At 46.0% G+C, this 106,985-nt stretch overlaps 1 protein-coding gene, 1 long non-coding RNA gene and 2 pseudogenes across 6 annotated transcripts; 2 read left to right on the top strand and 2 right to left on the bottom strand.

The window, feature by feature from the left end:
* Nucleotides 1-29,788: 29,788 nt before the first annotated feature.
* Nucleotides 29,789-46,168, bottom strand: CX3CR1 (C-X3-C motif chemokine receptor 1). Of its 2 annotated transcripts, none has more exons than XM_045536320.1 (2): nt 46,062-46,168; nt 29,789-32,580 (listed from the first exon to the last, which is right to left on the bottom strand). In XM_045536320.1, exon 2 carries the CDS (start codon nt 32,569-32,571, stop codon nt 31,504-31,506), a length of 1,068 nt encoding a protein of 355 aa, XP_045392276.1. In that variant the 5' UTR covers nt 32,572-32,580; nt 46,062-46,168; the 3' UTR covers nt 29,789-31,503. The 2 variants fall into 2 exon arrangements, with proteins under 2 accessions (XP_045392276.1, XP_045392284.1); XM_045536328.1 differs by lacking the exon at nt 46,062-46,168 and adding an exon at nt 33,320-33,437.
* On the bottom strand, nt 33,164-33,316 carry LOC123630994 (annotated as a pseudogene).
* Nucleotides 46,169-74,228: 28,060 nt separating the features above from the next.
* Nucleotides 74,229-88,590, top strand: LOC123626990. Of its 4 annotated transcripts, none has more exons than XR_006731098.1 (5): nt 74,229-74,666; nt 75,661-75,844; nt 79,587-79,762; nt 84,464-84,609; nt 88,116-88,590. It is a non-coding gene; the product is annotated as an uncharacterized LOC123626990 (long non-coding RNA). The 4 variants fall into 4 exon arrangements; XR_006731097.1 differs by lacking the exon at nt 88,116-88,590 and adding an exon at nt 85,837-86,129; XR_006731096.1 differs by lacking the exon at nt 88,116-88,590 and having other exon boundaries at nt 84,464-84,750.
* Nucleotides 88,591-93,535: 4,945 nt separating this feature from the next.
* Nucleotides 93,536-93,635, top strand: LOC123631210 (annotated as a pseudogene).
* Nucleotides 93,636-106,985: the final 13,350 nt, after the last annotated feature.

Raw genomic sequence — 106,985 nt, 5'->3', positions numbered from 1 at the left:
TACCCTCCCTTATTTATAATTTAATTGTGTTAAGTATTTCTTTTACATAAATTTAGAATCACATGAGACAGTGTTATAATTTTTGTTTCAGTTTTCAAACATAATTTAGAAAACTCAAGAGGATAAGGAAAAGTATTATATTTACTCATATTTTTGCTTACTATGTTCTTTCTTCCATCCTGATGCTCCAAAGTTCCTTCTTTTATTGTTTCTTTTCTGTTTAGAGAACTTCCTTTAGCCATTCTTTAGGATTGGACTACAGACAACATACTCTTTTAGGTTACCTTTATTTGAGAATATGTTGATTTCCCCTTCATTTCTGAAGGATGCTTTCAGTGGACATAGGATCCTGGGTTAAGAGTTCCTTTCTTTCAGCACTTGAAAGAAAAGTGATCTTTCTGGCCTTCATAGTTTCTGATGAGAAATCTGCTATCATTTGAATTGTTTTCACTCATATGTAAGTTGCCATGTCTCTTTTGCTGCTTTTGAGATTTTCTTTGTCTTTAGTTTTAAGAAGTTTGACTATTATGTTATATATTCTGGTGTGAGTTTTCTTAGCGTTTTCCACTGGGGTTTACTTAGCTTCTCAAATCTAAAGGTTTATGTCTTTTGCCAAATTTGAGAAGCTTTCAACTATTATTTCTTTGAGTCTTGCCTTCTTTCTTCTTTCCTTCCAGGGCTCCAATGACATGAACACTAGCTCTCTTTTTATAGTCTTGTGTGTTCCTGAGACTCTATTTGTGTTTTTTTCTTCAGTCTATTTTATTTCTGTTATTCTATCTTCAAGTTCACTGATTCTTTCCTTTGCCCCTCCATTCTGCTGTTGAGCCCATTCACCGAGTTTTAAAGTTTTGGTTATTGTATTTTTCAGTTCAAAAATTTCCATTTATTTCTTCCTTATATCTTTTATTATATTTATTTGATGAGAATTTGTATTTCCTTGCTGAGACCTATTTTTTCATCTGTTTTGAGCACGTTTGTAATTGCTTGTGGAAGCATCTTTATGACGGTTGCTCTAAAATCTTTGTCAGATAATTCTAACATTTTTGACATCTCAGTGTTGTCACCCATTGACGATCTTTTAAAATTTAGTTTGATATTTTCCTAGTTCTTGTTATGATGAATGACTTTCTATTGAAACCCATATACTTTGGGTACTGTGTTATGAGACTCTGATCTCATTTAAACTTTCTATTTCAGCTGGTTTTCTTTGACACTACTCCAGTAGGGGAAGGGGTAGTGCTGCTTCATTGCTGCAGGCGAAGAAAGAAGTCCAGGCTCCCGCCTTGGCTTTGTTGACATCTGAGGAGGGAAGCTCCTTACTACTGTTGGGTGGGTGTGGGGGTTCTGGCTCCCACTAGGTATCCACTGCCTCCTTGCCTGGAAGGGGTAGGGGTGCCTCATTATTGCTCCCAATGTGACCTTCACTGACACCATGGGGGATGGGTGGCCTCATTATCATCGGGAAGTGGTAAAAGTCCTGACTCTCCAGTAGGCCTCCTCTGACCCCACTCCAGTTGGGAAGGGGAGGGGTGCCTCCTCACTGTCCGGCAGCAGTGAAAGTCCAGGGCCTTAGTGGTCTCTACTAACACCACATGGTGGAGGTGGGGGTTGGAGGGAAGGGTTTGTTACAGCCTCAGGAAGGTCAAAGTCTAGGGTCCCCACTCTGCATTTGCTGGCATGAATGGCGGTGGGGCCACAGAGTTTTCTGTGCTGTCTATCTGGAGTAGGACAGGTATTGTCTAAAAGTTTTTCTCTTGCGAGGCTGCCCCTTTCCTGGTCCTTTGACTAGTGACAGTGAAACAGCTGTCTTTTCCTGGATTTTTTTTTTTTTTTTTGTCTGTGCCCATGAGTGTTTTCAGCTTTTTTAGCTCCAAGTCAGGATATATGGGGCAAAAAGAAAATTCAGTGGACTCACTACCATGTCCTTCCTTGGGTCCTAAGATTTCTAGATAGTCTGCCTTACCCTCCCCACTTTCCAGAATTTCTTATGTGTGTTTTATATATAATGTCCAGGATTTTTAGTTGTACTTAGCAGAATGAATAGAAAAATGTACTTCTATTCCGTCTTCTTGGTAATGGAAGACTCTCAGGGGAGTTTTCAAAAAATCTTTTTGAGATGTGAAATAATACTAGCATGTTTGCATGCTGATGGGAACAGTAGGAGGAACATTAATGATGTAGGCAAAGAATTGCTGGCCAGATGTCCTTGAGGAGGAGGCGAGAGGGATAATATCACGTGCACGGGGTTAGCCACAAATAGGAGAATGGACAGTTCATCTAGTAATGGGTGTGAAGACAGAGAACGTACGCACAAATGCAGTTAAATGAGTTCAGTGACAAAGAATAAGAGAAGGAAAAAGGATAGAGTGGTGGTGGAAGATATTTTACACAGGTGGTTTCTCAGAGCAGATAACTTTGATCACAGACCTGCATGAAACAAAGGAGTGAACCAGGTAAATACTTGGGGAAACTGACAGTTTGAATTCAGTTTGTCATGTTCCAGAAACAGAAAGAAGACCTCCTCTTCTGTGCAGCTCTGCTAGAGCACTCTGCCCCTCCCTAGACCTAATCAACCTTCCGTTATTTATACTGGTCATTCTCTCTGTACTGCAGTAAACTTCTTCCAGCTTTCTAATGTCTCCCCCATTAGAAAGTAAGCTCCCCGGGGGACAGGAACTGCATCTGTCATCTTTGTAGCCTTAGCACTTTGCACCATGCCCGACGCAGAGGAGGTGCTTTAAAATTGTCTTTTAATGGATGGCTACTGAAAAAGTTGCTCACCTCTCGAAGGTGGTGAGGCAGGTACAGTGGAAAGAGCATGGACTTTGAGGGCAAAGACACGGACTCTGAGTTGGACTGTGGGCTGTGGGCTTGAGCCAAGGGCTGGCGAGGTGTGTGTGGACAGGCTGCTTTCCTGCCCCTGCCAAGAGAACATGCACAGCATCAAGGGCTTCCGTTCATTTTTGATTTCGTATTTCGGAAGATAGAATGGAAACCACACAGAGTGGGAACTGTGCTCCTGGTTTAATTGCTCCTGATCCTCACTCCTCATAGGTTCATGCGTTACAATGTGGATGGTCCGTTCACGGGTGCAGATGGCCCAGACCACCCCTCCTTTCTTCACTTGACCACCTCCTCTCCGTCTTCCATGGTTTTGTTCTTTTAAATCCTCTCCCTCAACTATTCAGATTCCCTCTTTTCCTGGGTCATGACTCTTTTCCCAGAAATTGCAAGCCTTCAGCCTCCTCTTCCAGCTTTGAAAATTGGCACAGCCATTTGCCCAGGCTCCTTCCCCCTTCCTCTCTCTAGGCCATGTGGAGTGGGAAGAGGCTTTGCAGAGTGTGGAGGAGGGAAGGAAGGTTTTCTTTTTCTGCAGTCTGCCCTTTTATCTTTAAAATTTGGACTGTTTTACTTGAATTTGGTCTTCTGCCACTACTTCTCAACAAGATTCATACATGGTTGCTAATCCCCTTGGCTAGTACTGGTATAATTTTTAGAGCTTATACTAAAAGGTTTTGTATTCTGTGCCCATCTTGATTTACCTTACAAATCCCTTATTAATTTCCCTTGGTGTTGCTGCATGCAGGAACCACTTCCCAATTCTGGAGTTCCCCCTAACCCACTAACCGGAAAGGCTAAGAATTCCCCTTTTAATTTCCTTTTCAACTGCTACTTAGCCTTTGCGATTTAGCTCTTGGATCAGCTCCTAAACACAGACACCCCTGCTCCTCCTGCACCAAGGCCTTCCTCCGGCTGGGGCTAGAGGCCTCCTCCCCGTGTGGTGCTTACTCTGATGGGACACGTGCCACACTAGATCTAAGGCTCATTTTTCATGTCTGTTTCCCTCAATGATGGTGAACTCCCTAAAGGTAGTCTTTCACTAGCTCTTCCTCCTGGCTTCAAACTGGGATCTAAGTGAATGATGATGTAAAACAAATGCTTATTCCACCCCATCCCACAGGCCTAAGTCCGAAGGGATCCCAGATTGAGCAGGGAACTCTGGCCTAGGATTTGGAGAAGGGACTGAGCACTCTCTGCAAGGAGGGGATTGCTGAGGGGAGGAAGGTGGGACACCTGTGTTCTCAGAGTTTCCCCTCTCTCTAGACAGGAACTGCAATCCACAGCAGGGCACTGATGGCAGGGTTGGGGAGCGGGGAGTGTGAGGACCACAGAACACATGCTGGAGAAAATGAGCAAAAATAAATGGAAAAATGGTCAACTTTTAGAGGGTACTGAGAGATGACTCAGTGACCTTGCAAGGCAATGTCTTCTGTCCTGAAGTGTCTGGGTTTGCATTTCTTTGAAAAGGAGCTGGGGGAGGGAGTGGTTCTATTTCCTGCCAAGGGCTGCAGACCTACTGAGACCCCAGCAACAAGTAGGTGTTTTCTTCAGCTGAGAGGTGAGAAGAACACACCCATGGTGGAGTGTGCTCCAGAGAGCTGATGCTCCCCCCTCCCCTCTTGAGTCAGCGTGGGGAGCTGGGTGAGGCGTCCTTGCTCTGGATGCAAAGTCTCTGAGCTGCTGCTCAGGTAATGATTATAGATGTGGCTTCCAGGGTGAGGTTCCACAACTTAGGGAAAAAAGGCACCGACAATGACTGATAAATTAGAGAAAGTTGACATTTAAGGATGATCTTGATAGACGACTTCAGGGCATTAAAACTTACCCCAGAGAAGAAATTAAGAACTGGGAACAACAAGAATGGGGGAAAAAACTGTGCCTTGTTTCAACAGTTTTTGCTCATTTTCAGGCTTGAAAGGTGACAGATGTCTAGAGTTTACCTTCTGTTTAATTAAATTTTATTTTAAAAAACAAAAAAGAACTGGTAAGAAGAGAGAGCTGGGGTCATAGTGGACACCAAATGGTGATGGAATTAATACATCTGATATTAGGAATGTGGCAGTCAGTGGAGAAAGTGGGGCAGGCCTTGGGAAGTTGCTGAAATGTTCACAGATCCTGGGAGGAAAGGTAAGGGACCGTATGGAAAATCCTTAACTATCTTCAGGCGTTAAAGAAGAGCATGAGGGGATCTTATGTAATTGTTTCCTGCCTCTAGAGGGAAACCAGCTAAGAAGTGTCTTTTTTGTGTTTTTAGGAAGGGTGAAGAAGGAGCAAATAGAATTAGCAGCTGAAAAATTAAAATACACTTTGATGATGATAAATTATCATATGATTTTTAGTATTTCACTTGGAAAGGGTTCAAAAAAATGGAGTGTCATTGCTATTAAAAAAAACTCTTCCTATTTTTATCTATTTATTTAAATAAATAATTTTAAAAATAGGAATAAAATTGATGCCAAATTCTGTCTTATTCTGGCAATAAGTTATTTTCACCTATGGAAACATGAACTAATTAAGAAAAAAAATGACAACTTCCATTTCAGTGAGGTGCATTCCATTAAGTTTTATTATTTTGTTTACTATTTACCAAAATATGTAAGTATGTTATTTTGATTCAATGTTTGCTAATAAATCATTGGAATAATATTCAATCTAGAAAAAAAACTAACATTTAGAGTCTTATGGTTATAGGAAATTTTTAAAAACACATTTCAAATAAATAGATGATTTGCTTAATTTGTGTCTTTATTGAAAAGGAGCCAGGTATGGTGGCTCACACCTGTAATCCCAGCACTTTGGGAAGCTGAGGCGGGAGGATCACTTGAGGTGAGGCCAGGAGTTTGAAGCTGCTGTGAGCTATGAGTGAGCTATGATCATGCCACTATGCCACTGCACTCCAGCCTGGGTGATGGAGTGAGTGAGACCTTTTCTCTAAAAAAAAAAAAAAAAAAAAAAAGGAAGAAAGAAAAGAAGAAAAGAAAAGGAAAACATATTCTCAATAAAAAAAAAAATGCTTTTGTAAAGAATCCAGGCTAAAAATAAGTCTTCTTCCCTTCCCTGTCCCCAGCCCCCCTGCTCTCTCACCAGAGGCACTGTTTAAAACCAGTTTCTTGGTCATCCTGTCACAGACTCTGTGTGTGAACATTTGAGCAGGTAGTTGGTACTCAGTAAGTGTGTCACCTTTTCATTGTTTGTCTCCTTCATCCAGGAAAAGAGCCTTGTTTGTCTCCACTACTTCTCTCTGAGGTGGCTGGGCATAGCCTGAGAGAAATCCTGATGTAAGTTTAATGCCTTCCTCCTCAGCAACATGGACGGTTTCAGCCTCGGAGATGTTAGCCAAAGCTCGGCACTTGTCCTCAAGGCCGCATCAGAAGAACAAGGACAAGTGGTTTGAGGAGAAGGAAAGAGAAGTTTATTAATTTGCTAGCAAATGAGGAGGTTGTCAGACCCCTGTCTTAAAGTACCAATGTCCTATTTATAAGCAGGAATACAGAGTTTTTAAAGGGGAAGTTTTCAGCTTCAGGCTATTGCTGTTCCACAGTAGTTGATGATTCTGATTCATCCCATCTTCTGCTAAGACAGTCTCATAACCTTCACCTGAACAATTCCCTTGAGCCATCTCCTGTGGTACAAAGAACAAAGGACACTCCCCTGCCCCTCCCCACCACTGGCCTGGGGCAGGGATGCAGGTTTTAATTCCCAAAAGGAGTGGTGGAGGTTTTAGAGACACAGAAAACATTTTTACCCCTTTTCAGACCATTCCCCCTGTTACAGAGAGGCTGGTGGAAATGATATTAGGAAGCCCAGAGAGACCCTACCAAGTGACATAGAAGTATGAAGTCCCAACAGCCATGGGCAGCCTCCCCCACACTTCCCATCACTGCCCACTGTCCCAGCTCAGGGGTCTCCCAGCTCAGGCATGTTGTGGGTTGACTGGGTGCTCTTTATACCCCAGCGCCCTCTGAGCCATCAGGCCGAGCCTAGACTTCAGCTTACCTCCATCTGAGCTCAGCCGCTTCCCTGGCTCCACCCTGGTCCCCTCTCCCCACTCGAGGTTCACGTAAGAGCACCCCCCAACCCAGATCACCTGTACCTGAACCCTCATCTCAGACTCTAATTCTAGGGGCCCTGATAAGACACTTTTCAGGGCTCCACTTCTCTGTGCTTGGGCTCATGGCTGTCCTAAGGTGCTGTGGTGTGGGATGTCCACATGGTGTAAACTTGCACCAGCACCGAGTGAAGCCCTGGGGCTCTGCTGAGTATCAGTGCTGCTGGGTGATTTGTAAGGGTGACACTGATGAAGTGAAGTCGTTGTGGAGGCTGGTGGAGGGAACAGCTGGCAGTCCCTGGGTGTGGATGACAGTAGAACCTTCCCCAGTGGAGCTCTGATGCTCTGCAGAAGGTAACCGAGTACCCAGACACCGCAATAACACCCCTGGTGGCCTTTTGCAGGCTTACCCACCTGCTTGTCATAGAGGGCAGCCTTCTTGGGCTCCTTCTTCAAGGCTCCCAAAGCCTCTCCTCTCTCAACTCCCTTATTCTTCTCCCTTGCCTCCCCCCTCATATATTTAGTAATTTATTCAGCAAATATTAACAGAGTACCAGCTTTGCCTTGGGCACTACTTTCAGTGCTGGGAACGGAACTAGAACTGGGAGAGAATCAATTTCTGCTGTTTTAACCCATCCAGTTTGTGGTGCTTTGTAACAAGGGTCTTAGGAAATTGATACAACACCTTTGTGCCTTTGCCTGTGCCCACCCTTCCGCTGGAATGCCATCGACCCTCCCTTGTTCACTTAGCTTCACCTGTCAAAAACCCATCTTGACTGTCCCCCTCCTTCTCAAAGCCCACCCTAAAATAGATTTAATCACATCCTTTCCTATATTTCCATTGTATCTCACACATACATCTATCAAAACAACTGTCGTCCCATATTGTTGTCATTTGTTTACCTGCCTGTTGTTCCCACGGGGCCCTGTGCTCCTGGAGGGCAGAAACAGATCCCAAGGATCCCTGTACCATGAGTATCCAGCTTGACTCAGAAAAACTTACTGAGCTCAGAAGAAACCTCATAACAGGGGTTCCTAAACCCAGATGTGCATCAGGAACTCTGAGAAGCCTAGAAGTCTGAAACCAAGGTGTCAGCAGGGCCACACTCCCTCTGAAGACTGTAGGCAATAATTATTCCTTTCCTCTTCCTAGTTTCTGATGGCTGCCGACAATCGTTGGCATCTCTTGGCTTGTAGCTGTAGTTGCTCCATCCCCACCTCCTTCTTCACATAGCCTTCTCTCTGTGTCTCTGTCCTCTTCGCATAAGGACACCGGTTACTGGATTTAGTGCCCACCCTAATCCATATGGCCTTATCTTAAGCTAATTGCATCTCCAAAGATCCTATTTTCAAATAAGGCCACATTCATGTGTACTGGGGATTAGAACTTAGAACATATCTTTTGCGGGGGACAGAATTGAACCCCATTTCCAGATGTTGGGAGATTTGGAAACACAGATCCTGAGCCCCTCAAAGCCACAGTGTCCTGGGGGGTGAGTTGCACTGCCATCTTAGGATAGGACGTGTCTGCTCCAGTTTGTGGGGGACCCTGCCAGCCTCTTCAGTCTGATGGGTTACATACCTGTTCTTCTCAGCATTCAGGTCTGTGACCCCTGCTCTGGCAACTAGCTAGACAGCTAAGGGACCTTAGGGTGACAGGGAGTCTCGGTTTCCGGGCTTTAGGAACTGCCTGGGCCAGGCCAAGACCCCCAGAGGAAAGGACTGAAGACACTCCACATCCAGCAGGAAAACTAACATTAATCAAGGAGGTTTCATTAGATGTGGGGTAATCAAAAAGCCCAGAAGTCAAAGGGAATAAAAGGAATTGAATGCACACTGAGCACCCAACCTTCTTTACTAGAACCAAAGCAAGAGAAGCAAGAACCAGGGGTTCTTCTGTACTCCCCTCTGCCCACCTGCCAGACCACCTGCCACAGGAGACTGGAGAAATTGGTCACAGGTTTGCCTCTAACTAAACCTCATGTCTTTCACCTGTAAAATGAGGCTAATAAGTCCTGCTATACCCTACTCTCCCAGACTTCTTCAAAGTAACACCTCAACTTTGTATCCAGTTGTTTGATCAAACACTAGTGTAGATGTTGGTGCCAAGGTTTTTCTAAAGATGTGATTAACATTTAAATCAGTAGAGTTTGAGTAAAGCAGATCATGCTTTATAATGTGGTTGGATCTTATCCAATCAGTTGAAGGTCTTAAAAGACTGAGGTCCCCTGAGGAAGAAGGAATTCTGTCTCCAAATGCCTTTGGACGCAAGACTGCATCATCAACTCTTTCCTGGGTCTTCAGCCTGCCAGCCTGCTATGCGGATTCTGAACTTGCAGTCCCCATGACGTCATGAGCTAATCTCTTAGAATGTCTCTCTCACATATATTCTCATACATACACACACATATGTATATTATTATTATTATTTTTTTGAGACAGAGTCTCACTCTATTGTCTGGGCTAGAGTGCAGTGGCATCATCATAGCTCACAGCAACTTCAGACTCCTGGGTTCAAGTGATCCTCCTGCCTCAGCCTCCCAAGTAGCTGGGACTACAGGTGCATGCCACTGTGCCCAACTAATTTTTCTGTTTTTAGTAGAGACGTGGTCTTGTTCTTGCTGGTCTCAGACTCCTTGGCTCAAGGGATCCTCCTGCCTCAGCCTCCTGAGTAGCTGGGACTACAGGTGCACGCAACCATGCCTAACTAATTTTTCAATTTTTTGTAGGGATGGCGTCTCACTATTGCCCAGGCTGTCTTAAACACCTGGTCTCAAGTGATCCTCCTACTTTGGCCCCCCAAAGTGATAGGATTACAGGCCTGAACCACTGCACTTGGCCTCTCTCTCGTTTATGTTTACACATATCCATCTATCTATCTCACCAACAGGATATATGTCATATGTTCTATATACACATATATGTATACCCTATATATATGTGTGTGTGTGTGTGTGTGTGTATATATATATATCACCCATAATATATATGTCCTATTGGTTCTCTGGAGAATTCTGACTAATCCAGGTTCCAAGCTAAAGCATGTTTCACATAATATAATTTATCTCATTTAATGTTCACAACATTCTCTCGGAGGTAGGTATTGTTGACTCCACTGTGCATTTGCTTTTGAGAATGCTAAAGGGACAGAGTGACATTAGAAAATTTGCCCAAGTTAGGAAAAATAAGTGCTTAAAGGTAGGCATATCTGGATGGAGAGCCAGCACGTTGAGTCAGAAGCTGAGACGAGACCGAGGTGTGAGTAGGAGAAATGGGCCTCCTAAACTGTTTGGGATCCTTCCATCCTGTCCTCCAATGGCATGTTGTCCTTCTTGATCTCCCTCCAAGTAACAGTCATTGGAGACCATCAGGGAGCCAAGCTGAACTAGAAATGAGAGCACACCAGGCAGGCAGAGCTCCAGGTGGGGTGCATGTGCAATTTAGACAAAGGCACTTTGAGGAAGAGATGCTTGGGAAAGTCCTAGTCTCTGAAAGAGCTATCTCAGGGGTGAGATTAAGTTCCATGCCCTTCATTGCCCAATGCCTTAGGGTGCAAGTGATGAAAACCCAAATCAAACTGAAGTAAATAAAAAGGGAGTTTACTGGCTTACGTAATGAAAAGGCCAAAGTGCTGGGTGTGATGGGACCCACATCCTCAGTGTAGGTCATCAGGACGGCCTCTCTTTCACCATCTTTGGGTTCTGCTTTTTCCTGGGTTGATCTTCTTCTCCAGCAGATTCTTCTCTGATGGTGGCAAGATAGTGACGAGCATGTCTAGATTTTCCTCCCACCAGCTGAGGAACCCTGGGGCAGGGGGTGGAGAGAGAGAGAGGATGTACCTACTTCCCAACAGTTCCCACAAAGGTCCTGAGATGGACGGTCACTGAGCCATCTTGGAACACGTGCTTATCCATGATCGACCTCTGCTGTCAGAGGTGTGGAATATGATGTCTTCCCCACTGGGGTCGATCCAAGCCCTGGACAACTTAGAGTAAGTATATCAAAGTCCTTCCTGACTTTCTGACATAAAAGAATTCACAAAAGAGCAATTAGTAGATTTATCTAACTGAAAATGAAAAGCATCTGGCTGTCAACATCCATCATAAACAAAAGGGAAAACAGAAAATTGGATGAAAAAATATTTGTCAGCAGTCTTATTATAGTCTTTATATATAAAGGGTACATGGATTGATAAGAAAAACACTGACCCTATGACTTAGAAAAATGGGCAATTAGCAGCACCACTTAGCTATTTCACGGGTACCTCAAAATCAGCTTGCAAAATGGAGCCCCTCATTTACAGCGGGTAGAATGTTCTCAGAAGCAACAGAAAATCTGACTCTGAATATTAACTTAAACTATAAAGACCAGAGGGATGTTGGCTTCAGATATGGTTTGATCAGAGCTGTAGTTCAATTTCTCTGAAATGTCCTCTTTCTTCCTCTCTCCCCATGTCCAACTTCCTCCTTAGTAGTCTGGCTGCCCTCTTGGTGACAATGAGGCTGTAGCAGCTTCAGACTTCATGGATTCACACCACACTGCCCAGAATTCCAAACAAAACACTTGATCCCCACACTGGTTGGGTCAGCCTTGAAGCCATCCACAGACAGGGAAATGCCACAGACTGATTGGAAAAAGAGATTATCCTGCTTCATTTAGTCAATCAGAACCCACCTGACGAGCTGGGTGGGGTCAAACTTCATGGCTGCTGTAAGATGAGATGGGGAAAGAATGATTGCTGGAGAAATAGCCACAAAGTCCACAATATCACCGTTGTCCCCAAACATGCCTTTCCTCTCATGTTCCCCATCTTTGCATAGTAGCCAAAGTTATCATTCTAAATCTTGAATAATCACCTTGCTTATAATCTTCTAAGGATACATGTGCAATAAGGTCCAAATCCTTTACCGTGACTTACAAAGTCCTCCAAAAACTAGCTTGGGATCCCAAGATTTTTCTTCCAAGTCTGTCTAGGTTCACCCCTTGCCCCTGACCTTCCCAATCTCCCACCCTGTCTTCTGCTTTTCAGGCACATGAATATTCTTTTTTCTTTTCTTTTCTTTTTTTCCCTCTAGAACTTTATATACACTGTTTCCTTTGCCTGGGACCCTCTTCTTCCACATCTTCACCTGAGCTAGCTTTTCCTTACCTCTAAATTTTCAGGTTAAGTGCCCCTTCCCCTAGGAAGACTATACTGATCTTTTTCCCTTCCAAGGCTGTGTTTAGGATCTCTATGCTCATCGATGTCTCTTCTCTGCCTCTTACCTTGTCAGCTCTATGATGACAGAAATAAGTTTTTGTTCAATACTGTACCTTTGGTGTCTTCTGTTACTCCTTGACACATAGAGTGTGTCCAGTAAATATTTATTAAATAACTGAATGAAATAACAACACTGCGAGTTGGCTCATGCCTGTAATTCTAGCACTCCACGAGGCTGAGGCAGGAGGATTGCTTGATCTTAGGAGTTCAAGACCAGCCTGAGTAAGATCAAGACCCCGTCTCTACTAAAAATAGAAAAATTAGCTGGGTGTCATGGCACACGCCTGTAATCCCAGCTACTTGGGAGGCTGAGACAAGAGGATTGCTTGAGCCCAGGAGTTTGAGGCTGCTGTGAGCTACTATGATACCACTGCACTCTACCCAGGGCAATAGAGCAAGACTCTGTCTTAAAAATTAATTAATTAATTAATTAAAAATCTATATGAAATATTTATTTTTGGGAAGTGGGATCAAGGCTAATTTTTTTATTGCTTTCCATAATGTTCCAAATTTTCTTCAACCAGACTTTATTACTTATATAACAAATACAATGCAGAAGATGGCAAGTTTTTCCTAATATTGATTGGAGATTGATTCATGGTAACCTCCCCCATTGGTCCTGGCTCTGACCCTGGATGTCTGTGTCTTTTTGCTTTTCTTATGCTCTAATCTTCCAATTTTATAATTCTCTATTTAACTGTATTTATTTTACTGCTAAATCTGTCTTGGGTTTTTAGTTTTATTGTAATTTGTTTTCTAGTTCTATTTGTTTTTTTTCTAAAGTTATTTTCCTCTAACTCATGTTTTCAAGTTTCTCTGTTATTTCTGGAAACATTAAATACATATTATCTTTTTCTGTTATTTCCAATATCTGAATTTCTCTAGGACTGATTCTTCTGTTGGTTTTTTTTTTTTCTGCTAACCTTTACTCACGGTGCCTTTTTTCCTTGTATGTATTATTTATTTACTTTAAATTTTCATTTCCTTGGGCATTTATGGACATTCTTTCATAATTGGAATGGGGGAGTTTCCTCCAGAGATTTGGGGTTCTATCTGAGCACCGAGGTTACTATCTGTGTACCAGGATTACTTTACGTTGTTAGCTGAGGTTTTTCTGACCACTGGGAAAGAGTGAATTGAGGGTTAAAATTCATATAAGGCTCATGGTTATAGTTGTCAGGGGAGATGTTTTCTGCCTCCGGTCAGCACTAAGGATCAAGACTTTCACTTCCCAGGTTGGGGGTATAGCAGGTTCCTACGAGTTTACTGTTACACTGCGATGCAGTCCTTTGGGCATCCAGCTTTGGGGGCGTTATCCTCTTAGATTTTCTGCTTGGGCAAGCCATGAGCTTTCTCTTCATCTCTTTGACTCCCTGAAGTAGAAAAAGTCATACTCAATTTCACAAAAGTTTTATAAATGCTGTTAAGGCTAAAGCTGGCTTCAGAGTTCTACTTATATACATTAAATTAGTCCCTGCCTGAACAGTCTTCCTTTTTCAGATTCTATGTGCTTTTAGGAAGGTGGGTTTTGTATTTCATATTTTATTCAGCATTTTAAGTTGTTTTCACCATGAGGGAAGAGGGATACAAACACAGAATGAGGTATTGCCATTCTATTGTTAAGTTGAAATCAGTGTCAATATGGATTCATGATTTTTCAGATCATTAGACTTCTGCCTGGATCTGGCATGCACCCAGTTAGTCCTCACAGCCATGCCATCAGATAGGGCTTTCAAGAAGACTCATGGGAAAAGGTAACTGGGTGCCAGGCAGGGTGGCTCACGCCTGTAATCCCAGCACTTTGGGAAGCTGAGGTGAGAGGATCGCTTCAAGCCAGGAGTTCAAGACCAGCCTGGGCAACATAGTGAGACCCCTGTCTCTACAAAAAAGTAAAAGTAAAAAAAATTAACTGGGTGTGGTTCTGCATACCTGTAGTCCCAGCTACCAGGGAGCCAGAGGCAGGAGGATCACTTGAGTTCAGGAGTTCAAGGCTGCAGTGAGCTATGATGGTGCCACTGCACTCCAGACTGGGTGACAAAGTGAGACCCTCTCTGTTAATAAAAACAAAAAGAAAAAAAAGAAAAGAGCTCTTTTTGTTATATTCATGATTGCAGTTAAAAACGAAAAAATAGGAAACTGGCTGGTGGTTGGGTTTTGAGGAGGTGCTGGTCCATGGCCATATTAATCTTTAACACCCCCAAACAGAGCATGCACATAGTCTAACCGTAGTGGTCACCCTAATGATCAGGCTATTCCAGATGAGGTATCTCAAGGACAACTTTTGGGGGAACCAACCCCAATCCACAAAATGAGAGATAATTTATAAGGAATGAAACACAAAATAAAGTTTTATGACATTCAGTTCTGGGTGGCAGGTGGGTGGGCCAGCCAGTTCCAGAAGAGCAGCCCTTTCCTTTGAGGATATGTGCCTGAAACTCTTCCTCATGAAAATCCTATGCTCATTCACCTGCTTGCCGTGCCCTGCCACACTCCTCCATCGAGAGTGGGGAGAGAGCACATGGAGTGCGCACTGGGGCAGCTCAGCCAGACCGGCTTCCTGCCTGGGGGGCCGGGGCAGGAACCAGTCACACAGATACTCACAGGGAATGAGCTCAGTGAAGAATCAATCACTTGACTTTGTCAACCTGGACTCATTTATACCCTAAAACGTCGTTATTAATCTCTTATGGGGATCAGCCACCACAGTGGTGTGACCCTAACTTAGAGGATGCTACAAATAGTTTCTCAGACCTTCAGGACTGCCCTGTAGTTGGGTATGGATCAAACCAAGGGCTCTAGCTGGCTGCAGACAACCTTGCTAAGGATGTCTTAGCACAGTGCCTCTATGCAGCAGGTGCATAAATGGCAGTTCCTTTCTCTGAGTCAGTTTGCACTAGGATGCTGACATTTCCCTGGGCAATGCCACCCTTTTGGGCATGCATAATTTCCTAGGCTGTCTGTCCCATCCTGGGCCAGGTTCCTTGAATTAGGAACATAAGGGAGGGAGTCAGCTCATCCTGCATGGTGCTTCCCCCCCTCCACCCCCCGTCATCTCATCAAACACAGTGGTGTCCCCGCTGGAAGAGCTCCTGTCAATCCTCTCATCCTAGGGCCTTGGGAACTCATTTCAGGATAAGTCATGGCTTCCTTTGTCCATTTTTAGAAAGGTGCTATTTGGATTTTGCACATAGCTGTGAAAGTAAAAACAGGATTTATAATGCTGGGGATTGAGGAAGAGATTTGCAACTCAAACCCCAAAGGAGAAGTATTGGTTTCCTCAGCTTCCCCCTGACAATGGAGATTGAACATCATTCCACAACACTGGTGACTAGCAGGCAGTGGGAATTAAAATAGATCTTTGTCATGCCAGGGGGAGGGATGAGAGTGTTGAAGGCTCCTCACGTCTCTCCTTTCTCGGTGGAAGGGCTGACGGTGAAGGCCGGATGCTGATGGGCAAGGCCTCCCCTGGTGGGAAATAGGGAGTCCAGAGGCCCAGGAACGGGTCCTCTAAGAGGGGAGGTGGCCAAGATTCTGGAGGGGTCTCCTGCTTGGCCCACACTGCCTGCAGGCCCAGCATGGGGAGGCAAGAGGCACATGGGGCATCAGTCCCAGGCCTCCCCTTGCTTACATTTAGGCTCATAAGCCTCACCTTTCCTCCCAGACCTGCTGCTCTGCAGCCTGTCCCCTTCCTGGGTGGGGGTGGGGGTGGATTATGGCTGCAGGGCAGATCCGAAAATGGATTTATAAAAGAAAGGAAAAAGGAAGAAGAAGAGGGGAAAAAGAATAAAAATAGGAATACTATTGAAGTAGACAGTCACTCTGGAGAGTGGGGAGAAGGCAGATGGCCCCAGAGGGCTGGAAGTTGGGAGGAACATTATGGAGGCTATATATAAGTCCGGCTCTATTCTAAGCACTCCTGCCAGAATTACGCAATTCTTGAAATTCTTATGACAGCCACATGGCAGACACGAGAAGTTGCCCTCTGAGCTCTGACTGTGGGAAGAGAAATTGACCACTGTGCTCTGAAGTTGCTGCCCTTCCAGGGACCGAGCACAGCAGATCCATCCGTGGGAGATGTCACTCTGGTTCCATGACATGCCAGTGGCATTGCCAAAACTTTCCTTCCCTCTCTGGACACAGGGCACAGACCTGTTTCCCCAGCCTCTCCCCAGCCTCTCTCACTTCCTTCACAGGTGTCCCTAACACACCTCTCACATGTCTAATTCCTTCCCATCTTGGCATCTGCTTCTCGGAGTACCCAAAATAATAATAGTGGAAACCGTAACACTGGGTACCATTGTTATGTTTATTTTACAGATGAGAAGATCAAGGCACAGAGAGATTAAATGAATAGCTTCAAGTTTTGTAGTCAGTACACACATGGTGCAGCTGAGATATGAATACACATGCTTAAGCACCATGCTGCTCTTGTTACCATTTTGCATGTGGGGAAGTTGTGTCTAAGACAAGTTCAGAAGTGAATGAACCATCACTTGGCTATTGTGGGCTAGATGCCCCAGGGTACAGATGAGGCCCAATGAACACCAAGCCTCCGTCATGTTGGGCCTCTGGTCTCCACTGGGTGAGGATGACATCTCCATACATCTTTCTGGAGAATAGGGCAGCACACAGGTGTTCAGGGACAAGTCCATGCTCACCAATGGCATCCCACACATCTGTCAGACACCAGCCGTCTCCTGCCTGGTATCTGCGGCTGCTCCTGGTTCTCCAGCAGAACTGCCTGTGGTACACTTGGCGGGATCTGAGTCCTCAAGACTCCAAAACTGCCTCAGCCTTGCCAGGTATGGGGAGAAGTTCTTCAAGGGTCTGACAAGATCTGGGGCAGGGCGGGGACAAGATACCTCTTCCTGCAGTTTCTCCACACCTTTCACACCCCCGGGGCCCAGATACCTTTGCACAAAAGGGGCTCCCTTGGCTACATGCCGATCACCCCCAGGAAGGCTATGTCCTGCTGACCATGGAACACGGATGTCTGGGTTCCAGGAGGGCTCAGACGGAACACCCTGCACAGCAGGGAAGAGATTCAAGCCTGGGTCTGTCTCGGTGTACAAAAGCCCTGCTCTTCCTTGTACCAGAGAAGGAAAAACCTGGAAGGGAGGGAAATCGCAGACCAGGATACAAAATGGTGAGTGGACATGTGGACAGTGATGCTCTGGGACAAGGAGAGATAAGGAGACAGGAGAGAAAGTGCATCTCCAAGAGAGGTCCTGCAGGTGCCAGTGGGCCAGGAGGGCATTTGCTTGGCCTGTCTGCCTGTGGGGGCAGCTTGGGGAAGGATCTGCCTGAGAGCTGGGGGGCCTTGCCAGGACCATTCTGAGCCCCCAGGATCACTGGTCACCAAACTTCTCAGCCTGGTCTTACCCACCCAGTAACTTGTGGCTTCTCCCAACAGCTCCCTGGGTTCTCACAGGGCTTCCTTCTCATTCTTCCACAGACAGAAAACCCACACTTCCAGGCTGTTAAGCCCGACTGCCACTGCCCTCCACAGAGCTCGGCCCTCCTCCTGCTCCTAGGAAGATGTGTGCGTGCGCATGCGTGTGTGCACATGCACGGACCTAGGGACTCCTTCTCTGCCCCACGGACTCCAGGTGGAACAGCCCCCAGCACAGGAGCAGTGACAGGGAGCACCGGTGACGGTGGAGGGGAGGCCGCCAGCACTTTTGAGGAGGTGGCAAAGAGGGAAAGGAGCTCTGGTGAGGTGACCCCCACCTCCCCTCACAGGCTGTGGCCTTGGACAGGAAGGCCTGGGGAGGGCGGCCGTCAGGGCGAGGCTGCGAAGTCCAGGCCAAGGGAAGCCAGCGCAGGAGATTCAGGTTTGCAGGCGGTCAGCAGGCAGTGTCGGGAGGCGTCTTGGTCCCGGCAGCGGCAGTGGACTTAGTGCTGGTGGTGGATGGTGCCGAGGGGGGTGAGGGCAGGGAGGGATAATGGTCAGAGGGTTGGGTGCAGGACGACAGGATGAGGTGACTCTGTGGGCTGATGGTGGGGACAGAGAGTACTTCAGGGGCTACCTTTGTCCACTGTCACCTGTGCGTCTGTGACTGCTCCTCCTCGCCTGTCCCCAGCAGACGCAGCACACCTGTAGGATTCTCCTGGCCTTGCCTGGTCTCTAAGCCTCAGGTTGCAGCCCTGGCATCGCTTAACTTTTCCACCTAAAACCTTCCTCCCTGACTTCTGATGGCCCGGAGGCTCTGCCATGCCCCAAAGCACACTGGCCCTCTCTTCTTCTGTTCCTTCTTTCCAAACCCATCCACACCTATCTGTACCAGGCCCTATGGGGAAGGCAAAGTCATGGGGAGTTTTAACCTAAATTTTTTCTGATTCTACTTTTCAAACTCTAAATTCTTTAGGCTGTGTGGTACCCCTTTCATTTCCTTCTAGACTCTAAAAAGATTCCTTGGGCAGGAGGGGGCAGGAGGTAGGCAGGGAGGCCATGAACATGTAGGGCCTGGGGTGGGGGGCTGTCAGAGAGCGAAGCCCTCCTGCGTCCTGGGCAGAGGTCTGCAGAAGCTGTAGTGCCATGATCATCTGGGAGGTCCAGTGGCAACGGGAATCGGTGCTCTGCCCCCTGCGCAGAGTTCTGGGAAGGAGCAGACCCCAGAGAGAGAATGGATCTGGGCAGATGGCCATGACTAGTGTTATGGAGAGGCCTGGGGTGTGGCACAGGGACCTGGGCAGAGAGCTGCTCCTGAGGACCAGGACCGACAGGGCCAGGGCCCAGGCCACCTACATGGCTTGATGGCTGAGCTGTAGATGGGAAGGTGGCTGTCTCGTGGGCACTTGCATGGAGGGCAGGGGCTACAGGGAAGGGTAGTTACCAGCTGACTGCATGGAGCTGCAAGTAGAAAACCCAATGGTTGGTGACGTGAACAAGCAGGAGGCTGTGTGAGTGTTGTGCTAGAAGTCCCGGGTGGGCAGCCCAAAGTGGTCGCAGCACCGTAACACTGTCACCCGAGACCCAGGCACCTTTGGCCTTCCTTTTGTCCCATTTGCTATGGTTTGAATGTGTCCCCTCCAAAATTCAGGTGTTGCCAATGCGATGGCATTAAGAGGTGGGACCTTTAAGAGGTGACAGGCTCTAAGAGCTCTTCCTCTGTTAATGGGATTAAGGTCCTTGTAAAAGAGGCTTCCTACAGTGTTTGGCTAGGCTGCTAGCTTGTCTCTTGGCCTTCTGCCATGTGAGGACACAGTAAGGAAACCCTCAGCGGACCAAATGCTGGCACCTAGATTGCGGACTTGCCAGCCTCCAGAACTGTGAGAAATAAATTTCTGCTTTTCATATATTACCCAGTCTGTGGTATTCTGTCATAGCAGCACACACGAACTAAGACATCATTCTTTCATTAGGAAAAAAATGGCAAATTGTGGTTTTTGATTTAAGAAATAAATATAATTCATGCAAATGATTCATCCTCTAAGTATGAGTCATAAATACCAAAGAAGTGTATCCTTCTTTTGACGTGTTTAAATATAGCTCTCAAAAATCAATGTGCCACTAACTATAGCTGCTCCTACAACTTCAAGCTGCCTCCTACTCAGCCAAATGTCAAGATTTGATCAGTGGAAATTTAATCACTATTTTTCTTGCTGTGCTAATTTTACCCCAATAAACCTTTAGTACTTTATTAATATTTTGTGGTATCTTAATAGCAGTGGCTGCATTTACCCCACATGTCACTAAACCTGGAAGTCATATATCCCCAGGGACCACTCAGGTTAATCACAGAGCTGAATATCACCTCTGGCCTCACCCCATTCTATTTTGAAGAAGGCAGCAAAGACAGGACCCCATGGGCAGGTTCTTAGACGCTGGAATTAAGGCCACCACGCTCGTTTCATGCACATGTGAGGAGAGATAAAGACACTGGAGGAGCATGAACTCAACCGGAGCGGGGAGAGAGCCTAGGGACGTAGGGTTAGGGGGCTGTAGGAGGGCTGGCAATGGGGCAGGAAAAGCTTCCTGGGAAATCACCCAGAGCAAGGCTGACATTGTGGGTGTCTGGAAAAATGTACCCAAACTAGTCCCATCAACTCTGGCAGAGGGAGCAGTGGGGCTTGCGGGGAGGGCCCCTTAACTTTGGGGAAGCTGGCTGTTCTCTCTGGGGCAACAGACAGAGAAAAGGGAAGTTGAGCCCTGCTGTGGTCCAGACACTGTGCTGCCCACTCTCCCTGCAATGTCTCATTTTCTCCTCAATGCTGAGTGTAGGTTTCACCACCCCATTTTTCTGACGAGTAAACTGAGGCCCGAGGTGGTTAAGTATTACAAAGATCAACACTCTCAGAGCAGGCATGTCTAACCCCCAAGTCCAGACTTGCCAGCATCAGGACAGGGGTCTGGGGTACAGGGGCAGGGCAGATCCTCCATGACAAGAGAGTAGCAAGATGGCCTTGGGGTCCTGCTGGCCTCACTGTGAAGTCAGAGAGGCTGGACTCAAGGGACGGCACATCTGTAATACTTGGAGGAGAGCAGTCTGTGGGGCAGGTGTTCCCGTAGCCTGAGAGTGGCCAAAGGTGGTCAGGGCTAATGGAGCAGAACTTCTCAAAACGCTAAGGCTGATAACTTGGGCTCTTTATTTCTCTTCAGGTTGCTTTGACATTGTATTTAGAGTCTGCACACAGTGTTTTCAGTTCTCTTTTGTCTGGAAAGGCACAGGAGATTTCAGAGATACTTTCAACTCTCAAGTGCTGCAAGAGCACCATCCCTAGACTGAGCATTTTTAAAAAATCCTTCCCCATAGAAGGTTTTGGTACTGTCGTACTGTGTCATGCATCTTTAGGTAAAATACTTGGATGCCTTTAAGAAATAGCCAAACGGAGAACAATGAATACTCCAAAGAGTCGGTATTGGCATCAATTGCTTATAATTTTCTCCAGCCTACATGTGTCTGCCCGTGCTTGGAGTAATGAAGAATTAATGCAGTGTCATCTCTGCTGCCTCTGAGCGATGTACATTAATGACTGTGATAAACGTGTTGTAGCTAAGAGGCATTTTCTTGACTTTCAGGGTTAAATAGCATGTGGCTAGCAGCCTCTGGGCAGCCCCTTCCAATATTTCATTAAAATGCTATTGGATACATAGGAAAAGATGAAAATATGCAATAATGCCACAGACTAAGGATGAAAACAACCTGTCGGGGCCAGGCGTGGTGGTGGCTCACACCTGTAATCCTAGCACTCTGGGAGGCAGAAGAGGAAGAATTGCTTGAGGTCAGGACTTTGAGACCAGCCTGAGCAAGAGCAAGACCCCGTCTCTACTGAAAGTAGAAAAAATTAGCCGGGCATGGTGGCACACGCCTGTAGTCCCAGCTACTTGGGAGGCTGAGGCAGGAGGATCACTTGAGCCCAGGAGTTTGAGGTTGCTGTGAGCTAGGCTGACACCATGGCACTCTAGCCCAGGTGACAGAGTATGATTCTGTCTCAAAAAAAAAGAAAGAAAGAAGGAAAACAACCTGTTGGAATCAAAGAGGAATCTGTATTTACTACATAGTAGAGCTATTTTAAAAGAGAAACTACTGTGGGTTTTGCCTTATGAAATAGAAAAATAGTAAATGAAAGAGCAGAAAAAAATTTGTAACATATATGACAGAAAAAGGTTATGATATTTCCTCTATAATGAGCTCTTAAAAATCAATTTTAAAATGTCAAACACACCAATAACAGACACACCTCTTGATGCAAAAGACAGCGAGAGGAAATTCACACACACAAAATAAATGAATTCATTTAATAAATGTTTGTTGAGTTCCTACTATGTGTCAGGTGCCATTTTGAGGCACTGTGGGTCTGGCCCTGCCATCCTCATTTGGGAAATAAATAAGAAACAGACAAATAAATAATATAATGTCAGGTAGAGATAGGGGGTGAGAAAAGCAATAATTCTAAGAAGAGAGATAGGAGCTGAGGGTGGTGCTGGTGTCCTATATTTTGGATGGTGATTTGTGAAGACTTCTCGACAGGGGTGACATTGAAACAGAAACTGGGTGTAGTTAGGAGGTGAGCCATGCGCAAATGTGATGCAAGAGGCTCCCAAGCAGAAGAAAGAGCAAGTGCAAATGGCCCGTGGTGGGAAAGAGCTCAGCCTGTGAACCAGTGTGGCATGTGGTGTGCGGGAGGGAGGTCTGGGATATGAGCCTGGGAGGTAGGCAAGAACTGGGTGATGTAGGGCCTTGTAGATCCTGGTGGAGAGTGCGAGGGAGTGGGAGCTGCTGGGAGGTTCGAGGGGAGAGGTGACATGATCTGGCTGGAGGGTAAGAGGACCCCTGGGGCAGTGCAGTGAGTGGACAGCACAGTGGGAGCAGGGAGACAAGTGTGGGGCTGTCTGAGGGAGAGATGGTGATGGCTGGGATGGGGACTGTGGTGGAAGTGGTGAGAAAAGATCTGTTTGGAAAAAAGTGCTGGCTGGGACTTGGTGTGTCCAAATGGGGTACCAGGGAAAGAAGCCCATCCAGGATGACTCCAAGTTTTTTGAGCAATTGGAAGAATGAAATTGCCATTTACTGAGACAGGGAAGACAGCAGGGGAGCAGGTTTTTCAATGTGCGCCTGTTAATGCTAATTATATATCTAAGGTAAGTTGTTAGGAAATTGAATATACACACCTGGACTTCAGAGAAGTCTGAGATAGAGACAAATGTTTGGTCACTCTCAGTGGAGAGAGATGGCAGCTAGAGCTTTGCCACCAGCTGAGATCTCCAGGGGAGTGAGAGCAGAGAAGAGAAGAGAAGAGGTCTGGGGACCGAGCCTGGGGACTGAACCTGGGGCCCTTGATGTGTAGTGTTCAGGAAGGCTGGAAGGAATTAGCCAAGGAGACTGCGGAACAGCAGCCAGTGTGGAGAACTGAGAGAGAGAGTGATCTCCTCGACGCTGGGTGGAAAAGGTGCTTCAAGAAGGAGGGAGCTTTCCACTTTGTCAGATTCTGCTGATAGGTTGCATAAGGTGAGGCCTGATCATGGACCATGGGATTTAGCAACATGGAGAACACTGGTGACTGTGAGGAGAGTGTGTCTGGGGGAATGGTGACAAGGGAGATGAGGAAGTGCAGGTAACTTTTTTGCGTGCCTTTAAGTGGAGTAGAGACATAGGACAAGAGCTGGGGGAAATGTGGAGTCAAGAGGAGGTTCCTAAAAATGGGAAGCACTCTGGCCTGCTTGAGCACTAAGTGAGAATTAGCCAGCAGAGAAGGAGATTGATAATGCAGAAGAGAAGGAACAAATGTGGGAATACCAGCCTTGGGAAGACAGGAAGGGATGGGCTACAGTGTTCAAATAGCAGCTTTGGCTTTAGGTAAGAGCAGGGACAATTCTTCCACGGTATGAGGACAGACGGAAGAGTGCATGGACACAGCTGCAGGTAGATGGGAAAGTGTGGTGAGGGGAAGTTTTTTTCTGGTTCTTTTTTTTCTTTTTTTTTTGAGACAGAGTCTCACTCTATTGCCCAGGCTAGAGTGCCATGGCATCAGCCTAGCTCACAGCAACCTCAAACTCCTGGGCTCAAGCGATCCTCCTGCCTCAGCCTCCCGAGTAGCTGGGACTACAGGCATGTGCCACCATGCCCGGCTAATTTTTTCTATATATTTTTAGTTGTCCAGCTAATTTCTTTCTATTTTTAGTAGAGATGGGGGTCTCGCTCTTGCTTAGGTTGGTCTCGAACTCCTGAGCTCAAACGATCCGATCCGCCGACCTCGGCCTCCCAGAGTGCTAGGATTACAGGCGTGAGCCACGGTACCCGGCCTCTGGTTCTTTCTATTTTCTCAGTGAAATATTGTGCTTTGAAAGGGAATGTGTACATTAGCAATGGATGTGTAAATGAGACTTTTGATGCTAGGCTTTCAAGACTGGCATCTGGGTATCCTACTGTCCCAAAGCAGGGCTACCCGGATATGCCAAGGAATTCTTAGAGTTGGAACCCACAGGCTTCTCTGGTAATTGGAGCATCATCTCTGCCAGCAAAGCCCAAGATATAGGGTATCCAGAAATCATTGTAGTTTGGACTTTTAATAAATCCACTCCCATATAAAGTATAAATAACTGCTGAAATTAAACCTAGGGAGAAATTATTAGATATTTAAATAAAGTTGTGCTTGATTTCTTTCTTTCTTTTCTTTTCCAGGTCATGAGCTCTACGTTATGCTGAGATGGCTATATCCAAGTGTATCCAGAAGGACGGTGGATACTGGATGCATTGAAAGTTGACATTCCTGCAATTAACTGTGCTAAGTCTTGAATAAATTCCCTCTTTGTTGTCTTTTGCAGGTTATTTATGTTTTGCATAGAAGTGGATTTTTTAAACATTCAAACTGCACAAGGTTGCTCTCCTCACCTCTGTTTCTTCTCCCTCTAGAAAACCTCTCTTTCCCCAGAGCAAACATCACTGCCTCCTCCTCTTGCCCGACTCTGTATTGGCTCTGATGGCCTATCCTGTGTCCCCCCCAACTCAGGAGCTAAGTAGTCTCTGTTCCCTTAAAATAACTCTTTTGTGATGTTATTGGTCACTTTTAAAAAATCCCCTCATCCCTCTTTTCTTTTCTCTGCTAACAAGCAGCCTTACCACCTCCTTTCAAGAATAGAAGTCTTTTCTTTCTTTCTGCCTCTTGAAGTCAGTAGCCAGTATGTTGTCAAATAACAAAGCCCACAATACCCTGACCCAGAAGACCGGGAGGCTGGGGGAACTGAGGTCAGGGAATGGGATTCTCAGCGTGCCAGCAGCACAGTGTCATCTTTCTGAAAGTAAATTTGCAGTAGCTAGCAAGGGACTGACAAATGCTTAAATTTCTTGATCCAGTAATTCCTCTTGTACAATCAAAGATATGTGCAAAGATTTATGTTCACCACAGTGTTGTTCCTAATAGAGAAAAACTGGGAGTAGCATCCATGCCTGTCAGTAGGGTTTGGTTAGATAAAGTCTCAAAAACCAATGTTTGAGTTTAATATATGAGAAAATGTTCATGCTGTAATACTAACTGGAAAAAGAAGACATAAAACTGTATATATGTTCTGATCTCATATCTTTTTTTTTTTTTTTTTTTTTTTGAGACAGAGTCTCACTATGTTGCCCAGGCTAGAGTGAGTGCCGTGGCGTCAGCCTAGCTCACAGCAACCTCAAACTCCTGGGCTTAAGCGATCCTACTGCCTCAGCCTCCCGAGTAGCTGGGACTACAGGCATGCGCCACCATGCCCAGCTAATTTTTTCTGTATATATTTTTCGTTGGCCAGATAATTTCTTTCTATTTTTAGTAGAGACGAGGTCTCGCTCAGGCTGGTCTCGAACTCCTGACCTCGAGCGATCCACCCACCTCGGCCTCCCAGAGGGCTAGGATTACAGGCGTGAGCCATCGCGCCCGGCCCTGATCTCATATCTTTTTAAATAAAAATGTATTTATTTTATATACATAACTCTGTAATTTGTCTTTTTGACATAATGATATATGACATCCTATCAGGTTCATATTTACAGAATTGACTAATTTTTAAAATTATATATATTACATATAACTTTTAAATTATATGTAATACTGTATGGTATGGATGAATAAAAATTTATGGAACCATTTCCCTATTGATGAATTCAAGTGCTTTTTTTGGTTGTGTTCAGTTTTTTTTATTTACTGTAAATGGACAATTTATAATTGTATAGAATTATGGGGTGCAAAGTGATATTATAATTTTATGAATACAAAGTGGAATAATTAAATCAAACTAATTAACATATCTGTCACCTCAAATATTTAACATTTTTTGTGGTGAGAACATTTGAAATTTACTCTCAAATTTTGCAATGTACAAATTTGAAATTTACAATACTCTGTTATTAACTATATGTACCACACTGTGCAATGGAACTCACAAAAGGAAAAAAGCAACCTATGCCTTCTGTCTGAGATTTTGTACCTTTTGACCATAATCTCCCCTCTTCCTCTACCCCAGCCTCTGTAACCACCATTCTACTGTCTGCTTCTCGGAGTTCCGATTGTTTTAGATTCCACATATAAGTGAGAACACACAGTATTTGTCTTTCTGTGCTTGACTTATTTCACTCAGCATAATGTGCTTCAATTCCATCCATGTTGTCACAAATGACAAAAATTTCCTTCTTTTTTAAAGGCTAAATAGTATTCCACTGTGTATATGTACCACATTTTCTTTATCTACTCCTCTGCTGGTGGACACTTAGGCTGATTCCATAAATTGGCTACTGTGACTGGTGCTGCAATGAACATGGGAGTGCAGGTATCTCTTTGACAAACTGATTTAAAAGCTTTTGGGCAAATACTCAGAGGTGGGGTTGCCACATCATATAGTGATTCTATTTTTTAGTTTTTTGAGGAAACTCCAAACTCTTTTCCATAGTGGTTGTACTAATTTACATTCCCGCCAATAGCGTGCAAGGGTAGCCTTTTCTCCACATTCCTGCCAAGGCTTGTTATCTTTTATCTTTTTGATAAAAATCATTCTTACCAGTGTAAGATGATACCTCATTGCAGTTTTAATTTGTATTTCCCTAATAATTAGCATGTTGATCATTTTTCATATACTTGTTGGCCATTTGTATGACTTCTTTTGAGAAATGTCTATTCCGAAATCTTTTTTTTTTTTTAATTATATCTGCAGAGAAAGTCACGGTAGAAAATCACCTCAGTGTTAAACAATGGTTATCTCTGGGAGGTGGATTATTGTATAATTTAAAGTTTTTAACTTTAACATTCCTTATTTTTTATTTTTCATATTTTCTATAATGAATGTGTGTTTCCTTTAGAATCAGAAAAAGATAAAAAGAATTTACAAGAAACACCTTGAAAGCTGAACAATATTACCTAGTATTTGAAGAATACAAATTAAAATTTTATTTTTTGTTTCTATCTAAATAAATGAGGAAATACAGCGTAAAGGAGTAATTTTCCTGCTGAGCGTGTTTTGCGGTTGCTAGCGCTGTCTCGGGTGTGTCTGGAGGAACTCCTGCTGTTGCCTAACAACATGCCCTCATGCAGCAGAAATAGAAACGTGATGCCACATATCCTCCAAAAAACATCTTGGCTCTCTGTGGATGGAGAGTGTCTTGAAGAGAGGCCGGATATTTCTAAATGTGCTAAGATCTACTTCTCTCACTTGCTCTCAGATTGTTCTACTCTTAGATAGCCCACAATGGGGTTGCCAACTCAGCTAGTTAAGCAAACAATATTACAAGTCATGGTGAAACGGAAGTGGTCCCCACGGGCCAGTGAGTGGGGGTGCAGGTGGAGAAGAAAATTGGCTTTTGGGTAAGACAGACTGCCCCAATTTTGAAGGCACTAATGGGACAGGTGCTACCCAAGGCGGACCTCTCATAGTCAGGTTGCCATGTTCCCAGATGGAGTTGGTGGCCTTTTGGGGCCAGAGGTGAACTGTCTCCCTAGACACCCAGGGACAGCATCTCAGAGGGAGATGAATGGGAGAACCACTAGATCCTACACATTTGCCAGGTGCAGGGGATTGTAAGGGCTGATAGCTCTTCCTAGTAACTGAAAGCATATAGTCTGCATCTTCTTCCTGGCAAGGTCCTGGGAAAGGAGATGCTCCTTAGAATGACATTTAATGAGCATAGAGTAACCTGAAGTGAGTAAAATTATTTGGAAGGGATTTGGCATTTCACCCATGCCCTAGACAGCCCCTGGCTATGGCCGTCCTTTGACATGAGCCATCTGTCTAAGGGTTGGCCCACCCACATCCTGCTGGAGGCTGCTGATGGCATCTGCCTCTGGGGATCCTGTAGCCTTTGCTGATGAGTTTCTGTCTGTTGACACCATCTGTCTTTAGAGACAGGGATATCTCCAAACAGCTATCACCAAACTCTATGCCACACAGCATGTCTATGTGCAGATTGATTCTGTTAAACTCTGCAGCCGCTGCGTGGGCCGTTCCTCCTTGCCTAGTCATAAGCCTGCAGACGTTTTTCTGTGCTTTCTCTTGTTGCCCCACCTGTGTTCTCTGCTCTTAGAGGCCGGTTTGGTCTGTATTCTCATCAGGATGAGGAAGGAGGTGGTAGACTGTGAGTCAAGGACCTACCTCCTGCAATAATTCAATGGGGGACCTTGGGCCTCCTTTTCCTTACTTGCAAAGTGTGAGATTGGACCCATTTGTCTCTGACCATCCCAAAGTATGTGGTTCTGGGATGAAGAAAAGCAAAAAGGCCAGGATAAGCTAGTATGAGTTTCCTTGCTGGGAAAAGCTTGATCTAATAATAGTGAGAAGAACAATAAAAATAATCACCACCAATCTTTTGAGCTTGCTTTGCCAGGTCTGCACTATAAGCTTTTTGGTAGAAATATTACTAAAGCCTCTACTAGAACTGTAGCAGGTGGAACTACTTTTATCCTTATTTTTCTGATGAGGAGACTTAGCCTGAGAGATGTGAAGTAACTTGCCCAAGGTCGCAGAGTTAATATGCTGGGACTCATCCCAGATCTCTGCTTCCGGAGTCCACCGTCTCCCTCTGCTTTGGGGAGCCCAGAGCTCAGATGCAGAGTGGGTCTGATCCAGTTGTGCTCTGAGGGCCAACTGTCTTTTCCATATGTGTCTTCCTTTATTTAGACACCAGCATCCTTGGATTTTGAGTTTTTCAATGAATGTCCTTATTTTTTTTCCCTATTCTGCTCTCTTCATCAAAATGAATCAATGAATGAATGAATAATAGGTTTCTTATGACACAAATTTAATTTTCTTCTAGAAATGAAAGTGCTTGTTCCCCTACTTTTATTTCTCAAGCTGAAAGAATCATTTCCTCCTTGGAAATCCAGAAATAGGTTAAACTTTTAAAAGTCTCAAGGTTCAACAGCTGGAATGAGGATCAGGTAAAAATGGAGCAACCTTGTGAACATCCTATGGAAAACTACCCCTTCCATTTGTTGTCTGAGCCCACACCCACAGCTGACAGCCCCAGCTCCAGAAGGTTCTTACCACTCACTCTGCTTCCGGTGCCTTTCAGTATTCACACAAAGTTTTCTCATATCTTAAGTGCCTCATGTTCTTGCACACCTCCTTTCCACATGCTGTTCCCTTGGCCTAGAATGCCCTTCTTATTTTCCTGGAGAATTCCTTTCCCCTAAAGACTCAGATCAGAAGTCACTGTCCCTGTGCTACCACTTAATGCTAAGAATGCATGCTCATTCGTTCACTTCTCTGTTCTGTATTTAAATGTTAAATCGTTGAGAGCAAAGCCCTGGTCTGATCATCTTTGGACTAGCTCTGGATCTGAGTTCTCGGGTTGTATATAATATGTGCTCAATTAAGATTTTGCAATATACTGATTTCATATGTAAGTATCAAAAGCTACAAAGTTTCCATGCCCTTTGACCCAATTATCCCCATGGCAAGGGATTTATCCAAAGAAATGAACAGGAGAAAGGAAATCACACAGGTGAAAGTGCTGTAAAATATGTATTTGCTAAATATTGGAAACAAGTTAAGTGTTTATCAATAGATTAATGATGAGTAAATTATGGTTCCAGATCTTAAAGAAACATGATTCATTCTCTTATTCCTTAAACAAACATATAGACTGCCAGGAATGTATCAGATATACAGCAGTGAATCAAATAGCACATCTGCCTTCAATGAGTATACAATCTGATAGAGTCTTATAAAATGATAATAATAAAAGTACATAGAAACAGAGAGCTATTTGGGGTCTAATGTTAAGAGAGAAGAAGGCAGATTACAAAACTGTACATTATAATTGCAACTCTAAACATGTGAAAGTGTGAACACGGTCTGTATGGACGAATGCAGGAATGATGATATGATGTGGTTAGATTATGGATGACATTTTCCTTAGCATTATTATATTTTTTTTCTAGAGTTTTAGATTATCCCAAATGTTTCTGAAAAAAGAGAGCTTCTCCAGTGGCCCTGGCTCCTCTGGCTGGCAGTAGCATGAGTGACGGGGTTTTTTCCCAGATGAGAAGGGGCTTGCCATGAGGCGATTGGGAGGAAACATTCCAGGAATCCAGGAGACCTGGGTTAGGGAAGACTATCACTCTAAAGACTTAGGAGTGCTCATCGGGTGCCATCATAAGACCTCCGTGTCTGGGCTGCATCACGCAGCAGAATCTGCAGGCCCTTCCAAGTTCCATCAGCACCTCCACTTAGGCACAGTAAAATGGTGCCAGGTTGGGGGAAAGCTGAAGTCTGGGAACCAGACAAGACTGTTTGGACCTGCAAGAGTTGATGGCTGGTTCCTCATGCTAGAAAGGAAGCTCCCTATGCAAAAGGTAGCATTATTCCTCTTCTATGGATATAGAAACTGAAGCTTGGGTGGCCCCATGCTACCCAGTGGGTAAGTGACAGAGTTGGGGTTGAAATCCAACCCTCCTCACTTGGGGGCAGGGTTCTTTCTGTCTCCCCCTGTCCTGGGAGCAGGTGGAGATACATGAGGTCATATGGAAGATACCTGGCTGATAGGATGGGTGGGGTCCTTTGGGAAGGGGGAGGCAATGAGGAATCTGTTGGTGGAACCACATGATGGAGGGTCTCAGAGGCCAGGCATTTGAGTTTGGACTTGATGTAGTGGGCAGTGGGCAGTGGGGAGCCCTTGTAGGTTTGGGGACATGATAGAAGAGGGTTTAATGAAGAGGATGCTGGGAGCAGATACTGGCTGGTGTGATCAGTGGAGAGGCTGGGTCAGAAACATGGTAAGGATGGTGTGCAGCTCTTGTCCTGCCTGATCAGAACAATACCTATCCCTCTGACTTCTTGGAAATATGTCTTCCTGCACTTCTCACCATGAGATTGGACTGAAGCTGCCTTCTTATGTATTCCTTCCCTATGGATACCACCATCTGGTCCAGGAATGGGCACCTCCTACAAACTTGCCCAACCAGAACCCTTCCCTGGGAATTTTGACCTTGGGACCAGAGAGGCAAGGGTAGCAGTCTCTCTCTGGTGATAAAGCTGTGTTATGTGAGTCTGGGAGATCTGTCACTCCTCAAGATTTGAGGATCAGAGAGAGGAAATTCTAGCTAGGTTCAAGCCCTGGTTTCCACTCAACCTTGAGGGCTCAGCCACTGCTTTGCTCCTGTCACAATGTGAACAATATTCACCACTCCCTTTTTAACTAAACTAGTCTGGCTTGAATTTTTGTTGTTTGTAAACAAAAATTCCTGGCATTTGCTCTAAGAGATATGTCCACTTTTTATCATTCAAATTTTGAGCATAATTCTCAAAAACACAGTAGGATTGTTTTGTGGGCATTGGGCCCATCATTTCTTGCACGTAAGAAACAACAAAGAAAAAAATGTCCTCATTATTCAGTGTCAGATTCATGAACTCTGGGTTCTCTGTAGAGACAAGGCATTGAGGATCCATTCAGAGAAGGAAGGATGGATCTCCATCACTCGTGTAGTAAGTAAAACTGCTGCTCAGAATACTTCCCTGCCTGCTCCTTTGTGATTCAGACGGGGAGAAACCGACATGGACCGGACGCCCACAGAAGACAGCCAGGCATTTCCCATACAAGTGGTAAAGGTATCTTCTGAACTTCTCCCCAGCAAATGCATAGATGAGGGGATTGAGGCAACAATGGCTAAATGCAACTGTCTCAGTCACACTGAGGGCCAACCTCAGATCCTTTATCATGTCACAACTGGGAAAGAAGTCGTAGAGCTTGAGTGTCTCCAGGAAAATCATAACATTGTAGGGTGTCCAGAAGAGGAAAAACACGATGACCACCAGAAGGATCAGTTTGATGGCTTTAGCTTTCTTGTGGTTCTTGCAGGAAAACAGCGTCTGGATGATTCTGAAGTAGCAGTAACTCATAATGAGCAGAGGGAGCAGGAAGCCAAGAAAATTTGCTTCCACGTTGCGCAGCACGGGCCAGATTTCCTGGAGGACCTCAGGGTAGTCACCAAGGCATTCGTTTTCTTTTTGCTTTGTGAACATGAACTGGGGTGCCGCCACCAGAATGGCTGCTGCCCAGACGCCGAGGCTGATGGTGACGCCATGCTGCACGGTCCGGTTGTGCATAGAGTTGGCAGCCAGGACAATGGCTAGGTACCTATCAATGCTGATGACGGTGATGAAGAATATGCCTCCAAAAAAGCCGATGAAGAAGAAGGCGGTAGTGAGTTTGCACACGGCATTGTGGAAGCCTTGTTCACTTAGCACATAGTGAGTCCAGAAGGGCAAGGTGGCTACAAAGAGCAGATCAGACAAGGCCAGGTTCAGCAGGTAAATGTCAGTAATACTCTTGCGCTTCTTGGTGTTGGTGAGGGCGAACACCACCAGCAAATTTCCCACCAGGCCGAAGGCAAAGACAACGGAGTAGAATATGGACATGAAGACAGTCCCAAAGGCTGCAACTTCCCCAATGTCACAGGCTTCAGCGGACTCATCATACTCAAAGTTTTCCAGATATTCAGGAGAGAGGGTGGGCATGGTAAGGGCCTGGATCAGAAGGTAAAACAAGTAACATTGTTAGTTCTCCAAGGGACACAGGTGGAATCCTGTCTGGCCCCACGCATAGGCAGGCAGGAAGAAACAAATATGTGTTGGCTATTTCCCAACTTCACACATGCCGTCTTGTCTAATCCCCTAACAGTCTTGTGATGGAGGCTGCAACAGACTCCTTTGACAGGAGAGGCAGCCAGGTACCCAAGAGGTTTAATGACACCCAAAGCCACACAGTAACGGCTCCGCAAGCATTTGGTTCTAGGCCTTTCAAAGGTTGAGACAGATCTCTTTTTCTTTGACTTTCAAAAGTCTCTCCAAAAGGTTGCTAGCTTGACCAAGGTGTGAATGGTGGGGAGAGGACCACAGGCAGGAGGCGTGGGTGGGATGGTTGAGTGCGGCCATAATTCAAACCCCCAGTCCCAACTGCCCCAAGGCGACTCTCCACCTTCTCCCATTATTTCCACCTTCTCCACCCTCTGGACCCTCATTTCTCCTCCACGAAGCTAGGCCTGGAGAGCAGTTCTCAGAGCAGACCAACACCTAAGAGCCCTCATTTTTTTTTTGTTTGTTTGTTTAAATAGGGGAAAGCACCACTAACCACAAATTATGCAAACAAGTTTCCTGCATTTGGGGAAAACGCAGGGGTCAGCACATCTGGGGTGCAATGGATGAGCCTCTCCCTGGGAAAGCCACCTTTGTGATCACGGTATCTCCCCTGCCAGGCAAGCATCACCTTTGTTTTTTGAGAGCCATTTCTCTTCCTCTTCCTGTTGGAACCAACAAGTCCTTCTCTTCCTTAGCAGGGATCAGTCAGGGTCATACATAGAGTGACTCATTTGTTTTGGCTTATCCAGGACTTCGCCGGTTTTAGCCCTGGGAGTCCTGCATCAGAACCCCTCAGTCCCACGCAAACTGGGACCGCTGGTCATCCTACAGCCCTAAGTGGAGAGGAGGTGCTGCCATCATCCGGGGCTCTGCAGTCAGAAGGGATGCTTGATCTCACGTGGAGGCCGGGGCTCAAGTGGCCTGCTGGGCTGGGCCCCCAGTGCCTAATTCCCCCAGTGGTCACCGGCCCTGTGCTTCACTTTGGCCCGGCCTTCCCCACTATTACATCTCCTGTATCCTTCTGGGCAGGAATTGAAAACGAAGACATTTCCACACAGGTTGGGAAGTAAAGCTTGTCCCACTCCCTGCTTTTACGAGCCGGGATTTGCTGGCCATTTACTCCAGAGCCAAGCGAGAGGCAGCCCTTTCGCACTGCTCCTCTGAGCACCTCCTCCTCTTCCTCACGATGACATAGACAGGCCCCCCAGACACTGGGTGTGCTCAGAGCAAGCCTCCTGGTTGACATTGCCTCCCTCCTCACCACAACTTGAAGCAAAGCTCACGCTTTAACCAAGGGAGTTTCCACGCCTCGCTGCACCCTTTCCATGATGGTTTTGCCCAGGCAGTGTCTCACCAAGGGGAGGCACCTCCCCGGCCAGGGCGTGGCCCCTCTCTTCCCAGCCTCTGCTCTGCGACACTCTCCCGGGGGGAGGGGGCCTGGCTCTCCCACCTGGGCTTTCCCACCAGGCTGTGATGGGGTTCCCAGCCCCAGAGAACGTGTATGCTTTCTTTGCTTCAGGGAACCTCTGGCTGTGACCTTAATCAATCATATTTAAATTGAACAGTATAAAATTGCTGACATGCCGCTATTTTTGAGCTACACAAATGTCAGTTTTGTATGACTCAAGCGGATACATGGGGAAACAGGAATTGTTACTTAGTGTGTATAGTTTGTCCCAGAACATAATCTTCCCAGATGTGCTGCTGTATAAGAGCAGAAATAGTCAAGTCCTTAGTGATTCTGTGTTAGGGACACTGGACTAGCCACTCTCTTCCTCCTCTTCCCCCCCCCCAAGTAAAAACAGCTGGCAAAGCTGACCTCAGGAGGAGGCCAAAGCCAGGGAAATTCGTTGTGCATCTCTCTATGCCTGTGGTCAGTCCTTCAGGCCAGGAACGTCCATGGACTTGAGCACCCCCAAGATTGAATCCAGCATTTGCCCTCTCTGGCTGAGTGACGGGTGAGCGTGGAAGCTCCGAGCGTGGAAGCCAGGCCCATTGCTCTACATGCGTCTTTATCTGTGTAATACTCTCCGTGACTCTGAAAGCAAAGTCCTGCTTTAATTCACTGACCTCCTGAATGGCTCAGGGGATATTCGTGACAAGAGCAAGAGGAAGACTGGGACAAGAGGGGGAGAAGGCAGAGACAGAAGTAAGTAACAGATTGCCCAACTGAATGGCAGGGGCATCCCAAATCCAGCCCCTTGCCCTGCAGGGTGCCCAGGCTCAAGGCTGCCACACACACAGGGACACCTCTAATGTCCACCAAGACTACAAACAAGCCAAAGGTGGTCCTGGTTGGAGGGACTCAACGGTCACTCAGCAAACATGTGTGAAGTACCCACGGCACAGGCTCAGCATGGCAGGGGCCTCACAGAAAGATGAGTCAGGCACAATCTTAGCCATGAAGGAGCTTGTCGTCTGAATGGGGAAATTCACACAGATTAAGACTTCGATAAAGACGGGATGGAGGAAGTGAGTCAATTTATCCTCTGTAGATGGGATGCAATTTCAGATAACACGGTGGGAAGGATGACTTTGCCTGGCTGGTGGTGATACCACTTATTGAGAGCCAGGTGGCTAGTCGCAGGTATCAGCCTGCCTTGGGACCACTCCCCACCAGGCAGAGGGTCCACTCAGTGAAGGGACAGCAACACTCAGCAGCCCTCACCCTGGCTCTCTGCTGGCTTGGCGTCTGCAGCAAAGGCCCCAGAGCTGCCCCAGCTCCCACAGGAGTCTTCTGAGCACGGGCACAGTGCCATGCATGTGGGAGGTGCTCACCCAGCATGTTGTGACCCTGCTCAAGCCAATCTGTACCACGTTACAGGAGGGATGTCACTTTGAAGGAGTCCCTAGGTGATTCTGATGATCTGCACTAGTCACCCAGAGACATTATTGCTCTTCATGTCACATTTCCATTCTGCACACATTGTGCCTCACAGGAGCACAGCAAGGGGAAGCACCTGGCCCATCCCACAGCTGCAAGTGGGGCAAGCAGGGCTGACGCCAAGGCCCGCGCTCTTCCCACTCTCCCTCCTCCTCCTGCAAAGAGGAAGGAGACCCAGGCTCTGGCCTCAAGGGCCAAACCCTGGCAGGGGAGAAGAGACAAGGACACGATGACTATCAAACAGAGTCCAAAACCCAGTGGTAAAAAGCCAGCAAAGCAATGGTCTCAGCTTCCTCCTTTTGAAAACAACCTCATAGGTTTGTTGAGAACATTAGAATAAAATAACATTAAATTGTTTATTGGGATAATTGCTTATTGCTGTGTTGCTTATCCCAATAAGCAATTTAATATTACTAAATCTAGTACAGTGTCTAGTACAGGATACTAGAGACGTGCACATACACATGCACACACAGGAAGTGTGTACACTGACAGTCGCTGCAGCAAGCTTGAAATATAAATGAAGGGAAACAACCCCAATGTCTGTCAGTATGGACAGATCAAAGTACAGTAAATCCAATTAATGGAATACCAAGCACCTGAGTAAAAACAAAAACAGGCAGATCTATATGTTATATTCTGTTATGGAACAATTTCTAAGATATACTGTCAAGTGCAAAAAGCTAGGCGAGGTATCGTATATACAGTGTGATGTCATTTGTAGAAAAGAATGATGTGTGTGTATTTTGTATAAGGTTTAAATATCTCTGAAGGGACACTCTAGTGGTGGTGACAGCAACTATCCCAGGACAGAGGTTGTGGAGACTAGAGGATGCGGAGAGGAGACTTAGTTTTCATGTGGAATTTTTTATCATGTGCCCATATTACCTATTTTGGAAAAGATGTTAATTAACTTATTTGGGCTTTTAAAAATAAAAATAGACAAAAATATGAGTTATATGAAAAACTGAAATAAATAAATAACCTAGGTCAATAACAAGCACACTATACCTGCTCAATAAGTGGTAGCTGACACATAAAAGGATTATCTCTACTTTATGGGTAGGTAGATGTGCTCAGAGAGAGTAACTTGCTCAAGGCCACACAGGTTGTATGGTAGGGCTGCAATTTGTGCCCAGAGGTGTTCAGCCTCAGCATTTTTGTTTAACTTGGCATTATAGCCCTCCCCTTCCCCCTGTTCCCCTCTCCCAAGACTAGGAGTTCCTAAGGAAAGAACCACGTCCTCTTTAGCTCTGCAAGCCAGTGTCCAATAGGACGGGCCTGGCACAGAGTGAATGCCATATGAATATTAGTAGAATGGTAAATATTGTATCCTACTCCCTCATTCCTGAGAGTTCAACCTGAGTAGTGCTAACAGCACCCTACTTATTGCCCTGCGCCCATGGGTGCTCACAGGGCACACAGGGCTACATTCTGATCATGAGCCGGGGACCCTTGAGCTCTGAGAACTTAGTAGGTGCCTGGTGTGTTGAGTGAATGAGTGATAAAAGGCCTAGAGGAGCAAGAGAAGAGATGATCAGCCTTGCAACGCGGAGCCCTAAGAGATGGGCACGGGCCCATCAGCTCTCCACAGTCAGAAGATGACTTGGAAGATAAAACCTCTCATCTCGGCCGGGCTTAGTGGCTCACGCCTGTAATCCTAGCACTCTGGGAGGCTGAGGCGGGAGGATTGCTTGAGCTCAGGAGTTCAAGACCAGCCTGAGTAAGAGCGAGGTCCCGTCTCTACTAAAAATACAAAAATCTGCACTTTACAACTTGGGCATGCTGGCGAGATCCTGTAGTCCCAGCTACTCGGGAGGCTGAGGCAGGAGGATCACTTGAGCTCAGGAGTTTGAGGTTGCTGTGAGCTATGATGATGCCACTGTACTCTAGCCCGGGCAACAGAGTGAGACCATCTCAAAAAAACCCTCGAAACTAAAACCTGTTATCTCAACACACTCTTTTCACGTGTGGCTGTTGAGCATATCTGATCATGAAGCAGATACCAGCGTAACCGCAGCTCCATCTTTTATGCAAATGTTAAGAAACAGTGTGCGTCCTGGATGACACTGGGCTTTATCTGCTTGGAAAGGGACTTGTAGACTGCATGCTCAAGCCAGTTCACATCTGCCCTTGGGAGTCGAGAGCCCCTGAGCGTGTGAGGGCACCACTGATATCAGACATCTGATATAACTCTTCAGAGGGTTATTACATTGACCTTGATAGCTTTAGCAAGGTACATTTTTAGGAATGTTGGGCCTGAACCAAGTAGATCTTTTATTTCTGGATCCTCTGAGATTTTCAAGGTTTGGGATATGAGCCTAAAGATAGGGCCTCCTGGCAGCAGATGGGAGTGTGACCAGCCCTCGGATCTAATTAGCTTTCACCTTGGGCTGGACAATGGCTTTCCTTTGCCCCTGAGGACACCAGAAACCAAGTGTAAGAATTCAATGAGATAAGCCTTTGCAGCATCTACTCAGCGAAGTTTCTTATGGACAAGGGTGGCAAGAAGAATCAGGCATGCTGGGCTGTGGCACAATGAAGGTACCATCCGCTGAGGCTGCACTTTACAACTTAGGGCAGTAGCTGGCAAGAATGTAAACCTTCTCTAGGCGTGCTCAGGTGCCTCACCCTCTATTTAGTTAAGTCAAGGTTATAGTAAATGTCATAGAGCTGGGAGGTTGAGCTGAACCTAGAAGTAGAGTTTTGGATGTACGTATGTTTCATACCCAAGTAGAAATGCATTTTGTATGCTCTGCTTTGTAAGATTCCCCTCTCCTCCACTGCCCATCCTGGTCTACTTCCTCTGGCCCACTTCCTTTTCTCATGCCTGCTTATTTATTTTTTAACGCTTTTTTTGGTTGGGGGGAGTCATTGTTACCCATTGTTTCCAATCAGCTTCCCTTTTCTATACTTCCCTTCTCTTGTACGTGGCCCCAATCCATTTCTTTTTCTATCCAACATCCTTTTTATGTCGCTTTCCCCTCTCCTTTGCCTTCACATCCAGTTTACCGTTTTCTAAATCCAGTGTTATCTTCTTCTTCTTCTTCTTTTTTTTTTTTTTTTGAGACAGGGTCTCACTCTGTTGCCCTGAGTGGAGTGCCATGGCATCAGATCAGCCCAGCCCACAGCAACCTCAATTTCCTGGGCTCAAGCAGTCCTCCTACCTCAGGCTCCCGAGTAGCTAGGACTACAGGCATGCGCCACCATGCCCGGCTAATTTCTTTTACTTTTAGTAGAGACGGGGTCTGACTCTTGCTCAGGGCTCAGGCTGGTCTCCAACTCTGGAGCTCAAGCAATCCTCCTGCCTCAGCTCCCAAAGTGCGAGGATTACAGGCGTGAGCTACCACGGCTGGCCTTCTTCTTTTAGTTTTTGAATCTTCCTTGGTCTCTGCTTATAGCTTTTTAGTAAACCCTTGAGTGAAGACTGGGTTTGAAGTTCAGTCTAATGCCGAGAAAATTATGAGGCTTAATTTTTTTCTTTGTACAAAATGAAAGTAGAGAATTGCTTGAGCCCCAATTCACACTTTCCCTGTGGGCATGCCACTGTGCTGTTTGCATTCCAGAACCTGAAGTTATGCCTAGAAAGCCCCAGTTTAGGAGGAGAGGAGGCAGTCAGTCCGGGTGCCTGCTAAGTGTTACGCTCCATACACAAGATCCCACTTAAAACCCCACATGAGAAATGCATATCCCCACCGTACAAATTACCCAAGAGAGACTCAGAGAGATTTGGTTAACTCGTCCAAAGAAGCAATAGAGCTAGGACCTCTCTCCACAAAGTCCATGTTCCTGCACTGCGCAAGGGAAGGGGAATCTGTAGGGTACCGCAGGCCACTTCTCTAACACTAGAACTGAAAATAGTAGACACAGGCCACCTGAAAAGAAACTGGTCTATGATGCAGCCCTGAATTGCTTATGTTTCTCCCTTCTGGACTCAAACCCCAGCAGGCCGACCCTCAGGGAAGGGCAAGTGGAAAATGGAAGGTGGGATACACTTTGCCACTCCCGCTAGACATAATAAGTGGTCCTCACTGCTGGACCCCAAGAATCTAGCTCTCATCAGTGGTAGTGAAGACACCAGGATTAGTTTCTCTGAAGAAGAAAAGACAAAAGGCTGAAGGGTTAGCCTGTTACCTGCCTGCAAATATATCATGGTGCCTTTAAGGGCCACATACTTCACAGGGGCGCACACATTCCATGCACCAATGGCTGAGAGAACAAGTCTGCTTCAGTTTCCTGAGGTGTGAAATGAAAGCATTGGACCAGACCACCTCTAAGGGCCTTGCCGGCTCTGGCATGCTCGATTTTTCAGTAAGAATCAAACACAAGGAAGCAGTCTTAAACAGCGGCATGAGTCCTGGGTCAGCAAAAGTGTGATCTAATGCCAACAGAATGTGTGCCCAGCACACTGCCCAGGAACATGATGCTTCTGGGTCACAGCCTGTGAGTGTTCCCTTGGGAGACAGAGAGCTGGATCAGTTGACTTGGAGTCCCGGCAAGTCTTGTTTACCTTGTAGTAGATAGGAAGGTTGTCAGTCAGCCGCCATGCCCACACTCCTGGCTGTTTGGAAAGCCAGGTTTTACCAGGTTCTGATGTATTTCCCATTTATGATGACAGCTGTTTTTATAACACACACCCCTTAAAATGCAGAGAGAGCTAAGGCTGAAGGCAGATGGAAGGACCTTAAATTCCATGCTAAGGAGCTATAAGGAAAAATGTTACAACTTGTACCCCTTCCCCTGTGTAAGTAAATTGAGTGACTGTCTATTCCTGTAGTAATGAGCCCACTTAAAACAGCATGGCATGGCCACCCACCAGGGTTTTATATGGGCCAAATGCATACCCAAGATGAAAAATAGCAACAGGACAATCTGTTGGGTTAGTGGGTTGCCCCTTTATGAAACCTGCCATTATTTTGGGTTTGACACCCCTCCCTTCCTTTTCCTCTTCAAAGTAATTTACGGTAATTATTTATTTATGTCAAAGTAAGCTGTGAAATTTTGAAAGGAAACACTTTATAACTCTTTTTAATAATTGAGAAAGAGACTTGTTAATTGTTCAATTATTAAGTCAATATATTTTGGGCATTTTTACCATATGCTAGTGTAAGGACAAATAAAAATTAAAAATAAGAGGCTTAATTCTCCTTGTTGAAAATAAGGGAAGAGATTCTCCTCACCTCCTTTTTTTTTAGAGCATTTACTTTAAAAAACTTGTAATTGTAAGTACTTCCTCCTCTCTGGAATATGTATAAACCCTTTTGAAACTTGACAGGCCTTTTGTTGGCTTTCTACCTAGGAAAGTCTCAAGGACCGGGGCGTCATCCCTTTGAAATGTCAACTTCAAGGCCAGGGCTCAGCATCTGGGAAAGGCCAGTTTAGTCTGAGTGGAGGGCTCAGGCCAGGGTACAGAGAGCGCCAAGGCTGAGAAGGCAAGAGAGGGGTAAATAGAGGGGCCTCAAATTCCACAGTAAGGAACTATAAGGAAAAATTACTAAAGACTTTGAAATAGGCACACACAAAAAATTACTGGGAGCACTTTCTAGCATACCCTTTGGGGCTATCTGCCCCTTTCATTGTCTGAGACAATTTACATTATTAATTTGTAAATTGTAGAAAACTGATGGCAATGCAAATATTAATAATTGTTGTTCATGGAATTACAAATTGTGTCTGATGGAGATGCACTGGATTAAGCACCTCATGGGTATGGACCAATTTGTGTTTATATGTAAATTCATCTCAGCATTTCTGGAAGCAGCTCACCCATTCTATTGCTGTGGCTATAGTCTCTTCATTCTTACTGCTGTATGGAATTCCACTGTGTGAATATTCCACAATTTATTGTCATTTCTACTGCTGATGCATGTGTGAGTACTTTCAGTTTGGGGCTAGTTTGATCTATGTTGTCATGAAAATTTTTGTGCATGTACATCTACAGCATGGATGCATTTTAAAAGTTCAATGCTGAGCCAAAGAAATCAGACCAAAACGTGGACCCGGGCAGGGCATGGTGGCTCACACCTGTAATCCCAGCACTTTGGGAGACTGAGACAGGAGGATTGCTTGAGCTCAAGAGTTCAAGACAAGCCTGGGCAACATAACAAGACCCTATCTCTACAAAAAGAAAAAAATTACCCAGGCATGGTGTTTCACACCTGTAGTCTCAGCTACTTGGGAGGCTGAGGCAGGAGGATCGCTTGAGCCCAGGAGTTTGAAGTTGCTGTGAGCTAGGTTGATGCCACGGCACTCTAGCCAGGGCAACAGAGTGAGACTGTGTCTCAAAAAAAAAAAACAACAAAACAAACAAAACAAACAAAAACAAACAATACTGTTTAGGGGTACATATTTAGATTGGGTCAAACTATAAGGAAAAGCAAGGAAGCAATTACCATGGAAGTCAGGCTTGTGATTACTTGTGGGAAAGGAAGAGGCTGTAGTCAGGAAGGAGGCTCTTGGGATATAGACAAGGTTCTCTCCTCTGTCCCAGATGGTGGTAATGAGGGAGATCCATTCTAATATGTTGTTGACCTGGACGCTGCTTTTTCAGTGTGTTGTATTTCACAATAAACATAGGTTTAAGGAAAAGAACAAAGATGGTCTGGAGAGGTATTTAAGGAGATGTAGAAAATATTGGGGACATGCTTCAGGACATGGGTCTGTGCAATGATTTCTTGATTAATACCCCCAAAAGCACAGGCAACCAAAGCAAAGTTGGACAAATGGGATCACATCAAAGTAAAAAGCTTCTGCCCAGCAAAGGAAACAACCAACAAAGAAAAGAGACAACCCACAGAATGGGAGAAAATATTTGCAAACTACCCACCTGATGAGGGACTAACAACTAGAATATATAAGGAGCTCCAACAACACAATAGGAAAAAAATTAAATAATCTGGGTAAAAATGGGCAAAGAATCTGAATAAACATTTCTCAAAAGAAGATGTACAAATGGTCAACAGGTATATGAAAAAATGCTCAACATTGTTAGTCATCAGAGAAATGCAAATCAAAACTACAATGAGCTATCATCTCACCCCAGTTAAAACAGATTTTATCAAAAAGACAGGCAATAGTCAATGCTGGAATGCTGGCGAAAATGTGGAGAAAGGGGAACCCTCATACACTGTTGGTGGGAATGTAAATTAGTGCAGCCACTATGGAGAACAGTGTGGAGGTTCCTCAAAAACTAAAACTAGAACTACCATATGACCCGGCAATCCCACTGCTTGGTGTATATCCAAAGGAGGAGAATTCAGTATATCAAACAGATATCTGCACTCCCATGTTTATTGCAGCACTATTCACAATAGCCACGATATGGAATCAACCTAAGTGCCCATCAGTAGGTGAATGGAAAGCAATTGTGGTACCTATACACAATGAAATATTATATAGCCACAGAAAAGAATAAAATTCTGCCATTTGAAACAACATGGATGGAATTGTAGAACATTATGTTAAGTGAAATAAACCAGGCACAGAAAAACAAATCTCACACGTTCTCACTCATATGTGGGAACTATGTATTAAAAACAATTGATATCCTGGAGACAGAGAGTAGAATGATGGTTATCAGAGGCCAGGAAGGGTAGCAATGGGGGGGGGTGATAAAGAGAGGATAGTTAATGGGCACAAAAATATAGTTAGCTAGTTAGATAGAATGAACAATATTTGATAGCACAACAAAGTGACTATAATCAACAATAAGTTAGGGTATACTTTAAAATAACTCAAAGAGTGGAATTGGAATGTTTCTAACACAAAGGAATGATAATGCTTGAAGTGGTGGATACTTCAATAACCCTGATTTGATTAAGCCACATTATATGCCTGTTTCAAAACATCAAATGTACCCTATAAAGATATACAATTATTACGTACCCATAATAATTTAAAAGAAAAAAAATAAAGAGATGGAATACAGGTTTTCTTCCCTGCCAAGCTTCACAATCTAAAATGGCTGCAGTTTGGGCAAACAAGAAGATGAAGTGCTTGAAGTGCCCATGGTGGTCAGAGCGCCGTGGGAATCCCACCTGCAGCTAGTAGATTCTGAGCACCCAGCGAGGGCAGGCAGGGATCAAGATTCAGCTGGAAGCCTCAACCTTCCCTTGGCTCTCCTGGGCACAGTGAGTGAGTGCAGCCTCTTGGAATTCTTGGACTGCGCTGGTAGGAATCAGAGCAGTCCTCAGAAAAGTCAGCCACAATCTGGACTCTGTCCTCCTGGCTCCACTGCCTCCTGTGACTGTGACCTGGTTTGGAGCAGCAGGAGTTCCCTTCCCTGTGCAGCTCATCTGTGACAGGTGCTGGTTCTGAACATCTTCGAGCTCAGGACTCTGGGTCAGTGGTTGGAGGAACAGCTGGACGCCTGGACCTTGAGCAGGTCTCTGGTTTGGGAGGACCGTACCTGACATTGCTGCTTTGCCGCAGGTGCTCAGGGTGGGGGAGGGGTGCCCCTGGGCTACGGTGGGGAAGGGGATAGAAGCTGGTCCTGAACTGAGTCAGCTCTCTCCTGCCCCATACCTCTGGATCCCTCACAATCTCGTTCAGTAGCAGTCAGTGTTCTTCAGGTACCCAAACTTGAAGCCTGAGCCTTGGCTTCCCCACGATAACAATATGTGTTGTTTCTTGAGCACCAGAGATAGTCCAGGCAGCGTGCTTGGGACTTTATATATTAACATCATGCCCTAATCCTTACAGAATGTCAACACGTATCCTTTACCTGGCTTCAAGGACTCATGGCCAGTGTCCATTTGGAAAGCAGGAAAGGGACTTAGCAAGTGCTGTGCATAGTTACTGAGCGCAGAGCCGGGACTTCGTTCCAAAGCCAAGCTGCCTTCGCCGCCCGCCTGTGAAGTGGGGACAGTTGTGGAGCAGGGCTGGGAGGTGGGTTTATGAAGCCGGGCATGTGGCTGACGATAGCGGATCTCTCTTCCTGGGGTGTGGTAGGCGCCAGGTTAGTCTGAGGTCAGCCCGAGGGCCAAGGGGGATCAAACCGAGACTGAGGCTGGGACCACTTCCTACCCCCCATCCCCTTGTGAAAATAAAGCCAAGCAGAGCGCAAGGTGAAAGACAGAGTCCGCCCTGGTCTTCCTGAGCCCATTTTTCTTTTCGGGGTCCCCAATCCCCAGTCACTGCCCCTGACCCACAGTGGTCCCCAAGGCTCAGCAGCCCAGGTGCCCTCCCACCCCGCCTCCTCTCAGGAAGCCCCCAGGTCCTTCCAAAGCAACCTTGAGGTGTGGGATCACTGCCCTGAAGCAGGGAACTTTTTCTGCCTGCTTTCACACCGTTCAATCTTCTTTCCTTTTGGTTCAACTTTTTCTACCCCAAGTTTTCTATTTCAAGTATTTGAAAAATTAAAAAAAAACTTTGGTGGCCGGGGGGAGATGTGTGAGAGAATCCTAAAATTCTCTAGCCTTGCTCTGGACTCAGCTATAAACTCACAAAGCAGGGACTGCGGGCTCTGTGAGGCTGCCCTTGCCGGCCACAAGGCAAGCACCGAGGAACAAGCCGCAGCCCCCGTCGTGGGGCTCTGGATGTGTGTCCTGTCCGGCACTCACACTTTCTTCCCAAGGACCGTGTTTGCCAATGACACAAAGCTTTCTGGGCCTGAGGGTCCTCACAAGGGTTTTAACAGCACGTATCAAAATTGAACATTGACTTTGTGCCAGAGATTTATTAATTGAAATTGTTTTTATTATAAACACAATATATGCTCATTATAAAAGTTGTAGATGGCACATAAAAGCATGGAAGGAAAAGGAAAAAAAAAAAAGAATCCCACAAAACTGTCCATAATCCAACTTCCTAAAATCAACCACAGCAATCTTAGCTTCTCTTCATCTAATCTTATACATATTTTATGTTTATATTAAGTACATTTACATTTATATTAAAATGCAGATGCCATTTTCAAAACTCTTTATTATTACATTTTCAAACATATATAAAAGCAGAGAGATCCCCCTTATCCCCATCGGCCGGCTCCAACAGTTACCAACTCAAGGTCAATATTTCATCTGTTTCCCACTTCATGTCCCTACTGGATTATTTAACTTAAACATCTAAGTGTGGGTCTCTAAAAGATAAGGACTCTTTAAAAAAAAAAAACTTCAGTACTATTTCTCATCTTTAAAAATTAGCAGTAATTCCTCAATTTCATTCAGATGCAATTTTATATCATGGATCTTACTTTTTTTTTCAGTTATTGTCAAATCATGAGCTCTTCTCCATGTCATTACTAGTTTTCTCCTAACATGTAATTACGAATGCTTCTAATCCCACTCCATGATGTTGGGTGTGTTATAAACCATCTAATCACTCACCGCCTCCCACTCTTCCACCCGCTTGGACACTTGTAGGCTGCAACGTCCTCAGGAAAATGCTCTCCATTGTTCATTCGAGGCAAACCATCATCATAACCTGCTTTGACCACTGTGCCCCATCCCACCCTGCAACAGGTGATCAATGAGTCCTCTGTGCCTACCTGGGGTGCACCTGGGAAGGGGACCTCCACACGTGCCAGTCAGTCACCCTGTCCCACGCAGACTCTGCCAGAGGCGAGCATTTCCCTTTTCCTCCCGCTGAGGGCATTTTATTTGCAGAGTTAGCCAATAGTATCTGGTTTCCTGTGAGATAGACTATCTTTAGATGCTGCCACAGACAAGCTCAGAGACTGAAGCCCAGCCCCACAGGAGGAAGACCCGAGCCCAGGGGCAGACTGGGGCACTAGGGAGTAAGGTGCTGGGGGCTGTGCCCTCACCCCCACCTGGGTGGAGGGCAGGGGACAGGCCCTGTGGTCAGCTCAGCACAGCCGGCCTGTCATCAGCAGGGAGCCTCAGGCAGGCTGTGAAACCTCATGGGATGAGGCCCTCGTAAAAGGGAGCGCAGAGTACTCCCTGGACAGCATCAGGGTGCAGATTAAATGAGTGCAGCCTTTCCTCCAAGTGTGGTCCAGGAGCTGGGAGCCTATGCAAAATGCAGCATCTCACACCTCACACCCCACCCTCCACCTCGTCAATTAGAAACAGCATTCTAGTGTAATTCTGAGGGGGCTGGTAGGCACACTGAGTTTGAGAAGCACCGGTACCCAAACATCTAGTGAGTGCCTCACACTTGGTAGACACTTAATAAATATTGTTCCTCACCTCCCTGCCCCTAAGCATTTAGTGGCTCCCTATACCAGTCAGACAAGCCCAAGTCACTTGCCTAAGGGCTCAGCTTTCCCCCAGGACCTGGCCCAGGCTCCTCTGCCCTGCCCCACCCTGACTCTCAGGCCCTTGCCCGCTTCCTGGCCTGGCCAGTTTGGCCATCTGGCCTTCCCATCACTCATCGCCTGCCTGACCCATCCTCACTGCAAATACTAATTCTGATCCGTCCCTTGCCAGGGCCTGGCCCAAGATGTGCCTTCCATACACCTTCACTAGATGATGATGGGTGACTCCTTGGAAGCCTCCCCTGGCTCCTTGCTGCCACAGCCCAGCCCATGCCCGCACTCCCTTAGCTCCAGTCACTGTGGTCTCCTGAGGGCGAGGTGCTCTGTGCACCCCCACCGTGCCCCTCCTTGCCTCCCCCGCCCCAGGTGCAGCACTGACCAGCACAGAGCGGGGGGCGCTGGGGCCACAGGCTCAGGCTTGGTGGCCTGGCCACAGTTGAGGAAATCCACTGCCAGTTTCCTTTCTTTGTCTCCTTATGGCCTTCCTGTTTAGACACTTTTCTCTTCCCCTTGGCCAGAGGGCTGCTGGACGCATGCAGAGTCGGGCTCCCTCTGACACTGGCCTTCCTCACCCCCTCCATGACACATCTCTTAGGGCCCACTCAGCAGGGCCAGCACGTCAGCCCCTTTCCCTGCCTCTGACTCCCCTGCTCCTCCGAGGGCTCCTTTCTGGGATCCAGCCAAGACTCCCCTCTCTTCTGGCTCTTCCAGGGCAATCTCACCCACTCCATGTCAGTGAGCTCTTCTGTGGTCATGACCCCATGTCTCCACCTCCAGCCTGGGCCTGGGTGACTCCCCCATCTACCCAACCTTCCACCTCTCTTGTCTTTCCTCTCGCTACTTAGCCCGTTGGCCACTCTCCACCCAGAAACCAGAGAGCTCTTTCTGGAGCCCAAATTTGCCAAATTAAAAGCCTCCAAGGGTGCTCCTCATTCCTAATTTAAGTCTGTGGTCCTGAAAGCATGGCCTTAGCATGACCTGCCTTCTCACTTCCTACTGTGCTCTAACCGCTTCCACTCCCCCCGGCACGCCATCTCCTGGCCTGTGCACGTGGCATTGCTCTTCCCTTCCCACCTCACAGGGCTGTCGGGCCTGGGACGTGATTTTACCCTCTTTTGAAGCTAACAAATAAATAAGCCTTTATTTTCCCACAGCCACTAGCAGCAGACAGGACTTTATGCACTGCAAGTGTGGGCACAGTGTACTGTGTCCCTTGCCCTCCAGTCCTTGCAGGGTGATGCTATGGGCCCAGACGGACACATGTGCACATGCAAGGCAGGGTGCGTTACAGAAGAGGAACTCTGAGCTTGGGAAACGTGCCATTTTATACCAACCAGTAAGCAAGCCTGTTCTTTGGCCCCGAGGGAGATGTCACCTCATCCTTCAAGGTTGCTCACTGCAAACTCAACTCTGAGAAATAGACCAAGCAAAGAGCATTGGGGCTTTGCATTCTTGACACACTCATAGAGATGGGAAGAGCCTCAGCAGCCTCCTGGTTCCTTCCATAAGCCTCTGTCAAGGAATCTCTAGCTCTGCTGGGGACTCTCTCCTCCCTGGACCCCTGCTCACCCCTGCCCAGTGCTCTCACCCAGTGCAGCCTCATTCCTCAGACCCTGTCTTCATTCCTCTTTCTGCCCAGCCCCTTTGGCTTAATCCTCTGTCAGAGCTGTCCCTTGTTCACAAGTTCTTGGACCTCTTAGTTTCCTTGCCAGCCGAGACAGTAAATGCAGATGACGGCTTGGCTTCTGCTGGGCAGAGAAACGAGGGTGTGGTGAGCTGGCGTAAAGGCAAGAGCCCAGGCAGAGGAGCTGTGTGGATGGCGGGACAGCCTGGCTAGTGATGGGCTCGCACGTGACAGGTAAGAACTGGGACTTGGTTTGAGTATATCTTTGCAGGAGCGAGGGAGACATAGGAAAGGGAAGTGAGGGTGTGATCCACCTGGAACACCTGGCCCAGGTTTTTCCACATTATACTGTGGCCTCCGGGGAGCTTTGGGAACGACCACAGCAGACAGTTGTGCAGCACTGGCCCTATCCTAGGCCATGCGCTAAGCCCTCTACACACATGAATTCATGTGGTCCCTTCCAACGACCCCACAGAGCAGGTACTATTATTGTCCTCATTTTACACATGAGGAAACTGAGGCAAGGAGAAGTTACGGAACTTGCTCAAGGCCACACAGCTCATATGTGGCTATGTGGCAGGACCAGGATTTTACTTTAGCACTGAGGTTTCATGGGGTATGCCATGCATTCTCAGTGATGCTGACATTGCTTCCGAGGTGGTGAAAATTGGTTCTTGGAGGGTTCTTGTGCTTTATGCATAAAACATAGATATACATACAGTACATATGCAGATGGCATGTCTATGGAATTAAAATTGCATGGTGGGGGGAGGTGATTAGGAATATAATGTCTAAAAAGACTCGTTGGGGGGTGATAACGAAAAAAAGGTGGAGAAACCCTTGTCTAAGCTCTTAATCAGACCTCTCATGTCTAAAGCCTGGGGCTTAGAAAGTAACATGACAAAAGTGATAGTGTCAGAAAAATGAATCAGTGGGTGGACATGAGGGAAGCTACCGGGTAAAGGGGAAGGAAGTGATATACACCAAGTGCTTCTCCGTGCCCGGCCCTGTGCCAGGCACATTGTCCATAGTATCTCTTTTTGGTCTTCACCTTCCAGTTATGCATTATTATTTCCATTTCAGATGATGAAGTGGTGAAAAGAGTGAGTCCTGGGCCACACAGCTGAAAAACGGTCTCAAGTCAGGCTTGGAATTTCCTGATTCCAAACACAGGCAGGGAACAGTGAGAAGGCAGCCACGGGAGAGGGTAACAGAAGAGAGAGGAGGGAATTTGCTAAAGGAGAACTCAGAGAATTGTAAAAGACCAGACGTGCTGAGGGCCAAGTGAGAATCCAAAGCTGATTAACAAGTCAAAAGACACACGCTGGGAGATCTCAGAAGCAGAAAAAAGTTTCTTTTTCCTCTTCTCCCCCTAACAGGAGAAAAAAATCAGACAGAAAATTGGAGAGTTGGGAAGGAGGAAAGTGCCACTTACTGCCTCCTTCTGTCCTAATGTTTACGTTTTCACATCATCTGTTGCAAGATTCTGTTCAACAGTGATTAAAAAGTGCTTCCCTTTTGGAACAATAGGTAACAGGATCTGGCAAGGAACTACAGAAGTATTGGGGATAAAATATTTTTAGGCATCATTCAACTATTTGCTTTGCAATATTAAAAAAATAACTGCCCCCTCCCCAAATATGGTATGTGTTCTCAATAAAGTAGAACTTACCAATGAAGAATAATGGAAAATGAATGAACTATAAATTGAATTATAAAAATATTTCCATTTTAACCCTTTGAATTATGTAGGGAATTTCAGATTAATTGCTAAAATTTCTTTACATTGCTTGCTGATATTCTGGAGGATCTGTTTTAAGAAATGAAGAAAATAATAGTTGGTTCTCATAATGTTCTGAAAGCAGCTTTTTCTGTTGTCATTGTACAGATAATATAATATCTGGGGAACAAAATATCAGAACTCATGGGTCCCTACCAATTGGGCAGACATTGAAAAATAGGCTATCAGTTCAGCTAGCTGCCGAGGATATAATGCACCTATAGGATAGCCTTATATATGTGGCATCAGTGACTATAGAAGTGACAGCTAATTTTCCCAAAGTATTGGCTTCAAGAGCATTTTATTTATTTCAAACTGTCATTCCAGCAACAACAAAAGTCCAGGGGCTTATGATGTAACACAAAGGTGGAGGGATGAATCCAGAGGGAGCCTTGTACCAGTTGGCACAAATGCAGCAGGTCCACTGACCCTAAGAAACGAACAAGAGGTGATATTATGGGGTCAAATTGTGCTTTGGGGCTGCAGTGGGTACTGTTCAATCTAAGAATATAATTGGACCACAAAGCAAGGGGGATTCGGGGTCCAGTGCAAGCCAAATTAGCTCCTGATAAACTTCCACAGTTGGACAAACTTTAACCAAGAATTTGAGACACCTGAGGTATACTTTTTAATCCTTCAGAGCCAATAATGCACCTGAACAGACTGACATTGTTTCAAAAGTACATTACAAGGTGCAAAGATAGTAAAGACCGTGAAAGAAACATCTGACCATCTAATTACTGAGCATTCAGAATATGTGAAATTAGCAGTTATTTGGCTACTGTTGGCAATGAAAACTTGGGCAGTTTGTGGGTACAAGTAAAGGCAGGTGAAACCAGATTGGGAAGTGTTGCATGACAGTTAACCTGTCATACAGCAAGAAGCCTTTTTCTTAGGTACCTTTATAGACTTCTCTTTCATAGCACCAAAAAAAAAAAAACCAAACTGAAAAAAAATACTTGCAATGCTAGAACAATCTATATTTTATTCAGAACCAGTTTATGATCTACTCAACTCTAAAACAATAACAATATTTATTTCTGCTCGAACCAGCTGCCCAAAGAATCTGTTCTGGGTCAATCACGATTACATGTTTATCCACATCTGAAGGTAATGAAGATCTGGGCTGTATGTGGCTATAGAGGACATTTATCTGGCTGTTTACAGTCCTGCAGACGTAGTTGGTAGAGTAAGCGGTGGGTTCTCAAGTGACCAATTGGCCAGGAGGGAGTACTCCGTGTCCAGGGAGCAATGCTGAGTCATTTCACTCAGTTCATACTCTTGGTGCTAGAACCTACAGCACTGCAGATGCTGTGCTTACTCCAAAGTTTCTGATATCTACTTGTAAATGGACTGATTATTTTAGTACCTTCAGCACATTGACTTCCAACAAATCTACAATACCCTTGAAACTGCATTGGGCACACAGAGGCATATCTTTTAATAATTTGAATGGCTTAAATGGAAAATTCCATTAAAATTCCCCTTCCAAAAGTGTCTTAGATCAATGATCAAGATTTTGTAAATCTACAATGTCAGATCAATTCTACCTGCTTGCAAAGAGGCTAAAAGGCATAGTTCCTTGAAGCCAGTATATATCCTATAGCTTAAGTGCACTTCTGGGTTCCAGAAAGAAGCCAGTGTTTGTTGAAATCATACATCCAGCAACATGGCTATACCTCCTGGGTTGTGACATCTCTCCAATGGAAGAAATTTAGGAAGCAAATTAGATAACATGTTGTCATATTTGAAAATTCATGTGTGTGTGTGTGACAGAGAGAGAGAGAGAGAGAGAGAGAGAGACACGACTAGTGTGGTTTTGGTTTTTTAAAGTAAATGATACCATGTGTGGTTCATATGTGAAAACCTGTATGTCATTCTTCTCTGGGAACCTAGTTTGGGTTGAATTATTTTTAAGCCTCAATACATTGAGGAAGTAATCTTACAGGCACATTGCAAACCAAAACAAAAGTGCCCGTTTATTCCAAAACAAGCCATCATTTGTACCATTAACTACTTAAGAGTTATTGGCAATTGCCGCTATTATGCATTGCACTTCTGTGTGCTGCTGTGCATCATGAACTCACTCAGTTAACTCACTCAGCAGGTATTTATGGAGCACCTATTGCATGTCCTACCTTGCTCAGGCCGGTTGCTGAGGTACAGAGACAAATAGGGCAGGGTCTCTACCTCTGCCCTCTTCTAGGTTACAAGGAGAGACAGCTTGGGGAACTGTAGGCAATAAGCAGTTATCAGAAGGATACAGCCTCTGGCCACTGAGCTCTCCCTTCCACTCCCAGGGTCTCTGCCTGTCCCCAGCACCCCAAGGCCAGGAGCAGCAGACTGAGCAGCTGACTGGGAGACAGCCCCACCTAGTGGAGGGCCTTTGGCTTCAGGACTCCTCTCTGATCCTTGGTGTCACCCAAAACACATGGCTATGCTGACAAAAACATCTGTGGCAGTTGCATTTCTCGGGAGGGAGAGTGTGTATAGCAAAACTGGCAGGCTTCTGGGTTACAATTTTGTGACAAACATCCACAATTAGTGAAAGTCCCACTCTCCTGGTTCAAACTCTGCCACACTCAGGCAGTGTGGCTTCGGGAAAACTCTTTCCCTGGGCCAGAGTTTTCTTATTGCTAAAATCAGGGTACTAAAGCCCATATGGCAAGATTGGTATGAGGAATAGCACAGACACATGTAAAGTGCTTTGCATGGTGCCCCAAACAGGGTAACAAGGGTGATTAAAATCTGTATTCTGGGAATTCACACAGGAAGGCATGATCTTTCCCTAAGAGTCTTGGTGGCTGCATTCAGCTGGGGAGGACATGCCAGGAGAGGGACCTCGTTGTGCAAAGCCTCAAGCGGGTGAAAGAGCCTCCTTCAATGGGGACCGGCTCAGAGCAGCCCCCTTCTGCTGGGCTTTCCAGGGCTTTGCTGACACACAGCTGTCCCCTTAGGACCCTCTTCACTGCCTGTAGACCTGTTCCCAATCCACCTCACTCCCTCAGCAAGGATTTCTGAGTGACAGTGACCTTTTCCATTTCAAACTATCTGGCAATCTTCTTCCTCTTCTCTCCTGAATGGCCTTTTTACTATGCTCAGAAAAAAATTAAAATCCCAGTGTTACGGACTGAATTGTGTCCCCCTACCACCAAATTCATATATTGCAGCCGTAACCCCCAATGTGACTGTATTTGGAGATAGGGTCTTCAAGGAAGTAATGAGGATTCAATGAGGTTATAAGTTTGGGCCCTAATCCAACACAATGCTGCCTTTGTAAGGGCTGTGCGTGCAGAGAAAGGCTGTGTGAGGACACAGCCAGGTGTGGCCATCTGCAAGCCAAGGAAACAGGCCTCAGGAGAGAACCAAACCTCATGACACCTTGATCTTGGACTTCCAGCTTCCAGCACCATGAGAAATAAACTTCTACTCTTAAACCACCCAGTCTGTGGTATTCTGTTACGACACCGCAAGCAGACTAAGACACAAACTTTGATGTCAGTTAATCAGTGTGGAATTCTTTCTCAAAGTTCACAGGCTGAAGACCATTAGGAAGGTCTACTGTTAAAAAGTTAGGTTTGTTTAGTTTGTTGCAGCACAGGAGGACACGCACCAAAGGAACCAGGGCACACCTCCACAGAGGGGTTGGAAGGAGCTCCTGGCAGGATTTGGGCTTGTGACTAAGGAAGGATTCAGGAAGTAGGGCTGGTACTGGGTCAGACGCTGTCAGGAAGCAGGACCAATGCAGTGACAGGGTGTCTTGATGGGTTTTACCTGGGAAATGGAGGATTGAAGTGGGTTAGAGTCATCACTTGGTGAAGAAGCAGCACTCACTCATGTTAATCAGAGGTGGGGCGTGTTTGGTCATTTTGTGGATTGGAGTGATCTTGTTTGAGCCTTTTCCAAACACGATCACAGTGTGTCCAGTTTGATAATCGCTGATGTTCAAGTGGGAACATTATAGTCTGGCAGCCAACAGGCAAGTTTTTTCTTCCTTTTCTCATATTAGGGAATCCAGTGTGGTACAGCCCACCAAATGGGAACAATGGAAAGGACAGTTATGATGTGCACGTGCAGTTCACACCATGGTTTACAAAGCACTAGCATGGCACTGGGAATTGTTATTTCCAACTCTCCCTTGCAGGTGAGGAAACTGAGGCCCAAGGAAGTTAGAGGAGTAACTTGAGGCCACTCGGCTGGTAGGTTGCCGGGAGGCCCACCCAGGTCAGAAATTTACCTACAGGCAGTGTCTGGCCTTGGAACTGAGCCTAGAGCAGATGCCTGCACGGCCTGTGGACTCAGAGTGGCTGGTCTCCGCTCCTTCCCACAGCCGTGCTGAGCCCAGAAGCTGCCCAGTGGTTGGACCCGTAAACATTCCTAAATGGAAGCCTTGGGGCTCCACCTTGTGGTCATCATATGAACTGCTGCCGTAGGCTTGGGCCCTAGGGCAAGCATCACCAGGTCCCCCTCGATGGTCGGGGACTCATTTGACCCTCAGCCCATGAGGCTGCAAGCTGGGTTCTCTCAGCCTGAGCTAGAGATGAGAAAACAGACGAAGTCACAGTTTACCCACAAAAAGAGTGCTGGAGCTGGGCTGTATTGTGAGAGGGAGCTGCAGTCTGGGCCAACCTTCTGGCCAAGCCCATGACCCTTGTGGCCAAGCCCACAATTCCACACAAAGTTGCTGTTAGTGCTAGCTGCCTCCCTGACTATTGTCCTGAATCACCCCTGGCAGGTGCCTGAAGCCTGTGCCGGGGGAATTGTCTCTCCTGGGAGTAGCGTTTGCAATATTATGATGTCTAGAGCTGCGCTGTCCCATGAGGTAGTCACGGGCCATATGTGGCTATTGACCACTTGAAATGTGTCTCCTCTCTGTCAAAATGTGATTTGTAAGTGTAAAATATTTGCCAGAGTCTCAAAGACTTAGTGTGAAAAAAAGAATGTAAAATGTCTCATTAATAACTTTTACGTTCATTACATGCTTTTGAATGTATTGGGCTTAATAAAATATTTTATTAAAATTAATTTTACCCATTTCTGTTTACTCTTTAAATCACTACTAGGAAATTTAAAATTTCGTCCATGGTTCACATGCCACTGCTACTGCACGGCACCGACCTAGAGCTTGTGGTCCTGGTGATTTTGCCAATGACACATACTGGAAGAAGAACCCCCTCGGAGATGTCCCACAAGGCAGGCTTGCTTGTCCCTCTCTCTGCTGAGGTGTCTGGAGGTGACCAGTTGCAAGGTGGGGGCTGGGGGAGGTGACATTTAAGGCCTTGCCTCTCTGCAAAATGGGAAAACTGAAAAGTCCCTGTGTCCTGTTGACAGGGAGCAGAGGAGCGGCATGTTTTATGTATGAATAACTCTTCTTTTAAAATTCTTGGGATTTATAAAATTTTGACAGTATTCTTTGTTTTAAACTCAAATTACACTACACTCCAGCCACTATGGACCAGACTCTTTCATTCCTCAGACTCTCCAAGCTCTTTCCAGCTGTGTCCCCTTCCCTTTCTCCCTCTCTACAAGGCCACCTCCTCGGGTGGCAGATCTGCTCTGTGCCGAGCCCTCCGGTGACCCTCTGAGCTACATCGGGTCTCCCTCCTTGTCAGTTCTCTTGGTCCATTATTTCTTTCCTCTGGTGTATGGGTGTGTGATCAATGTCCGTCTTCTTCGCTACGCTGGAGTATCACTGGGCAGGGACTGTGCCTGTCTCTTTACAGCCGTGTCCCTGTGCCCACAGGGTAAACTCTCGCAAGGATCTGTCGTTGACGCCTGCACAACCAGGAGAGAAGTTGCCCTTTCTGTCATCCACTCTGAGTCGGGCACCTTGTCTGCCTGCCATCACTCCCTTTCACAGCCCCCAGAGGCAGCCACTGTCCCACTCGTGCTGTGGAGCAGAACACCAGCTTGGGAAGGAAAGCCACTTGCTGGAAGTCACCCCTGCACTGAGAGCCCGAGGGGGACTAGAAGTCAGGCCTGGCTGGTTCCCATGCCCGTGTACCTTCCTACTCTCCAGGAGATGATCCCTGCTGTCACCTTCCCTCTCAGAGGCACTGGGCAGCCTCTGCTCTGCTCTGCTCTTTGGAGACCCCGTGCTTCTCCAGGTGCTCAGTCTCTGAACCCTGGAATCTCACAGGGACTGTGCTTGTCTTGGTGATCCCCAGCTGGGCCCAAGGGAGAAGAACACGAGGCCAGATGGGTGGCGGGTGCTGGCGCTGAGCGCATGGGCAGGGGCCCGGAACCCTAAGCTTGGGGTTGGTTCCAGCCACATGGGAGAGCAGGAGCAGGGAGCAGTTCCACCCACCAGGGCCTAGGGGCTGCCAGGGCTGGCAAGCTCCGTGAACCAGTAGCCCAGGAGACACTGCCTCCCTTCTCTGAGGGGCAGAGCTCCGGTGTCCCCACACAGTATGCCGAGTGCCCGCCCTCCCCTTCCCCCTTCCTCGGGGGCGCGAGTCTGTGAGAAGAGTGTGCGGTGCATAGGCAGACAGGCTGGCAGAGACAAGCTTGACAGGCCGGAGTGTGAGCAAGAGTGGAGGGAGACAAGCACCCTGATCGCAGAGGAATAGGTGCCTGGCCTCAAAGGGCTTCTTCGAGAGGAGACTGAAAGGGATGCTCTGAGGACCTAGTGACAAGAACAACTAACCAATCCACAAGCGCCCCCTGGCCTCGTCTCAGTGGGAGCCCTACAGGGGCCCACTGTGAATTCACGCACCTTTTAAAACCCAGTGAGGAGGCCCCAGAGTCCTGCTTTCCTAGACCTGCCTGTTTCCATGCTGACACAGAAACACGCAGAGGGGATGGTAATGTTGACTCCAGTTGGCCAAAGACAGCGGAAGTTATAAAGTGCAAGAGTAAACAAGGAATCTGCAGGATACCGAGGGAGGCAGAGCTCCACCAGGGGAGGGGCCTCGGGGTGGAGAGGTCAGAGGGCCTGGCAGGGGGAAGCATTAAGCTCCAGGTTCACACGGCAGGTGTCCCAGTGTCCTAGGGAACGTCCTTGGGGCCCACTCATGTTCTGGGCAAGGGGTAAGGCAGCTGGACAGGCGGCTAAGACTTGATCCTGTGCTGTCTGGATTTATCACTAGAGGCCCAGAGGGAAAAACTGCCATCTTTGAATCACCTTGAAAGTTACCTGAATTCAGCTTTGTGTGTACAGGGCCCTGTGTCCCAAAGGTAGGCTTTGGAGACCCCACACTGTGGGTGACCAGGCCACAAGGGTGTACCCGCCCACTCAGGTGACACTGTGCTGGAGGAAAAGACAGAAAGACCTTCAGAAACCTCCTCCTGTGGACAGCTGGCACACACAGGCTTCATGAAACTGCTAATTCCTCTCCGTCTTTTTTAGCACCTGCTTTTTCCCTGAATCTCCGTTTGTTCAAAGCCATTGACTCTGAACAATAGTTGACACTGGGTTGAAATGGATGGCTTCATTTGGAGTTTCACTTTGAGTGAATGGCACGTTGTGTGTGTTTTCTCTTCATAGTGAATAAGAGCTGTACATGGCTTGACTGAGAGCGGGCATTGACAACTATTTTTAAACCTGTTTTTTAGCCATTCTTTCACTCTCCCCACACTGTGTGAAAAGCGGGTTCTGTCTGGTTGCAGTGTGAGCCCTAACTTATGTGTCTCGGTTTCCCACTCTGCACAATGGCAGGGCGTGACTTTATCCTAACCTAGAGCCTCTGCAGCTCTGCACCGCTGGTGCGCTTGCCCGCTGTTTGCTGACCAGGGCCGCCCCTGGACAGGAAATTGGTTTTTGCCCAGAGTCAGCGAAGCTGGACGTGCTTCTTGAGGCCAGAGATCAATAGGTCTGGACATGGCCTGTTGAACAAACAAATCGTTCCCTATGACAGATAGCCAAGGGCCTGGGGTCTTGCACGCAAGCCAAGGCGTCTTATTGTCCTGCACACGGTGATGAGATCAAGAGGTTAAGATGTCTTTGTCATAGAATGACTTTTGTTCCTTTGGGTAGATGTCCAATAATGGGATTGCTGGATCGAATGGTAGGTCTGCTTGAATCTGTTTAAGGTATCTCCATAATGCTTTCCACAGGGGTTGCACTAGTTTGCAGTCCCACCAGCAGTGTATGAGTGTTCCTGTCTCTCTGCATCCACGCCAACATGGGTTGTTTCGGGACTTTTTGATAAAGGCCATTCTCACCGGAGTTAAGTGATATCTCATTGTGGTTTTGATTTGCATTTCCCTGATAATTAGGGATGTTGAGCATTTTTTCATGTTTGTTAGCCATTCTTATATCTTCTTTTGAAAAATTTCTATTCATGTCATTTGCCCACTTTTTGATAGGGTTGTTTGATTTTTTCTTGCTGATTTTCCTGAGTTCTAAATAGATTCTTGTTATCAGTCCTTTATCTGATGTGTAGTATGAGAAAATTTTTTCCCATTCTGTAGGCTGTCTATTTTCATGACTGTTTCTTTGGCTGTGCAGAAGCTTTTTAATTTAATCAGGTCCCATTCGTTTATTTTTGTTGTTGCTGTGATTGCCTTAGGGGTCTTCCCTGATCATCACCTAAATGCACATCAGGGAAGGATACCAATTGGATATCAGACTGAGACGGGGGGTGGGGGGAGGTGATGGGTGTATGCCTACATGATGAGTGCATTGTGCACCGTCTGGGGAATGGTCATGCTTGAAGGTGCTGACTCGGGGAGGTGGGGGATGGGGGGAGGGGATGGAGGTATGACTACATGGTGAGTTCCAGGTGCACTGTCTGGAGAATGGACATGCTTGAGGCTCTGACTCAGGGGGATGGGCAGGACACAGACAATGTATATAACCCGAGCTTTTGTACCCCCATGATGAGCTGAAATAAAAAAAAAAACAAAAAAGAGGTTAAGATGCAAACATCAACCTCCCTTGAGCAATCGCCCAGAACCAATGGAACAGGTTACCTCCAGACATCAAAGAAAGCCATGTACCAGGAAGTAGCTTCGGGGCAGAAAGTATAAAAATAAAACGACTGGGCCGGGCGCGGTGGCTCACGCCTGTAATTCTAGCACTCTGGGAGGCTGAGGCGGGTGGATCGCTCAAGGTCAGGATTTCGAGACCAGCCTGAGCAAGAGCGAAACCCCGTCTCTACTAAAAAAATAGAAAGAAATTATCTGGCCAACTAAAATATATATAGAAAAAATTAGCCGGGCATGGTGGCACATGCCTGTAGTCCCAGCTACCTGGGAGGCTGAGGCAGTAGGATCGCTGAAGCCCAGAGTTTGAGGTTGCTGTGAGCTAGGCTGACACCACAGCACTCACTCTAGCCCGGGCAACAGAGCGAGATTCTGTCTCAAAAAGAAAAGAAAATAAAACAAAAAACAAACAAACAAACAAAAAAATGACTGGTGCTGTTGGCACTGCAGTCTTGTACCATCTTTGTCTGTGTGTTTCTTTCTGTGTTCATCCCCCGTTCTGCAATCGGGCCAGAACAACCCAGTTGCAGTAGGTCTATGACATTCTCTGGCAGATGTGCCATGACAAGCACTGAGGTGGGGCTGGGAGCAGACCAGAACTCTGAATTCCAGAGATGGAGTCTGGAAGCCTCGGAGAGACACGCCTTTGTCCCATTCTGGGCGGGATGCAAGAGGCAGTGGATACATCTTTTCTGTGGAAAAGAAAGAAAGAGGGAGAGAGAAAAAATAGGGGAGAAAGGCAGCAATTTTTAGGTAATATAGGCAGCAAGTGTCTAGAGGCCTTCCTGGTATAGAACACCTACGATTCTGAACAGTTCTTTTAAAATACCTTTCTATGTTTAATTTTATTTTTTTTAAATATCTTTCTTATTTTCACACTCACAACTTTGACTGAGAAAAATACCTTTTTAAATAAGTGGCTGATGTGGCAGAAAGGGAGGGGAAACCCTTAGGGGCCAGAAGGCAAATCCAGATGGGCAAGGGGAGGCTGGAGCCCACGCTGGCCCTGGGCCCTCTGTGGTCCCTCAGACCAGAGCCTGGCCTGCATGGGCCATGTGCCTGCATGGTCTGGAGGCGAGGGCTGTGCTGGGAAGGGTGGGAGTTCTGTCTGAAGTCCACACAAAGTCAGCACCCCAAGGGGCAGCTCCCCTAATGGGTAAGCTAAGAACTGCAGCTCACCCTCACTCCCAAGCCCGCACAGACGGGAAATCGTGTGACGATGCCTGTACTGGCATGGGCTCCCGTGGGAACAAAAACAGAAAAGTCTCCCCAAGAACTCCCAGCCACAAGCCTGTGTTCATGAGTACTGGGGCCAGAATTCACACAGCCTGTGTGGCCAAAAAACCCAATCGAAGACATAGGCAAACACATGAACTTGAACTTGTCCCAGCTTGGAAGTTCCCCAGAACACTGGCTGAAGTAAAGGCAAGTCCCTTCTGGAGAAATGTGCTTTAAAACTAGGTCTCAGGGAAGGGCCCCTTTTCCATCAAGGCCAGCAAAGCTCCTTCCCCAGGAACAGGCTCAGGCAAAGCCTGTGCGCAAATGCAGTAGTGGAATGCGCAATTCAAGGGGACAAAGTGAAGGAAGAAGTGAGGAAGGGAAAGAAGGAAAGAGTGGTGCCTTCCTGAGCTGGCCACAGCCACAGGGGACAATGCAGCTGTCATGCAGGCTCTCTGCAAAAGGCCGGTGGAACCACTGCCTCTTACAACAGTCAGCTGTGGAAACAAAAGGCAACAATGTATTCCCCAGCCCTTTCTCTTCTATCTCTTTGGTCAACATTTCCCCCGTGGGACATTACCTTCCCTGAACTTCGAGGCTGTGTTACCTGGGCTCTCTGGTTGGCCCCTGGGACAGCCAGGCAGATCAGACCCAGAAACCAGAGCCGTTGTGTCTCCTGGTGCCGGTCTCCCCGCCCCGTTATAGTCCAGAACTGCAGACCTGCAGGTTGATCCTCAGCTCCTGTGGTGTCCAAGATGACAGGCACTTCGTGAGACCCTTCCCGGGTCTTTTCGAAAAGAACTCCCCCGGAGCAGCTGGGACAGTGAGGGGAGACACGCGCACGAGGGGGCTTCCTAGGTGACTAAAGAGGCAAGAAAGCAGGCAGGGTGGAGCCGAGCTGTGGCGGAGGGAACCCGACGAGGGCTGAAGTGGACTGAGCCAGACCGAGCAATGAGCGCCTGCGGGGCGAACAGGTGACCCGCGTTGTTCCAGTTGCCGAAGGAGAAGGAGCCAAGGGGCCGAGCGCGCCACGCGAGGGCGGGGGCCGAGCGGGCCGAGTGGATGGGCCGAGGGAGGGGCTGCAGCCGAAAGGGGCCGAGTGGAGCCGAACAGAAAGGAGGGGAGCGTGGGCGGGGCCGAGCAGGGCCGGGTGCGCCCGAGCGGCGGCGCGGAGGGAGCCGAGCGGGTGGCGGGGCGGTCGGGCCTCCCCGAGGCGGTGGGAGTCGGTGGAGGGGCGGCAGGGCTGGAAGTGCTGTGAAATCAGGGCAGTGGACGGAGGCAGAAGACGCTGGTCTGCGCAGCCTTTCTTGAGCCTTCCTGCTCCTGGGTAGAGTCTCCATGTACCGGTGGGATCGGATGCCGCGTCTTCCGCTGGGGTCCTCCGAGTTCAGATAACGGCGGAGAGCGGAGGGTGCCCTGGGGACCGTCAACGTGAAGACTGTGCTTTCGGAAGGGTGGTTGTTCCCCATGTTCATTCCCAGAGCATTGTCCTGGCGCCGCCAGTGGTAGACGCTGTAGCCTGGAGGCGCGGAGCGGTAAGGGCGTGGGGCAGCCCGCGCGAGGGAAGCCTAAGAAGGGTCCCGAAGCCCAGCAGGTTTACACGGGACGGGCGGGGGCCCTGGGGCCTGGCAGTGCAGGAACCAAAGCGGGGAGCTAGGCACGGGCAGCTTCGCTGAGTTCCTGCGTTTTCGTCTGGGAGATGAGGAAAGTGATGCCTGCATCTCCGGCTAGTGTGAAGGCAAGACTACCAAAAAAAAAAAAAAAAAAAATACGCTTTGGGGAGGGGTGCGGGAGGAAATCTGTATTTTGACAGTGTTATCACGTAGTCTTATATATGGAAAAATACCCTCCTTTTATTTATTTTTCTACTGTTTCTTAAACAAGGTCTTGCTCTGTTGCCCCTGCTAGAGTGCAGTGACGTCCTCATAGCTCACAGCAACCTCAAACTCCTGGGCTCAAGAGATCCTCCTGCCTCAGCCTCCTGAGTAGCTGGGCCTGCACCACACCTGGCTAATTTTTCTATTTTTTGAGGAGATGGAGGTCTCGCTCTTGCTCAGGCTGGTCTCGAACTCCTGGCCTCAGGCAATCCTCCTGCCTTGGCCTCCCAGAGTGGCCAGGCTCGCCCCCTCCTTTTATTTTTAAATAAAAAGTATTATGTACCAGATACTGTTCTAGGCAGTGGTGATATAGACGTGAACAAATCAGCCAATAATTCCTGCTGACATTCTTGGAGGAGGCTTTTGTTCCAGGGTTTGGCCCAAGAATCCAGGCAGTAAACACAGGCATGAAACACAGACCTCTTAGACATCTGATCCGTGTCACTGTCCGTGCCTATGTGCCTACTGCTGAATTATTCTAAAACACACATCTGATCATGTCACGTAGCTGCCCAAAACCCTTCAGTGTCTCTGAGATAAAGGCCTTCTTCAGGAGCTGGCCCTAGCCTACGTCTCCAGTTGCATCTCCCCAAATTTTCAGGAACACCTGGCTACTTACCTCTGCCTGTATATACCTCTGCTGTGCGTATTTTTTTCTTATTTAAAGCGCTGAACTCAATATTAGACACCAGATGGCACCAGAACTGTACTTAAGGCTCGCTTTTAATAATCTTTTTTTCAAGAATATAAAAACAGTATCTATAATTTAAGGGCAACATCTGAATTTTCCAAAAGATATCCGTAAGTTCTCCTTAATAACATAAGCATTTTTTACCAAATGAATATTCTCACATACTCTTACAAATTAAAAAAATATATGACTCTAAGTAATGAAAATAATCACACTTAATAATGCTGAACTTAGTACAACTAGGTGCTTTCTTGACAATACTCCTTGAACTGAATTAAAGGACTCAGTCACAGCTTCTGTTGTGTTCCCTGAAATTAGTGCTTAGCTGCGTTTTTGTTGGGTTTAAATACAAAATGGTACATCCATGATTTTCACTTTTTAACCTAAAGTATTTCTATATGTGACCTGAAAGGCAATAAACAAAATGAAAATTAAAAAAATAATAATAAAAAATAAAATAAAATTGTTGAGAGTAAATTTCAAATGTTTTCATCACAAAAAATAAGTATTTGAGATATGATGGATATATTAATTAGCTTTGTTTAATTATTTCACATTATATTCATAAATCATAACATCACTTTGTACTTCATAAATATGTACAACTATAATTTGTTAATTTACAATTAAAGATAAATAAAAATAATAAAATTAACTATTAAAAAAAGAACAAATATTGGTGAGGATTGGGAGGTTATATACTATCTGCTGAATACCACAATGAAGATATTTTATATTGTTTATAAGTAACTATAAATGGTATATACATATTTACCTTAATTTATATTGTTTTATATGTTTTGCTTTATAATGAAACACTAGAATTTATAAGAATTAGGTGAAATAAAATAGAAATCTTAGCAATGTCTTCTCATACTCTTTTATCATTATAAAATGTCCCAGCTTATTCCAAGTAATGTTTTTTTTTTTCTTGACTCTTGCTCTTTAATTGTGGTGTTTACACCATTGCATTGACATTGTTGATATCAGTGGGTGTCAGTCTAACAGTTTGCTGTTTATCTTTTACATGTCCCATCTGGATTTTTTTCTGTGTATATTTTTTGTTTGTTTGTTTTTTGCTTCTTTACTTTTCTTGCCTTCTTTTGGATTATTTGAGTATATTTTAGAATTCATTTTTATCTCCATAATTGGGTTCTTGGTAATAAGCCAAAATCTTTGCTGTATATTTTTAATGATTGCATTAGGATTTATAAGATACATCTTCAACTCATTGTAGTTTACCTTCAAATAATACAATGCCCATTTTGTGTGAAGTGTATGAATCTTACAGACCTATGCTTACAGTTTTCCCATCTTACCTTTTGTGCTATTTTTGTTGTATTTTTAAATTCTACATATGCTTTAAACACAAAGTTATTGTTATTTTTGTTTTAACGGTCAGTTATATTTTATAATTTAGTTAATTATATGCTATTTTAGTATAATATATATTTTCTATTTTTATAATTTACCATTTCTGGCTCTCTTCCATCTTTCTGTAGATTCCAATTCCCATCTGTATCATTTTCCCTCTTCCTTGAGAATTTCCTTTAATGAAGGTCTGCTACTTTTGGATTTCCTCAGCTTTCTTTGTCTGAAAAATGTCTCTATTTCACCTCATTACATTTTGTTATTGAGATATAATTCAAATTTTAAATTAACATTTAAAAAGGCATAATTTAGTGACTTTTAGTATATTCCCTGTTTTACACAACCATTCCCACTGTCTAATTCCAGAACATTTCCCTTTACCCCAAACAAAACTTGATACTTAAAATCTGTCAGTCTTCACTACCTCACCTCACCCCTCCACCGATACCCTGGCAATGAATAATCTATCTGTCTTTATGAGTTTCCTAATTCAGGACATTTCATACAAATGAATTTGTACACTACGTGGCCTTCTTTCTTCTTTCCCTTAGCATAGTGTTTTCAAGGATCATCTATCTGTGTGGGAGCATAATCAGTACTTCATTCCTTTTTATGGCTGTATAATGATATTTCATTGTATGCATATACTATTAATACTACATTTTATTTATCACTTCACCAGTAGGAAGACATTTGGACTGTTTCTACTCTGTGACTGTTATAAATAATGTTGCTAAGGACATTTGTGTACAATTTTTTTATTAGAACAATTGTTTAAAATTCTCTTGAATGTATACCTAGGAATGGATTGCTGGGTCATTTGGTAATTCTTTAAGTTTTGGAGGAATCCCTAACTGTTTACCACAGTGGTTGTATCATTTTCCATTCCCTCCAGCAATGAATGTGGTTTCCAATTTCTCTACGTCCCTTTTAACCCTTGTTATTTTCCATTATCTTGATTATAGCCATCCTAGTGATTTTGAAGTGATGTCTTATTGTGGCTTTGCTTTTCACTTCTTTAATAGTTAATGATTTTTTTCATCTTTTCATATGCATATTGGCAATGTGTATATATCCTTTAGGGTAATGTATTTTTAAATAGTTTTCCCATTTTAAAATTTGTCTTACTATTGTAGTTGGCCATAGATATGTAGATTTTATTTTTGGACTCTCAATTCTATTCCATTGGTCTATATATCTACTATTATTCCTGTACCACACTGTTTTGAATGTTGCAGCTTTGTAGTAAGCTTTGAAATCAGGAAGCAAGATTCCGCTTTTCACACTATGCAAGCACATGTTAATGTTCAAGAAAGACCCAAAGGAATCCAGTATAAATTTCTCAAACTCTTTTTCTGCATAGTTACAGCTTTGGCCATTGGGAACTCTTAGTTGGTGCCTTTGTCCCTTTAACATAAGCTGTTAACTATGTTTTTTTTTTTTAGCACTTTGTTACTTTCTGGACTTACATGTTCCAGGCTCATCTTGTATACTTCCTGCCCCGGTGCTAGAATAAGCCATTTTTCCAAGGACACTTTTATTAGTGGATGGTGTTAGAAACCAAAATCTGGGTTCTGTGTGTCGTTGTTGCTTTTGGTGTGTTTTTGCTTATAGGCACTAAGCAGACTGAACAAGGAAATCTATGTATCGATACTTACCTGTATATATAAACCTTTAGTAATTATTTCTATATGTGTCCATCTATATCTATATATTAAATTAAATCTGAGTTTATGTTGATGTCTCTGATTCTAATGAAGTACTGTATCATATTTCTTTTAAATGTCATTTCCCAACTGTTTCTTGCTTATAAATAGGAATACATTTGATTATTGTAAACACAATTATTTAGGAACCTTACTTAATTTATACATTATTTTTACTATTTTTGAAATATATCCCTTTATATTTTCTACATACATGATTATGTTGTCTATGAATAAGGAAAGTACCAGTTCTCCAATATTTATTTCTTTTTAATTCCTCTTTGTGCTGGACTAGACCACCAGTATATTATTGAATAAAAGTGGTGAGAGCTGAAACCCTTGATATTTTTCTTTAAATCTAAGAAGGTAAGCTTTCAATATTTCACCACTGAATATGCTTTTAGCTAATGGTTTAATTATTGGGATAAGGTAGTTCCCATCTAAGTCTGGTCTGTTGGGAGTCATTTTTTAAAATCATAAATTGATACTGAGTTGTTTTAACTGCATAAGCATCTCTTGATAAGATCATATAGTTTTTCTTGTTTATTATGTTTTTGGTGAATTATGGATTTTCCAATGTTAACCCAAGTTGCATTTCTGAAGTAAATACCATTTACGATTTGTTATCCTTTTTATGTAATTCTTGATTCTGTTTTTAATATTTTGTTAATGATTTTTGCTTCTAAGTTAATGGGGATAGAGACTTCTAATTAACTTGTAACATCATTGTCAGGTTTTGTGTCAAGATTTTCCAGGCCTCATGACAAGAATTGGCAAGTGTCCCTTCCTCCTCTGTTTTCTGAAGGAGGTTGTGTAGCTTGTAGTATCTTTGAAGCATTTCGTTCATTTCATCTAAATTATCAAATTTATTTATAAAATTGTTCCTATTACCTTTTCAGTGTCTATACTATTTTCTCTCTTAGTCTTCATATTGGTCATTTGTGCTTTCTCTTTATTTTTTGACCCATTTTTCTAGAAGATTATCAATGTCATTAATCTGTTCCAAGAACCATCTTAATGCCTTACAAGTTTCCTTTATTGTCTTTTTTCCTTTTCTATTTTATTGGTTTCCAATTTTAATCTTCTACTTTATTTCTTCTACATATTTTTATTCAATATTCTTTTATCTTTCTCTCTTTTTTATGTGGAAGCATAGATTACTTATTTTATACTGTTTTCTCTGATACAAGCACTTAGAAGTATTTTAATTTCCACAGGTTAACTGAGTAGCTACATTGCACATTTTCACATTTCCTTCAGTTTGGAATGTTTTCTAATTGCCTTTGTGATTTTTTTTTTCTTTGAAAATCAGTTATTTAGAAGTGTGTCCCTTAATATTTTAGCATTTGAACATTTTCCAGACATTTGATATCACATATTTCTTCTTTAATTCTGTGTAGTTCATGGATGTAATACGGATAATTTTAGTTTTTTTGGTTTTTTTTTTTTGAGACAGAGTCTCACTCTGTTTCCCGGGTTAGAGTGCCGTGGCATCAGCCTAGCTCACAGCAACCTCAAACTCCTGGGCTCAAGTGATCCTACTGCCTCAGCCTCCTGAGTAGCTGGGACTACAGGCATGCACCACCATGCTCGGCTAATTTTTTCTATATTTTTAGTTGTCCAGCTAATTTCTTTCTATTTTTTTAGTAGAGACGAGGTCTTGCTCTTGCTCAGGTTGGTCTTGAACCCCTGAGCTCAAACGATCCACCTGCCTCAGCCTCCCAGAGTGCTAGAATTACAGGCGTGAGCCACCACGCCTGGCCTAATTTTAGTTTTTTGATACTATGGGTAATGTTTAATAGCCCAACTTATGGCTATCTTGGTGAATATTTAATGTGCATTTAAAAACAATGTACATTTGGCAGTTGTTGGCTGGAGTGTCTTATAAATACCAAATAGGTAATGTTGGTTAATGTATCATTCAACATTTTGTTATCCTTACTGAATTTTTGGCCGATTATTCTATAAATAATTAAGAAAGGACTTTTAAAATCTATGATTGTGGATTTGTCATTTTGTCCATTTTGTTTTGTCATATTCTTCATGTGATTTAGAGTTCTGTAATTGCAGACACACTCAGTACAGTAGTTCCCCTTAACCCCAGGGAGTGGATTCCAAGACCTCCAGGAAATCACTGAAACCATGGGTAGTCCTAAACCTGATTCCCATTAACCAGAACACATTTCTGTTCATGTCTTCTACCCACAAATTTAATGCCTGTTCATTCTTAACTAAGCACTTATCATGCACTGTGGCCATAAATTTTACAGTTTGTGGTGCCACAGCAAAGCTAGCATAAATTTCTTTTTCCCTCTTTACAATTTCATGGATAGATTTGTTCTTACCATGAGTCTTAGCAACCTCAGCATGTGATTTTTTCTTTCCTTATTAAGACTAGAACTTTCACCATTTCACTTAAAGGATGCACTATATGGCTTCTCCTTGGCATGTTGGAATTGCCAGCATTACTGTTCTTGAGCTTTGGGGCCATTACTAAGTAAAATAAGGATTACTAAACACAAGCACTGAGATACCATGACAGTTGATCTGATAACTGAAACGGCTACTAAGAGACTGACAGACAGGTAGCATAGACAGCATGGAGATGTTGGACAAAGGGATGATTCACATTCCAGGTGGGACAGTGCAAGATTTCATCATGCTACTCAGAATGACACAATTTAGAACTTACAGGATGTTTATTTCTATTTATTTTCCCAAGTAATATTTCCAGATCTCATTTGTGCATAACTGAAACTTGGGAAAGGAAATCATGGATAAGGGGAGACTACTGTAGTCAAATCCAGACCCTGATACTGTAATGGTGGTATGAAAGTCACTTATATCTCTAGTATAAAGGTTAAAAGACAAAATGGTTAAAAATAGCTATAGTTACAATAATTTCTTAAGGGACATACAAGTTAAAAAGGTACAAACTATAATTGGGGGCAGGAGTAACAGTGTAGAGTTTCTACATGTGGTCAAAGTTAAATTGCTATCAGCTTAAAATAACCTGTTATAAGTATAAGGTGTTTTTTGTAAGCCGCATGGTAAGCAAAAACTTCTAGTAGAAGGAAAAAGAGAGGAATCAAAGTGTATCACTATCCAAAGAAACCACAAAGACAGTGAAGGAGAAAAGAAGGATCTACAAAACAACTAGAAAATAATTAACAAATGGCAATAGTTAGTCCTTACCTATCAATAATTATCTTGAATGTAAATGGATTAAATTTTTCAATGAAAAGACATAAGGTGGCTAAATGGATTAAAAAGAAAAACAAAAATGAGACTCAACTATCCACTGCCTATATGAGGCTCACTCCAGCTTTATGAGCACACGTAGACTGGAAAGTGAAAAGATGGAAAATGGTATTCCATGAAAACAGAAACCAAAAGAGAGCAGAGGTAGCTAAACTTGTATCAGGCAAAATAGATCTCACCTCAAAAACTGTAAGAAGAGACAAAGAAGAGCACTGTAATGGTAGTGGATTTGATTCATTAAGAGGGTATAACAATTGTAAATATATATACAGCTAAATTGGGGGCACCTAAATATATAAAGCAAATACTAATAAATCTGAAGGGAGAAATAGAATGCAATACAATAATAGGGGACTCAATAATGGATAGATCACACAGGCAGAAAATCAGTGAGGAAACAACAGACTAGAACTACATTTTAAACCAACTAGACCTAACAGACATATACAGAACATTTCATCCAACAGCATCAAAATACACATTCTTCTTAAGCACACATGAAACATTCTGCAGGATAGATCATACTAGGTTTAGACCGCAAAAAAGTCTTAACAAACTGAATAAGATCAAAGTCATACCAAGGATCTTCTCCAAACATAATGGTATGAAACTAGAAATCAATAATAGGAGGAAGTTTGGAAAATTCACAAATGTATGGAAATTAAATAACACACTCCTGAATAATGAATGGATCAAAAAGAAATCAAAAAGGAAATAAAAATGTTTTAAAACAAATGAAAATGTAAACACAACATACCAAAACTTATGGGATACAGCAAAAGCATTCCTGAGAGGAAAGTTTATAACAATAAACACCAACATTAAAAAAGAAGCAAGGTCTTAAGTCAACCACCAAATGTTACACCTCAAGGAAGTAGAAAAATAAGAACAAAGCCCAAAGTTAATAGAAGGAAGGAAATAACAAAAATCAGAGCAAATAAATAGAGACAAGAAAGACAACAAAAAAGATGAAGAGTTGGGTTTTTTTAAAGATAAACACAATAAGACATTAAGTAGACAAAAAAAAAGAGAGACAACTCAAATAAATATGAAATGAAAGAGGAGACATTACAATTGATGCCACAGAAATGCAGTGGATCATAAGAGACTAAGAGAAATTTTATGCCAGCTAGCTGGATAACATAGAAGAAATGGATAAATTCCTAAAAACATACGTCCTACTAAGACTGATACATTAATTAGCATTTCTACTAAGACTGATATGTTAATTAGCTTTAAGTCACATTCCACTTAGTGTACATGTACCTAAACTTCACATTGGACCCCATACATGTATACAACTATGACTTGTCAATTAAAAATAATATGAATAAAACCATAATTATTAAAATAAAATGCAGGAAGCATGGCTTGACTGTTGCTTTTTTCTCTGCCTCAGCTGTCCTTTGTATTCATGGGCACCATCTTCTTTGTTTTTCAGCAGCTCCCTTGGGCCAGCAGGAATCAGCATAGTCTCGGCATGAAGTTGAGAACCCTCCTTGTGAGCCCCTGCCAGCCCTGGCCCTCTTCAGAGGGAGAAGTTGAGGTCTTCCTATCTGGCTGTGCAACCTGGAGGACTTTCCTGGTCTCCTCCTGTGTCCTGTTCCCTAAGGCCTCATCTGCAGACAGCTCTGTGTATGGCCTCAGTGTCTCCTGCCCAGAATTTATCCAGTTGCCACTCATAATCTCAAAGAGAGTGGGCCTCTACCTGGGGTCGAGGGTGAGGAACTTTTCAGAAAAAGTTTGAGTTCATCTGAAAAGAAAAGAAGTATCATATACCTTCCACTTACAACCTGACTTCCAAGGTCCCTGAAACCTCTCCGTCAAATGGAAGAGTCCTGGTTGTCATGATGTAGAGGACAACACTGAGGCTCCACACGTCCACCTCCAGCCCATTATACTCCTGGTGCAGGAACGTTTCTGGGGCAGCATACAGGAGAGTCCCACAGAAAGTATCCAGCTTCTTCCCTTCACCAAATGTCATGACCAAGCCAAAGTCAGCTATTTTCACATTATCACTGGCATCGAGTAGGATGTTGTGGGGCTTCAGGTCCCGGTGCATGGTCTTATGCTGGCAGTACTACATGGCAGAAAGGATCTGTTGGAATTTGGTCTGGGCCGCCTCCTCCAGGTGGCCATATCAGAGTACATATTCAAAAAGGTTTCTGCCACTCGCATACTCTGTTACTAAGTAAATGGTGTCTTCAATGTATATGACATCCAACAGCTTTAGGATGTTTGGATGATTCAGGGCCTTCATTGCTTCAACCTCCTTATAGACACTTTCAAGGCTGGAAAGTCTCTGCTTCAAGATAATTTTGATAGCCACGTGGGTCCCAGTAAGAAGGTGCTGGGCCAGCATCACCTTGGTGAAGCTGCCCCGGCCAGTGGTCTTGAGGACCTTATAGTTGCTAAGTTCCTCAAGGGAGGAACTGGAGGCCAAGCCCTGCTGCATGGTCACCTCTAACTATGCTAACTGTACACTACCTACCTACACAAACTATGCTAAGGAACTACTGAACAATACCAGCTATAGTAACTAGGCTAAGAATACTAACAATACTGTGTTCTGATAACACTAACAATACTAATTATATGAACTAGGCTAACAATACTGATAAATAATACTAACTATGCTAACACTACTAACAAACAATACCAACTATACTATGCTAACACTACTAACAAACTACACTAACAATGCTAACTAACAAGGAAAAAACAGTCTCACTCTCACTAGGGTCAAACTCTACAGGTCACCAGAAAGCAGCTTTCTGGGCTATAAGGACCAAAGACCTAGGCCCAGCCAGGGGCTTATATAGGTTTTAGTAATTTGATAACGGTGGCTCTTTATGAGGTGAAGAAAAGAAATGAGACAATCAGGGCTGGGGATAACCCACAGTGGCTTTTTCATTTTTCGGTTATAAGAACATTTTCCTCTCTAAAGAAGGCAAGTGTTTTTTTTATTTACATGATTATAGAGATTAATATTTAGTTATTAGAAATTTAAACCTGTACAACATTTTGGGGACCTTTGTATTTATAGTTTGAAAATCTGTCATAACTTTAGGGTTTTAAAGGCCTCATCATGTGTATACTTGAAATATCCAATTTCTTTTTCTTTAAATTCTGATTGGTGTCAGAGTGATGCTACAACATAGCTGATATCATGATGCTATCAAAATGTGTTCTGTGGTGTGTGATACAAAATAAGGTCCATTATTAACATCTGTAGAGCTGTTAGAAAGATAATTTTCATCATAATTTCCCCACATGGTCATCATCAGATTTGTCATCAAAAAAATGTGGAGGCCAGAAGTCTGTGGGTTGAAATATTAAAAGTCATGGAAGGGAAAAAAAAAAAAAAAAAGGTCTGTCAACCAAGAAACCTATATCCAACAAACTGTGCTTCACAAATGAGGGAGAAATTAAGACATTGCCAGATAACCAAAAGCTGAGTACCACCAGCCCTGCCTGCAATGAAGGGAGTCCTTCCACTTGAAAAGAAAGGACACTAGACAGGAACTCAAATAGTTATGAAGAAATAAAGACTTCTGGTAAAGGTAAATACATAAAAAATTATAAAAGCTAGTACTACTTTCATTTTGTACATGATTTAAGAGACTAATGTATCAAAAAAGCCTATTAGTTCATGTTTTTGGACACACAGTGCATACATATGTAATCTGGTGACACCAATAACTGAAAGAGCAATTAGGCAAGAGAAAGAAATAAAAGGCACTGAAATTGAAAAGGAAGATGTAAAGTTATCTGTTTGCAAATGTCTTGATCTCATATGTAGAAAACACTTTAGATTCCACACAAGAACTGTAAGAATTAAAGCAAAGTTAGCAAAGTATCAGGCATATGGGCTCTCAAGGGAACCCAAATAAACAAAACAATCTTGGAAAAGAACAAACTTGGAGGTTTTACACTTCCTGTTTTCAAAATTCATTACAAGCTCCAGTCATCAAAACAGGGTGGCACTGGCATGGACAGACTTACAGAGTGATGGAATAGAAGACTGAGCCCAGAAATAAACCTGTCATGGATGGTTAAATGCTTTTTGACAAGGGTGCCAAGACTGTCCAGTGAGGAAAGGACAGTTTCTTCAGCAAATGGTGCTGGGGCAACTCGACATCCACATCCAAGAGAATGAAGTTGGACCCTGACATAACACCATACACAAAAATTAACTCACAGCGAGTTGAAGATATAAACACTAAGGGCTAAAAATATAAAATTCCTAGAAGAAAACATAGGAGGAAAGCTTCAGGACAATGGATTTGGCATTGATTTTTTTGGATATAACACGAAAAGCACAGTCTACAAATTAAAAGTAGGTCAACTGGACTACATCAAAATCTAAGTTCTGGCTGGGCACAGTGGCTTACACCTGTAATCCTAGCATTCTGGGAGGCTGAGGCAGGAGGATAGCTTGAGGTCAGGAGTTTGAGACCAGCCTGAGCAAAAGTGAGACCCCGTCTCTACAAAAAGTAGAAAAAATTAGCCAGGCATGGTGGTGTGTGCCTGTAGTCCCAGCTACTTGGGAGGCTGAGGCAAGAGGATCACTTGAGCCCAGGAGTTGGAGGTTGCTGTGAGCTGGGCTGATGCCATGGCACTCTAGCCGGGGCAACAGACCAAGACTCCGTCTCAAAAAAAAAAAAAAAAAAAAAAAAAATCTAAAAGTTCTGTGTATCAAAGAACACAACATAGTCAAAGGTAACCTATGGAATGGGAGAAAATACCTGCAAATCATATACCTGATAAGGGGTTCACAACTAGAATATATACAGAACTCCTACATGTTGACAACAATAAAATAAATAACCCAATTAAACAGTGGGCAAAGGACTTGCATAGGATATCTCTCCAAAAGTGATATACAAATGGCCAACATGCTCATGTTATGAAAAGATGCTCAGCATCACTAATCATCAGAGTAAGGCAAATCAAAACCATGATGAAAAACCACTTTCCAGCCCTTAGGATGGCTACTATCCAAACAACAACAGAAAACAGTAAGTGTGGGTGAAGATGTGAAGAAATTGGAACTCTAGTGCACTGGTGGAAGGAAGGTAAAATGATGTCTCCACTGTTGAAAATAGTATCGTGCTTCCTCAAAAACTTAAACAGAATTACCATGTGATCCAGCAATCCCACACCTGGGTATATACCCAAAGGATTGAAAGCACAATCTCAAAGAGGTGTTTATTCACCCACATTCATAGCAGTGTTATTCACAATGGCCGAAAGTTGGAAGGAACCTAAGTGTTCACCAGTGATGAATGGATACACCAAATGTGGTCTACCCATATAGTGGACTGTTATTCAGCCTAAAAAATGAAGGAGATTGTGCCGCATGCTACCACATGAATGAACCTGGAAGACATTGTGCTGAGTGAATAAGCCAGCCACAAAAGGTAAATACGATCAAATTCCACTTATATGAAGTACCTAGAGTAGTCAAATTCACAGAGACAGGAAGTAGAAGGGTGGTTGCCAGGGGGCATGGGAATTAGGGACTTAATGCTTACGGGGTACAGAGTTTCAGTTTATGAGATGAGTTGTGTAGATAAATGGCGGTGATGCTTGCACAACAGTGTGAGTGTACTTCACGCCACTGAACTGTGCATGTAAAAGTTCAAAGCTGGGAGGTTTTTTTGTTATGTGTATTTTATCAGAATCAAAATAAATAAAGTTTTAGAAATTTAATTAAAACATTGATGGAAAATAAAGGCAGGGCTGTAGGGCAACTGTTAGTAGTAGTTTCAATTGATGGAACCACTTTGAGAAAGACATTTGGCAGTAACAATGCACACCCCATTGCCTAGGAGTCTACCTCTTAGGGATACACCCAACAAAAATGTCTAAGTGTGTCCCCAAAAAGAAAGATGCACATATGTTCTTAGCAGCCCTGTGGATCACAGCCCCAAACTGGAAGGAACCAAAGTGTATACAGTAGCATGGGTAAATCTATTGCTCTGTATTCACACAATGGCATAGTATTAACATACAGAAATGTGGATAAAGGATGTACAATTTGCAACAAATGAGGAATCTTGAAAAATATTGAGCTGAAGAAGCCAGATACAGAAGAGTTTATGCTCAGTGATTCCCTTTATAGAAACTACACCATCAAGCAAAATTGAGCTGTGCTGGTACAAGTCAGGATAGTTGTTTCCTTGGGGGAGGGGCTAGACATCAGATGGGTCTCCAGGAGACATTGGGGGTGCTGATAATTTGTTTCTTGATCTGGGTACTGCATACAGGGTGTGTTCAATATGTGGGAAAACTTATTGTAAATTGTATATTCATGTGAATTATACTTAAACATTTTTAAGTTAAAAACATCAGATTGCAGATCAAGCCCAAGATGAAAGAGGGGCCCTGAGTCTGTTGTGCCTTTCCCACCAGAGCCAAGTTTACATGACCATGTGGTCCTCTTCGTGCAAGGAGGCTGCCATGCAGCTCCAAACACTGCAGCAGCATCAGAGTGAGAGCCGAGGCCCAGGGATCCACCATACTCCCGGTGAGCTACAAACACGGCCACGACCACGTGAGTGCCAGGATCACCATCTCTGCCCACCTGCCCCTTAAGGTGAGTCAGGGGCCCTGCCCTTCATCGCCCACCCTGCCCACTCCTTCCCTGGTGCAAATTATTCATTTGCTCTGACAAATTTGAATAAAAACCCCAATTGTTCAGAATAGCTTTTGGCATAACCCTCTCCCTGTGATTTTCTGGCCGAAAGCAGGAATTGATGTAGAAGGAGCAGAGCCTCCCCCACAGGGGACAGAAGTTGCTGACATCCATGTGATTACACGAGACAGTGCTCGGCAGGCTTGGCAAGGCACTGACCTTCCAGACTCTCCTTACGAAGGCAGGAGTGTGGGCTCTAAAGGCTTTGAAATGTTTCCAACTGGGGTCAGAACAGAGGGGCAATTCTGGCCCACTCCAGAGTTACCCTTCAGGGTCCCCACACTTACCCAGAATTGGGACAGCGGCCTTTGTTGTGTTAGATTCTGGGGCCTCCTAAGACCTGGGTCTGGGGTGGATTCTGCCACTTGCCTGACATTTGTGAATCCCTCTTCCAGCGGAGGAGGGAGGCAGTCGAGGCGTGTGCATGCGGAGCACATGGCTTCAGCTTCCACTCCAGCCTCCCGAGGCTGAGTCCAGCTCTTACACACAGTACCCCTGTACTCTGCTCATTTAATTTGTCTGGCCTTACATTCCCTGCCTGTAAAATGGGGCTAGCCAGCACCTACCCTGTAGGGTTGTGCTGAGGATGAGCTGAGCTAATAAATGGAATGGGTTAGAAAGCAGCCTAGGAAGGAGTGAGTGCTCAGTAAGGGTTACTTAGTAAAACATGAATAAAGAGAAGTGGGCCTTCCTCTGAGGGTGGCTGTGAAGGCTTCGCCCAAGGCCTGCCGCACAGTAGGCTGGCGACTGCCACACAGTAGGCTGGCGACTGCACTGGTTACTTACTGGGTTTGAACCCTGCCTCGTCCACAAGAGGCCCAGAGAGGGTGAGCTGGTGGGGAGTTCCTGCTCCTGGAGGAGCCCCATCCTCCCAGCCTGGGCCAGGCAGCCCTTGCATTTCCCTGCCACTCAGAGCCAACCTCGCAGATAGTGCTGGTCCCTGTGGTCTGTAGTGTTTTTTCTCCCTCTCTCCCATTAGAAGCAAGCTCAGTGCCCTTAGGATCTTCCAAGTCTGCCCCTCTAGGCCTGGGCATAGTGCCTGGCACAGAGAAGATACCAACCAAGGGGGTTTTGTTTAGAATGAATGAGTGAGGAAATGTGCCCAGGGTCACCCAGCCAGGGCTGACACCAAGGCCTCCTGACCTCCAGAGCAAACACAGCAACCCCTGCAGGTGTCTGCTGGTGACCAGAGGCCCAGCCCTGCCCCTCCTGCTCACCCATCCAGTTCTGCAGCACTTATCTGTGAACACCTTCCTGTGCCAGTCCCTGCTCTAGGCCTGGAGATATTCCAGAGCAGAAAATACAGACACCTTTGTCCCCACGACCTGACATTCAAGCAGAGAGAGGGAGAGAGACAGAGAGAGAGAGACAGAAAGAGGCTGTAAACCATGCAAATAAGCAATGTGTGTTGTCTCTGCTTGCCATGGACAAAGTAAAGCATGAAAGGTGATGGGGGTGACAGTTTAAAATGAGGAGGTCGTGATCCCCTCCCTCAGCACAGCACTGGAGCAGGTGTGAGTGTTCTGAGAGTAGAGTGGAGGTGACAGAAATCCCAAAGAGGACAGCAGGCATTCTTGGAGACACCCTGCCACACCTTCCAAAAGATGGAGCATTTCACCAGGAGCCTGGGGAGGGGGTTCTTCAGGGCCCTTGCTGGCTGCTCGGCTGGAGCAGCGGAGGCCAACGCTTGAGCTCACCGTTGTGAGCTGGGATACAAGGGTGAAGAAAAGTAGACATGTACCCCCTTAGCAGGGTGGCTTCCTGAACTGGACAAATTATAGGGAAAGATAAGTGTGGGTCTCATTTCTTTTATTCTTCCTTCTGCATTGATAGCAGTTAAGTTAACTTACAGGGAACAAAACCTAAAAGGACAGGGGCTTAACCAATAAAGAAGTTTATTTCTCTGTCACACATGAGATCGCACACAGGGGTGGTTTGGCTGCTTTATATTCATAAGGGATCCAGGCTTCTGTGCTTCGCACTGTGGGGCAGTGTGAGCTGTGCACTAGGGAAGTCCACAGGGGGCCTAGAGCTCCAGAGGGTCCCTCCAGAAATGGGTCCCTTACCCACGGGGAGGTGCAGCCCACTGCAGCGGAGGGACAGGCTGGGGAGGACAGCCCTGTCTCTGGTTTGATCGTTTGGTATTTCACCAAACCTTCCCAAATCTGTGCTGTGCCCTTCTCTGGTTAGGGAAGACTTGGTCACACATTCCACTACACGTAGGAGGCAGAAAAGCTTCCTGGGGCCATTCCTCCTCCTGGGAGGCGGTGGACACAGGGGCCTCGCTTCTCCTGCAGTTGCCCGTCTCCCTCACCTGGATCACCAACCACCAGAACCCTCTTTCCCTTAGCAGTGCCATGCCAGGCCTGACCCGTGTGCTGGTGCTCTACCCGCTGTATCTGACATTATCACCACAATTGTGGGCCCCTGCTCTGGGCCAGCTCAGTGCCTGGAACATGGTCAGTTCTGAAGAGCATCGAATGATGTGCTCGGGACCTGCTGTACAAATCATGACATCCAAGGAGTTTCCGTAGTGCAGTGGTTATCACGTTTGCCTCACACAAATCATGACATCCAGTGCGTGACATCCAGTGCAGCTTTGAGAGTGAGGTGGCCCGTTTTACAGACAAAGAAACTGAGGCTCAGAGTGGGACTGACCTGCTCCAGGTCGCACAGGTGTTGAGAGCCAGAGTCTGCCTGGCTCCAGCTTGCGTCCTTTCATCACGTCATGGCACTCCCCTCTATATTCTGTGCTCCTGAGGGAGGGGACCTTCCTGTGCGTGTCCCTTAGTCAAGTCCTGGGTTTTATGCTGAGTGGAATCTTCTCTCCATGTCTCACTGGCCCCACTTTCTGAGCCCTAGATGACAGAAAGTGCACGCCCGCTCAAATTTTTAGACTTTGCCTGGGCACAAGCCTATTTCATTCATTAATGTCTTTTTGTTTCAAGGTCTGCGCCCGGCAGGGACCTCCCCCCACCCTAGTTTTGAGTGACTGAAAGTGACTGATGAGCCATGCTATTTCAACACATATGCATGGAGTGCTTGCTGTATACCAGACACTGGACCAGTTAACTTTGTTAAAGAAATTTGTACTTTTGAGGCGATACCTTTTTGGCCAGCATAGTTTTTTACCTGGAATCAGAGAACCAAGGCTGCTGTATATGGAGCCTGGGTCCTTTGGGCTCCAGAAACCACATTTTCCTCCATCCCCTGGTCACTGCGTGCACATGCCAGCCCTGTTAATGCCGCCTTTGCAGTCCAAGAGGGCAACGATTCTTCTTTAAATGCCCTGAAAGGCAGGTCCTCTGTAGAAACTGGACATTTGCAGCCCAGAGGCCCTTTTTTGTGATTTGAATAACAATCTCTTGGTGGTGGATTTTGACTCTCCTGGGTCAAAATCTCTCCTGGGTTTTCCTGCAGTGAGGCCAGCCCACTGTGTTGGGAGGTGGGAAACTTGTCATTACGTTGGGCCACTCTGGGGAACGAGCCTTTCCTCTTCTCGTGAGCCCTAGGTCAGTCCAGCCCCCAGCTGCTCCTGAGATGGGGACCTTACAGGGACAGGGATCTCCTCCTTGGGACGTGGGTTTCCTGGGAGCCAGTCCTCAGTGCTGAGTCATCATAACACCTGCTCCTTGTCCCCCAGGTGTCTCCTGTGACTGCCCTGTGGGTTTCCACGAGCCCCGTCCTGCACACCCAGAACAAGGAGGCTGTGGAGACCCTGCCTTTGGCAATGACTGTAACTTTCACTGTCCACTTCCATAACAGCTCTGGAGACATCTTCCAGTCTCACACTTCGGTCCTCAACTTTGCCACTAACAGGTTGGGTGTGGGCGATGCACATTTCTCCTGCAAAGGCCTACCTGGGCGGTACCCAGATCTGATTGATAGAGGCGACTGGAGGTGGCACAGAGAAGCTGGTGCCACCCAAGGAAGATGGCCTGCCACACGAGACCACGCCATGCAGGGCCACAGAGGGGGAGCACCACTGCCCTAGGGGGCTGCAGCCCAGCTCAGAGAAGACACATCAGCATTGGTCCCAGGAGGAAGGAGTAGGGCGAGGGCTGGGGCTCCACAGAGTGCCCTCGAGGGCCAGAAGGTTGTGTCCAGGTGTTGGTGACCCTTCCAACCGGGGCTTTCCACAGGCCCTGGGACAGACGTGTTCCAGGGACAGGTTTAGGGCATTGCCTTATGGGAAGAACCCAGGTTTGGAGTCAGGCCTGCCGCTAGCCCCAGCTCTGCCCTTCGTGGGGCTGTGAGCTTGGGCAAGGCAGGTCAACTCCCAAGCCTGTTTCCACACCTGTCATGTAGGGAATGTGGCCTAGTCCCCGGGGCCTTCAACTGACGGGGTGGTCGTGAGGCCCTTTGGCATCTGCCGAGCTCGCACTGGCAGTAGTGGCCCTGTCAGCGTGGGGCCCTCAGCCCACCGTAGCAGTCCCTTTGCCCTCTTGTGGCAGGAGTGCCTCCGAGAAACCCAGTCGGGGCTCAGGTCAGAAGGGCGTGGAGGTGAGGGAAGCAGGGAGAGACCCCAGCCTCCCCCACCCGGGCCGAGCTCCCGCACCGAAGCGGCCGAAGCCAACGCTGACTGAGCACGTGCGCGCTCCGGGCGCCGCGCCAGGGGCTTCACCCCTGTGACGTCACTCATCCGCGCGCCGGGCATGCGCACCGTGGGGGGAATGGGCGGAGGCCGCGTTCCTTGTCCCGGTTACACAGCTCGGCGGGACCTGCGCCCTCCTAGCGTGTCCGGTTCTCTGCTGGGAAGAGGGTCAAGAAGCTTCTGTGGCCCACGTTGCCCCCCGGGCCCCGGCTCTCCGTGCCGGAGTGTGGGGACGATGATGCCGGCAGGTCCTGGCCGAGCGCCGTGGGCTCCGTCAGGACAGACGACCGAGGGGGTCCGGCTTGCTCTGCCTGCCCGGGGGGTCTGTCCTCTGGGGCAGCCACTCGGTAAACTCGAGTCGGAGCCACATCTGGGACCTCAGCCGGCAGAAATCTTCGCTCAGCAGAGGCCCTAGACTGCGTGTCCCTCTCTGGAGTTGGGGGTTCTTTCTGGAGACTGAGAGCCCTCCTCCTTCCCTGTGCCTGGAGACGGCTGTGCACATCGGGAAGGGCCCCACCAACAGCACCTGGGCTGCCCGCGCAGTCGGCGCGTGCCCGACGCTGCTCCGAGTGTGGGACACGGCACACCTGGGCCTCTCGACTTCGTCCCACTGCCAGGCCTGCAGGCCATCTCCCCAGGGCTGTCTGGGGGCTTATTGGTGGGGGATGTCCCCACCAAGTGGCCACTGTTCTGGTCAGCCTGGGAGGTGGGGAGATCCTGACCCAGGGAGACCTGTGGCGTGATCGGCACTTGCAACTGCAGGGGCCCTGGGGAGGGGCTCAGTGCCCGTCACTGCTAGAATCCGGCAGTGGAACCTAACAGTTGGCACATTTAGTGCTGTGGCTCTGCGGGTTGGGCCAGCTATTTGCAGAAGGTGCTCCCTGTGACTGTGACAATAAAGCTGTGCTGTCCCGGAAAGAGCCTGTGAGAGTGGTCAGGGACAGGATGGCATGGGCTAAGGTGTGTGGGGTTAAAAGGCAGAGCCTGGAGGGCTAGAGCAGAGGGTGTGGGGGGAAAGTGGGGTCTGGCTTCATGATCAGATCACGAAATGCAGTGGATTCTGGGCAGTCCAGTGCAGGTTAAGAGTGTGGACTCTAGAGCCAGGCTGCCTGGGTCAAATCCCAGCTCTGCCACTGGGAGGCTGTGTGACCTCGGGAAAATTACTGAACCTTTCTCTGCCTCTGTTTCCTTGCCTGTAAAATGGAGATAATAGAGTAAAGATTAAATGAGTTAATGTGTGAAGCACTTAGAATGGTACTTCACACGTAGCAAAATGCTCAATAGATATTATCTGCTACTGTTGCTATTCCAGGGTAAAGAGGTTGAAACTGACTAAGCTAGACTTCCTTCCTGGATTCTATTTTTAAGCAAAATGTGATCTAGATGAGGGGTGTGTTTGGAAAGGTTACCCAGGACCAGGTGGAGCTGGAGAGAAAGGGAGTAGCTGCAGGGGAGCCAGCCGCCAGACTGAGAGTGGGCCTGCGCTAGGACTCCTGGATGGGGCGGGTGACCATCTGGAAGTGGGGCTTGAGGGGAGGGAGGGCTTGGGTGACCAGGTTGATGATGGACCTTTGCTGGGGGGGGCGGATAACAGAGATGGGGGCTGGCATGGGGAGAAGAAGGTGAGGAGTCTGGGCCCAGGGAGTTAGAGGTGAGGCTGGCAGGCCCCCTTGGCATGCTTGAGGCAGGGTGGGAGACGGGGAGGAGCCTCCAGCCCAGAGATGGGAAGGCCTGGGACGGGGGGTGCACCCAGGCTTGTGCAGGGCAGGAGAGGGTGACCGTGGGGAGGAGGGAGCTGGGAGAAGACTGCAGCTGGCAGGAGGAGAAAGGAGACCCTGGGACACGAGAGCCAGGGCAGGGGAGGCCTGGGCAAGGCAGTGGGGTGCAGCCTCCGGTCAGACCTGGGGACAGATGGTGGTAGCCCATGGCAGGAGGCGGTGCTTTGGCAGCAAGAGCCCTGGGTGGGTTCGGAGATGATGGAAGCCCAGTCACCTAAGGCTCTGCACCGGCCTCAGCCCTGGGAGCTGCTGGGGCTCCAGGAGGAGTGAGACCCCGTCCCTGCTCTCCAGGAGTTCACATCACATCCTGGTAGAAACCAGAGCTGTGGGAGGCAGGGAGTGCTGGTGCCTGCTGAGTGGGTGGTGGCCTTCCAGCTGGAGGAGGTGGCCTTGGGCCTGAAGGGCGTACAGCTCTGGGCTCTGCAGAGGAGGCTGGGGGATCCCGCAGAAGGGAGCACAGGCAGGCCTGCAGCCTGGGGAGGCTCGGGGGTGGCCGGGGACCTGCTGGGGGAAACCTGGGCAGTCTGGATTCTGGGGCCTTCACTGCCTGGGCTGCGTGAGTTCACGTTTTGGTCATGTGGACTCGTTCTGATCAAATGACAATAAAGGAACATGGATCCTTCTCTCTTTGCTGAGAGATTAATTAACCAAATTCATGAACAAAGAAGAGATTATGGCTATCGCAGAAGCCAAAATCCACAAAATCTGCAGCCCACCCAGCTCGATGGAAGAGTTCAGCTCCTTGATCTGCTGTTGGGAGAAGCAGCTTGTTCAGTGTGAGAACACCGGGCAGCGAAGTCTGACCAGCCTCGGCTCGAGCCCAGCTCTGCCACGTTCCAGCAAGGCATGTAGGCTTTGAGCCTCAGTGTTGTCACCTGTGAAATGGGTAACACTGTCCCAGCACACAGTGGATGCTCAATCAAGCTGCCTCGGCTCCCTTCCCAGATGGCGGTCGGCATCCCTCAGAGGATCATGACCCGTTACATCCACCCTGTCCAGACCAGCAGGAGGCCGCAGGCTCCAAAGTGATTGTCCCTGTGGGAGACAGAAGCTCTGTTGGTCTTTAAGGGACTCTGTGTGGCTCCAGGGAGCAGGGAGCTGGCTTCTTGTGCCCTTCTGATTGTGAACTCTTGGCCTCGAGTGATCCTCCCACCCTGGCCTCCCAAAGTGCTGGGACTACAGGTTCAGCCAGTGCTCCCAGCCTTGTTGGGCCCTTCTTAGGGGATTTTATCAGCTTTTCCAGTTCAAACTCACACCAAATCCAGAGAGCATTTACCCACCTCCTCCACGCCTTTCAGACTTTTAGGAATCTGAGTCCTCCACAAGCCCAGCCAGGGAAAGGAATCATCATAAAAGAGCCCAGCTCCTGAAATTGCCTGTTTCTGAACTGGAAATGGGATTTCAGCCCTCAGGCATCAGAGGAAAGAAAGCCACAATTTATCATCATTAATCCCAGAAACTAATGACTTAGCAGGACTAGTTGCTGATTTTGACTTTTATAATTCCTCTCCCAAGTCGTGCATAGCACTTTCAACCCCATCCCCAGCCTGTGACAGCCCTGGACAGCAGCTGCCAGAAATAAATAAGTCAATACAGGCTGTTTTTTAAAAACCACTTACTTGGTGGAATTCAATACCACTATTCTCGTTCTGATGAACTGCGCAGCTTTATTGTTTCATGGGAACCTCCCTTTCCTGCCTCAGAGCAAGGGGACAGCACTCTGCTGCTGCTGAAGTGACACTCACTGTATTAGTGGAGAACTGGTGCCCACCTACTGTGCAGAGTCAATGTGCCTTCAGCCCCTGCTGACAGGGACAGGAGACACGCATTAGTGGGCCTGGCCTGTCTGCTGTGCCCCTGGATGCGTGCTCTAGAACAAACACTGAAATTTTGATCAGAAACTGCTCCTGATTCAGAATGACCCCCTCCTCTGTGTAATTTATTCTTGGCTTTTATCAACTATGGCTCCATCTCCAAGCTCTGGGCAGCCCTGGGGCCCTGCATGGAAGGCACGTGGACACAGGTGACGTTCTCAGCCCAGGCAGCCTCATGGGGCCTGCTCTCATTCTGAGGTTTTGGGTCTCCTGGGCCTGGGCATGGTGGCCTGCAGGCCTGGCCACACCCTCTCACTCCATCCGCCCTCTCTAGGTGAGTGCTCCCGGCCCAGATGGAAGTCATGAAGACCTTGCACCCAGAGTCCCTTCTCAGCTGCCAGTGGCAGTTCCAGCAGGCCCTCTCCGATTTCCCAGCACGTGATGTTTTCACCGCTGAGCCAGGCTCTGATGCTGCTCTGGGTAAGTTTGCCAGGACTTGAACGTGACAGTGGACTTACAGAGACTCTTTGCCTTGTGGACATCTCAGGTCTGCTGCGCCTTCAGCTCACAACGGCCATCTGTTCAGTGTAGCAGAGGTTGTCAAGAGCCCAGCCCAGGGATTGACATCAGGGCCCTGGCCTCTGTGGCTCCAAGTGGCCGCCAGGAGAGGTTGGCTGGGTCATGGCTGTTCTTAGCACCACGTACACATATCAGAAAGGACACAGAGTTCAGAGTAGAAAACCCCGGATCGCAGTCTTCCTCTGCTGTTCCTGCCTTTCTGCCTGTGGGTGTGGAGGCTGTTCCCCTCTAAGCCTCCTCTCTGTGAAATGGGTATGATTTCGCCTTGCCCTGCCTACACGAAGCAAGTGAGAGGTAGCCAAAGTGTCCTTAGTAAATAGTCAAGGCCTGTACTGTGGGTAGGGGCATAACTGCTGCATGGCCGGGAGACCAGTGCGGTGGAGCTGAGGCCGCACCATGGGCTGCTGTCGGAGTCCAGGAAACGTGTCCTGTGGGCACACTCAGTGCTGGGCCTACGCTCAGGGCCTGGCACAAAGTGGGTCCTCAGTTGGTGGTCCCACTGCCCTATTTAGTCCCTAATGCTGCCCCAGGAAGAGTGAAATGTTATCCCTCTGGACCAAGAGAAACCGAGGGCCAGCCAGGACGCCGATGCGCTGGTGTGGCCATGGAAGGGACTCCACCCTGGCACCCAGCTTCCAGGTGTGCGGGGCTCCCCAGGCCCTGCTCAACAGTGCTCATCCAACTGCAGGCCAAGGAGGCCAGGACAGGAACCAAAATAGTGATAGTCCTTGCCTTCCTGGAACCTCCTACTGCACCTGGGTTCGTAGGACATTCTGGAGTCAGCCCTGGCTCAACCTGCAGCCCAGTGTTGGGTTGTGGTATCTGCCATTTATTCTCCCTCATTCTGGGCTAGGCTGGCTGGGTCCTGAGATGCAGAGCTGGCCCTGACATACTTCCTCTCACGGAAGTGCCACTCAAAGGAGAATCTTATGACTAGAGGATTCTGAGACACTGAGGGGGGCTGCTGGTCACAGAGAGTGTGTCCTAGCTGGGCTGGGGGGCCCTGGAGGAGATGACTTTTCACCTGGGCTCTGGAGGATGCATAGGAGTTCCCCAGATATAAAGGGAATAATAACACCAGTGTGTGGGTGGGAGAGGTGACAAAGTGGGACACCCTTGTCTCCGTAGGCCAGTACCTCTCCTCGGTCACCATGCATAGGCTGACAGACATGCAGCTGAAGCACCTAAGCATTAAGAAGATAGCGCTGGTGGTCACTGCCTCTCTCCCACCAGCCACTTCTCCGCAGAACATATCAGGGCTGGGGTGCCCTTTAGCCCAGGTCTCTACACCAACCCGACTGAAATCGTTTTGAGCAACCACTACACCAGCTCCAAGGTCAAAGTCTTTGGTGCCTTGAAGGTTCTGGAGAACTTGGAGGAGAGTGGCAATCCAGGTGCCTCCCATCAGGCATGAGTCAGGGACAGCGGGAAGGGCCAGGAGGAAAGGAGGGGACATGGCGTGTGCGTTCTGGGCCACGTCTCTTTAAAATTAAGGCGGCCAATTAGAAATTTTTAATAAAATGCTACACATCCAATAAAGGGCTAATAACTAGAATCTATTTAGAACTCAGGAAAATCAGCAAGAAAAAATCAAACAAACCTATCAAAGTGGGCAAAGGTCATGAACAGAAACTTCGAAAGAAGACAGAATAATGGCCAACAAACATATGAAAAATGGCTCAACATCTCTTATCATCAGGGAAATGCAAATCAAAACCACAATGAGACATCACTCATCTCCAGTGAGAACGGCCTTTATCAAAAAGTCCCAAAACAATAAATGTTGGCGAGGATGCAGAGAAACAGGAACACTCATACACTGCTGGTGGGACTGCAAACTAGTACAACCTCTGTGGAAAGCAATATGGAGATACCTTAAACAGATACAAGTAGACCTACCATTTGATCCAGCAATCCCATTACTGAGCATCTACCCAAAAGAACAAAAGACATTCTATAAAAAAGACATCTGCACTCGAATGTTTATAGCAGCACAATTCACAATCGCAAAGATGTGGAAACAACCCAAGTGCCAATCAATACATGAGTGGATTAATAAAATGTGGTATATGTATACCATGGAGTACTACTCAGCTATAAGAAACAATGGTGACATAGCACCTCTTGTGTTATCCTGGATAGAGCTGGAACCCCTTCTACTAAGTGAAGTATCCCAAGAATGGAAAAATAAGCACCACGTGTACTCACCATCAAATTGGTTTTAACCAATCAACACCTAAGTGCACATACAGGAATAACATTCATTGGGCTTCAGGCAGATGGGAGGGGGGAGGAGGGGACGGGTGTATACATACATAATGAGTGCGATACGCACTGTCTGGGGAATGGACACGCTTGAAGCTCTGACTCAGGGGGGAGAGAGGGGCAAGGGCAATATATGTAGCCTAAACATTTGTACCCCCATTATATGCTGAAATTAAAAAAAAAGAAATTTTTCATAAAATGAAATACTCTCACCCTTTTCCTTTTTCCTCCGGGACAGGGACACCCCTGCTACATTCATGTTCATGCAGGAATGGGCCCCTCCAGACCTGAGCCCCTGTCCCCAGGCCAACATCGCTGCCCCTCTGTTTTGATAGAGCTACAGTTGAGGTTGTGCTCATTAGCGTATTCTTAAATGGAGTCATTTTAAGTTTGTATGGTTTTTTTTCCTTCCAAGTCTTGCAAATCTAAGTCTTTCTGGCTCATTCCTTTTTGCATGGTTGTCTAGGATTTCTGGACAACGTACTGTTGTGTTTTTACTTTCTATCATCACTAAAATCCCTCCCTTCTCAAGACTTTGAGCAGTTAGGAGCTCTCTTTAGTTGTCTGTAGATGATATTACTATAATGGTCTCGGGGAAAGGATTGTCTAATTATTTTGGGGGAGTTTTTTTGGTGTTTTTTTTTCCCCCTGTGAAAGCTTAATTTTCCTCTAGCCTGGAGGCCGCTAGGAAATTTGGGGAGCAAATGGACATGAGCGTCCTGTGCCTGCCCCTCCACTGCAGGGGAAGCCTCAGGAACCAGCGCCCTGGGGCCTTGACAGCCGAGCCCTGTGGCAGGCGAGATGCTGGGAAACCGCGTGAGCTTACACAGGGCTGCTCTCCCCCCTCCCTGGGCCACTGTGAATAGACTTCAGTCCTCTGTGTTTCGTTGTGGCATAAGCTGTTGAAACATCTGGTGGACTTGGCTTCGTCCCCACGGGGATGTTCCGAGTGGGGGTCCCTCTCTCTCTCCCTGTCCTGTCCTCTCCATCAGCCCCGGGACATGCAGAATCCTCCTTAGGAGAACATCCTCGAGATGGTGGCAGGATCTTCTTTTCCGTGTGTTTGTTTTGAGAAGCCGCTATATTCTGCCTCGCACAGAGACCCAGTGTTATTTGTTCCTCCTTTCTGTGCGCCGCTCCAGCACCTCCGCAGACCTGAGCCACTGCCTGCCCGCGCCAGCGACAGCCTCTCCAGGGCCAGCCCAGCAGGCCAGGCCCCCGGGCAGCTTCCCAGCCGGCCCCAGAGCCCAGCGTGGGCCAGCGAAGAGGGCGCTGGCAGTCCAGGGCCTGCCCACCCCGAAGGGGCTCCCTGAGGGCTGGGGAAGGAGAAGACCACTCAGAGAACCCCCCCAGCTCCTCGCTCCAGACCCGAGACTCTCGGAACGCAGCCCCCTCTGCTCTAGGCTGAGGCGCTGCGCCCCCCTCAGGGAGATGCGGAGACTCAGGCCCCAGGGCTGTCCACGCGCGGACACTGTCTGTGGAAAGCGCCGTCGGACTCTGAGGATCACATGCGAATCCACCTCGGGCCTCTGGGGCCGGCCATGCAATTGATTTTCTGAAGCTGGAAAAAGAAGAATTGTGCCTTGCATGTTACCTGAGCTCAGCTGACAACCTGGATATAAATAGGAGAATTTCTACTTGGTTTATTTAATAAAGCTCTGTATAATTTCTTAAGAGGGGGTGTGATCACTGCTGGGATTTCATGCATCCTGCCTGGGAGCGGCCAAAGCCTTGGTGACGGGGCTCCTGCCGTGCCCGGGTTTGGGGAGCAGATCTCTTCTGCCGCCCTGGAGACTCCCTGGGACTTCCCCTCTTTCTCCAGCAGCCAGGCCACCCCTCCCACCTCACAGAGACCAGCCCAGGCAGGAGCAGGTGCCTTCCCTGTAGGAGCACAAGGCAGCCCCACCTATATGTCACCTGGTGCCACCTTGGTCCTCTCTCCCTCAGGCACCTCTCCTTCCTGCCAGCTTCTTCCTTGGCATCCCCCAAACATGTCTGACTCTTCCCCCCAAAGGAAATCCCCCTCTCTTCCCGGCTCCCTTCCTACCTGGCCTGCTGTGGCTGCCACTCCCTGCTGCAGCACTGGCTCCCGCCCCGCCCTTCCAAACCTGTTCTCCCAGGGCCACTAGCCCTCCGCTTGGCCACTGCCCTCTCCGTAAGTGCTCTGCAGCCCGGACACCTGCATCTCAGCCCGCTCACCTTGCTGGTGGCTCTTCGGGTTGTCCTGTGCCACCTCCCTGGCTCACCTCCCCACTCACCTGCTCTCAGGCCCCCACTTGCGCCCCTAGCTGGTCTCTCCTGAGCGCCTGCAGGGCATGGTCCCTGGGAGGGTGGCTCCGCTGGTGTCCTGAGTTACAGGTGTGGCTGTGGATGCTGAGGGAACTCAACCTGCCCAGGGTCAGTCAGCTGGCAGGAGCCTCTGCTTCCAGTCATCCCCGGCATCCACTCCCCCTTTTTCCTAAGGACCCAGGCCCTGACTTTGGGCTGGGCAAAAAGCAGCCAGAATGTGTACTACATTCCCAGGTTCACTTGCTGCTAGAGGCCAACGTGTGACAATGTCTTGGGCACAGGAGCTGAGCAGAGGTGCCCCATGCAGCTCAGGAAGGGTGTCCTAAAGGGAGGATGGTGCCATCCTCACCCCGTTCCCTATCCAGCCAGTCTCCAGGTCCCATAAACCCATCCTTGTTTCCATGACCCTTTTTGGCCCAGGGAGCCCCCTCCCAGACAACGTCCCAGCCTCACTGCCCTCCCTTCCAGACCCTTGGTGCACACTCAGCAAACTGCGGTTTCCCACAGGCTCTGCTCCTCTTATACCCCCTTCACCCTGCTCTGTCCCCCACCCCCTATCCTCACCCAGGCTTTGAGATCAGACAGAGCTGGGGTCACTCTTGATCCAACTCCCACCTGTGTGCTGCTCTGGCTTCTTCTTCACTCTGGGCTTCAGTTTTCTTCTCTGTGAAATGGGCGCATCAGTGCCTGCAAAGTTACTGTAAAATTAGATAAGATACTGTGTGTGCAGCATTAAACATGTCACACACGATGATTGCAGAGACAGAAAGGAGATGCCACCCATTACATACATGTTCTCAGGGTAAACAATAAGTAGTCCTCAAGTAAGAGGGCTTGACAGCATCTTTTGTCACACAGAGTTGTCCTAATTTTATTATGAAAATTGGAGAGACCCTCTGTGTTGGTTTTACCTGGAGATGAAACAAACCTTTTTGCAAATTGGAACAAAGTGCCCCATTGGCCACCAAAGTTAGGCTTTTACCTTCTCACGGGGACTGAGAGACAGGTGCTCTCTCCTTTGATGTCTGCATTTCAAGAAGGTGGCTCCCAGGTCCTTGAGGAATCATCCCTGAGTTGTGAGACTGGTGAGAGGCTTATTTAGTCATTATAAAGATTTACGTCCATCATTATGAAGATTTGGGCGCTCTCCCCCAAGCCTGAGGATTTTTTGAACCTCTTCTACCAGGTTGCACTATTAGTATACCGTTATGGCCTGGAACTTTATAACTTCTCAACTGCCTGACTTAACCAGAAAGTTCCTTACTTCCTGTGACAGGTCAGGACCAAGTCTCAACAGTGATGCAATATTGTGCAGCACAAGAGTACAAATCACCCCAGTGCTGAAGGGCTCGTTTTATGAAAGGTATTATTTCTTCTTTTATGTTAATAAGAAAACCTCTTATTTTAAATGTTGCTCACAATTAGTTTTCTTATTGATTCTATTGGACTCTCTCTCCTTGTAGACACTGATTTTGGCAAACGTGGCAGTTGGTATCAATGTATGTTTTATGTAAAACAGAAGGAGATTAGTTGCTTTTAAGGAATTCTGCTATTGTATGTGGATTTTTGTAGAAATTGTTACTGAACTTATAATTATGTACTTAACTATAACCAGGTTTCTGTAAAATTTAAATAAAGCCAGCTAAAAAAAAGTTCTTCTCCTTCCCTCCGCTGCCCTGCCTGGCCACGACCCCAGCCCTGGGAGGAGTGGGCAGCAGCTGAGGTGGGGCAGCGGCAATGACACCAGGGGAGAAAGACAGAGGAAGAAATTCTGAAACAAAAGGGAAAGGGGAGAGAAGTCTCTTCCTTTGTTTTTACCACGGAAAATTAAGCCTCTTATTTTTATTTTTGTATTTGCCTTTACACCATCCAGTATATTATCTCTGCTTTTTTTTTTTTTTTTTTTTTTTTTTGAGACAGAGACTCAGTCTGTGGCCTGGGTTAGAGTGCTATGGCATCAGCCTAGCTCACAGCAACCTCAAACTCCTGGGCTCAAGCAATATTCCTGCTTCAGCCTCCTGAGTAGCTGGGACTACAGGCACGCACTACCACACCCGGCTAATTTTTTTCTATTTTTAGTAGAGATGGGGTCTTGCTCTTGCTCAGGCTGGTCTCAAACTCCTGACCTCAAGCAATCCTCTGACCTCAGCCTCCCAGAGTGCTAGGGTTACAGGCATGAGCCACCGCATCCGGCCAATCTCTGCATATTTTTTAAATAAAAGTTGACAACATACTGTATCTAGACTTCTAATTCCTAAGAGTATTTTTAAATCTAACTTTACATTATGAATATTTTTACGTCATTGAAAATTTTCTCATAAATGCCATTTTAATACATTTGACCTCCTCATACAGAAGTGTCTAAATTTATTTAATTGCTTCCTTATTCTGGAATTTGGAATTTGAGTGGACTCTAATTTTTTTCTATTGTAAATAATGTTGTAGAAATACATTATAACATATATTTTTAAATGTTTCAACATTTCTTGAGATTGTTAGATGTAAAATTAATGAATCCAAGTATATATACGTGTTTCTAAGATTTTTGATAGTCCCTGTCAAATTGCTTTCAGAAAAGCTGTAACAGTTTTTGCTCCCGCCGCAAGGTCTAAGACTTTGCCAGTACTGAGTGTTGATCCAGGAGGTTCAACATCTGACTATAGGAGTTCCAGAAAGGAAAAAGAGAAAACAGAAGAAGAAAATTATCAAAGATGTTGGGCGTGAAAAATATGAAATTGCTCTTTTTATAGGTTCAAAAAAGCTTAACTAACAGTACTTTCATATGCTTCAACCTACTAAATTACAAGAAAGATTTCTCAGAACTCAAAGGCAAGAGCGTTCAACTTGAAAATGCCAAATGAATGAAATAGTATGAATAAAAGAGTCACACCAAGGCATGATATCAGGAAATTTAAGAACACGCAAGATAAAGGAAAGATCCTGGAGGAGGGGAATAGAGTCGAGAGAGGCAGAGAGAGACACAGAGATGCAGAGAGAAATAGGTCACTTTAAAAAGATGAAGAATCCTGATGCCACCAGACTTCTCAACAGCAAAAGTTAATGCTTGAAGGCAGTGGAGCAATGCCTTTAAAATTCTAAAGGAAATAATATTCATCCTAGAATTCTTTTCCCAGAGAATGATCAACCAAGTGTGAGAGCGGGATAAAGATTTTTCAGACATGCAACAACTAAATAAAACTACCTCCCAGGTGTCCTTTTGTAGGAAGTTACTGCAAGGTGTGCTTCAGCACAACAGAGAGGAAACCAAGCAAGCAGGAGATGTGGAGTCTAAGAAACAGGAGTTCCATTCCAGGAGGATAGAGAAGAGAAATCCAAGGATAGTAACTGTTGCTTAAAGAGCAGAGTAGGGGAGGAGAAATGAGGGCTGGGGGTAGGGAGTGGTATGGCCTAGGGGAGGAGGGGAGAAGGGACCAAAAAAAATTAGGCATTTAGAGAAATTACTAAAGTCACTAATTAGGCAGATCTACAGGAACATTTGGAAAAAAATTAATTATAGGCACAAAGAAGACTTAGCAAATAATTGAAAAGAAAATAAAGGAAAAACAAAAATAAGAAAGGAAACAGCAGGCCGGGCGTGGTGGCTCACGCCTGTAATCCTAGCACTCTGGGAGGCCAAGGCTGGTGGATTGCCCGAGGTCAGGAGTTCAAGACCAGCCTGAGCAAGAGCGAGACCCCTGTCTCTACTAAAAATAGAAAGAAATTATCTGGCCAACTAAAAATATATATAGAAAAAATTAGCCAGGCATGGTGGCGCATGCCTGTAGTCCCAGCTACTCGGGAGGCTGAGGCAGGAGGATCGCTTAAGCCCAGGAGTTTGAGGCTGCTGTGAGCTAGGCTAACACCACGGCACTCATTCTAGCCTGGGCAACAAAGCGAAACTCTGTCTCAGAAAAAAAAACAAAAAAAAAAAAAGAAAGGAAACAGCAATACCTTTTGTGTTGTAATTATGTTGAGAGATTGAAGAAGCAGGAAGGACAAGAGAACTAAATTCTCAACCATCTCAACAGGAAGTCAATAGAAAATGAAAGTTCTGAACTGGGAAATTATGAGATAAGGATACTATGTAGAAATTTTGAGGGTAAATTTTAAAGGGAAAAAAAACAGCTAAAAGTGTTACTGAGGATCTTTTCTGGAGTATAAGACTAGTGTGGGAGTTGGGGACAAAGGACAGCTGTATTTTGTTATAAATTTTTAGTGCTGTTTAATTTTTTGCATACATTTTTAGAAAAAAAATAAAATTTATTACAATTTAGTGCCTGCTTTGGCAGCACATATACTAAAATTGGAATGATACAGAGAAGATTAGCATGGCCACTGCGAAAAAATTGTTTTAAAAAATTATTACAATTTAAAAATCCCCTACATACCACTTTTCCACCCCAGAAAAAGCATGTGAACTAATCTTAATGTGTTTCATAGGTCAGATAATCATTTTAACTTCTGCTGTGATATTTATCTGGAAATAAAACTATTTTGGTGTTCTCAATGAACCCTCTGACTCATACCTGGAGACGTGTTAGCATTTGTGACCTCCGAGATTTTTAGATCTCTTCTGTTCATCTGAATGATGTTGTGGTTCTCCTCTCCCTTCTTTGAATTTTCCACCTCCTGGCAGTTATCAGGGGCTGGAGAGAATGCTGGTTCCACACCAGAGAGTGGGCATAGTGTTTTGGTAAGAGTATTGGGATATGACTTGGTTATAAAAGGGTTGATTAGGGTAAGGGTTCTGATCTGCAGCAGGTCCACTAATATCCCCTGAAACCAAACATTTTCATAGAGCTTTGGTGTCTTCGGTAGCTGATTTTGAGCTGATCCTGCCATTTATTAGCTTCTTTGAACTCGAACAAGTATTTAATTGATCTAAGATTCTGCTTCCTCATTAAACAAAATGGGGACAATAATAACCTGTTCTTAGAATTGTGATGAGGACTAAATGGGACAATGTATGTGATAATGTATGTAGTGCACTTATCTGGAGTGGTCAATAAATTAGCTATGATCAGTATTATTTTTAAGAACAATGTGGACCCTATGCAAATCATAGATATACAGTTAGCATAAGTAGTACTGAAAATAATGTAGTACAGTAAAAAAAAAAATCATAGGGTTGGTATCAGATAGATTGAAGTTCATATCTGGGCTCAGTTACTTACCTTCTATATGATTCAAGTGAAGAGATCAAAGGTGAGGTGGTCAGTGCATCACTCTGGGGCTCATGTCAGTGAGGGCTTCACACAGCTGTGTCTAGGATGACCAGATCAGAGCACACTTGCTAAGATTTGTGACATTTTGATGAATAGAATTTGAAAATCAGCTGTCATTTTAGAGCCATATAAACAACATATACAGTGCAGAGATGTTCATAATATATAAACAGTTCCTACACATTAATAAGAAAAAGATAACAAAATAGAAAAATGGGCAAAGGATATGTCAGAATAAATAGAACAGAATAATACCTATACGAAAAGATTCCTGATATGTAATATTCAAATAAAACAAATAAAATAAAACAATGATATAACTGGTTGTTTCTGGTATACAGGAACTGTGGAGGCTAAAGTCACTCCATATTGGGTGGTAATCTGCCCAGTCCCAGGAGCACCTACAAGATTTCTACTTTATTTACTCTTCGTTCCCCTGTAAGCCAAAACAACCTTGATGTTATCATAAACATAAATCTTGCCCTTAGGCAAATTACAGGCTATGAGGCACATAGGATTCTTGCTTTTCCCTAAAGGTTCAATTTACATTGTCCTGCACATTCCTTCTGGAGTACGTGTATCCTTCTCCTGTGGTATATAAGCCCTGGGTCTGGGGGGTAGTGGTGCAAAGATCTACCTGTCTTGGGGCTGTGCGAGACCACGCTTCTGTTTGTAAGTTTCCCAATAAATCATTCTCTACTGACACACTGGATTTGTCTGCCTGGTTCTTTGGTTTCTCACCTGCTTCTGTGTTTGGAGCTCGCTTTGCAGATATGGCCCTTTCACAAGACAGAAACCAAGTTGATATCAGTGTATTTATTTTTATTTTATTTTGAGATAATCATGCATTCACATTGAGTTATAGGTAATACTATAAGCAGATCCCTTTACCTAGTTTTTGCCAATAGAAATATCCTGCAAAACTACAGTACAATTTCACAACCAGGATATTGACACTGATACAGTCAAGATACAGAACAATTCAATCACCATTAGGATTACTCATGTTGTCTTTTTATAGCCACATGCAGGAATGTTATATAAGTGAAATATGTAACCTTTTGGGATTGGCTTTTATTCACTCACTCTAAGTCTCTAGAAATTCATCCTAGTTGTGATGTGTCTCAATAGTTTGTTCCTTTTCATTACTGAGTAGCGTTGGACAGTATGGATGTGCCATACATGGGCCCATTAAAGGACAATTAGGTTGTTTACAGTTTTGGGGTGTTACAAATAAAGCTAGTATTAACTTTCATGTTCAGGTTTTTGTGTGAACTTGGGTTTTTATTTCTCTGGAATAAATGCCCAGAGGAGCAATTGATGGGTTGTATGGTAGTTGCATGTTTAATTTTTTTAAAGAAACTACCAACCCATTTTTCAGAGTGGCTATGTCATTTTACATATCTATCAGCAGTGTATAAATGATCCAGTTTCTCTGCATTCTTACCAGTATTTTTAAATTTTAGCCATTTTAATAGGCATGTAGCAGTATTTCATTGTGATTTTAGTTTGCATTTCCCTAATGACAAGTAATGTTGACCATATTTCCTTGTGCTTATTTGCTATCTATGTATTCCCTTTGGTGAAGCATGTCTTCATGTCTTTTTGCCTACTTTGTAATTGGATTCCTTGTGTTTTTACTGTTGAGTTTTGAAAGTCCTTTATATATTCTAGATACTAGCCCTTTGTTGGCTATGTGGTTTGCAAATCTTTTCTCTCATTTGGTAGCGTGTTTTTTTCATCCTCTTATCAGTATTTTTCACAGAGCAAAAATTTTTTATTTTAATAAAGTCTAATTTATCAATTTTCATTTTTTTAAATTGTGCTTTTGGTATCAAGTCTAAAAACTCCTTGCTTAAACCTTATATATGAAGTTTTTTTTTCTAAGTTTTATAATTTTGAGTTTTTCATTTAGGTCTATGATAATTGAGTTAATTTTGCATAAAGTGTAAGGTTTAGGTGGGTTCATTTTTTTTGCTATGGATGTCCAATGGCTCCAGCACCATTTGTTGAAAAGTTATCTTTCCACCTTTAAATTTCCTTTACATCTTTGTAAGAAATTCATTGGGCATATTTATGGTACTCTATTTCTTAGTCATCTAGTCTGTTCTATTGATCTATATGCCTGTTCCTCCAGTAATACCACACAATTTTGATTTCTGTAGCTCTATAACAAGTCTTCAAATCAAACAGTTATTTTTCTTATTGTATTCTTTTTATAAATTGTTTTCACTATTCTAGTTTCTTTGCTTATCCTTATAAAGTTTAGAGTATCAAAGTTATACAAACTTCATAAAATGAATTGGGAAATGTTCCCTCCTATATTCTGGAAGAGAATATTTAGAATTGGTGTTAATTCTTCTTTAAACATTTGGTAGAATTCTCCAGTAAAACCAACAGGGTTTGGAGATTTCTTAATTGGAAGTTTTAAAATTCTGAATTTAATTTGCTTAATAATTATAGGGCTATTTCATATCAGGTGAGTTATGGTAGTGTGTGTTTTCTGAAGAATTAGTCTATTTCATCTAAGTTATCAAATTTATGTGTTTAGAATTGTTTGTAGTATTAATTTATTACCCTTTTGATGTCTTCAGGGTCCGCAATGATATTCCTTGTTTCATTTATGATTTTGGTAATTTGTGTCTTTTTTTTCCTTGGTTAGCCTAAGTAGAGGGTTGCCAACTTCATTCATCTTTTCAAAGAACCAACATTTCCCCTTGATTTTATCTATTGTTTTTCTATTTTCCATGTCATCTACTTCTGTTATTATATATATATATATATTTTTTTTTTTTGAGACAGAGTCTCACTCTGTTGCCCGGGCTAGAGTGCCGTGGCATCAGCCTAGCTCACAGCAACCTCAAACTCCTGGGCTCCAGCAATCCTCCTGCCTCAGCCTCCCGAGTAGCTGGGACTACAGGCATGTACCACCATGCCCGGCTAATTTTTTCTATATAAATATATATACATATATATATATGTTTTTAGCTGTCCATATAATTTCTTTTCTATTTTTAGTAGAGATGGGGTCTCGCTCTTGCTCAGGCTGGTCTCGAACTCCTGAGCTCAAACAATCCACCCGCCTCAGCCTCCCAGAGTGCTAGGATTACAGGCGTGAGCCACTGCGCCTGGCCCTGTTATTATCCTTATTATTTCCTTCCTTCTCCTTGCTTTGGGCTTATTTTGCTCTTCTTTTTCTAGGTTCTTGAGATGGGAAACTAGATAATTGATCTGAGACTTTTGCTCTTTTCTAATGTAAACATTTAGTACTTTAAATTTTCCTTTTAGCACTGCTGTATTTGCATCCCACAAATTTTGAGAGTTTGTACATTCATTTTCATTCAATTCAGTGTGTGTGTGTGCGTGTGTGTGTGTGCTTAACTTCCTGTAGGGAAGGAACAATAATTTTCTCTCTACCTTTCATAAGTTCTAATTAGAATGGACTCCTGTAACAAAAGACAGATTAACAATAGAAAAGCAAATAGAAGTTTTAATAATGTGTACATCAATAGGCAGTCTGGGCTCAGTGTACATCCCCTAGTCTCTGCCCTCCACCTCCTCTCTGTGCAACAGTCTGCAGAAGATGGACCTGAGAGCAGACGATGTCACCAGCGGGGAGGATTATGAAGCAATGAGTGACTGGGAAGTGCAGAGAAGCTATCACAACAGTTCAAGTGAGAGCTGCTGGTGGATTCTGGATACATTTTGAGGGTAGAAGCAACAGAATGCACTAATGGATTGGATGTGTGGTGTGAGGGAAAGAGAGGTGTGAAGGATGAATTATGAACTTGGCCTGAGCAACTGAGAGATGTAGATGTCATTTATGGGGAGTCTCAAGGGGAGGACCAGGTTTGTGGGATATGAATCAAGAGTTTTCTTTGGGAAACATTATACTTTAGATGCCTCAAATGGAACTGTCGTGTAGGCAGCTACATGTGCCAATCATGTAGACTAGAGGTATGAGTGTGGGCATCCCTACCCTGTTGATGACATCAAAGCTATGGGAATGGACAACTGTATCTAGCGGGGTCAACAGAGAAGAGATGAGGTACAAGAGCTGAGCCTAGGCTCTCCTGATATACACTGAAATTAGATAAGGGATAGCAGCGTGGGAAACTACTTCTTTGACTGATTCTGTTTTCTTAGTGAAACCAGAAGCAAGGCCAGCATCTGAGAATAAGGACAGAGGATCAGGTATGAAATGGCCATGTTAAAGGCTGAGGCCAAATTGACCAGGACACCATGTAGGATCACCAGGCAGTGTGGACATCCTGCTTGAGGTTTGCTGTCAGGAACTCAACACACACCTTGTCAGGAGGGTTATGTGTGTCTTAGCCAGGAGCTGCTGTGTGGGTACAAATGTGGAGCAGGCAGAGGTGGGTTTAACAGAGTTGAGATTTGGGTGGGTGCACATGGCGGGGAGGGAGATGGTGGGAAGTCCAAGGCTTCCCTGAATCAGTCTCCCTTCTGCTCCCCACTGATGTCAGTCCTGTTTACAATGATGATGTTACAATGATGGACAGGGTCCTTCCCCTGTTCCTCTGCCCCTTTTCCATCTCTCTGCCATGCCACCTGATTCATCCCTCTGGGCCTCAGCCTTCCTCCTCCTCTTCCCCTCCTGCCTCCTCCTCCTTTAGTTTCTCATCCTGCCCACAAGATACCTCAGCCAGAAAACTGGCACCAGCACTTCAAAGGCACAATCATAGTGACTTTCTCTGTTTGACGAAGATTCCCACCTGCATGCCAAGGCCCGAGCTGACTTTCTTAGAATGCAGGCCCACTGAGCCCAGACGGAGCGGCGTGTGGCAGAGTCCAGCCCTCAACAAATGGGCTCCAGGCCCGCTGTGCGTTAGGCCCCCTGTGAGAGGTGAAGGCAGTCGCTGAACCACTTGTTCCACCATATTCTGCTGTAAGGAGCTTTGTTGTCTGGCAGAGGAGGGAGACCGGCCCAGGTGAAAAAGACTGTGGGGGACATTGGGATGTCCTCCCCACGGCCCGCTTCGGGCTGAAGGACTTATTCTCCCAGCCCCGGGGAGTGCTGCCGTCAGCCCTCTCAGAAATTGCTGTGGCTGAAAACAGCCAGCTAGTCAAAGGTCAAGTCACTTCCTGGGGCAGCCTGCATCCCACGACTGGTCAACACCCCATCATAAAGGCCTGGCTTCCTCGCCAGCTGACGACATCTCAGAAGTGTCATCCCAGTCTCAGAACTCCCTGTGGGGTGAGCTGAGGCCTCTGCTGAGCAACACAGCTCAACTTCTGTCTTTCCCCCATCCCTGCTCTGTCCCCTCCCTTCCCAGGTGTTGGCCTTCATAAACCCTCTGCACTCTAATCTCTATCTCGGAGTCTGCCTCGTGCGGAACCCAGCTTGCAACAGTTGATACCAGGAGCCAATCAAGAAAGCAGATGCTAAGAGGATGTTTCACATCCTTTAGAAATTTGTTTTCTTGGCATAACACTAAACCCACACTTGTACTGTAAAACAGTCCCTTCACTGGGTTCTTCTTTTTCCACAAAACCATGATTGTATGTGTCACCTTGTGGTTTTCAAGCTCAAATCTTTCATCAAATGTAAGTGGCACCTACACTTTCTCCTCTATGGCCCCAATCTTCATACCAAGGCCCTGTTTCTTGGGTAAGTACGAGAATACTAGGCGCTGCACCTACTTATGTCATGCTGGGGTCTGGTATTTGGGGCTGGGAGATAGAGGACAGAATTCAGGGCTGCAGAGCAGCTGGAAATTGAGGGGCAGCAATGTCAGGAGCGATGCTGACAGCAGCAGGTGGCCAGCAGCACTCCCAGGAGCTGGGAAAATAGGTCCTTCAGCCTGAAGGGATTGTGGGGGTGCATCCCAGTGTCCACTGCAGTCCTTTCTACCTGGGCCAGTCTCTCTCCTCTGCCAGACAACCATGGCGGGGCAGCAAGGTCAGGAGCTGGAGGGTGCACACTGAACTCTGCGTGAAACGCCCCTCACACTCTCGACCTACCCCTCAACATGAGGGTATTTCTTAAAACCAACAGAAGACCACATATTGTGTGATTCTGTTCATATGAAGGTCCAGAGTGGGGAAATCTACAGGGATACCAAGTATATTACTGGCCACTTTGGGCTGGGGGGGCGAGTGGAGGAGGATGGGTTTTACAGCTAAAAGGTGCAGGGTTTCTTTTGGAGGTGATGAAAATGTTCTAAACTTGATTGTGGTGATGGCTGCACCTATCTGTGAATATATGGAAAAACCATTAAATTGCACACTTTAAAGGGGTGAGCTTTGTGTGAATTATATCTCAATAAGGCTGTTTTTAAAAACGGAAGAGTATGGGTGGAGAGGGGCAGCCAGCCGCAGGGATGCCCCGTCTGGTGACTTTGCTCCTGCGCTGGCAGGATGGGGGCTCAGCAGCCTCAGTGGCCACGTCCCTGCCACCTGAGGACAGATTTGCTAAAACACCTAGTCCCATGAACGTTAGCACTCACCCACCTCAACGGTCAATGGGGTGAGGCTGATGATTGATAAGAAGACATGGGAAAGGGTCTTAGTTTGTGTTCGCAAGAAGCAGAGCCTAAGACAAGAAGCAGTAGGCAGGTGGTTTATGTGGGAGGTGGTCCCAGGCAGCAGGAAGGAGCAACTGGGGAAATGAGACAGAGAAAGGAAGGAAGCCAGTCAGAATGTTACTGAGTAGCTTCTGCTGTGAACACCTGGGGACTGATCCCTCTGGGGACCCTAGGAGACAGGCAGGGCCAGGACTCAGGTGAGGCAAGTAAGGCACTCAGGGTGCCACATTTAAGAAAGGGCTCACTGTCAGACACCAATCCTGCTCTCACACGCCCCAGATGGTAAGTGCCTTGTACCTGGCACCCTGAGCACCTCTCTTGCCTCATCCTGTTCTGAAAGACTCTAGAACTCACCTCACTTCGTCCCACCAAGCAACGAGGAAGCCGGGGTATCTAGTTGCTGACCCCTGCCCCCGCTGATTGGGCATTGCCCCTGGGTTATTAACCCTGGCATTTCCAGCCCACTGGCAGAGACCCAGAGGAGGGAAGCTGTTGTCTTTATAGGAACAGTCCACCACGGATGCAGGGGAACTCAGAGGTTGGCTGAGGCCTAGGGGTCTGGGCATCCACAGCATCTGCACTGGAGAGTGAGCACCGGCTGAGAAACAGAGTTCAAGGAGGACAGTGGTGTTTCCCCTCCTCCGCTGCTCCTCCCACCTCCTGCTGCCTGGACATTTGAAGCTAGTTGAGGAGTCACTTAGAGAAACTGGCTTATGTTTCCTGGAATCTGGGAGATGCTGGGGCTAGCGGCCTATACCTGCCTGAGAACTTGTCGAGGTGCAGTGCCTCTGTGGCAGAGCAAAGAGGTGGGGTTACCTGGGGAAGGCCTACGCTTGGAAAGCGGTCTGGGTACAGTGGGCGCGAGCTTATCGTGGGCCTAAGTGAGCCCCAAGGAGGGGAGCTGGACTCAGGTGTGCCGAAATCATCCTACTCAAGGAGACACCTGGAAGGGCTAGGTGATCCCAGCAGGGGAGTCTGGAAGATGCACTACCAGAAGCTAGGGGATGCGGGGAGTCATGAACAGCCAGGCTTGGAAGGCATCACCCGAGTCAGTGACAGGGGTTTCTGAGACACCCACAGAAGTGCTCCAAGGGAGAGAGTCAGTCTTGGGCATAGCACCTGGAGGGCATCGATGCCCAGTTACTATGGGAGCAGTCCCCTCGCAGCCTCTCTGCTCCCCACCTTTCCTCCCTCTCCTGCCCCAAGCCTGGAGGAGGGAGAGGCAACAGAGTGAATCAGAAGAAGAAATGGAAGGACAAAGAAAGGAGAGAGGCTCCAGTGCAGTTTTCTCAGCCTAAAAAAGGCTCAAGCTGGAGGAGGGGGAAATGTTAAAGTAGATACAAGATCAAAGTTTTCATATTAGATAGGAATGGACCTCTTTAATATCTTAAATAAAAGGACTATTAATAAAAAGAGTATTAATACCCGAGTGTGACTCGGGAAGGTATGGGGTCTGCCTGAGAAGTCACACGTGTGGAGGGCGAGTCAACAGAGCCCTAGCATGGGTCTGCCGGTGCAGCGGCAAGAAGAAAGTAGTCATTTCTGCTGGAACCCTGCTGGATTCGCACAATCAATAAACCTATGGTCTCTGTTCTAGCTTTACCCAAATGTGCCAAAGCGGCACTACTTTAAAATTCCCTATGTGTTTCTAAAATTTGTTCAGAACCTACAACAGAGGAGGAATGTGATTAACTGGCACCCTCAAATCCCCAGCAACAGGGGCGGCCCGTCCCCTGTGTGCTGATGCTACCTCCAAAACAAGGGGGCTTGCTGGGAGCTGAGCAGCCACCCAGCCGTGCCTGCGGTAGCCTCTTCCCCTCAGAGAGGCCCCAGACGCTGAGATATGACCGAGGCAGCCCAGACAGGAAGCTCTAAGAACCAGAATATTACCGGTACGGCTGGGACTGGCATGTGGGCAGGGCACGGTGGCCAGCATCTGTTATTACTAGCTTGAACATCATCTCTGAGAAAAGCTGGACTCCACAAGCTCATTGATGGCTCGGTGATGGGTGGCAAGGGATTCTCCTCCTAACCCGAGGCCATAGCCCAGGGCCATGAAAATTCTATGCACACATCAATCACCTTGGCTCTGGTCAAAATGCAGAGTCTGCTTTATCCTCGGGTCTGGGGTGGGGCCAGGATTATGCATTTCTAACAAGCTCCCAGCTGATAGCAACGCTTTGGTCCATGGACCATATCTACAATAGCAAAGATTTAGAACAGAACAGTAGTTCTCAATCTTAGCTGTACATTAGAATCATGCGGGGGTATCTGCAATAAACTCAGAGATTCAGACCTCATTGAACTGGAGTAGGGTCCTGGCACTGATATTTTTTTTAAACTCCCCATGACTCTATAAACCAATAAGGTTGAGAAACACGGATTTAGAATATATGTTATTATTTATTTATGGAAGATAAACGTGGCTGAGGAGTAAATGGAGGAGTGTATACCTGAATGGACAAACGATTATGATCAAATGAATTCTCTACATGTGAGGTTGAAGAAAGCCAAGTGCCTGGTTCGTACCACTCCCCATCTGCACCCCTGCACATCACACCAACACACGAGATAAAAGCGCCCTTCCACCCTAACCACCATCCAGCTGCAGATGCCACTACACCATCAAGGCTAGAACTGGTTCCACTGGATGGATTGTGGTTGCTTTGAACTGTCTGCAGAAGGAAGGGAAGATGCACGAGATATAGCTGCACATCTGTGATGAAGTTTGGTGTGAACACATCTACGGAAATGTCCGTAGGTACTCTGATAAAGCCTTCTTCTCTTGAGTCTCAGGTTTAAATTTGACACAAGTCAATGATGGCAATACCTTGCAACCAGTCACTCTGAAAAGTTCTTAAGTGCTTTTTATATTAGTCTCCTAGGGCTCCTCTAACAAATTACTACAAACCGAGTAGCTCAAAACAACAGAAATTTAATCTCAGAGTTATGGAGGCCAAAAGTTCAAAATGAGGGCCTTGGCTGGGCATGCTCTCTCAGTGGCTCTGGGGAGGATCTGTCCCGTGCCTCTCTCAGCCTTGGGTGTTGTTGGCAGTCCCTGGCATTTCTCGGCACATAGATACATTGCTCCAATCTTTGCCTCCATTATCACATGGTGGCGTTGTACCTGTGTGTCTGCACCTCTGTGTCTCTTCTTCTTGTAAGGACACCAGCCATATTGGAATCAGGGCATACTCTAGCATGACCTCATCTTAACTGATTACATCTGCAACGACCCTATTTCCAAATAAGATCATATTCCAAGATTCTAGGAAGAAGATGAATTTTGGGGGAGACAATATTCAACCCAGTATACTCTTCTTAAAGATGGAAAGATCCCTAAGGCTGTCACAGGTACAGCCAGCTCTCAGTATCCATGGGTTCTGCATCTGTGGATTCAACCAATCTTGGATGGAAAATATTCAGGAAAAAAAAGGATAGTTGCATCTGTATTAAACATGTACAGACCTTTTTTTTTTTTTTTTTACCTTTTCATTATTCCCTAAACAATACAGTCTAACAACTATTCACATAGCGTTTACATTGTATTAGGTACTATAAGTAATCTTTTAAAACACTTTATTAGGTATTGTAGTAATCATAAGTAATCTAGATAATCAAAGTATACAGGAGGATGTGCCCCTATGTGCACCCGCCCCAATCCTTGCCAGGCTGCATTCAAAACTCCCTATGGAGCTGCCAGGAGTTAGTTACAAAAAACAGTGGTGGGCCAGGTGCAGTGGCTCACGCCTGTAATCCTAGCACTCTGGGAGGCCGAGGCGGGAGGAGGATCGCTCAAGGTCAGGAGTTTGAGACCAGCCTGAGCAAGAGCAAGACCCCCCATCTCTACGAAAAACAGAAAGAAATTAGCTGGACAACTAAAAACATGTGGAAAAAATTAGCCGGGCATGGTGGCGCATGCCTGTAGTCCCGGCTACTCTGGAGGCTGAGGCAGGAGGATCGCTTAAGCCCAGGAGTTTGAGGTTGCTGTGAGCTAGCTGATGCCACGGCACTCTTGCCCAGGTAACAGAGCAAGATTCTGTAGCCAAAAAAAAAAAAAAACAATGGTGAACCAGCACCTCTTATATTATCCTGGATAGAGCTTGAGCCCATCCTTCCAAGTAGTGAGGTATCATAAGAATGGAAAAATAAGCACCACCTGTACTCGCCATCAAATTGGTACTAACTGTTCAACACGAAGGTGCTCACATAGTAGCAATATTCATTGGGTCCCAGTCAAGTGGGGGGTGGGGAGGGTTAACTCATAGCTAATGGGTGCAGAGCATACTGGCTTGGGCGAGGCAAAGGCATTATATGTAACCAAACTGTAGCACCATAACATTCTGAAATAGAAAACAAATAAATAAAAAATAAAATAAAATTTAAGGATTTGAAAATTGATATTAACATTTAAAGAAAACATAAAGAAAAGTAATAGAAGAGCCCCCCTCTGGGTTTGAAATCTGTGTGTATTTCCTTGCTCTCTTGCAGGATTTCCTGTTTCTGCAGATTTTCCCCTCACCTCATCAGCTCTGGAAGTCACTGGGCACTCATGCGATCTGTCAGCTACCACAGAGCATCCTTGTTTTGCTCTCTTCTTTTTCTTCACCAGGGCGCTCTCCATTGAGGCTAGTGTGTCCTCCTGGCACAGTGGACACTTCTCGTGGGCTCAGCTGCCAAACTTGCTAGGTGTGGCCACTGTCTTTAGGTGTCAGGCAGTGGAGACACAGGGGATGCCACTTGCGGGTTTACTGGACAAGCCCTGGAACATACCATTTCCACAATACCAAGCCACTATGTTTTTAAGGACAACAAATTTTCCCAAGCATGTTTACACATATCTCATTGAGTCCCAACATGGATCATGGAGGCTTTATTCCCGTATTACATGTGAAGATCCTAATCCCTTGTCAAAATGTGACCTACAGACCAGCCACACCAGTATCACCTGAAAGCTTATTAGACATGCAGAACGGCAGGCCCAGACCTGCTGAATCGTAACCTGCAGCTTAACATGATTCCCAGTTGATCTGTGTGCACGCTAAAGTTTGAGAAGCACTGGACTAAAACTCAGAAAGGTTTAAGAATTTTCCTGGTGTTTCAGAGCAACACGCTGGTTCAGCTGGGACAAGGCTCTGAGACTCCCAGAGAAATGCTTTTCTGACAATAACGCTTCACTCCTTGCTCAAAGGCACACCCACCCTGTAAGGTCAGCTCCACACTCTACCTTGAAGACCCAGGCAGAATCAGGCGTCTCTTCTTTTGCTCAGTAGATAGTCTTTGGTGTGTTCCTCTGTCACAGTAATGAGTGCATTTGGCCTGTAGCAAGATGGAGAAAATCAGATCACCAAGCATCTTCTTGGAGTGGTCACTGGATTCATCTGGAAGAACTAAACCGCTTGGGGTGGGTATACCTCAGTGACGGGGGGGGGGGTTGTTTCAGAAAAATCCCTTGACAGCACAGAAAAACGGCCCTCCAAGTTGAGAGGGTGCAAGACCAAAGCATGACTCAGACAAGTCCAGCTCGAGGAGTTAGATGAGTTTATTAGAGGTTACTTACAAGGGCATTTGCTCCCAGACAGCACAGGAACTTCTTCCACAGGAGCTTTCTTGAATGCAAAATCCACCTCTGCCTGCTCTGTGGTGTTGCCTTCAATCTCCTCCCAATGAGTAACAGAGTTTTTACATTGTGTCTTTGCTTGTTTACAGTGAAACACACAGGTGCACTGCATCACCATACACTGTCAGGAAACCCATGTTGTCGATGATATTACAGTTTTCCACTAGGCAGGAATTGTAGCATTACAGCTGTCTAAAGGGACCTATAGGACAACCAAAGCAGCTCTAAAGCAGTCAGGGCCGGGTGGAGCTAACCATTTCAAGGCAGGAAACTGCGGAGGCGCCCAAGAAAGTCATTTTCCCAGGCCCAGTAGTTATCCTGACACCTGCC

Source organism: Lemur catta, chromosome 1 (genome assembly GCF_020740605.2).
Source record: "Lemur catta isolate mLemCat1 chromosome 1, mLemCat1.pri, whole genome shotgun sequence".
NCBI classification, from domain to species: domain Eukaryota; kingdom Metazoa; phylum Chordata; class Mammalia; order Primates; family Lemuridae; genus Lemur; species Lemur catta.
This window is presented reverse-complemented; position numbering and strand designations above follow the sequence as displayed.

Bases quoted from the DNA above. Each gene is read 5' to 3' on its own strand.
- CX3CR1 (XM_045536320.1), bottom strand. From the start codon at position 32,571: ATGCCCACCCTCTCTCCTGAATATCTGGAAAACTTTGAGTATGATGAG.